Raw genomic sequence first — 144,179 nt, forward strand, 5'->3', positions numbered from 1 at the left:
GTCCTCCTTAAGAAGCTCCCCCTGCGGGTTCGGGGATAAGAATAGGCCCGCGGTATTCCTGCCTGTCGTAAGAGGCGACTAAAAGGAGTCTCAAATGTTTCGGCCTTATGTGATGGTCCCCTCTCGTGTTTGACCTCCATCTTTCTAAATTATTCCGAAGAGCGAGCCAATTGGGGAAGGGCGCCTTACATGGTGCACTGTATCCGTCGTGCGTTGAGACCTTTAGCCGGCTTTTTCGTCGTTGCACTGGGGTCCCGCTCGGTTTCCATCTCTTGGGCGAGGATACGTCCCTGGGTGCGATTCCCACGCTGCAATCTGCAGTGTTTCTTTTAACTGCGACGACGACCTTGGACAGTTTTGCACCTAAGATCCAGCACGGTAGCCAGCCCGTTGTGGTGGGGCCGCCATGTACCCTCTTGGTTGTAGCCCCCTGACAACACAGGGATCGCTCTACTGATGCCTGCGCCGTTAACTTCCCACGTATGCCAAGGAGTAGATGCCCATCTCCTTGGGGCATCAGGACTCCCGGCAATGGCCGTCCTGCCAGGTGGCTATTGCTGCGGCTGGGTGGCGCCCGTGGGGAGGGCCCTTGGTCGGAGTAGGTGGCATCAAGGCGGATGACCCGCAATGAAGCGTGGTACATCATCTCTCGCTGGCGGCCAGCCGCCAGCAGTCTCTAAGCGTTCTCAGGCTCAATTTAATGCTGAAAAGTACAATCCGAAAACGTTCCCCTCTCTGGCCACGCCGTGGGAGGAACGTAAATCTCAGGATGGCAGTAGCAATTATTCGCCCCGATTCTTAGTTTGTACGAGAGCTGATGGGGAGTCTTTTCTCTCCACAAAGCCTCAGTTCTTCGTCGAGCATTTAGAGGACAAGTTTGGGGAGGTGGAGGGCTTGTCAAAAATGCACTCTGGATCGGTCCTGATCCAAACGGCATCCTCTGCCCAGTCACGACGGTTACTTGCTTGTGACAAGTTGGGGGATGTTGCTGTTACGATCACACCGCATAAGAGTTTAAATATGGTCCAGGGAGTTATTTACCATAAGGACCTTCTTTTGCAGTCTGATGACGAGCTGCGCGCCAACTTAGAGCGCAGAGGTGTACATTTTGTCCGGCGCGTTCATCGGGGTCCGAAGGAAAATCAGATAGCTACCGGTGCCTTCATCTTGGCCTTCGAGGGTGATACGTTACCAGAAAAGGTCAAGGTGATGGTTTACCGATGTGACGTCAGGCCCTATATTCCTCCCCCGATGCGGTGCTTCAAGTGCTGGAAGTTCGGCCATATGTCTTCCTGCTGCACTTCCAGCCTCACATGTCGAGATTGCGGACGCCCATCTCATCCCGATACTCCATGTGCCCCGCCTCCCATCTGTGTCAACTGCGGGGAGCACCATTCACCTTGCTCGCCAGACTGCAGAATCTTCCAGAAAGAATGCAAAATCATGGAATATAAGACCCTGGACCGACTGACTTATACTGAGGCCAAAAGGAAGTACGACCGATTACATCCCGTGAGAATGACATCATCCTATGCCACTGCTACAACACCTGTGCTCGCCCCATCAGTTTCGCGACTTCCGGCCGGATCGCTGAGTGGTACAACTCCTCCTGCCCCCTTGCCAGTGGGGGGCTCTACCCACCGGGTTGCTCCTGCGCCACCTACCTCAGGGGCAACACCATCCCCCCCATCAGGGACGTCCGTCCCTGCTTCTAAGCCGGAGAAGTGTCCAACTTCTTCGGCTTCTCTTGCTCGCAAGGTGTCCCTCGGGTCCCTCCCTTCCCAGGTTTCCACCGGTGGGAAGGCTGACGACCGACAGTGGCGTAAGTGCCCGCAATCAGCTGGTCGACGGGCTTCACGATCCTCCTCAGTCCCGGAGACTGAATCGGTGAAGCCCTTCCAGCCAGTTAAACCCAAGGAGCAGCGTGAGAAATCAAAGAAGAAGAGCTCTAAGCCCAAGGAACTCTCGGTGGCAGCCACCCCACCACCACCTTCCAGATCTGCGTCTGAGGACGAAGTGGAGATCCTGGCGTCCGCTGAGGACCTCGATCTCACCAGTCCCTCAGACGCCATGGATAGCGCTAGCACGGGTGCTCAATCGGAGGCTGCAGGTGACCCAGCGGCGTAATCTGCCTTCCCAGTCCCGTCACGCCTTTGTCCGCCATGGACACTACCATCCTCCAGTGGAACTGCAGCGGTTTCTTCCACCATTTAGCTGAGCTCCGCCAACTTATCAGCCTTCGCCCTTTCTTCTGCATTGCTCTCCAGGAAACTTGGTTTCCAGCGATGCGACCCCCGCCTTCCGTGGCTATCGGGGTTATTATAAGAACCGAGCAGCTTATGAAAGGGTGTCTGGTGGCGTCTGCATATATGTCCTTCACACTCTGCACAGCGAGTCTGTCCCTCTCCAGACGCCTTTAGAGGCTGTCGCTGTACGCGTGTGGACGCCACAGGCTGTTACCGTCTGCAGTCTTTACATTCCACCGGATGGTGATGTCTCGCAGCCTGTCCTGGCTGCACTGGTCGCCCAATTGCCGGCACCTTTCTTGCTATTGGGCGACTTCAACGCCCATAACCCTCTGTGGGGTGGGTCAGTGGCCACAGGTCGAGGCGCCATCGTTGAGCATTTATTGTCGCAGCTCGATCTCTCGCTGTTAAATGATGGTGCCTTCACACACTTCAGTGTGGCGCATGGCACCTACTCCGCCATTGACCTTTCCATATGTAGCCATAGCCTCTTACCGTCTGTCCAATGGAGTGTGCATGACGACCTGTGTGGTAGTGACCACTTTCCGCTCTTTTTGTCACTACCACAGCGTCACTCTTCTGGGCGCCCTAACAGATGGGCTATGAATAAGGCTGACTGGGATTTGTTCTCCTCCACTACCGCTTTTGAGCCTCCGTCTCCTGATGACATTCATGCGGTGGTTCAATCGGTCACCACCGGCATCGTTACTGCCGCCGAATCTGCCATTCCCCGTTCTTCTTGGTCCCCTCGGCGGAAGGCTGTGCCTTGGTGGTCGCCTGAGATCGCTGAAGCGATTAAAGATCGCCGGCGGGCGCTCCAGCGTCACAAGCGACATCCCTCCTTAGCCCACCTTACCGCCTTCAAACGGCTGCGTGCGCGGGCCCGCCTCCTTATCCGCCAAGGCCAAGATTCGACGCGTCTATGGCTATCGGACCCCTGCCAGCGTCCCTGCGCTCTCACTGAATGGAGCCGTTTGTACTGACTCCGATGTCATTGCAAATCGCTTAGCAGAGCATTTTGCTATGAGTTCCGCTTCTGCGAATTACCCCCAGGCCTTCCGCTCCATTAAAGAGTGGCTGGAACGTCGGAGCCTTTCGTTTCGCACCAACCATCCGGAATCTTACAATGCTCCATTCAGTGAGTGGGAATTTCGCAGTGCCCTAGCCGCTTGCCCTGATACCGCTCCTGGGCCAGATGTCATCCACTGTCAGATGCTGAAACACCTTTCAGTGGACTGCCAGCGGCGCCTTCTCGATCTTTACAACCGTCTTTGGGTCGAGGGGGAGTTTCCGTCGCAATGGCGGGAAGGCATTGTCATACCCGTTTTGAAACCTGGAAAGACTCCTCTGGAGGTGGACAGCTACCGTCCCATTAGCCTCACCAATGTTCTTTGCAAGTTGCTTGAACGGATGGTGAGCGGGCGCTTGCATTGAGTACTGGAGTCACGGGGCCTTCTGGCTCCGTCTCAGGGTGGGTTCCGTAGAGGCCGCTCCGCCACTGACAATCTGGTGAGCCTGGAGTCGGCCATCCGTACTGCTTTTGCCCGCCGTCAGCACCTGGTCGCTGTCTTTTTCGACATGCGGAAGGCGTACGATACGACATGGCGTCATCACATTCTTTCTACACTTCATGGATGGGGTCTTCGGGGTCCTCTGCCGATTTTTATCCGCAATTTTCTGTCGTGTCGTACCTTCCGCGTGCAAGTCGCGGCCTCGTATAGTTCCTCCCACGTCCAGGAGAACGGTGTGCCACAGGGCTCTGTTTTAAGTGTGTGTCTGTTTTTAATAGCCATTAACGGGCTTGCTGCGGCCGTGGGAAATTCTGTCTTCGCTTCACTGTATGCTGACGACTTCTGCCTTTACTACAGCTCTACTGGCATTGCAGCTGTTGAACGTCAGCTACAGGGTGCTATCCGTAAGGCGCAGTCTTGGGCTGTAGCGCATGGGTTTCAGTTTTCGGCAGCCAAGACCCGCGTTATGCATTTCTGCCGGCGCCGAACAGTCCATCCTGAGCCGCGGCTTTATCTTGCCGACGAACTCCTTGCTGTGGTGGAGACCCACCGGTTTTTGGGGGTGGTTTTCGATGCCCGGTTGACTTGGCTGCCTCATATCCGGCAGCTTCAACAGACGTGTTGGCGGCATCTAAACGCTCTCAGATGCTTGAGCCACACCCACTGGGGTGCCGACCGCTCTACCCTGTTGCGGCTCTACCAGGCGTTAATCCAGTCCCGTCTGGATTATGGGAGCCTGGCTTATGGCTCAGCATCCCCATCTGCGTTACGGGTGTTGGACCCAATTCTCCACAGCGGGATACGCCTTGCCACTGGTGCTTTCCGCACCAGCCCTGTGGACAGCGTACTAGTGGAGGCAGGTGTACCTCCACTGCGGTTCCGACGCCAACGTTTGCTGGCCGCTTATGCTGCCCATGTTCTAAGCTCGCCCGGGCATCAAAACTATCGTCTCCTGTTCCCGCGGTCGGTCGTCCGTATGCCAGAACGTCGGCCCCCATCTGGTTGTACAATAGTGGTCCGCGTCAAAGAGCTTCTCTCTGGGCTTCAGGTTTTCACTGTTCCACCTCCTTTCCGGGCTACTTTGCATACACCCCAATGGTGTGTTCGTCGCCCTTGCCTTCGCCTCGACTTGGCACAGGGCCCTAAGGACTCAGTCCCTCCAGAGGCCTTCCGCCGCCGCTTTTATTCCATCCTGGCCACGTATCAGGGCTCACTCTAGGGGACCATTCCGAACAACGTTTCTTACCAGATGGCTGCAGCGTTTACACTGCTGAACTGGTCGCCATCTTTCGTGCCCTTGAGTATATCCGCTCCTGCTCAGGTGAGTCCTTCGTCATCTGTAGCGATTCCCTGAGCGGTTTACGAGCTCTCGACCAGTGTTTCCCTCGTTCTCGTCTGGTGATGGCTATCCAGGAGTCTCTGCATACTCTCGCCCGTTGCGGCCGCTCTGTGGTCTTTGTGTGGACCCCCGGTCATGTCGGTATCCTGGCTAACGAACATGTTGACCGCCTGGCGAGAGAGGCCACCAGTAAGCCATCTCTGGACGTTGGCCTGCCAGAGACTGATTTGCGGGCAGTCTTCCACCGCAAACTCTTGGCGCTATGGGACGATGAATGGCGCGAACTGACAATGCGCAATAAACTCCGTGCTGTCAAGGAGACGACGGCTGTGTGGCGGTCGTCCCTGCGAGCCACTCGCAGGGACTCAATAGTTCTTTGCCGGCTCCGCATTGGCCACTCCCGGCTGACACACAGTTACTTACTGCGCCGGGAGGACCCTCCTCTATGTCGCTGTGGGGCGGCGTTGACAGTGGCCCACATTTTGCTGGCCTGCCCCCTTTTAGCTGTGGTCAGCCAGACATTTGCGCTGCCTGCTACGCTCCCTGCCCTTTTAACAGACGACTCCACTATGGCTGACTTAGTTTTACGTTTTATTCGGGCAGGGGGATTTTATCATTTAATCTGAGTGTTTCTGTTTTATTTTATTGTTTTATGTTGATTCTGGCCTTTGGCCTATGATTTTAAACTGATTTTTTAATGTGTTTCTAAGTGGTTGGCTTTTCCTTTTTTATTTCTATGGTCGGCCAACCACCGTCAAACTCTGTGTGGTTTTAGTTCGTTTTGTCTTTTCTCTGTCTCAGTTTCTCTTGTTCTGTATTGTCTGTGATCTCTTCTGTTCCTTGTTTTTATTCTCTGTGGGTGTTCTTTGTATTTGGAACAAGGGACCGATGACCGTAGCAGTCTGGTCCCTTTAATCCCCCAAACCAACCAACCAACCTTAAGAAGCCTAAAATACATATGTGGACTGTCAGATTTGCAGTGCACATGTGATTGCTTTTAAATTTTCTTCAGTGGTATGTAGTCCTGGTGAATAGTTCCCATGATTTTAACTCTATCTGCATCATGATCTACTTTTTTTAGACAAAGAATCGTGTTGAAATTTTCCAGGCTCATCATTCAACTGCTATAGAGAAATATTGAGTTGGAAAGGAAGACAATTTTTTTTTAATGAATAAAAGAAACAAGTTGAAAACACACATTCGCCACAGCATTAGTAAGAAGATGTTGTTATATATTTCTAGTAATCTATTTGTGATGTTACTAGCATATTACTATGAACAAAACTTGCAGATCACAAGACTCTCGAGGGACATGCAACATGCAATCAATGTTAAGTTTTGCCTCAGTGGTTCCGGCAGAGTGAATTATGCAGATTCTATGCTTAATCTGAGCTATGGTGCAAAGTACAATGCCATATATTCTAGAAGTATAATTCATGATAGTATAAGCTTGAAGGGTTTTTAGTAGTTCATTGTCATTCAAAATATGTAAATCTGGCAATCCATACAGTTTTAAAATTATTACTCATAAAATTGTCATATTAAAATATGAAAGCTACATCAATGAAATCTACATTGTTGGTGGACAGTGACCAGCTAGTTCCTGTTAGGAGTGAGGGCCCACTTTAGACAATAAGTTTATGACTTAACAGAAGTCCCGTGTAGAGTTGCTAGGCTCCCACAGGGCAACTTCTCAGGTGGCGGGTAGCGGAGTGTTCACCAGATATGGTGGACACTGAGGAAATAAAATACCTGGGATGGATCAAAACTAGCAAAATGCTGCCTTGCAGCTGAGAGTTGTGTCTCCAAAGGCTAAGGGAAGAAAACCCGTTCTCCAGTATAGGTTGGACATAGGGTTGACAGCCCACTCTGTAAAAACAAAGCTGTTACGAAACTTCAACAAAGAAAAGCCAGATGGATAAAGGATTATGGACGAGGCTATGGAGGACAGGCAACCAAACGATGGAGAAAAGAAAAGAAAGAAAAACATTATAAAGCGTAAATTGGATTTGTTCATGGAATGTGAGATCACTACACTGCCCAGGAGCTCTAAAAGTGATGCTAGACCAAATAATGAACCTGAAGCAGAGCATCATAGCATTACAAACAAGAAATAAGATGGACCAGTAGTGGAATCCTAGAAAAGATAGAAGCAAACATGTTTTATAACTGTAGCGAAAGGAACCATGAGTTCGGGACAGGATTTGTGGTGCATTACAAACTAAAGCACTTAGTAATTGGAGTCAACCCCATAAACCCAAGACTGTCGACACTTGGGATAAAAGGATAATTATCAGTTACTCCATAATTAACACCTACGCACCAACTGAAGAAACGGAGAATGAGGAGAAAGAAGCTTTCCATGAATCTCTGAAAAGAGCATGTAAGGTATGTCCAGGGCATGATAAAAAAAAATAGTAGCTGGAGACCTAAATACCCAGGTGGGAAGAGAACAGATCTATAGACCAATAATCGACATCTGTAGTGAATATGCTGTAAGTAATGACAGTGGGACAAGATTGATACTATTTGCAACATCTAGAAATGTGGCGGTAGGCTCAACATTGTTCCCACACAAGGAAATACATATGGGAACATGGACAGCACCAGATGGAAATACAATAAATCAGATTGACCATGTATTAACTGATGAGAGGCACAAGTCAAACTTACTGGATGTAAGGAGTTTAAGAGGTCCAAATATTGACATGGATCACTTCCTAGTTTGGGAGTGGGTGAGGGCAAGAATATCTAATGCAGTGAAAGGAACCTGGCCCGAGACCCAGAAATATAACACTACAGCTTTAGAACCAGAAGCAATAAGGGAACAACACCAGGAGAATGCTGGAGAATGTAACAGCATTGAAGATCAATGAGAAAAGGTGCAGACAGCAGCAAGACACTTGGAAACAGCATAAAGCAAACAAGAACCTCGTGGTTCAATACCGAATATGAAACAGTAACAACTGAAAAAAAAATGAAGCGTATAAGAGGACATTACAACCACATTGTACTAGGAGGATAACATAAAGAAAAATAGAGGATTGGAAAAGGACCCATCAAAGGAAAAGAGGAGTGGGTTAATACAAATATTGAAGATATGGTGTTTCTGAGAAGTGTAAATGAGGCAAGGAAATTTTGTAGGGAGGTGAATAAGGCATGGAAGCCTTTCAAAGGCAGGACAAGGTAAGTAAAAGATAAGAATGGCGAAATTATAAGTGACAAGAAGGGGATATGTGAGAGATGGTGTCGCTACTTTACTAAATTCCTAATCCAAGACCGGTTGTACCAAAGTACCCAACAGAAATACTGGAGGAAGAGAACCCAGATAGCAGTATGGACCCACCTACTTAGAAGAGGTGAAAATTACAATGAGGAAATTAAAGAACAACAAGGCGGCATTCCAGCAGAACTTTTCAAGCGAGGAGGCTCTGAATTGGAAATCAACATCCTGAAATTGGTTAATTTGATATGGGAAGAAGAGTAAATGCCTCAAACATGGAAAGAGGAAATTACATTCCCTACATATAGGAAAGGGGACCAGATGGACTGTGGTAACTGTAGAGGGATCACACTGCTTAAACTGGGATATAAAATCCTCTGTGACACACAGATGTATTATGTGATTGATACGTTAGCAAAGAACCATGACTACAAAGTTATGTTTTCCACTGTACCACTGCCATTAAAAAGCAATTGAATTCATAGTGATGGAAGTGGGGCTGTACCAATGTGGATTTACCCCCGGTAAGTCAACTATCGACCTACTTACCCTAAGACAAATTCTAGAAAAAACAAAGAAAGATATAATTTTTGAATTGTATTCAATAATATAGACAGATAACTATATCAAGCTCTAGATGAATTGGGTATTCCAAAAGAGCTGATAAGAGTAGTACGGATGACTGTGAGAGAAACGCAAGGTTGCATAAAAAACTGGAGTAATGGAGTACAGCAAGGGGAGGCACTGGCATACTTCCTGTTCAATGTTGTCTTGGAAAAGATGATGAGAGAAGCAAATATCTTGAATGGGGGATTGATTTTTCATAAATCTGTGTGCATACTGACCTATGCGGATGACATTGACAAAGTAGCAAAACCTCCAACGGCAATGGAACAGACATTCACTGCACTTGAACAGACTGGCAGGAATGTAGGACTAAATATCAATGAACAGAAACCTATACTGAGGCCAACAGGAAATATGACAGACTCCATCCTGTGAGAATGACATCTTCTTATGCAGCTGCTACAACACCTGTGCTAGCCCCATCAGTTTCGAGACTTCCAGCCAGCTCGATAAGCAGTAAGACTCCTCCTGCCCCCTTGCCAGTGGGGGGCTCTACCCACCGGGTTGCTCCTGCGCCACCTACCTCAGGGGCAACACCATCCCCCCCATCAGGGACGCCCGTCCCTGCTTCTAAGCCGGAGAAGTGTCCAACTTCTTCGGCTTCTCACGCTCGCAAGGGGTCCCTCGGGTCCCTCTCTTCCCAGGTTTCCACCAGTGGGAAAGCTGACGACCGACAGTGGCGTAAGTGCCCGCAATCAGCTGGTCGACGGGCTTCACGATCCTCCTCAGTCCCGGAGACTGAATCGGTGAAGCCCTCCCAGCCAGTTAAACCCAAGGAGCAGCGTGAGAAATCAAAGAAGAGGAGCTCTAAGCCCAAGGAACTCGCGGTGGCAGCCACCCCACCGCCACCTTCCAGATCTGCGTCTGAGGACGAGGTGGAGATCTTGGCGTCCGCTGAGGACCTCGATCTTGCCGGTCCCTCAGACGCCATGGATAGCGCTAGCACGAGTGCTCAATCGGAGGCAGCAGGTGACCCAGCGGCGTAATCTGCCTTCCCAGTCCCGTCACGCCTTTGTCCGCCATGGACACTACCATCCTCCAATGGAACTGCAGCGGTTTCTTCCACCATTTAGCTGAGCTCCGCCAACTTATCAGCCTTCGCCCTTTCTTCTGCATTGCTCTCCAGGAAACTTGGTTTCCAGCGATGCGAACCCCCGCCTTCCGTGGCTATCGGGGTTATTATAAGAACCGAGCAGCTTATGAAAGGGTGTCTGGTGGCGTCTGCATATATGTCCTACACACTCTGCACAGCGAGTCTGTCCCTCTCCAGACGCCTTTAGAGGCTGTCGCTGTACGCGTGTGGACACCACAGGCTGTTACTGTCTGCAGTCTTTACATTCCACCGGATGGTGATGTCTCGCAGCCTGTCCTGGCTGCACTGGTTGCCCAATTGCCGCCACCTTTCTTGCTATTGGGCGACTTCAATGCCCATAACCCTTTGTGGGGTGGGCCAGTGGCCACAGGTCGGGGCGCCATCGTTGAGCATTTATTGTCGCAGCTCGATCTCTCGCTGTTAAATGATGGTGCCTTCACACACTTCAGTGTGGCGCATGGCACCTACTCCGCCATTGACCTTTCCATATGTAGCCATAGCCTCTTACCGTCTGTCCAATGGAGTGTGCATGACGACCTGTGTGGTAGTGACCACTTTCCGCTCTTTTTGTCACTACCACAGCGTCACTCTTCTGGGCGCCCTAACAGATGGGCTATGAATAAGGCTGACTGGGATTTGTTCTCCTCCACTACCGCTTTTGAGCCTCCGTCTCCTGATGACATTCATGCGGTGGTTCAATCGGTCACCACCGGCATCGTTACTGCCGCCGAATCTGCCATTCCCCGTTCTTCTGGGTCCCCTCGGCGGAAGGCTGTGCCTTGGTGGTCGCCTGAGATCGCTGAAGCGATTAAAGATCGCCGGCGGGCGCTCCAGCGTCACAAGCGACATCCCTCCTTAGCCCACCTTACCGCCTTCAAACGGCTGCGTGCGCGGGCCCACCTCCTTATCCACCAAGGCAAGAAGGAGTGCTGGGAGCGGTATGTGTCCACCATTGGCCTCCATGTCACTCCCTCGCAGGTCTGGGCCAAGATTCGACGCGTCTACGGCTATCGGACCCCTGCCAGCGTCCCTGCGCTCTCACTGAATGGAGCTGTGTGTACTGACTCCGACGTCACTGCAAATCGCTTAGCAGAGCATTTTGCTATGAGTTCCGCTTCTGCGAATTACCCCCAGGCCTTCCGCTCCATTAAAGAGCGGCTGGAACGTCGGAGCGTTTCGTTTCGCTCCAACCACCCGGAATCTTACAATGCTCCATTCAGTGAGTGGGAATTTCGCAGTGCCCTAGCCGCTTGCCCTGATACCGCTCCTGGGCCAGATGGCATCCACTGTCAGATGCTGAAACACCTTTCAGTGGACTGCCAGCGGCGCCTTCTCGATCTTTACAACCGTCTTTGGGTCGAGGGGGAGTTTCCGTCGCAATGGCGGGAAGGCATTGTCATCCCCGTTTTGAAACCTGGAAAGACCCCTCTGGAGGTGGACAGCTACCGTCCCATTAACCTCACCAACGTTCTTTGCAAGTTGCTTGAACGGATGGTGAGCCGGCGCTTGCATTGGGTACTGGAGTCTCGGGGCCTTCTGGCTCCGTCTCAGGGTGGGTTCCGTAGAGGCCACTCCGCCACCGACAATCTGGTGAGCCTGGAGTCGGCCATCCGTACTGCTTTTGCCCGACGTCAGCACCTGGTCGCTGTCTTTTTCGACATGCGGAAGGCGTACGATACGACATGGCGTCATCACATTCTTTCTACGCTTCATGGATGGGGTCTTCGGGGTCCTCTGCCGATTTTTATCCGCAATTTTCTGTCGTGTCGTACCTTCCGCGTGCAAGTCGCGGCCTCGTATAGTTCCTCCCACGTCCAGAACGGTGTGCCACAGGGCTCTGTTTTAAGTGTCTGTCTGTTTTTAATAGCCATTAACGGGCTCGCTGCGGCCGTCGGAAATTCTGTCTCTGCTTCCCTGAATGCTGACGACTTCTGCCTTTATTACAGCTCTGCTGGCATTGCAGCTGTTGAACGTCAGCTACAGGGTGCTATCCGCAAGGCGCAGTCTTGGGCTGTAGCGCATGGGTTCCAGTTTTCGGCAGCCAAGACCTGCGTAGTGCATTTCTGCCGGCGACGCACTGTCCACCCGGAGCCGCGGCTTTATCTTGCCGGCGAACTTCTTTCAGTGGTGGAATCACACAGGTTTTTGGGGGTGGTTTTCGATGCCCGGTTGACTTGGCTGCCTCATATCCGGCAGCTTAAACAGGCGTGTTGGCGGCATCTAAACGCTCTGAGATGCTTGAGCCACACCCGCTGGGGCACCGACCGATTTACCCTGTTGCGGCTCTACCAGGCGCTAATCCAATCCCGTCTGGATTATGGGAGCCTGGCTTATGGCTCAGCATCCCCCTCTGCATTGCGGGTGCTGGACCCAATACTACACAGCGGGATCCGACTTGCCACTGGTGCCTTCCGCACCAGCCCTGTGGACAGCATCCTTGTTGAGGCAGGTGTCCCTCCACTGCGGGTACGACGCCAACAATTACTGGCTGCTTATGCTGCCCATGTTTTTAGTTTGCCCGGGCATCCAAACTACCGTGTCCTGTTCCCGCAGTCGGTCGTCCATCTGCCGGACCGTCGGCCCCGGTCGGGTTGTCCGATCGCCGTACGCGTCAAGGAGCTTGTCTGCGGGCTTGGGTTTTTCCCTGTTCCACCTCCTTTCCAGGCGCCTCTGCGTACACCCCCGTGGTGTGTTCCTCGCCCTTTCCTTCGGCTCGACTTGGCACAGGGCTCGAAGGACTCGGTCCCTCCAGAGGCCTTCCGCCGCCGCTTTTATTCCATCCTTGCCACGTATCAGGGCTCTGGAATTGTTTACACCGACGGTTCGATGGTTGCTGGTCGTGTCGGGTATGCGCTAACTCTAGGGGACCATTCCGAACAACGGTCCTTAGCGGCTGGCTGCAGCGTTTACACTGCTGAGCTAGTCGCCATCTTTCGAGCCCTAGAGTATATCCGCTCCTGCTCAGGTGAGTCCTTCGTGATCTGTAGCGATTCCCTGAGCGGTTTACGAGCTCTCGACCAGTGTTTTCCTCGTTCTCGTCTGGTGATGGCTATCCATGAGTCCCTGCATACTCTTGCGCGTTGCGGCCGCTCTGTGGTCTTTGTGTGGACCCCCGGTCATGTCGGTATCCTGGGCAATGAACATGTTGACCGCCTGGCGAAAGAGGCCACGTGTAAACCATCTCTGGATGTTGGCCTCCCAGAGACTGATTTGCGGGCAGTCCTCCGCCGAAAAGTTTTTGCGCTTTGGGACGCTGAATGACGCTATCGGATCACACCCAATAAACTCCGTGCCATTAAGGAGACGACGACTGTGTGGCAGTCATCCATGCGAGCCAATCGCAGGGACTCAGTCGTCCTTTGTCGGCTCTGCCTTGGCCACTCTCGGCTAACACACAGTAATTTACTGCGCATAGGGAGGACCCTCCTGTATGTCGCTGCGGGGCGGCTTTGACAGTGGCCCACATTCTGTTGGCCTGCCCCCTTTTAGCTGTGGTCAAGCAGACATTTGCGCTGCCTGATACGCTCCCTGCCGTTTTATCTGATGACCCTGTTATGGCTGCCTTAGTTTTGCGTTTTATTAGGGCAGGGAGTTTTTATTCTTTAATCTGAGTGTTTCTGTTTTATTTTATTGTTTTGTGTTGATTCTGGCCTTTGGCCTACGGTTTTAAACTAAGTTTTTAATGTGTTTTCGGTGGTTAGCTTTTCCATTTTTTTTTTTTGTTCCTATGGTCGGCCAACCACCGTCACACTCCGTGTGATTTTATTTCGTTTTGTCTGGTCCTTGTCTATGTTTCTTTTGTTCTGTGTCGTCTGTCTCCTATTCCGTTGAACATTTTTTATTCTCTGTGGGTATTTTTAGTATTTTGGAAAAAGGGACCGATGACCTCTGCAGTTTGGTCCCTTTGATCCTTAAACCAACCAACCAACCAATGAACAGAAAGCAAAGTACATAGCTGCTGGGAAATTGCCAGCCGAAATAACGATGGGTAGTCATACCTTTGAAAGAATAGATCATTTCAGGTACCTGAGTTCGATTGTAACCATCCTAAATGGCATCTCATGTGAAATAAAACAGAGACTACCATCAGCCAACAAAGCTTATTTCGCCTTAACAGAGCTTCTGTCTTCAACGTTCCTGACTAGAAAGACAAAACTAACCATTTATAAAACACTGATCAGACCAGTGTTTACATACGCCTCTGAAATATGGGCTCTCACAGCAAAGGATGCTGAATCTCTGGATGCATTCAGGAGAAGGATACTCTGGAGGATCATCAGCCCAGTTTGAGAAAGGGAAAGGTGGAGAAGGAGATACAAACATGAGTCATATGCCATCTACAAAGACTGGCCTGTTAGAGGAATCTTGAAGTCATCTAGGCTGAGATGGGCTGGACACGTGGCATGAATGAATGATACAGAAATACCAAAAAAGATTGTACAAGGAAAAAGCCAGGTGGACAGAGAGAACATGGTTGACCAAGAACTAGATGGGAGGAAGGAGTCATAGAAGACATTCGGAAGATGGGCTACAGGAAATGGAAAATGCTAGCAAGGGACCAGAATAAACGGAAGGAGATAGTTGAAGAGGCCAAGACTCGTGAGTTGTAGAGCCACAGAAGAAGAAACTAAGGAGGTGGGATGTGGACAAATTGAAAGAACCAGAGATGGGGTAGAGTTTGAGGGAGCATTATGCAATAACAGGCTGAAAAAGGCGAAAGGAGTACATTAGAAAACATGGATAGCTTCTCACCGAACGATTCGTAGCAACTTTCCCTAATATCCCACTTGTGCTCATATCTGAAGGGTTAGAAATTTAAGTTAGTGAAAGTGTGACATAGTATATCTTTTCATAGTACTGTAATTTAAGTTTAACTATGATAAAGAATGGCTTATGCACCTTTACACTTATTGTGACATTCATTGATAGTATTTTCTGTGTCGTGGAAGACGTTAACATAATCTGCAACCATTCAATCCAAACTTTGCTGACTCATCTCACTGTTGTTGCTGGCCATGCAATTTCCAAGTTCTGTGTGTCACTGCCCTGCCTGCATTCACACAGCTGGGCCTCTTTGTATATTGGTTGGAGGCAACTTTAACGTGTTGAATTTAAACCAGGATGTCTAGGGATTCATTGTGAGGGGTACAGGAAGACAGTCATGCAAAATACTTTTGAACACGATTTCTAAAAACTGTCTTAAGCAGCTAGCTGGCAGCCTGCATGCAGAAGAAATACCTCAGATCTTGTAGCTACAAATAGGTCTGACCTTATCGACAACGTCATTATAGAAACAGGGATTTGCGATCATGATGTCATCATAGCAACTATGATTACGAAAGATAATAAATCAGTCAAGAAGGCTAGGAGTGTGTTTCTGCTAGATAGCACAAATAATCAGTTATTAACAATGTTCTTAGACAGTGAGTGGGCATCACTTAGTTCCAGTAAGATAGATGTAGAGAAATTGTGGGCAAAGTTTAAGCAGATTGTAAATCATGGTCTGAAGAGCTGTGTGCCTAGTAAGTGGATAAAGGATGGAAAAGACCCCCCATTGTTTAGTAACGAAATTCTGTGGATGCTGAAGAAGCAGAGGTTATTGCACTCTTGGTTCAAAAGGGAATGCATAAATGATGACAAGCAAGGTTGGTAGAGATTCGTGCGTCTGTGAAAAGATCCTTGCGCAAAGCAAACAACAACTACCACCGTCACACCTTAGCAAAAGATCTGACAGAAAACCCAAGAAAATTCTGGTCATATGTAAAATCGCTAAGTGGGTCTAAGGCTTCCATTCAGTCCCTTGTTGACCTGTCTAGTGTGCCAGTTGAAAGTAGCAAAACGAAAGTTGGAGTTTTAAATTTCACCTTTAAGAAATCGTTCACACAGGAGAATTGTACAAACATAGCATCATTTGACCATCGGACAGACTCCCATACTTACAACATAGTAATAAGTGTACCTTGCGTAGAGAAATAGCGGAAAGGTTTGAAAGCAAATAAATCACCAGGTCGGAATGGAATCGGAGTTCGATTTTACAAAGAGTACTCTGTGACATTGGCCCCTTACCTAGCTTGCATTTGTCGTGAATCTCTCCCCAGTGCAATGTCCGAACCGACTGGAAAAAAGCTCAGGTGACTGCATATAAGAAAAGTAAAAGAATGGACCTGCAAAATTAAAGACCAATATCCCTAACTTCTGTTGGCTGCAGAATCCTTGAACATATTCTCAGTTCGAATGTATTAAACTCTCTTGAGACTGAGAAGGTGCATGAATCAGCACAGTTTTAGAAAGCATCACTTGTGCGAAACTCAGCTTGCCCTTTTCTCACAACATATGCTGAGAATATGGAGGTAGGGCAACAGGCAGATTCCATATTTCTAGCTTTCCGGAAAGCATTTGACACGGTGCCCCATTGCAGGCTGTTAATGAAGGTATGAGCATATGAAATAAGTTCACACATATGCAAGTTGCTCAAAGGCTTCTTAAATAGTAGAACCCAGTATGTTATCCTCAATGGTGAGTGTTCATCAGAGACAAGGTTATCATCAGGAGTGCCCCATGGAAGTGTGTTAGGACCACCGTTATTCTCTACCTATATAAATAATATGGCTGACAGGGTGGGCAGCAGTCTGCAGTTGTTTGCTGATGATGCTGTGGTGTACAGTAAGGTGTCGAAGTTCAGTGACGGTAGGAAGATAAAAGATGACTTGGACAAAATTTCCAGTTAGTGTGACGAAAGGCAGCTAGCCCTAAATGTGGAAAAATGTAAGTTAATGGGACTGATTATACTCCATATGTTGAGAGAAGAGCTCTGACAGCTGGCAGCGCAGTTGCCAGTATTCGACATGGACGGGTAGCAAGCCAGCACTGGGGGGTGGAGCGGTGTGACAGACCTTCCCGTCCTATCCTTCGGCTGGTGGCAACACTCAGCTCCTTCAGAGCCTAAAAATGCCGATTCGTTCATTGCAGCATTCCTGTAGGGGCAACATTCTGCTGACCGATGTGTTCCTTCATGGAATATTTTTTCACATGCTCTACCAGTGTTTGTCACCTTACACAAACCTGCACATAAATATTTTCTTTAATGATATTGCAGCCATTCGACTGTGACAATTTTTATGTTGTTGTTATACAGTTCAGATTTCGTTGTATTTGATACCAGTTTGATATCTTTTGACATATAAGTAAGTTACTGTACTTGAAAATGGCCTGTGTCCGAACTCTGGATTGTATAACAATAAAGTAAAAGTTATTACTGTCAAACAGTGGTAACATCATTAAAAAAAGTTACCATGACTGCGGTTCCAGCCAAAATAAAAATTACACACAATCAGATTTTCAACATAAACAAGGTAAAGCAAATTGCACAAATGTTATGTGTAAAATATTGAATAAGGATGTTCCCTCTATTTTTTGGGTGGGAGAACAGAAACCCCAAGATCATTGTCATCTGATTGGTCAACTCTCGTCACAACCACATAGTCTTCGGTATCTTCGCTGCTGCGTCTGATAAAGAAATTACGATATTATGAACGGATTCTTCTCTTACACCTTCTTCACATGGTTCACAACATTCTTACAATTTTCTGGTGTTATTCGTGTGACAGCCTCATTTACCAGCCTGTGTGTCTTGCAACATAAAGGTTTTGTTTTGCTCCACATCTGCTTTTATTTGAGCCCAGATGAATTCAATTGCTTTTTAATGGCAGTGGTACAGTGGAAAACATATAACTTTGTAGTCATGGTTCTTTGCTAACGTATCAATCACATAATACATCTGTGGTTTGTATCGTTTCACTAATTCCAGAAGTTCCACTTTCCACAGATTCTGTTCAAAGCCTATTTTACTGTCTTTCAACCAGCTGACTATTTCATCTCTCCTTGCAGCAGCCTTTGGTGCCTTATTTAATTGTACAGAATGGCACGGTGCATTGTCCGTTACAAAAACACTACCAGAACTGACGTTTGGTAGCAAACAAGTAACGAACCAATCTTTGAATGTATCTGCATTCATTTCCTCGTGGTAGTCGACAGTTTTTCTTGACTGGAACATCATCATAGCACAGGCCACAAAACCATTCATAGAGCCAGCATGAACTATAATTAGTTGTCCTCCCTTACCAGTTGACACACACATAGTTCCGTGGCACGTGTCAAATGTCCATACAACGGAATGTGCATATTGCATGTTGACCCATGTTTTGTCAATCCATTAATACCTTTCGTCCTGAGAAGTTTTCCCGACAGAAGCCAATTTTTTTCAAAACAGTGGAGAGACTTGTCGTTCTGCCTGTGAACAAACCCCTGTCTGACACTGATGCCACCAACATTTTAATTGCCAGATATTCCTTCCTGCTGTAGTATGCTTTTATGTGTTGCCTGATAGCACTTTCGTCAAAGTTGTCTGTTTCAGTCACACGACACGATCTCTTCCTTGACTCTCCAGGTGCCACAATAACAGGGCTCGTAGCTGAATTGGCAGCCTCTTTTCATTTGTGACACTCTTCACTGTCGCTGTAGAGATGTTCAGTGCTTCTGCCACTCTGTCAACTACTTTACTCACTGATATCAAAGGCCCACCATTGTCCCTTTCCCTTTCAAAGTAAACAAGCAATCTGTATATAAATTTGCATGCTTGGGATATCAGCGTAGTTCCTTTCCCAAAAGCCCTCTTTTCTGCACTACAGGCAGCCGTTTTCCACTTGTACACGCTTTTCCACTTTTAAGTACGGCAAGAAACTCTCAGAAGTAGCGAAATGCACATGTATACACACAAACTTGAATGTAGCACGTGGCGCAACTGACTGAAAGCAGCAGTCGCCCAGCACTACGGCAACACTGGGGCGTTTACACGGAAACGAAAACAGAAGCTCATGATCTGATTGACCGTCGTGGATGCGCGAAGCATGTGTGCCAAGGCCGCATCAATTGTCAGAGCTTTTCTCTTGCAATATGGAGTTTAGGAAGATCAAATCTGCAATGTTCAGATACAGTATTACTAGTGTCCTGCTTGACACAGTCAAATTGTTTAAATATCTGGGCTTAATGTTGCAAAGCGATAAGAGGTGGAATGAGGATGTGAGAACTGTGGAGGGAAGGCAAATAGTCTACTTCAGTTTATTGGGAGGATTTTAGGAAAAAGTGGTTCACCCATAATGGAGACTGCATATAGGATGCTGGTGCGACCTATTCTGAGTACTGTTAGAGTGTTTGGAATCCATACCAGGTTGGATTGGAGGAGGACATCAAAATAATTCAGAGGCTGGCTGTTACCGGTAGATTTGAATAACACGTAAGTGTTACAGAGATGCTTCGGGAACTCAAATGGGAATCCCTGGAGGGAGGGTGACATTGTTTTCGAGAAACACTATTATGAAAATTTAGAGAACCGGTATTCGAAGCTGACTGCCAAACAATTTTACTGCTGCCAACGTATATTGCACTTAAGGACCACAAAGATAAGATACCAGAAATTAGGGCTTATACAGATAGTCATTTTTCCCTATCTCTATTTGCAAGAAGAACAGGAAAGGAAATGACAATTAGTGATACAGGTTACCCTCGACCGAACACCATACAGTGGCTTGTGGGGTAGCTATGTAGATGTAGATTTCTGCACTTGACAACACTGAATTTTTCTTGCCTTTTTTAAGCAACAAAATATTTACTGAACTTCTGACATCAAACTTTATCACCAAAATGTGGGAGTTGATCGGATGGTTCAATTTGCAATAGAGCAATGCCCTAATCATTGTCCAAAGTAAGACTTCCCTGAAAAATCAAACTAAAACTACGGAGATTGTTTACCAGCTCTGAGGGAGCAAATTTTATGCAACATTTCTGAAGGAAACATGAATGGATTTAAATTTTGGAAAAAAACTTTTTCTGAAATTGTTGTTTAAAGAAAATGACTTCACTTTTAAACTGAAATATTTATGTATTCCGCATTAAACCTTTACGCAATGTCAAACAAAATGGAAAAGCTGACTTTAGTTTAATGGTAGCTCATTTGCTACTAAATGCAAAACACTGTTGTGCAATGTGACTAAAAACTGAGAACTCCATTACCTTCCCAGCAGACAAGGGATCTACTGCTGTGGTACTTGACTGATGGGAGCATGTAATCGCGGATCTACACCATTTGTATTGACAACTTTACATACAGCACCTGCCATCAAGATCCCATCACTGTGACACAAACTTATCTACAGTACTTCTTCAAAACCTCAGGCCCGCTCACAAGGGTTAACACCTCACTCCCTAGACTTTCTTGGCCCAAGTAAATCAAGCACCTCCAGCTTCTATCTTCTTCCTATGGCCCACAAACCCAGTCTCCCTGGCAGTCGCAGAGTTGCTGGCTTCAAAGCACCGACTGAATGTAGTTGATCAAAAGCTACAACTCAAGAGTATGAAGACTTCCCTCCTATATTAAAGACACCAACCATTTCTTAGATAGTTAACCCATTCCCACCGCCCACTTTGCTTGTTATCATTGATGCCACCTCTCTCTATGCCAATATCCCTGTGAACATTTTCTCAGTCGGTGTTCACTTGATTCCAAACCTTTGAAGCCCTTCCTGCTCACCTTAAACTGGATGGCTCCTTCCTCATGAATCGCTTGAGGGGGAGTTCTTTCCTGGAATCCATAAGCCTTCAGCATGTGGTTTGGTTTAGATCAGGACCATGCACAGTGTGCCGAACTTAACACACATTGGGTGTACGGGACATGTGTTGGCCAAGGCTCAGCCTGTTTCTCTCGCAATTTATAATCAAATACCTTTAAAAATTAATGTAAAATACAGAAGAGAGTAATGAAAATTTTCAGTATCTGTTATGCAGTCATATAAGTGACGGGTACTGCACATATGCTATGAAAAACATTACAATATCACAGAGAGAGAGAATCTAAAAGATGTTGTTGACAATGAAAGAACAAAATATTGTGATCGTCAAATGGAATCCATCGTTCTGTACATCAAGAAGTACTTTGTGCTAAATTATCAGCCATAGAGCAAAGGAAGAAATTGGTGGTACAAATAGTAAAATTTCTGAAGTCACATGCATTATTCCACTGTCATACACTTGAAAATTCAGAATGGAATACATCGTCTTCCTTCCACTGTCAGTTGCAACGGTTTACAGTGGAACTGAACTAAGAGTATAGAGAGTTCGTATATTATTGGAAAGTATGTTGGTTAAGTCAGTGTGGCTTGGACAATTTTTTGATTTCAAACCAGCTGTTGTTGAATTTATGAAGGAAAAAGGAGTGCAGGAACAAAAATTAGAACATCAATAATGGATTACAGACCTTATATTTTAAGTGGCTGTGGCTGCTCACTGACCACAGAGAGACATTGGAATGTGAGAAAACTTTCTGATTTGATGGGGATGCATTTAAAAGGAACATCACATTGTAGGATGGACACGCACATTACAGTTCCCTGAACTGCCTGGTGTTAAAGAAAACATGAGGTTTGAAGCATTCATTGTGGCCTTAAAAGAATTAAAAGCATAGTTTCCTAAACACTTTTAAAGAAACTGGCAATCATATATCTGTTTTAGAGCTGTTTTCGAGACCATTTCAGTTTAAAGTAACCCTGTGCATGTGCAGATGTAACTGATTTATCTGCAAGGTAATTCCAATTTTAAAGACAAGTCCGATTAATTTTAAAACTGCCCAGGACTTCTACATTGTTTTCCTCAGGTAGAGATTCTGTGGCTCCAGAAAGAGGCAGCAAAAGTATTACAATATCTCGGTCAACATGAGTGTATGAAAGACCTTTTTCTGATTATGAAACTAAATGTGTGTTAATTATGTGGCAGTCTGAATGCGAAAATCTGTGAAAATGTCTGCATCTGTCCATATAAACAGTTGGAACCAGATAAAAATTGTATCTTTAGTGTACCAAAAATGAACAATGCAGAAAATTTGTTTTGAATCTGTGTTGTTGATAAATGTGAAATATAAAACAAAGTTCTCTGCAGTGTGATTCCAGTGTCATTTAAATGTGATGTGTTCGCAATTTTCCCCCTCCTTGCAATCAGACAGTGTGGCATGGTAGTGGGGAAAGTGTGCCAGTCAGACTGAGCATTGTGGCACTTGTGCTCACAAGCCAAATCCATGCCCATCCCTGGTTTAGATACATCGATGACTCCTTTGCTATTTGGACAAGGTATGTTACAATTATTGGAACCTCTATATACAGTCTCCCAATTAAATTTCACATGATCCTATTCTGAATCTGATGCCACTTGTTTTGACATCATCGCTGAGGATCAGATAAACACCTATATTCACAGTAAACCTACTAACAAACAGCAGTACTTACATTTTGACAGTTGCCATCCTTTCCTTATCAGATGTTGCCTCCCATACAATCTTGGCATTTGAGGCAAACACATTTGTTCAGATGCAGACTCTTTACAGCAAAACCCACCATTCTCACCTCAGCATTTAGTGGATGTAATTACTCCAAATATCTAGTTAAAACGCAGATTTCCCAGGCCATCACATCCGATCCTGGTACTTCTGATACCCTCCAAAAACCAACTTAGAAGTCTACCTCTTGTCTCTCAGTATTAACCTGTTTTTGAATGTATTAATCAGCTTCTTCAACAAGGTTAAGATTTCCTAGAATAATACCCTGAAATGTGTTCCATTCTGTCTGTCATATTACCCACCACACCTAGAATACCTGTTCGTTGCCCTCCTAATGTCCACACTATCGTTGTCAGACCCTATGCTTCTGCACCCATCTCCCTAACCTATAGCCCCTACCCTGTGAACTCCCCACTGCAAGACTTGCCGTAAACACCCTCCTACCTTCACCTATACCAGCCCTGTAAGTGGCAAAACATATACTATCAAAGAGAGAGCCACCCGTAAAATGACACACAATATACCATCAGTTATGTAAATACTGTTCGGCCTTTTACATTGGCATAACTACCACAAAGTTATCAGTTATGTTGAATGGGCATAGGCAAATGATGTATACTTAGGGTGATCAGATGCAATTGTTTAAAAAGGAGGACAAACAGCTTCAAAAAGGAAGACAAATGATGAAAAAAGAGGACACATCAAACAGGTCAACTGCAGATGAGGATACCACCTGTCAGCTTTGGACAAGTCACGTGACTGCCGGGCCGGTAAAACTAGTAGTTAATTGTTACTGGTGGTCAGGTGGTGGTTCCCAGAGCAATATTTTTTTATTTTAAATTAAAAACATTGATTGTGGTGACAGTGTGTCATCAATTGTTTTTATATTTATATGTAGTTTTAAGATTTAACAAAGACAGCTTCCTAAAACGCCACTCCTGATTGACTACTTTCATGTGACTTGTCCAAAGCTGATGGATGGTATCCTCATCTGCAGAATTTCCCATCAAACATACGTTCAGTTTTAATAAATGAATTTATTATTTATAGACATAACATACATACATTACTTAACAATTATTGATACTTCTCGGAGGAACCTTTTTTTTTTTTTTTTTTTTTTTTTTGCAGAAGTTTAGGCTTAAGTCCTAAATTCTGTATCATCATTATTCCTTTTTAGAAATTGCACAAATGCTCAAAACATTTTGCATCTTCAGTTTCAAAGGCTTTACATTTCTCCTGCAAATACTCAAGGCTTTTCTCAACATCACTGTGGCAAAAATTATTTTTAAGTGACATCCATCTAAAACATGAGAAGTCCTCAAACATACAGAGCCACCGTTTCAAATATTCTTGATAAAGTAAAGTAGCTTCCTCCATAAAAAGTTTGAATTCTTTCTCGAAGCCTTCCTCTGTCACAGTTTTCAGGATCTGCTTGATCTTCAGGCAAATGAATTTTTCGCTTAACCTGTCTTCAAGCACCTTACATACTGACTCTAAAATTTCAATGACATCAACCACAGAGTTGTCCTCCTTTTCTAATTTCAGAATACTTGTACTGAACAAAGACATGAATGAATGCAAATACTATATGTAAGCTTCCCTCAACCTGTTCTCAAAATATTGAAACAAAACCTTTGATGGTTTGCTTTCAGAGGGAAAGTAAGCTTTAAGAGCAGCACACATTTCCAGTACCCTTTCAATGGCTGGAAAAAGAGACAGCCACCTTGTCTTCACACGAGACAGGACTTGTTTGTAACTAACTTCAACAAATTCACAGAAAGATCGCAACTATTCTGTTCTAACTGTGTAAATAGAAAAATAATTATGTATTTTTACAATAATACACTTTAAATCAATAGAAAGACAACCAGCTCCATGATGAATTGTATTGTGTAAAATGTGAGCTGGACATCCCACTCCAATTAAATGCTCATTTTTCAGAGATGTCTTTAATCTGCTGTATATATTATTGCCTTCCTTGCGGTTAATACCACCAAAGTTTGTCAAGATTTTAAACATGGCTGCAGCAGCAACTGTTAAAATTCTTCACAATAAAGGATGGCAGCCAAAAACAGTTGCAGGATAGAATTTTTTTATTAAAATTCTTGACCAAGGTTTCGGTACATATAAATATACCTTCATCAGAAGTACATTTCTAAAATTACATCATGCACTGGAGAATAATGAAACAATTATGCCAAAAGGCGTCATCAGTAATTAAAATATCATCTCCATTTGTACAACATGTGTAATGGGTACGGGATCAAAGCGAACATTGATCCCGTACCCATTACACATGTTGTACAAATGGAGATGATATTTTAATTACTGACGACGCCTTTTGGCATAATTGTTTCATTATTCTCCAGTGCATGATGTAATTTTAGAAATGTACTTCTGATGAAGGTATATTTATATGTACCGAAACCTTGGTCAAGAATTTTAATAAAAAAATTCTATCCTGCAACTGTTTTTGGCTGCCATCCTTTATTGTGACCAAAGTTTGTGTTTGCATTATCACCAGTAAATGACACACACTTATTAACAATACCCAAATGCTGTAAAGTTTCTGTAATGTATCCTGCAACTGTCTCAGATGTTTCATGTGGAGTAGATTTTAGCTCAATTACTTTTGTTGTTAAACGACTCTGTTTGTAGTAAAAATATTGTATAACAATCAGAAACATTTTTATATTGACATGGTTACTTCCATCAGTAGAGACACCAAAACAAGATATGCCACTCAAATCTTCCATTGTTACAGTCAAGGCATGCGGAGCAATCACATTATTTACAATACTTTGAGTACTGGTGCCACCTACTAACACCGCCTTCGTGTGTGTTAATCACGAAGGCTGTGCCAATAGTTAAAGTATTTAAGAAAAGAGCAATATAATGGGATGAATAGTAAATTTAACTGTAGTACGCTCAACTTTGCAAAAAAGCCGGACACTGTAAAAATCCACCCGGACCCCGGACAAAGAGGTAAAAAGGAGGACGTGCTGATTAATCCGGACATATGGTCACCCTATGTATACTGGCCACACACAATATCCTGTTGCAGAGCATGCTCAACAACATGACTCTACAGTGCCTGTTTCAACACACATGCCACCTGGACTCTGCTCCCAGATGCCAGTTTCTCAGAACCTTCACAGGTGGGAACTGGGGTTACAACATATTCTTGGTTCTCACCACCCACATGGCCTTGATTTATGTAAATTTCTTCAGTCTCAGCATTCTGAGTAACTATTCCTTTCTTAACTCCCTTTAGTTTCCTGTATATTTTATTTTCTGAGCTATCTATTTCCCTCCCCTTACCACATACAATGCCACTTAGCTTTCCACTCTTATTAACTCGAGCACGATGTTTTGTCAATAAGCTCTGCCTTGCATATTACCTTATCTTCCACTTTTAAGCTCCCAGATTTTCAAATTTCAACCAATGTGTTCTGCAACAATCAGTCTTCCCATCTCATCCTGTCTGGTAAGTCTCCTCTCATCCAGGATTCTGGGCAACTTTTTGAACTGTCCCCATTTTCTAAACCCCACCAGTCCTTTTCCCTTGGCCCTCTTCCTTCCCCTTCAACCCTTCTGCCAGAAGAAGAAGCCACTGGCTTCTAAAGCTTGCAAGTTTCAATAACTTTATGTGTGTGTTCTGCTGCCACCACTTGGTGAGTAGATTTTTTTATCCACCCAGTTACAACATTTTTTTTTTAAGTTATGTTTATAATTACTTTAGGAAATATGGTCAAGAAGATTAAACTGAAACATATTCTCAGCAAATTTAAATAAGAAAAGCAACCACAGAATTTATTAACAATTCTTTAGAGCTTGAGGGAGCATTCAATGTATTCTTATGATGTTTATGATGATAAGCTTTGTTGTAATCATGAACTTCTAAAAAACTTGAATTATTCTATTTTCCAAAGTTGCACCACATATTATGAAATATTAATTGAGCCTTCTGACAACTCTGAAAATGGTTAACAAACATAAGAACTGCTGTGTCTCAAGTATGTAGATGTTGAGATGCTGCTATTGAGAGGTGGTGGTGGATGACTGATCTGATGTCCTAGTGTTCTAGTATGGGTGACTATTATTACAACAAGCCCTTGTACTCATTGGTGCCATTTTGCTCTTTATAGCTGCACCCAATGTTGCCATCAATTTTAGTAAAGAAAATCTTGCATTCCACAACTTACATAATAAGAAACAAATTACTCTTTCCCATCACCTGCTGCTGCAACTTTTGATGTTAGAGATGGTCACATTTTTCTGAAATCTCAACATTCCTAATGTGAGTAATGAACTCTACTCATGTCCGCACCCGTCTTTTTCACCGTTTGTACACGCTCAGCATTGCAAGGTCACCTTGTCTGCCATAAGGAAAGTCCAAAGTGGGTCCCCTTTATATATGCATTTACATCACTTTACTGATCGAAACTATTAAATCTGAGAGAGTGTCAGTCAATTTCTTTTAGAAAAATAACAATGATCTACTTGAAACTATTAACATTTATTGCATTACATATCTTCGTTCATATATGTTGCATGATGGTCACATTCTAGGTGTACCATTGGTAAGAGAAATGTCTTTTACATTTTTTTTTTTACAGGTTATGAAAAACCTTGAACATAAATTTAGGTTATGTTACATATGCTGCACTTCTTATGAAATATCCTTATGGGATAGTTTAGCAAGTAGTAGTCTGCGTAATGTAACTCTTTGCATTGCAAACTCAACAGTGATACTCTGATTTATTCCAACAGCATAATACCCCAAAAAACTTGTCCATAATTATATACTGTATCAACAATTACCAGTACTTTCCTCTATTCTTCTATATAAGTATACCTTGTACATTAATTCTCGTGTAACACTATGTAAACGTGTTTTTCCATAGTTTTGTGGAATGTACCAAATTCAGAGTATCAAAATATCCCTAACTAAATCACATATTTTGATATAAATATACATAACAAAACACTTTATAATCTAATGCCTTCAATTTCTCATGCGGATGACACATTCTATTAGCATCTTTCGCCTTTATGCCACCCTTCTCCTCCCATATCAGTTCCATTACTTCTTAATGAGTCTTCTGCTCATGCTTTCCATTTCACTATGTATTTTACCTGATGTGTATACAAGGCTTATCGTGAAGCAAAGTTTTTCACAGTGACTTTACTGGTTTCGAGGTTTTTTGTGACTTAGAGAACTCTTTCGGTATGTGATGCTTACATGAATGTTACAGTCGAACAGACGCAAACTGAATACATACACACTTTATATATTCTCTGTTTCCTCTTAAATCTTAACATTTAGATACATACAACAGTATTTTTTTAGAGCTTTACTGCGTCTCAAATCAGACTGGTTTAAACTCTAGTTTCATAACTCTTTAAAGCACTCATACTTCTGCCCCCCTAGTGTGTGCCTCTTATTGTTTATTCAAAATAATAAGCATTTACATTAGGAATGTTTACTGTTTTAAATGGGCCATTGTAAGTGAATATAAATTTGCTGTTCTCACTGTTTATTTCATTTGATTTCTTGTAGGTTTTCACAAGTATGGGATCACCTATCTTAAATTTGGGCATTCTAACACTCCTGTTGTGCCTACAAATTCTTTCCACTGCCTGCTTTTCCACCTTGTCTTTGAGCATCAGTTTTATAACACTGATGTTTACCTCATCCCATGGAGGCAACTCTAGTAGCTGCTACACTAAATTCTTAGCTCATCTTTCGTTTAGGATCTCTTCTGGAGTGAAACCAATGCTCTCATTTGGTAATGAATTCATAATTTCTTCAAAATCATTTCCATACATGCCTCAATTCTTATGGTTTCTGTGACAACACATCTGACATACGTGGCCTATTTTACACATGTATTGTTCCGCCAGTTTACTCAAAGGATGGTAGCTGAAATGGGGACCATTTCCACCTGTTGCTCAGCCATTCCACCTCACCATTAATTCGAGCAAAACTGAACACTGTCATCTGACAGTATTCTTTTCTGCTTCCCTACATTCACGAAATAGTCTCAAACTATCTTTTCCAGTGTGTATACGCCCTGGGGCAACTGGTAAATTCAGGAAAAACCTGGGAATTTTTCCATGCCGGAGAAAACTGGAAGAGACCCTGGAATTTTCTAGAATTCCGTGAATTTTTCATTGTTTTAGTAGTAAAATATTTGTAATTTTGACAGGTAAGAGCTGAAACTTAGCCCACTACTACACCAATAAAACATAAATGAGAGAAAAACATCAAATTAAACTTAAGTTGTGATATTTTCAGCAATTAAACATAGTGTGCAAACAAGCATCTGCCGACAGCAAAATGTGTCAAAGGCATTAGGATAAAGACTATGCAATACTTCATAACAACAAACTGTGTTCAATGGGTGTGAGGTCGCAATTGTTTGAATTAGGTTCATTTGAGCAGTTGCCAGCATGTGCATGTGCAGAGCTGAAGTCACATATAAGCAGTGCTTTCTCCCATTTCTGGCTACTTGAAGTGTGACTGTTAGCTGTATGAGAAGCAAGCAACTAGATGCTACCCGGAATTTTTTTTTTAGCAAGTCCGTGCTTCCAATTTCGCACATGCATAGAGCAGTGTGAGTTGTTGAGGGCGAGGGGGGGAGTGCCCTGTGTTTAGTTTTATGATTTTGGTGTTTTCTCTTTGTTTACAGCTCTCACATAAAATGAAAACAAAATGGCTTTCCATGGCTGGGAGCTATCAAGTGAATTAAAATACATTCACGTAATTACGGAAGACGAAAATATGTTATTAGTTTCAGTTTTTTTATTTTATTTTATTTCCACATAAATGGCAATCAAACATTAATCATCTTGCAGGACAATGAAGCTATTTTTGTCACTTTGTTAAAGAAATTTGGATTTTATTAATCTTCTCTGCAGAGGCAGTCAGTTCATTTAAAACGAAGTGTTTCATTACACATTACTGGCTAGTTTAAACTGTTCACTGAATTTCAAGTGCACGTTTTCATCCTCTGGCACATATGGCAATATACCATAATAAAGAACCAAACATGAGATAATACAGGTACTCCATAAAAACTGGCTTCCTGAAAACCACACTAAAAAGGTTAAGCTTAATACCAGGTAGGGGCCTACTTCATACTGAATCTGGACATACGAATGTTCACTTTAATCACAATTATGTATTTTAGTATGGTTTATGAAATTCTGATGCTCTGTGAGTGTTCTCTGATGCCCTGGTTCTTTCGTGACATAATGCAAGATCTCTTAATGCTATATGTGAATGAACAAAGGTAAATTTTCACTTGAAGATGAATAAGCAGGCATATTTAGATAGTAGTGTTGAATAAAATGTTTTGTTTCAAATATATTGACAGTTTTAGCAGAATTTTACCTATCTGCCTTCCATAAACACAGTGTTTTGTGATCACAAGACATATTTCAACACTTGTCTGTCCCTTCCTGTAGCTTGAAGTTATTTCTTAATTTGTGTTGCAGACATCTTAAATTTACACAATGTCATTCTTAATTATAGATGGGCAGCACACCATGTTTTATCATTGTAACTCCCCACAAGGCTTTTCATTTAGTTTTGGAGTAGAGTGTAAACTGCCAGTTATACAGTTTCTTAGCTTCACAAATACAGTAACTTTCCTAATTTTTTATACTTTTTGAAAAAGTAATGAAAAGCAAGTTTTTTTTTATTTTTGCAAGAAATTGGTATTTCTTTTTACTAGCTTTTTTACAGTGCTGTGTGGATGTAAAACTGATTGGAAATGTTACATAACAGGATTGCAGAATAAGAACAAAAAATATGCAAAAAATTACAATACCTTGGGTTGTAGAGTCTAGTTTTGAAATGGATATTGTGCCAAGGACTGTTTTCTTATTTTGAATTCCTAATCTGTATAGGATCCCTCCAGACAACATGCTGCAGTGCTGCACATGGTCACATGATGTTCCACCACATGAAATGCCAAACAGAAATGTGATGTGAGGCTTATGAGGAGAGCAAACACCAAGCACTGGCTTTCTATGCCATCACTGCTGCGCATGCACAGAAATGTACGTTTCCTAGTGCTCTCTGGCAGCTGCTTAAATGAACCTATTTCTAGCAGGTCATGGGAAAAAATGGCGAATGGTGCAATTTCATTGCTTTGGAAACTAATATGCTATGTTTAGTGGAATTCGTATATATACTTCTGTGCATCACAGATCTTTCCAATAGTCTTGATTTTTTTTTCCAGGTTTTGTTCCTCAAAGTGCCGGGAAGTTCCATACCAGTGTATAAAAACTTTCCCATTCAGGGGAGTGACAAGTTTTACAGTTCCAAGGGAAAGTATACTGTCACTTATCATGGGAAAGTGTGTTTTTAACTGTGGAATCAGGGACTTTTTTTCTTTACTTGTCTGCATAACAGCCTGTTTTCATACACCGTCTTTGATGTGCCTTCCTTGCTGGGTATAGTTTAATATATTTAGAGAAAAAAATTGTCTTGAATTAAAATACACCCAAACCACCCACTGTCTTTGGCAGTGGACAAAAAATGTTTACAGTCACAATATCCAGTACTACTACTGGCTTTATGGTTTGTGTTGGTTGCATAGTTACTTCTGACGTATGGCAAAGGTCCACATGACTTTATCCTATGTGCAAGCTTGTGCACCATGTTATTAAATGTCACAGACTAAGACATCTTGCTACATTGCCTTGTCATAAAATGTCCGTAGGCTAAGCGAAAATAGTGCTTCTATGTGCTGCTAAGGCCAACACACTCTCTGTACGCATGGTGTAGGTATTTTCTTCATATATGCACTCCTTTGTATATTATATATGAAGCTCTTATATTTCAGTGCACACACCATCAAATCTGATCTGACTTATCTGAGCACATCGTCAGCCTTCGTATGTTCTGACGTATATCTTTTATTTAACTTTTCCTTCTACTGTCTTGAAATAATTTGCTGCATGTTCAGCATCCTTCACATACCTAATTTCCATATTGAATTGCTGCAGGAACAGAGCCTGTCAACCTAAGTTATGCAGCAACCAACAGTCTTTTAGGAAGATCAAGGCCCTATGATCAGTATGAATGATTGTCTTGTTTCCCTGTAAGAAATTACAAAAGCTGCACACTATGGCAAGTGCCTCCGCTTCTGAGAGCGAATAATTTCTTTCATGCTTAGTTACGGTCCAATTTGTAAAGGCAATTTGTCTGCTGGTGTTTACATGTTTTCTCATTTTGACCTATTTCCCGAAAGACCAAAACCCCTAATAGAGGGCGCCCATACCAGTGGCAAGGGTGCTGCCCCCTCTCCCCAGCACTCAGGTGAAGGAAATAGTGCAGTCAGGTGTCTTCCTTTCAAGAAAATGATTTAAAAGTTTCTTTCTTTTTTTGACAAAGGCGGGGGCCAAAAGCCTGTGTGTAAGTGTCTTTTAATTGTACCTGTCTGCAACTTAACATGTCATTTTTAAAATAGCAGTCTATCTTTTCCTATGTTGTTGATTTTCCAACCTGGGGTTTCCATTCTTTCATTTAAAAAAATCTGTATTTCATAGGTTTTTAACAGTGTCAGAATTGGAACTTTTTTACGGCTACTTAAAAGTTGCCATTTGTCTTACAGTACATAAAAAGGATCCATACCCCCAGGCCTAGCCCTCCCATCCTTACAGACTATCATTCGAGAGCCTTTCCTCCGTACCCATGGCCCAAGTTACCTGTAACCATATGTAATGGCTCATTTGATTTAGCATGCCACAACTTAATATTCTTGGCTAAATTCTCCTCAAGTCGATTAAATGCTGCATTACATTCATCTGTCCAACAGGATGCACAGTGTTCTTCAATAAGTTGCCTAGATGTGCACTATTAAATACCTGATTGTCCACATATTTGTGATAAAATGAACATAAGCCAATAAATGACTAATTGGTTACACGTTCTTGGCACCAAATGACTTTGACAACTTTTCAGGATCTTTTTCTGTCCCTTGTGCCATAAAAATATGTCCTAAGAATTTTTTTTCTTGACAAACTCACACTTTTTTAACCAGATGGTCATCCCTCATTTTATTAGAGCTCAGAACACCCTATCAATCAATGTCAAATATTCTTGCCACGTTTTCAGGTTTTGGTTGTGATCATTAGGTCACCTACATATACCGCTATCAACAAACTGACTTTATAACACACATATGAAAACAGTGGTGGAAGTATGCAGTATGAATGGGACCACAGTGTAGTGATAAAACTTTCCTGCAAATGGAAATGCTCTATACTTCCATGATTCTGCATCCATTTGATTGTGATTGTCATTAATCTGGCTCTGATTGTGATTGTCATTAATCTGGCTCTGATTGTGATTGTCATAAATCTGGTTCCTTTCCTTCCCCTTCTAGAATACTCTGCAGAGGACACTATTTATACCCAGATTCTAAACCCAAATTCACTGATTTTTCATACAAGTTACTCTGAAAGGAATATTTATTAACTTCCCTCTTGCATAACATACAATAGTTTCTCAATCACAGTCCATTATGATCGTCTTCTTAACCAATCAATCACTAAGATAACCTCTGCATTTAGTTCCAGTACAACCAGAAATATGTAACTGAATAGCTCTCCTTGTGTTCTAAAGTCCAATAACACTTTGTACTTTATGGCCTTCCTACTTTTTCTCTTAGCACCTATTACTTTAATGCCCATTACTAGCATTAGTTCAACCTGAAATTTGTGTATGATCATTTCAAAGAAGCTTTCAAAATAGCACTTACTTGCACTCCTGTGTGCAAAATTACAAACATCTCTTGTCCATTTACTTTGATGTGAATGATCATATGCAACCTAGTATCTTCCTTTCAATCTTCTTTGCATACCCACAACAGATCCTTTTCGATTACTGGGTCTTGCCATGATATCCAGACTTTACACGGAACGTCTTATCTGGAGGTTGTTTCCTCCTCTTCACCTTAACATTTTGCCCTACTTTTTCCCGTAACCCAATGGCTATGATTTCTACTGCTGCATCCTCATCTACTGTATCTGCCGCATGTAGAAAACTTCTTCCTCTCTTACTTGTTCAGCATTGTTCTTTGATGATAATGATGCCTGATCATTTACAGATTATTTCTGTCCAACCTCTTCCTTAAATAACTCACTCAAGTTAAAAGCAATTCCATCTATCTCTTTTTCTCGAAAAATAAACTCATCATCACAGCTACTTGTGTCTTCTTTGTCTTCCTTTAGATGCTCTAATTCATACAAGATGTTTATGAAAGTACAGTTAGGTTTTTAAGCTTTATCACTGTCAGATACCGCTTGTTCCTTTTAATATATGACTCACTTCTGTGGGTATGTACTTCTGCTATCACTAGGACATATTGACTCAGAAAGGGTCTCCACAAACTTCATGTCAGGATCAGAATTACTCTCCTCTTTGAAAGTCACCAGTCTGCATGAACAGGATAATCTCTGAATATGCATGTGTGTCTGCATCATGCTCCTTTTAACTATCGCTCTTTCCCATAAAACTCCTCCTCGTCATAATTTGTTGACCTTCTGATTGAGTTCTGTATACTGCTGCTATATGCAGTCTCTGTTGACGCCATTTATGGCAACATGCGCCATGATTGGCATTTCCTTTTCTGATTCCACTTGTTGACCTCAAACCTGCTTATCTTCTTTACTTCTAGCTGTGATTCCGCTCAATTCAACTGTATCCCCTCTCTTCCACTAGCAATTGTTTCTTCTTCTCTTTCCACAGTTTGAATCCCAATGGTAGTCCTTTTATAGGTTTGGTTTCGAAACTGCTCTTCATGCGAACGCGAACACCACTTGACGGTTTTGCTGCTATTGTCTCTTTCCCAGTACTTCATGAAATGCCTATTATTGCTTTTGGACATTTCTTCTTTCCTATGAGCATTAGGTCTTCAACCTGCACTACACTTACTTTTTCACTTCCTTGGACCCCTGTACCACAAATGGTATGCAACTATTGTGTGTCAGGCTCTGGACTTTTACTCTTAACAGTTCCATCTCGCTATGAAGTTGCCGTCACTTCCTGCTTCTCTATACAAGAACCTATGCTTTGTTGCACAGTGTTACACAACTCTTTAAATTCAGCCATAGTCTCTTTTGAATGTTCTGTGTTCACTGCAGGTACTATTTTCTGCAATTTCCCTTAAACTAGAGGTTCCACCATTTCCTCTATCCTCTGAATTTCAGAGTCAAACCTCTCCTAAATTTCGGTAACCTTTGTCTGTACTTTTATCACTTTGTCTTTCACGTTACATACTGATTTACTTATTTCTGTGATGTGTTGGCTTTGTATAGTCAAAATAGGTAAGTTTGCCTCAATTTTTTCTGAAAGGTTTGTATCCAAATTTGATATTATGCCTTCTAACTTAGAACACTCGATTTTCATTTTGGTCTCGATTTCATTTTTAGATTTTAATTTCCCTACTTGAATATTGGTTTCCAACTGATTCATGTTGGTTTCCATCTGGGTCATAATACCTACACTCATATTGTTCATATTAGTTTACATTTGAGCCACCACACTGTTTAAAAAAAACTAACAAAATCAGCACCAGTATCCAACTGTGCTGCCTCCATTGGTAGATTTGTCCCACTTTTAATTTGTATGGGAATCGTATCCTGCTACACAGTTCAAATCAGGGTAGATTTGTTCAACAGATTGTCTAAGCCACTTGCACCATCTATATTTCCTACTAACAACATGTTCTCCATTTCTGATGCTTGTTGAACCATGTTGGAACTGTCTGGCAAGGTGTTGTTCTGTCCTGCTTTATCATCAGGAATCTTGTGATCCGTGCACAAGGTGTCATCTTGTACATTATGACCTGATGCCATTTTGTACTGCATTTATTTGCGCCAAATTCAGTTTTTCACACAGTCAAGTATTAACTGTTTAATTGTTGTAATTGGCCATTTATCTATCTTTTACAGGTTTTCATCATGAACCTACCAATTTTGCTATGCAGTTTAGAACACAAGACACACAAAACTGAAGGTTATGCTCATCAAACTTTTGTTGTGATGACATGCAAAATTAACTAAGTCCTGTCACACAGCACTATATGTAACTAAATCACTTGTCACAACTAATATCCCATGTGCAGCTGTACGTGAAGGGTTACAAACTTAAGTTCACAAAATTGTGATCCACTATATCTTTTCGTAGTATTGTAATTCAAGTTCAACTGTGATAAACAGTAACTTATGCACCTGTGCATGTGCTTACTGCCACATTCATTAAGAAGATTGTACTAAATGAAGAATTTTTCTCTGCCTTGGAGGAAGTTAACAGAATCTGCAGCGACGCACTACAAACTTTTCCAACACATCTGCCTGTTATTGCTGCAGAGTGTGGCCACGCAACTCTTAGTCACAAAACAGGGCCATCAGTCCTGCCTTCTGTGTGTCACTGCTCTGTCACTGTTCACCTGCATATGCCCAGTTAGTCCACTGCACATTTCTACATTTGAAAAAACTAAATCTTTTTCACCTTTTTTACATTACAAGATAATTGCTGTACTTTCGACTGTTGTTGTTTCCTAATTTGATAACACATTTTAGTCTCAAAGTTCATTGTTAAAGTACAAGAGTTGATTGGATGGTTCAATACATGATAGAACAATATCCTAACCATCACACAAAATAAATCATGACAAATCTTTTTGTGGTTTTGATCAACTTCCACAACAGCAGTTAGCCTCAGTGAGACTTGATGAGAGCTGTGGTCACTTACCATAAGACTTCCCCTGAAAAGTTGAACTAAAACTATGAAGATTGTTCACCAGCTCAGAGGGAGCAAATTTTATTCAAAAAATCTGAAGGAAACACGAACAAAATTCAATTTAGGAAAAAAACTTTTTCTGAAATCATTGTTTCAAGAAAAGACTTTGTTTTTATACTGAAATATTTACGTATTCTGTGTTAAACATTTCTGTGAACTCAACCACAACATGGATAAGCCAACTTCAATTTAATGGTAGCACATTTCCTACCAAAGCAAAACCCTATTGTACAATGTGACTAAAATAAGTTATGTTAGTACATACTTCTTTATTCAAAAGAATTTGCTTTAACTGAAACATATTCTCAGCAATTTTAAATAGAAAAGCTGCCACAGAATTTATTAACAATTCTATAGCTCTGAGGGAGCATACAACATTTATTCTTATGATGTTTATGATACATTTTTGTCATAATTGTGAACTTCTGAAAAACTTTTTATATTCTCAAACTTATCAGTTAAACTCTCTGAACAGAGGAAACAAGAAAGTTGTTAAGGCAATTAACTTGAATTGCTCTCTTCGTCAAGACTGCGTCACATTATTTCAGATACTTTACTGACTGACATTCTCACAATTCTGAAAACTGTTACCAAATGTAAGAACTACCTTGCCTTCAGTATTTAGATGCTGACATGAGGTGGTGGATGATTTATGTTATCACGTCTCAGTATGGGTGACCGTTATGACAAGTCCTTGAGTTCATTGACACCATTTGGGTAGCAATAGCCGTACCAATGTAGCCATCAACTTTAGTTAAGAAAATCGTACATTCCACAACTTACGTAGTAGAGATGACTTTTTGCCATCATCTGCTGCTGCCACTTTTGATTTTAGAGATGATCACATTAATTCTGAATTCTCAACGTTACTATTGTGAGGACAGAACTCAACTCACATTTGCACCCTCTGCCTACCCATCCCCATGTGTCTTTTTCACCACTTGCATACTGCTCAGCATCGCAAGATCACTTTGTCCACCAAAAGGAAAGCCCAAAGCAAATTCCCTTCATAACTGCATTTACATTATTTTACTGATCACGAGCTATTAAATCTGCGATAGCATCAGTCAGTTTCTTTTGTAAAATAACAATGATCAACTTGAACCTGTTTGGATTTATTGCATTGCTATCTTCATTGAGATACGTTGCATGATGTTGCTTTCTGGGTGTTATGGCTTTCCTGATACCACTGGTATGGGAAACTTTTACTACTTTTTTTATAAATGAAGAAAAATTCTGAACATAAATTTAGGTTATGTTACAGCCTTTGAAAGACGAATTAGCAGAGAATCAAATAGGCAAAAAGATAAGGCTCAATAGAAATCCTTGGATAACACTGGAGACACTGGATTTAATGGATAAAAGAAGAAATTTTTTTTTAAAAAATGCAGTGAAGTACGCAACTGGGAAAACAAACATCTAAAAATGAGAGTGAAACAAAGTGCAAAATTTCTAATCAGAAATGCCTAGAAAACAGATGCACAGCAGTGCAGGCATGTGTGACTATGGGAAAGATATTTGCTGCTTACACGCAAATTAACGAAACTCAAGCTGAGAACATTCTCAGGTGAAGTATGTTCTTAGACTCACTTTATTCGTACAAACCTAAGAATGTTCTCTGATATTCCGAGAAAAAAGTACATTCTCTGCTTTATTTCTATGACCCCTTGAGGCAGTTGTAACAACAATGAATATCAAAGTACAAAGAGCAATTAAAATGAGTAGAAAGATTTACATGTTAAGTAAACTAGATAAAGAAGTAGTAGTGTCAGTTTCGATGAGGAACTTGAAACTTTTAGCTAAGGACAGAAGGATGTAAAGCAACTATAACGCAGGTTTAAAAGAATAGTTGACTATCCTCTAGAATCCTAGATGGATGTGTTCCCAGTGAAACAGTTCACGATGTGATGGGACCCTCCATGATATACCGTCATTGCAAAGAAACTTATACAGAGGGAGAGAGACTACTGCATAATAGGTGTAAAATAAAGCATAGGGTTACACACAGATTGATGCTGAATGAAATGCATTTGGCTGTCACGACAATGCAGAATACTGTTGAATGATCTCTCACAAAACTCACAGAATTTCTGGTTATATGTAGAGGCTGTTAGTGGCACCAAAGTGTGTTCACTCACTCACACGAGATGGGGTAGCACAGCAAAAGCAGAAGTGCTCCACTCCATTTTCAAATGTTCCTTTAAATGAAAATTGTCCCAATTTAATCATCATACCACTAAAAAGATGAATGGAATAAGTATTAGTGTCAGTCGCATTGACAAACCGTTGAAATCGCTAAAATTGAACAAAGCTTGAAGGCCCAATGGAATCACTATCAAGTTCTATACTGAAATTGCAGTTGAGTTATCCGCTCTTTTAAATATAACATACCATAGGTGCCTCAAACAAAAAACTGTGCCCAGTAGTTAGAAGAAAGCACTGATCACACCCATCTACAAGAGTAACAGAAGCGATCCACAAAACTACTGTTGAATATCCTAGACATCCATTTTTTGTAAAATCTTAGAACTGATATCAAATGTAATGAGGTATCTCAAACAGAATGACCTCCTCAGTAACAATCAACATGGATTCTAAAAACATCAGTCATGTGAAGGCCAACCCACTCTTTTCTCATATGAGATACTGAAAGCCATAGATCAAGGCAGGCAGGTAGATGCAGTATGCCTCGATTTCCGAAAAACATTTGACTCAGTAACCACAGTTATGCTTGTTATCAAAAATATTACTGTATGTGGATGTCAAGGGAAATTTGCAACTGGATTGTGGATTTTTCGCTAGAGAGGACACAGCAAGTTATCTTGTATAATGTGTCATCATCAGATGTAGAAGTAACTTTGGGTGTGGCCCAGGGAAGTGTGTTCGGCCCCCTACATCTACATCTGTACTCTACAGAAGGTATGTCCCACTGGACCAGTTATTAGGGTTTCTTCATGTTCCATTCACGTATGGAGCGCGGGAAGAATGCTTGATTGAATGTCTCTGAGTGTGCACCAATTATAGAATTAGAAGTAGTAACAGCTGCAGTCATCCGTAGATCTCTTTTTACAAGGAATATAGGACATGTCAAAGTATTTGCCAGTTTAGACCAATTTAAAATAAGATAATTCTTATACGCATACATTTACAGACTTCTAGTTAGACACATACACACACACACACACACACACACACACACACACACACACACACTGGTGATCTCTGGGCCATTTTCTGTACTGCAACTTCCCATTTGCTATCCTGAAAAACTGAGTCAGCATCCCTCTATAACGAGTGAGATGTTGAGCTCAGAGAGGAAGAGGTGTTGGTATTGTGCTATGCATAGCTGGGGGGGGGGGGGGGGGGGGAGGAGTAGGGGAGGGGAGGGGGGTATGTATTTCTAGAAAAGAAAAGAAAGGAGAAAAACAGTGTGAGGGCGTTATGTGAAATATTGGATGTTTTATAATCATTATGATTTATTTATTTGTATAACTTTTTTTTTTTACCACACTTCTACTCTGTTTTTTCTAAGTAATCCTTCGGTGTATAATATGTATTGCATAGCAGGTACTTTTTAGCTGCCTTTTTAAATAAGTGTATTTTTGCAGTTTCTTTAATCTCTTTTAGCAATTTATTGTACAGTTTTATTCCTTGGTAGAAAATGCTGTTTTGAGTTTTCTGTTTATTTTTTCTTGGTAAATGTAAGTTGAGTCTAGCTCTTGTTCCATGGTCATGGATAGAGCTGCTTGTGCAGTGAGATTTTAAACTTTCCCAGCACACATATTGTTCCACAAAATTTCGGGAGAACTGCCAGATGTTTGTAACTTCCTGCCACAATATTTCAGCACAGAGTCTTCTGGGTATCTTCAGGTGATACTGGTGAAAACTCCCTCAGCTCTGGTATTTAACTGTGGAACTGTTTGCACGGTAATTACCAATGTTATTTTTTATGCATACAACTGACTGGTAAATGTATTCACACGGAGCAGTTAAAATCCCCAGTATTCTGAACACACCTATACAATGAGCTCGACTACTATTTTTGGTTCTTATTCTTATGGATCTTTTCTGGAGTTTGACAATTGTGATTATATTTTGTGCATTTGTTCCCCAAAAAAGAATGTCGTAGCTAAGAACTGAGTGTACACATGAACAGTATGTAACTAAAAGACACTACTTGTTACACACTGACGATAGGATTCTAAGGGCATAACATGTTGGTGACATTCTGTTTGTACCTTTGTGTGTTCACACCGCTTCAACTGAGAATCAATATTCATTCCTAGACATTTTGCATTTGTTACACAGTCTATAGAGGTGTCATCTACATTTAATTTAACACTGTCATTTTCTCTTTTCAAACTGAAATTCATGGCATTAGTTTTCGTTATATTCAATGTCACTTTATTGCTTATTGACCAATCGCAAACTTCCTTCAGAGCTTCATTTGCTTTCGCTGCAAGGAGTTCTCGTTTTCTCAGCGACTATAATATTGCTGTCATCAGCAAAGAGAAAATTTTCGCCATGATTAACACTACTGTGAAAGTAATGGTCCTAATATGCTACCTTGTGGAACCCCCTATATTGATGTATTTTGGTTCTGGTTTACTAAATGTTTGGATCTATTTGAAGTATGTGTTATTTCTACTCTTTGTACCCTATCTGCTAGGTATGACTGAAACCAGTCATTAGCTACCCCTCATATTCCTAATGCTTCTAATTTATATAATAGAATCTTGTGGTCGACTGTATCAAAGGCCTTAGAAAGATCCAAAAATATGCCTGTGACATACTCATATTTATCAAGAAAGTACAGCTTTTGTGAATTCTACTATGGCTGGCTCCGTATTTTTGCCACTTCGGAAACCAAACTGTGTTTCGCTTAAAAGATTGTATTTATTCAGATAATTCATTAATCTCTCTTTCATAATTTCTTCTATTATTTTTGAGAATGGTGACTGCAGGGAAATGGGCCAGTAATTTTCTCTGTCTTCTGCATTACCTTTCTTAAGCATAGGTACAACTCTTGCCTGTTTTAATTGCTCTGGAAATGTCCCTGATGTGAAGGATTCATTTATTATATTTGTCAAGAGGCCTTGTATAATCTCTATGCATTGTTTCAATACACACATTGGTACACCACCTGAGCCTACTGACTTTTTATTTTTTTAGTTTTGGAAGAGTTTTATTGACTTCATTCTCTGTGGTTGGATGTAACATCATAGTACTTAGTGCAACATTATTTACCGGTGTTATATTTGCTTTGGGGAATTTTTGCTGTAACTTCTCTAGAATACTTGAAAAATGCTCGTTTGCATAGTTTGCCAAGTGTTGTGGATCATTTATTATCTTATCCCCCCCTCTTAGCAGAATGTTATTCTGCCTTTGTTTCTCTCTCCCCGTTTCCTTTTTTAGAACATGCCAGACTGCTTTGCTTTCATTCTCTGCATTATATATAATTTTGTCATTAAATGACTTTTTTGCAGCAATCAACACCTTCTTATAGATCTTTTTGGATCTATGATAGAAATTTAAGAATTCTGGATAATTGCGACTCTTTTTCGTGGAAGTGAGGTATTTAAGTGTTTGGGAGGACTTCTCAATACCGGCTGTTAGCCATCTATTTTTGGTGGGTGTTTATACAGACATCCATACTTTTGGAAATGCCTTTTCAAAGTTCAACTTAAAAAAAGTGTGGAGAATTTAGAGAATTTCATATTCACATTGGTTTCCTTACACACTTCATCCCAGCTTTCATTTGCTAGTTCTTTTGAGAAATCTTTAATTTTGATTTCAATGTAGTTTGTAGGCTTGTAGTTTAGGATGATCTGACATCTGATTTTACTGTTGTTATTTGACAGAGATGGTCAGATAGTCTGAGATCTTTTACAGCTACATTAAATTTTTCCCTATCCATATTTGTGGCCACATGGTCAATTACTGATGCAGTCATTGTATAACCCTTGTTGCACTGTTGACTAATAGGGACATGCCAAAACTCTGAAGGATATTTATGCTGTTGGATTCATTTATGATATTAGTGTTGATGTTAATATCCCCACACAGAATTATGTTGACCTTTGTACTTGAGACTGTATCTAGAACTTCTGTTAATTTATTGAAAAAAGTGTCCACACTACCACTGGGAGATCTACACACACAAAATGATTAGTTTCTTGGTGATAATTCAATAGCTGATATTTCAAAGTGTTTGTCTTCACTTACTGTACTGAGGTCATGTCTTGATTTGAACTCTGTTCCTTTTCTAATATAAATGCGTGATCCTCCACCCCTCGAAGCAGTTCTGCAGTAAGAGTTTGCACTTTCATACAATGATAATACTACATGTTGGATTTCTGTGTGTCTACACCAGTGCTCAGTAACACAAACTACTGTGCAGTTCAAAGACTGGAGCTCAATTTCTAATAGTTTTATTTTATTTGTTATTGACTGCATGTTTTGATGGAGGATTGTTAAGTCTGTGAAATTACCATGTTACTCTTTCCAATGGTTTGTTTTTCTTTGTCACATCTGGTACGTGTGATATCTGAAGTGTTAAAATCTGTCTTGCGAGTGATTGTTTCAGAATTTTTTAAACTGCTGGAGATACTCTTTAGGCAGGGGAACCTGTTGTCTAAATTTATCCTAAAAAAAGATATTATTATTCTAATCTTATCTTCACATCCCCTATGTGAGCAATACATAGGGGGTTGTAGCATATTCCTAGAGTCATCATTTAAAGCCGGTTCTTGAAACTCTGTTAATGGACTTTCTCGGAATAGTATATGTCCATCCTCCAAGAGTATTTCAGTTCAGTTCCTTCAGTATCTCAGTGACTCTCTCCCATGGATTAAACACACCTGTGACCGTTCGTGCTGCTCTCCTCTGTATACATTCAATATCCCTGTTAGGCCTATCAGGTGTGGGTCCCACACATGTAAGCAATATTTTAGAACCAGTCACATCAGTGATTTGTAAGCAATCTCCTTTGTAGATTGATAGCACTTTCCTAGTATTTTACGCATAAATTGAAGTCTACCACCTGCTGCTTTATGCATGACTAAATCTATGTGATCATTCCGTTTCATCTCTCTACAAAGAGATATACCCAGGTATTTGTATGAATTGGCCGATTCCCCTGCTGTTCCTGTTGTATATTAATGACCTTGTGGACAATATCATAGTAACCTTAGACTTTTTGCAGCTAACACAAAGACCTGGGTGTAACAACTTGCATAGACTGGCAATGACAAAAGAAAAATGCATTTCTGAATAGAAGAAATTTGTTAACACTGAATATAGATTTAAGTATTATGAATGAAAACATACACAACTCTGCTGTAATATTGTACAGTATTTATCAGTTATTTCACAAATTTCAGCTGTTACGCCATCATCAGGTACAAAGGTAAGTATGTGATTTTTTTTTTTTTTTTTTTTTTTGATCAAAGATTTTAAACTAGTGTGTCTACAATGTACCTCTATTTCCAGAGACAAAAATGTTAATTTCATACTTAGGAATAAAACATAAGGGATTTGTTCCTAAATCTAACATTAACATTTTTCATCTCTCAAAATTGAGAGACGCTTTAGATATACAAGTTTAAAACCTCTGATCCAACAAAACTGCACCACATACTTATCTTTGTATCTGCTGATGATGTAAGAGCTGAAACTGGTTTGTGAAATAAGTAATAAATACACTCCTGGAAATTGAAATAAGAACACCGTGAATTCATTGTCCCAGGAAGCGGAAACTTCATTGACACATTCCTGGGGTCAGATACATCACATGATCACACTGACAGAACCACAGGCACAGGCAACAGAGCATGCACAATGTCGGCACTAGTACAGTGTATATCCACCTTTCGCAGCAATGCAGGCTGCTATTCTCCCATGGAGACGATCGTAGAGATGCTGGATGTAGTCCTGTGGAACGGCTTGCCATGCCATTTCCACCTGGCGCCTCAGTTGGACCAGCGTTCGTGCTGGACGTGCAGACCGCGTGAGATGACGCTTCATCCAGTCCCAAACATGCTCAATGGGGGACAGATCCGGAGATCTTGCTGGCCAGGGTAGTTGACTTACACCTTCTAGAGCACGTTGGGTGGCACGGGATACATGCGGACGTGCATTGTCCTGTTGGAACAGCAAGTTCCCTTGCCGGTCTAGGAATGGTAGAACGATGGGTTCGATGACGGTTTGGATGTACCGTTCACTATTCAGTGTCCCCTCGACGATCACCAGTGGTGTACGGCCAGTGTAGGAGATCGCTCCCCACACCATGATGCCGGGTGTTGGCCCTGTGTGCCTCGGTCGTATGCAGTCCTGATTGTGGCGCTCACCTGCACGGCGCCAAACACGCATACGACCATCACTGGCACCAAGGCAGAAGCGACTCTCATCACTGAAGACGACACGTCTCCATTCGTCCCTCCATTCACGCCTGTCGCGACACCACTGGAGGCGGGCTGCACGATGTTGGGGCGTGAGCGGAAGACGGCCTAACGGTGTGCGGGACCGTAGCCCAGCTTCATGGAGACGGTTGCGAATGGTCCTCGCCGATACCCCATGAGCAACAGTGTCCCTAATTTGCTGGGAAGTGGCGGTGCGGTCCCCTACGGCACTGCGTAGGATCCTACGGTCTTGGCGTGCATCCGTGCGTCGCTGCGGTCCGGTCCCAGGTCGACGGGCACGTGCACCTTCCGCCGACCACTGGCGACAACATCGATGTACTGTGGAGACCTCACGCCCCACGTGTTGAGCAATTCGGCGGTACGTCCACCCGGCCTCCCGCATGCCCACTATACGCCCTCGCTCAAAGTCCGTCAACTGCACATACGGTTCACGTCCACGCTGTCGCGGCATGCTACCAGTGTTAAAGACTGCGATGGAGCTCCATATGCCACGGAAAACTGGGTGACACTGACGGCGGCGGTGCACAAATGCTGCGCAGCTAGCGCCATTCGACGGCCAACACCGCGGTTCCTGGTGTGTCCGCTGTGCCGTGCGTGTGATCATTGCTTGTACAGCCCTCTCGCAGTGTCCGGAGCAAGTATGGTGGGTCTGACACACCGGTGTCAATGTGTTCTTTTTTCCATTTCCAGGAGTGTATTATGCCAGTGCTGTGTGTATTTTCATTCACAATGTATAAAATATTCAACCAAAAACTGACAGAACAATCAATCAGTGCAATACATTTAAATGTCAGGAAGTCTTTTCTGAAAGTATTTGTATGGAGTGTTGCCATGTATGGAAGTTGCAGTAATCAATTGGAGATGACAACGAGAATTTGTAGGAATAGGAAATGGAATTGTCACGTAGACTCAGTGGTAGGTAAAGCAAGCCGCTGACTGCAAATCATTGGTAGAATACTAGGGAGGCATTATCAACCTACTAAGGAGACTGCATAAAAAGCGTTCCTGCGACCCATCCTAAGAATACTGCTCCAGATCGTGGTACACAGACCAAGTAGGTCCGACCGCGAATATTGAAAAGATACAATGAAGGGCACCACAAATGGCCAAAGGTTCATTTGACCCACAGGAGAGAGCCACATAGAGGCACAAACAACTGAACTGGGAGACACTCTAAGATAGATGCAAACTGCCCTGTCAGAACCTGCTTAGAAGTTTCTAGACACAATTTTAAAATTGATGAATCTAGGAATGTAGTACAACCCATGACGTATTGCTCCAATAGGGATCACGAGGATGAGATTAGTCTAATTATAGCACATATAGACGCATTCAGGCTATTACTCTTCCCATGCACCATATATGAATGGAATGGGATAAAGCCCAAAGAACTGGTACAATGGAATGTAACCTCTGCCATGCACTTGGCACTGGTCTGCAGGATATAGATGCAGGTGTAGAATAAGCTTTCACCTCAAAAAAGCCAAATCTTCTGTTCACCAATTTTTGCAATTTGACTAAAATTATGGTGGTGCAACAGAATTTTATCAGACAAATGCTACACACTTGGCACAAGAATGGTGATGCACTTTAAATAAGGATTTTTTAGTTACATTTTACCTCAGTAAAGAAATTTCCTTACATTAAAAATGTATGCAAAGACACAACAGCTAAAAATCATAGCTTTTCATAGGCATTGGTCTTGCCACAGATTCAGTCTCCAGAGATTTCAAGAACATTATGTGGAACAGATTTAGTTTCCAGTGATAAGCTTACTTTGAAAACACACAAAAATTCTTAAAGAGTTCCATGAACCACTTTACAGTCCTGCAATAATTGTGTACAATAGCCACAAGTATGATGTAATCATCTCATTTCATTTGCTATAGAAAGAGAACTACCAAGTGGCCTGCCCATTTCCAAAGCCTTTAGATGTGTTGCTATTTTCCTGAGGACATTTTAACTGTTTCACTGTGACATCGGAAAAGTGGCTGCAAAACCCGCGTACACTGCCAGAACATATGGAGCAGAAGTTACGCAAACTGGATCTACAGCAAATACTGATGATGGAAACGCGGCTTTAAAGAAACAGGATTGTGTTCCTGTCTTGACTGTGGGTGGTGGACAATAACTTTGCCACTAACCGCTTTTACATACCACCAGAAATTCTTTGGGTTATGCGAAAGAAGCTTTTTTTAATTGGTTTATTGCTACAATCTTTTGTGACATCTCTCTTCAGTTGTCTGCTATGTAGAAATCAATGTCTCTTTTGAAGATGATTTACTGCACGGAATATCCACAATGTCAGATGTATTAGATTCTGAAACTTCACATCAGTGCACACTCCGCTGCAAAGCGAAAATTTCATTCTGGAAAAATCGCCCAGGCTGTGGGTAAGCCTAGTCTCTGCAATATCCTTTCTTCCAGGAGTGCTAATTCTGCAAAGTTTGCAGGAGAGCTTCTGTGGATTTTGGAAGGTAGGAGACGAGATACTGACAGAATTGAAGCTGTGAGGACGGAGCGTGAGTTGTGCTTGGGTAGCTCAGTTGTTAGAGCACTTGCCTACGAAAGGCAAAGGTCTCGAGTTCGAGTCTCGGTCCGACACACAGTTTTAATCTGCCAGGAAGTTTCATATCACTACACTCTCCACTGCAGAGTGAAAATATCATTCTGTATTAGATTCTGCTTGACATACATCCTACTCATTTCAAATCACTGTGGTTACCCAAAGACAATCCTTATATTTCTTCAGCGACATCATTTTATTGGATATATCATTAGGCACTGAGGCATTCAATATTTTAGGCAAATGTAGATGCAATTTTTTTATTTAATACAATAACACTCATAAAATATTCAGGAAATCTCTTTAATTTATTGACAACACTGGCATTGCATATTTACTTCACAACTTGGAATGTTATTTACAAATGAATGAACAGAACCACAAATTCTTCACTGTACAATCTATGGGTAACATACCCACGGAAAGAGGGACTTCAATGATCAGAGATAAAACATTTAACTTGCAACCATATCTTACACACTTGACTTCATGGCTGTACTCTTGCGCTTACCAAAAATTTACAATAAATTAGTCCTGACCAAAACCAACAGTTATCCATGTACTGGATCCAGGCACCGGAGCACTAATGAACAGTCTAAACATCGCTTCTACAACAAGTAACAACAAAATTTAAAATATCTACAATATATTACATAAGGAGAAAGGTGCCCTACCATATAACTTCCTCCAGCACTCCACACTGAGTTGTAACACAAATCCCTCATAACTGTCAAGTTATTTTTATGTACACACTTCCAATAAAAAAGAATGCTCTGCATACTGCTGACTATGGGAGACACTTTTTTGTAGTTAGTAACTAAAACTGAGTGATCATATATGACAAGTTGAAGCATGTTTTAGTTTTTATTGGCAATGTGGTATGGTCTTCAATAAAATCTAGTAAATTATGCAATAAATATAAACATAAGATAAAACTGTAATTAAGAGAGAGAAGAAGGGTGATCCAATTTGGAATCCAGTTCCTTTCCTTTGGGAAGTTAAAGTACTACTGTTATTTGATTATAAAATATTCCAATAACAAATAATTAACGTTTGATATCTCAACGGCAAGGCAGATGCATGGAGAGCATTTCTTTTTTAGGTTTAAAGTTAAAAGCTTCCTGGAAGTAAAAACTTGAAGTTGTGCTACAGACAATGTACACACAGTTTCAGCTTGCTGCATTTCAGATGATCTAACATACAATTTATTTTAAATACTAACGTTCCAGTGGAAGACTGAATGTCACTACTACAAGAATACTGGCAGCACTGTGCCATCTACACAGAAATAATGTCTGATACAATGTGGAATGTTCTGGAGAAGCTTTTACATTTAAAAAAAAACGAACACATACCAACTTCCCTTATTTGCTGTACATAATACTATCCGTAATGAGTTGGCAATATTACAGAAAAGCTTTTTACACTTTAGTATCAACCATATCAACATTAATTTTGTAATAAACATATGGGTAATACTCAGCATGGCCAAATCCAAGTCCTGGTATCTCCACACTCTGCAAAAACATAAAACGTTTTAATTGTGGATAAATACTTAGTTTCAAGTCTCACATTTCAAGTATTTTTTGTGTCTAATTATTTAAAGTACGACGAAAGTTACTCACGTCATGTGCCCCCAGGCCTTGTGAAGCACTGCTGTCTAAATGCCCATACAACTGGTTTAAGAGGTCTCGTAACCTCTTGGTACTTTTTTTGTGTGGATGTAGCAGCATGGCTTGAAAGTTCACTGGCAGCCCATACCTGCACAATTAAAATTACTGTAAAACATGATGATGTTAAGTAAGGTAGCACTTTCACTTTAGGAGATAATCTATTTTTTACTGTGTTTAAACAACCATGTTTCCGCAACTATTGGCCTTCAGCTGCGGCACTCAACTTTTTATATTCCTGCTGGTGCATATTTTTCACACTCTTTAACTCTTCAGGGGCAGATTGTGTGAATTAGTGCTTCCTCCTGGAATTTTGGTGAAACTGTTTCGGACTACCTTATTTTATAGCAAGGCACACCAAAATTTGATCAAAGCAAATTTATCTTTTTTATATTGACGTTTCATGTTGCACTACTTCTAAGGGGAAGACATATGAAAAAAATACACAACATGCATCCAATCTGTACTTAAAGAATTTCTGCATTTAAGGAATACACAGTCTGAGATCCACTGATGGAGAGAGAACTATTTTACTGACAATAATCTGTTCCCAAATGACTTTTCATTGTGCAGCATTGAGTGCGCTCATTTGAAACTTCTTGGAGATTTGAACTTGGAACCTTTGTCTATTGTGGGTAAGTATTTTACAGGTTGAACTATCCAAGCTCCACCTACTTCTGCCAGTGCCTCTCTCCTACCTTCCAAACTTCACAGAAGTTTTCCTGCACATCTTGTAGGACTCGCACTCCTGCAAGAAAAGATATAAAGAAGAAATGTCTTACCCGCAACCTAAGCATTGTTTCTGGGATGAATTTTTGCTCTGCGGCAAAATGTATGCCGATTTGAAACTTCCGGGATATTACGTAAAAGCTTAGCGCACAGTTTTAACTTACCAGGAAGTTTCAAATCGGCGCACACTCCACTGCCAAGTGACAGTTCATTCTGGAAACAATCCCCAAGACTGTGTCTAAACAATTTCTCCATAATATAGTTTTTTTCTGGACTGCTGGTCTCACAAGGTGTGCAGAGGAACTTCCGTGAAGTTTGGAAGATAGTAAGGATGTGCTGGCAATAGCAGAGCTTTGAGAGTGAGTAATGAATCATATTTGGATAGCCCAAAAAAGGCAAAGGTTCCAGGTCCAAGTCCAGTACCGGAACGCAGTTTTAATGTGTCATGAAGAAGAGATCTTTTGTGTGCTTTATGGACAGTTAAGACAGAAAACCCAACGAAGAATGAAAGATCCTGTATCTGAAGCCAATGTGTACATTATTGTTTGAGAAATCAGTCTTTCAATCAGTTTGATACTGCTCTCCATATGTGACTACTTCATAATAATTTTTTTCATTTACCCTTACTTACTACCAGCATCCTTTGAAACCAGTTTTACATATTCTAATAGTTTTCTGCCCATGTGTCTTTCACTTAAACTGCTTATCTCAGTATCAGTTTCACTATTCACTGAGCCCTTGTTATATATTTCATTAACTCATTTGTTCATTCATTCATTATGTTTCGGAGATTCCATTCCTCCTCCCCCCCCCCCCCCCCCCCCCCCCCCCTCCCCAAGGAGGAAAGGAGGAAAACATTCTTGGACGTGAAATATGTTGAGGCAGACAAACGAAAGATGAGAAAATCACAGAAACTTAGCCCATACATTGTATTAACATTAAATTATCACTAAACTGTTTAATGTTGTTTGTACTTTTGGCAGCTAAATTTAACTTAGTAAAGCTTACTTTCAAGAAATGTTCTGCTTCCTTGATACTAATCAGTTACTGTTTCTCTCCTATTTGTAGATGGTTCTACATATACATACATACTCCATAAGCCTTCGTATGGTGCAACGTGTTGGGTACCTTGTACCACTACTAGTCATTTCCTTACCTAATCCACTCAGACACAAAGCAAGAGAAAAATGACTGATCATATCCCTCCATACAAGCACTGAATTCTCTTATCTTGACTTAGTGCTCATTATGCAAAATGTATCTTGGTGGCAGTAGAATTGTTTTCCAGTCAGCTTCAAACACTGGTTCTCTAAATTTCCTAAATTGTGTTTCACAAAAAGAATGTCGTCTTCCTTACAAGGATTCCCATTTGACTTCTTGCAACATCTCTGTAACACTTGCATACTGATCAAACCTATCTGGAACAAATCTAGCAGCCGGTACCTGAACTGCTTTGATGTCTTCCTTTAATCCAACCTGGTGGGGATCTCAAACATCTGAGGCAGCACTAAAAAATAGGTTGCACTAATGTCCTATAAGTGGCCTCCTTTACAGATGGGCTACATTCCCTAACATTCTCCCAATGAACCAAAGTCTACCTATCACCTTCCCTACCACCATCCTTAAGTGCTTGTTTCATTTCATATTGCTTTGCAATGTTAAGCACAGATATTTAATGGATGTGACTGCATCAAGCGGCACGCTACTAATGCTGCATTTGAATACTGTAGGATTATTTTTCCTACTAATCTGCATTAACTTACATTCTTCCACATTTAAAGCAAGGTGCCACTCATCATACCAACTACAGATGTTGTCCAAATTATCTTGTATCCTCCTACATTCACTCAATGACAACTTCCTAAACACTACAGCATCATTAGTAAACAGCTGCAGGCTGCTGCTCACACAGTCTTTCAGATCATTTATGTATTTAGAGAACAAGAGCGGTCCATCTCATTTCCCTGCGACACGCCCAACAATACCCTTGTCTCTATGAACATTTGTTGTCAGGGACAAAGTACTGGGTTTTATTACTTATGAAGTCTTCGACCCACTTACCGTGTTTACTCGAATCTAAGTCGCACTTTTTTACCGGTTTTTGTAATCCAAAAAACCGCCTGCGGCCCAGAATCGAAGTTCTGAAAAATGTTGGTAGGGGCTGCCACAACTAAATTCTGCCGTCGAATATATGTAGTGCTACACAGGCATGCTTTGTAGGCACAAAGATAAATACTGGCGCCAAAACCTCTGCGTCAGTAAATAAATTTTAAAAAAAAGGTGGAAGACGAGCTTTTTTTCTCCGCCCCGAGTTTCGACCACTGCATTTTCATACATTATCCAACGAAGTAAATACAAATTCCCTATTGTTCATCTTCGAATGTAGCAGAATTTCAATGTACTACGAAAACCCGACTGGCAAGACTGTTTGGGATGTTTGTCAATATGGCCAACTCTACGTTCTGAATTTTTTCCTACCTGTGAGAAGAGATGTTTGCTAATAGGAACCTGATGAAATGTGAATCACTTGCAGTATTCTCTTCACCATAAGAATAATACGAATATAAACATTTTGCCATGTATTCTTTCGTGTTTGCTGCTATCTCATTTAAATCCTGTCTGCCTAATAAACTACGAAACTAGAGTGAGACAACAGCAAACGCGGAAGAATATACATATCGTGTCATGTTTATATTCGTATTATTCTTATGCCTAGCAGTGATACAGTCACAAATGAAGTACGGCAACTGACTAGATTTTTAAATCTAAGATGACTCTAATTTCTGTGCAGAATTTGATGTTCTAAAGAAGCGGCCGCAAAGATTTTCAAACGGAGAAAAATTTTCGCGTAACTCTCGTTCAGAACATGTTCTATCATACGCAGTCTATTATTTTGTTCTTGTTGATAATTATCAAAGAAAGCAGCAGTGTAAGTAACAACAAATAGCAGTCTCTTGCCATTGTTTCGCGAATGAGACGATTCCTCTCTTCTTTTTTTTTTATTGTAAGCGGCGGTAGCGCGCACAAAAGCAAGCCATGCCGCGAGCGGCGACAGGCCGTAAACACGCACTACCAGAATGTGACAAACAATGCATGACACAGTACAGTAATGCATTTTCAGCTTAGAGTGAAGTAAACACCTATAACAAAAGCAATCGATTCAAACCAGACGAAGCACGTGAAAAAGGAAGGGTACCCGTATAAATACGGACGGAGCGCCTGACGCATAGCAATGGCTACCTGATAAAGCTTAACTGCTAAGCTTACGACTCTAACCAAACTACTGTAGCTGTATCATCATTCATTCGACCTAAATTGTGTGTCGTATTACAACAGACCAACTTTGTTTCGATTTGGAGGTGCGGCCTAATAGTTTTCTCTCCCCTTGAATTTCGAGTCGCAAATTTCACGTGCGGCTTAGATTCGGGAATTTTTTTTTCCCTTTATTTGGAGTATCATTTTTCAGGTGCGGCTTAGATTCGAGTGCGGCTTAGATTCGAGTAAATACGGTACATCTGAGAATATATTCCATATGCTCATACAGTCATTAACAGTCTGCAGTGGGGCACTATTTCAAACGTCCTCTGGAGAGCACTGTGTCAAACACCTTCTGGAAACCCAGGAATATGGAATCTGCCTGTTACCCTTCATCCCTGGTTCTCAGGATATCATGTAAGGATAGATCAAGCTGAATGTGCTGAATTGTGGACAGAAGCTTTTTCATCTTCAGGAAATTTATTGTATTCACATTCAGAATATGTTCAACAATTCTGGCACAATCCAATGATAAGAAATTGGTCTGGGATTTTGTGGGTCCATTCTTTAATAGTTCATATATACAGTAGTCACCTGCAGTTTTTTCCATTGCTTGGGACTTTGCAAAGGGTGAGACATTTGTGATAAACAATAGTTCTGAAAGTGCCAATGCCAAAGATTCCATCTGGACCTGGCCTTGCCAGGGTAGATATTTATTTATTTATGTAACGTTTCCTTGATTAAAGTGGTCTTCTTGAAAGAAAATTACTTACATCTGTAAGTACCAAGTCATGTTTACAATTCGTTAATATTTGATATGCTGTTTTACAATGAACACTTCTAGTTGCCTTGTAGCTCACAGAATATTTCTACCATTGAATTTAAATATTCAGATGATTTGCAGAAGCAGTATACAATATGGCATGGTTTTACTTTTATTTTAAATTGGTTAGGATTCACAATTTCTTCTTTTATGTTAGATATGAGCCTGTGGAATACAGTTGCACTATAGTACACAACTCCACTCTGAGCCTGACACAAAGTCTACCTGAAATTTGATTTTGTGTCCCGCACTGTGTATATGTAGACCGAAGTTCAGGTGAAGCTGTTTTTTACTGTCAGTAACAAAAACCATTAGAAGCAAATGTGTGAGTAAGTGAGTGCAAAAATTCCAAGAGCCTTAAAAATACCTCTGCATGAAGTGCAGTTACCTGCTTCACAGAACATTCTTACAGCTTACTTCTTTTAAATGAATACTTTTCTTTAGGTGCACTGCCCCATCAGATAACACCATATGCAACTGTGTGGAAATACACAAGTTAAGTCAACACTTGTCCTTAAGTCAATACAATGAGAAGATTTCTAAGGGTGAAACATACTGAACTAAGCTCCTTTGCCAGTTTGTCTAAATGTTGCTCTCATTTTAGTTCATTATCTAACTGGACTCCTAAGAAAGTATAAACATAGTGTTTCACTTACTGTATGTACATTAAAGTTTATTTCCCGTGCTAGCAGGTCATTTTTGCTTTTTGAAATACTCTGCGTATTTGTGAGATTAAGGTGAAAAGTGTGTGCAATTAACCAATTGTATAGAGATAATTAGAAATAAAAGAACTCTTAACTGGCCAGTATGTAGACAGATAAATTTATTTTTTATATTTTTTAAAAGCTGTATATAAGTACTCCATGTTTGGTTCTGTTGACACCATTTCAAACTGCAATGTTTGTCAGGAATTTGATACATGGAACTAACTAACTAATTGTTCAGTTACCACATGAGCTGTCCCTGCTAAGATTAAGTTTAGGACCTTGATAAGAAATCTTGTTTCATCAACAAGCTTAGCCTTTGAACTGCTGCTTAAAGTCACTGGATGATCATTTGGGTGTATTAAGGACAAGAGTGCATCCAGTGTTAATTGTCGTTATCCCACATGTTATGTCCCCCCTTTTCCTGAGGTTAGTGGAACGGTCTGAAAGTGGTTACGTAATATACCAACAGGGTCATTTTTGTTATTTAGTTCTGCTAGCACTTAACTTATGAGGTATTTCATTGCTTTGTCAGTGGAGAAAGATTTACAAAAGCCAAACAAATGCAATTAACAATTTTTGTTCAGAAAAATAAGTGACTATTCTAACATAGGCCTGTCTCTTCTTGATTTGCTCCAGATATGGCAAATGCAAATTCCGAGAGATACAGTGTTAATTCTTTATGCACCAATTCACTGTTCAATGTTGCATCTACATGACGAATGGTTGCCTTTCCTCATACCAATGTTTAACACATCACCCAAATCACTTCAATGATATATTGGTTCAGAATGAAATATTTGTAATATTTGGCCATTACAATATTCTCTCATTACTCACTCTCTGTGGTAATAGTAAGTACCATGAAGTACATTAGTTCATACTGTGTCTAACATTCATTTTATACCTTAAACTGTGCAGTGAAAGATATGTAAAGACTGCTTCCTGTCAGGAAACAGTGTTCCAAGCATAACTGAATAAAACAAAAGCTGTAAATGTTACAATCAACACAAGGTAATTAACCATTAGATTCATATTATTTGCTTCTTAAGAAAGAAACCTTGTTTAGGAATTTGGTAGTATTTTACTATCCCATATTATTTACATGTAAACATTTTAATATAAATTATCTACATAAATAAAAATCAACTGCCACATGTTTGAAAGATCGCAATTCAGAAAATCTGGTGGTGGAGAGAAGGATCCAGATGGCACGTTTAGGGAAGCAACCATTGAAATCAAGTGTGTTATGTTCAGCTGGATGTAGTGTCACAGGGTCGTCTACTTTGCTCTTGGCCACAGTTTGGCAGTGGAAGTTCATCCTGGCGGACAGGTGGTTGGTAGTCATACCAATCTAAAAAGCTGTGCAATGATTGCAGCAGAGCTGGTAAATGCCATGGCTACTTTCATATGTGGTCTGGACCCTGATGGGGTAGGATGGACCTGTGACAGGACTGGAGTAGGAAGTGCTGGGTGGGTGGATTGGGCGTGTTTTGTACCTGAGTCTTCCACAGGGATATGATCCTTGTGGCAAGGGGTTGGGATTGGGAATAACATACAGACAGACTAGGATCTTGTGGAGGTTGGATGGGTGAAGGAACATCACTTTAGGAGAAGTATATTGGGTAAGATGTCCCTCATTTCAGAGCATGATGATAGGTAATCCAAGCCCTGGCAAAGAATGTGGTTCAGTAGTTCCAGACCAGTGTGGTACTGGGAGATGAAGGGGATACTACTTTGTGGCTGGTTCTTGGGGATGGTGGGAGGATTGGAGGAGTGTGAGGGGAAATGGTACAGGAGATCTGTTTGCTGACTAGGTCTGGGCGATAGTGACGGCCTTGGTGAGACCCTCAGCATACTGAGCATGGGAGTTTTTGTCACAGCAGATATGCCATCCCTGGATGGCTAGGCAGTATGGGAGGGATTTTTTGGTGTGAAAGGGATGACAGCTCTCAAAATGCAGGTACTGTTGGAGGTTGGTGGGTTCCATGTCAGCAGAGTTGTGCATGGAGCCATCAAAGAAGAGGTGGTCAACAACTAGGAAGGTGACACATGGATTGAGGAGAACCACATGAAGCAGATTGGGGAGAAGGTGTTGAGGTTGTGAAGGAATGAGGATAGGGTGACTTGGCCCTGAGTCCAGATCATGAAGATGTCGTTAAAGAACCTGAACCAGACTAGGAGTTTGGTGTTTTGGCCAGCTAGGAAGATCTCATCTAGATGGCCCATAAAAACATTGGCATAATAGGGTGTCATTTGGGTACCCGTGGCTGTGCCGCAGATTTGTTTGTGTACCTTCCCTTCAAATGAGAAGTAGTTGCAGGTTGGGATAAAGTAAGTAACCTGCAACTACTTCTCACTTGAAGGGAAGATATACAAACAAATCTGTGTCAAGCCAGGGGCACCCGCATGGCACCTTCCTATGCCCACCTTTTCATGGGCCATCTAGAGGAGATCTTCCTAGCCTCCTGAAACATCCAACCTCTGGTCTGGTTCAGGTTCATTGGTGATACCTTCATAATCTGGACTCAGGGCCACGACGTCCTATCTTCTTTCCTTCCAAACCTCAACATCTTCTCTCCCTTCCGTTTCACGTGGTCCTCCTCCATCCATCTTACCACCTTCCTAGATGTTGACCTCTTCCTCTCTGATGGCTCGATGTGCACCTCTGTCCACATTAATCCCACCAACAGTGCCTCCATTTTGAGAGCTGTCATCCCTTTCACATCAAAAAATCCCTCCCATACTGCCAGGCCACCCGGGGACAGCATATATACTGTGACAAAAACTCCCTTGCTCAGTACACTGACGGTCTCACCAAGGCCTTCACAGACAGACACTATCCTCTAGACCTAGTCTGCCAACAGATCTCCCCATGCCATTTCCCACACATCCACAAGAACCAGCTACAAAGAAGTGGCCCCTTCATCACCCAGTACCACCCTGGACTTGAATAACTGAACCACATCCTTTGCCACGGCTTGGGTTACCTACAATCATTGCCAACCCAACCTCCACAACATTGTAATCTATCCCTATGTCATTCCCCATCCCAACCCCTTGCCACAAGGATCATATCCCTGTGGAAGAACCAGCTGCAAAACCTGCCCTATCCACTCACCCAGCACTTCCTGTTCCAGTCCTGTCACAGGTTTATCCTAACGCATCAAAAGCTGGGCCACCTGTGAAAGCAGCCACATCATTTACCAGCTGTGCTGCAAACATTACACAGCTTTTCATGTAGGTCTAACTACCAACCACCTGTCCACGAGAATGAACTGCTGCCGCCAAACTGTGGCAAAGAGCAAACTAGGCCACCCTGTAGCATAAAATGCTGCTGAACATAACACACCTGATTTCAGTGGCTGCTTCCCTACCTGAGCCGTCTGGATCCTTACCTCCTCCACCAGCTTTTCTGAACTGTGCAGATGGCAGTTATTCTTATAATGCATTCTCCACTCTCATAATTATACCGGCCTCAATCTATGGTAACACATTGTCCACACACCCTCCACCCACAGGCTCCACCCCCTCTGTCCTATCATCTCCTCCCCGTTCTCATCTTCCACCCTGTTTATTTGCAGTCCTTTGCCAATGCATCCGCCCATCCTTCCCCACTCCTCTCCTTTTTAACTCCCCCCCCCCCCCACATCTCCCTGCCTCACAACCTCCTGACACTGCACCTGTCAGCAGTCTGGTCCCTGCACATTCCACCAGAGACCATTTGTCTCTCTCCCCACCTATACACTACTATCCCTTCCCCTTCCCTGCCTCCTCCAGATTGCCACTTGCATCCCATATGATAACTGCATTCCTGCCCAAGAAGCTGGAGTTGGCACTCGTGTGTATGAGATGTGCTTGCTTGTGTGTGAATGGTGTGTCTCTCTTTTACTGATGAAGGCTGTGGCCAAAAGTCTTACATAAGTGTCTTTTAATTTTGCCTGTCTGCAACTTGTCGTACCTGTCTTTTCCTACAGTGTTGGTATTTCTTCCTGGTGTTTCCATTGTTTTAATTTCACCAGAAAAGTTTGGAAATTTGGATGGTATTTTTGTATGAAAATTTCAAAGAAAGAAATGTGATGGTCCAACTGACAGTTTTGCCATCACTCATTTTCATAACAGCAACAAATTCCGCACTGAATGTTGATATTTAAAAAAAAAAAAAAATTACAACCGAAAGCAAAATAATTATACCCATAACTTTGGTGTGTTGCAAAGATCAAACTGATCTCAGTTAGTATTAATTTAATGTGTTGCAAATATTCAGCTGATTTCAGTTTGTGGTTTATTTCTTTGGAAGAAATGCCATCAGTGAGGCGTCAAAATTTCACCGGCTTGTGCGTAACACAAACCGGCAACGTGATCGAGTCAATGAGATTGACGAAGAGCGTAGACAGCATTTGGAGGCAAATCGAATAAGAATTATGCAATAAACAGTTTCTGTTACAGCAGCTGTGAGAAAGAACTCTCTAAGTTGTGTTGCGAAAATGTACGGTTTTGTTTTCCCTTTTTGCAGTCATTTTTAACAGAAAACAGAGAAGCTGTGTTAATGGCTAACTTTATAATCCTACCCTGTTCACAGATTAAAACCATGCAAAATACTGTCACTAAAGCTACTTTCCTCATAGATCCAGCAGCTGCAAAGTTCTCTCTCAGAACCTGTGTACTGACGATTCCAACTGATTCACCCACTCATTTTGAGTTATATTTCCAATCAAACTTCCATTTGCAATAACAATAAATAAGGTCATAGAGAGGGGGGAGAATGAGATGGACAGAGAAGGTGACAAAAAATGGATATATAGAAGGAGCAGGAGGATATGAGGAAGGAGGAGATGGATGGATAGAGAGTGTGGGATAAGAGATGTACAAGAAGCAGGGGGGAAGGCGATAGACAGAGGTAGGGGGAAGAGAAGGAAGTGGATGAGGGAAGAGGGGAGGAAGAGAGGGAGGACGAAGGAGATTAGTACATATACTAAGTGCCCATGCACATTTAGCAACTGCGAAGCATTGCTGGGTTCGCTAGTCTACGTATAATTGTTGTTACCAGGAAATACTCACCTTAGAACAGATTCTACAAACACTCTGAGTGCTTTAACATGTATCCACGCACAGAAACATTCACTGAAGTTGACTTTGAGCCAGCGTACTAATGGGCCCTGTAAAGAGATGTTCCTTTCAGTGTATGCTTTAAATTTAGCTCACAGTGTATTTTCCATAAATATAATTCCACTCCCTCAATGCCTCCCTCCTCTCTCTCTCTCTCTCTCTCTCTCTCTCTCTCTCTCTCTCACGCACGCACCACACACAAAGACTAATGGTGCAACTTTAACAAACAAGCCCGAGAACTGATTACTGTAGAAAATACATTGAGATAAAAGACACTGAGGTAGGTGCACCCAAAAAGTCTTCATACATTAGCATTCATTAATAACTTGTAATTACAACAAATTAAAGATTCAATGGATTCAGTGACAACACTTTCAGTACACACAAACACAAATACATTCTCTTAGAATTATGCTTACAAGTGTCCAAATGAAGCGGGAATATTTCAATACACAGCTACCAAAGACTGGATATTCAGTCTGTATCATTAATAGCTCAAAATGCAATGAACACTAGTGTTAAAAATATTAAACAAACCACAAAAATGCTTTAATTAAGTTAAAGCTTTTCTACATAGTCCGAAAAGAATCTAATTACAATGAAAGCAAACTGGTACCAGCATCATGACATGAAATTATGAAATCTGCTCCCAAATGTGTTTTGACAGCATGAAGTTTCTGAACAAGTACATCACTACAGTGATACTAGCAATATATGGTTTGTCATCTGGAAATGCAAACACTGTTTGCAACTGAATACAATCTTCCACGTATCTCCTGAACAAGTAAATCACTACAGTAATCAGTGAGAAAAGGAAATTGACGGAGATCCGAAATGTGAAATAATTTGGGTAAAGGTCACGGTTAAAGCAGGCTCAAACATGATAAATGGATGTCTCTATAGGCCCCCCGGCTCAGCGGCTGTTGTGGCAGAACACTTGAAGGAAAATTTGGAAAATATTTCAAGTAGATTTCCTGACCATGTTATAGTTTGGGTGAAGATTTTAATTTACCAGATATAGACTGGGAGACTCAAACGTTCATAGCAGGTGGCAGGGACAAAGAATCCAGTGAAATTTTTTTAAGTGCATTATCTGAAAACTACCTTGAGCAATTAAACAGAGAACTGACTTGTGGCGATAACGTATTAGACCTTCTGGTGACAAACAGACCCGAACTATTTGAAACAGTTAACCCAGAACAGGGAATCAGCGATCATAAAGCGGTTACACCATCAGTGATTTCAGCCATAGATAGAAATATTAAAAAAAGGTAGGAAGATGTTCCTGTTTAGCAAAAGTGACAAAAAGCAGATTTTGGAGTACTTGACAGCTCAACACAAAAGTTTTATCTCAAGTACAGATAGTGTTGAGCATCAGCGCATGAAGTTCAAAACTATCGTACAATATGCATTAAATGAGTATGTGCCAAGCAAGATCGTAAGAGATGGAAAAGAGCCACTGTAGTACAACAAACGAGTTCGAAAACTGCTACGGAAGCAAAGGGAACTTCACAGCAAACATAAACATAGCCAAAGCCTTGCAGACAAACAAAAATTACACGAAGCGAAATGTAGTGTGAGGAGGGCTATGCAAGAGGCGTTCAATGAATTCGAAAGTAAAGTTCTATGTACTGACTTGGCAGAAAATCCTAAGAAATTTTTGTCTTATTTCAAAGCAGTAGGTAGATCAAAACAAAATGTCCAGACACTCTGTGACCAAAATGGTACTGAAACAGAGGACAACAGACTAAAGGCCGAAATACTAATTGTCTTTTTCCAAAGCTGTTTCACAGAGGAAGACTGCACCATTGTTCCTTCTCTAGACTGTGGCACAGATGACAAAATGGTAGATATCGAAACAGATGACAGAGGGATAGAAAAAACAATGAAAATTGCTCAAAAGAGGAAAGGCCACTGGACCTGATGGGATACCAGTTTGATTTTACACAGAGTACGCGAAGGAATTTGCCCTCCTCCTTGCAGCGGTGTGTACCGTAGGTCTCTAGAAGAGTGCAGCATTCCAAAAGATTGGAATAGGGCACAGGTCATCCCCATTTTCAAGAAGGGATGTCAAACAGATGTGCAGAACTATAGACCTATATCTCTAACGTTGATCAGTTGTAGAATTTTGGAACACGTATTATGTTCGAGTATAATGACTTTTCTGGAGACTAGAAATCTACTCTATAGGAATCAACATGGGTTTCGAAAAAGACGATCGTGTGAAACCCAGCTCGTGCTATTCGGCCACGAGACTTATAGGGCCACAGACATGGGTTACCAGGAAGATGCTGTGTTTTTTGACTTCCGCAAGGCATTTGATACAGTTCCTCACAGTCGTTTAATGAAAAAAGTAAGAGCATATGGACTATCAGACCAACTGTGTGATTGGATTGGAGCATATGGACTATCATACCAACTGTGTGATTGGATTGAAGAGTTCCCAGATAACAAAACGCAGCATGTCATTCTCAATGGAGAGAAGTCTTCTGAAGTAAGAGCGATTTCAGGTGTGCTGCAGGGGAGTGTTGTAGGACCGTTGCTATTCACAATATATATAAATGGCCTTGTGGATAACATCGGAAGTTCACTGTGGCTTTTTGCGGATGATGCTGTAGTATATCGAGAGGCTGTAACAATGGAAAATTGTACTGAAATGCAGGAGGATCTGCAATGAATTGACACATGGTGCAGGGAATGGCAATTGAATCTCAATGTAGACAAGTGTAATGTGCTGCGAATACATAGAAAGAAAGATCCCTTATCATTTAGCTACAATATAGCAGGTCAGCAACTGGGAGCAGTTAATTCCATAAATTATCTGGGAGTAAGCATTAAAAGTGATATAAAATGGAATGACCATATAAAATTAATCATCGGTAAAGCAGATGCCAGACTGAGATTCATTGGAAGAATCCTAAGGAAATGCAGTCCAAAAACAAAGTAAGTTACAGTACACTTGTACGCCCACTGCTTGAACACTGCTCACCGGTGTGGGATCCGTATCAGATAGGGTGGGGGGGGGGGGGGGGGGGGGGGAAGGGAGAAGATCCAACGGAGTGCAGCGTGCTTCATTACAGGATCATTTAGTAATCATGAAAGCATTACGGAGATGACTAGATAAACTCCAGTGGAAGACTCTGCAAGAGAGATGCTCAGTAGCTCAGTACGGGCTTTTGTTGAAGTTTCAAGAAAAATACCTTCACCGAGGAGTCAAGCAGTATATTGCTCCCTCTTACGTACATCTCGCAAAGAGACCATGAGGATAAAATCAGAGAGATTAGAGCCCACACAGAGGCATACCAACAATCTTTCTTTCCACGAACAATACGAGATTGGGATAGAAGGGAGAACCGATAGAGGTACTCAAGATACTCTCTGCCACACACAGTCAGGTGGCTTGTGGAGTATGGATGTAGATACTAGCATATATGGTATGTCATCTGAAATGCAAACACTGTTTGCAACTGATACAATCTTCCACACATCTCTTTCAAGTGTATTCTATAAATATCTTATGACCATGGCTAACACTAAAAATGAAATTTTTACCAGTACTTATTATGTTAACATAATACTCTTTTCAATTACAGTGATTTCTCAGGTTTTTTTTTCCATGTTCATTAAGTTAGTTTGCCTCTTCGCAATATGCAATAAGAAGTAAATTTTGTACTAATTTTTCTTTGGTTTATAATATTAGTGACAATTATGGTTTTTGTGTTTCCTTTCCAAAACTATCATTTCAATGCTTCATCATTTTCCTAACCAACAATGCAGTGTTATACCTGAACTGAATTTGCTAGGTTACTGCCTCTCAAAATGCTTGCAAAGGTACATTATAATAAAACTATAATTAAATACAAAGCTTAAGACTGCACACATTAGACAGCAGGGCACAACTTACAAGCACTTCATTTTAACTAATTTACTTATTACTTTCAAGCAACTCCAATACTAGCACACAGAAAGCGGAGTAAAGATGTGGGTTATCTCTCTCATATTCTGGCACCCACATTCTCTTTTTCAATAACTTCATCATGTAATGATCTAAGAGGGCCTTCATATGGTAGTAAATAGCAGTGATGTGTGCTGGAAACACCAATGAAATGTTGGTAGACAGTTACAACCAATTTTTGACATGGTAACATAAGGGCGATGAATGTTGAAACATGTGAAGAACTAAAAGGTAGACAGAATTCCATTCAAATGTTAGCCTTGTAACACTAAATGTGGCTAACAAGTTTTATATTGAATGCTATGTAGAAGTAATAGCATAGTTCATTTTGAAAAAGAAAGTAGAAATTTATTTATCTACATTAAAGAGCATTACACTTACAACAGATTTACAGTTTAAAATTACTCATAATAACCATAAATACAATTCAAGTGTCATTGTAAATGAGTTTCATCGTATTTTGTAATGGGGTTGCATTATTTTCAAAATGAGCTGTTTGAAATATTATTTAATTGCAAGCAGTTCGAAGGTGCAATGTTATAGTTCTAACCTCAGAGATAAATATATTCATAACAACAACTTCATTATGGATTTACTGTTTTTTATACTATACAACAAGGAAATGTTGAGAATCTATCTCACCATCAGACTGTATACCATAAAGTGCTTTTCATCCTACAGAAAACCTGAAGGAATTTTAATACGTGGAATGATGACATACACAGTTGAGTAGCTCATAGCATGAATTTCCATGTGATTAAGAGCTTTTCACAAATTACATTTCTGGCCTTTCCTATCATAAAAGTTCACGAAAATGGTGGGTAGCTCCAACAACAGAAAAAATATTTTCTTTTCTGTCATCACAACATACCCTGAAGTCAATAAGTAAAATATAACCAAATCAAAGCCACGCAATGTTTACAACAAATAAAAATAGTTAATGCAGTTCACAGTTACATCCAAACACACGATGTTAACATGAACTAAAAAGTTTTCAGCTGGCACAGAGAGAGCACATCTGCACTACAGAAGCAGATAATATATTTCCAGCAAGCTCACGCTTCAGCATTTATGATCATTAGCAACACATTAGTCTATCAAATGGCTAACATTTGTTTGATTCAATTCTTGTTACAGCAGCCTTTAACAAAAACAGGCTGTAAAATAGTACCTTTTGCTAGGAATGTTATTCTTTTACAGAATTTTTGTTAGCAAAACACTGTAAATCAATAAGTTTTCAAAAAAAGCCTTCTGATATCATTGCAAAAAATTTTAACTCTACAAAAAGCTCTAGTGTTTTCATGCTGTCTCAACAATTATGATATTTCTTTTAAAATTACACAAAATCTGTACTACCAATGCATAAAATATTCCAAACAAAGACAGAGAAATTTTCTAATAAAGCTGTTTCTCTATTCGCTTGACATAGCAATCATGTATAAAGCCGAAACATTATTTGTCTATTGGTAACTTGGGTCTTTAAATCTGATTTAACAAGTTCTATTTTTTAGAGACCACAATTCTGTTTTGTGTTTTCTATGCATTATATGCTAATTATGAACATATTTTTTTGTCTAGGAGGGCTATTTGTGAAAAATTTTCTGACAAAAGTTTGTACATTAATACCAGGCACAGTGTTTTCAACAGTACCAATGTAGGTTTGCTGATTAACTTGAGAAGCCCTTTTCATTTAAGCCCTTTTCATTTAACACTGCAATAGGAACTGTAGCTATGACAGTTGGCTTATATTTAACAAGTTCTGAGAAATGAAGCTCTACTAATCAATTTCTTGTGCCTCATACCAGTATGCAGACGCAGATCATTGACTGTGAGAGCTTCACCTTTTCCTTTAAAAGGCAATCCAACTTTTTCCAGCTTTTAGTGTCTCCCGTACTGGCTGAACAACAAACTTCCAGCTGCAGAAGCTCAAAAGTCAGTGGCTCAATTTTTTCACCTTTAGTGACTTTGGAACTGACACTTAACAATATTTGAACCACGTCAGATTTTGGACTGAGTGATAGTACATGGTGCATTTTAAAATTGAGATCTGGCCAATGAAAACAGAAGAGTAAAGGTATTGTCTTCCATTAGACAGATTTGTAGGGATTGTAATGTGATGAAATGAAATGCTGCTTAATATCCAGTTCAAAATAAATACAAAATATGTTAGAAGAATGTAGCTAAAATGGTGATCTACAGGATATCAATCATCTTCAAAAAAAGGTAGGTCCCTCCTATTATGGGATCTGAGTGTCCTCCCCTTCCTCTGTAAATTTCCCAAACCCATCATTCTCCTCCTCCCCACCCAAGTAAGGAACTATTACTGTGGTTCTGCCAAAAGCCAGGGTAGTATTACCTATTAGTAAATGTTCCTATCAGCAATAGTGATATTTCACCTCCTGAAGGTAAATTTTGGCCAACACTTCTGTCTCATATTTACAGTCATTCTATATTTTGTTCCCAATCAAATGAAATGCTTGGAATTTCTAGTATGCATTCAACTAAGTTGTACACACTTATCACTGGTAAAACCAATAGTTGATACATTCCAGGCCATAAATAATTCATTCACTCATACAGTGACATAGCCTGTACTGTAAATTGCAGCATGTAGCAGAACCTACAGGAATGGTATAAGAGTAATTTTATACATTAACAGGTAGAAGCAACCACTAGAGGCCAATTCAATAAGATACCAACAAAAAATTATGACCAGTGCTCATCTGCTTGCTCCCACAACTATGTGAATTACTGCTAAATTACTTCATATATGTGTGTTAGGAGAAACACAGCTACTTTGAAAACAGCTACTGCTACTTGTCCTGTACTACTCAACTGTTGTTTTTATCCAGTGCAACAAATAATGCTTTTGTGTAGTGATCTGTCCAATGCCAACATTTGAGTTGTGCAGTATTTACATCTCTGAGTCAAAATACTCTGATACATTGTAGAAACAGAGGTTGATGAGATGTTCTTTTACTTTTTTGAATATCTGGTGATTTTTAAATATCTGCCTTATGCCAGTAAGTAGCTTTTATAAGACATTTGTGTCAGAATATAAAACTCCATTCTGAGCCCTAGTTTAAATGAAAATTATTTTTACTTCTAACACTGTGGTTGAGAATTTTACAGTTCATTCTAAATTCATTCTATATACTAACACATGTTTTACTAGGTTGTTTGTGTGTTGGCATGTAGATGTACCAATGTTTAGGTCTCTGAAGAGACTTCTGCAATTTTTTTGTTATCAATCATACACACTATTCTCACTTCTGTAGGATAAATACCTTTTAGCCTTATTGTGCTCCCTGCATAAGATCATGCCACCAAATAGTGTTAAGAGAAAATAAATAGTAACCCTGTCTGCAAGCCAAAATAATGAGAAAGTTTTCCAACTATAAGCTGGCAGAACTGGGCTATTTGGTTAACCTATCCATGTGGTAGTTCCACTTTGGTTCATTATCCATATGGATGTGAAAGACAAACTGTTTGCTGTGAACAAGCTGCAAGCCTATTCCGTTATTCTCATGGGTATGTCTGGTATGGATGTGTCTGGGCAATTTACAGTACCATTATACTGGTCTCATCAGCAGACCACAATTTTTTATGAGTACTCTATGTCCCAGGTAAATCATTTGTGAAGATCAAGAACAGGAGTGAGCCATGCACCAAACCATGCAGGATACCATATCAAATATTTCCCCATTCTGAATGTAGTCTTATTCCTATCCTACCATTCATTAATGTGATTTTCCTATTTTCAAGAAATGACTTCATCACTCACACAAGGGGAATGCCTTTAATGCCATACCATTTTAGTTTCTGTTGCACAGTTTTATAATCTGTACTATGAAAGGCCTTGGCAAGACCACAGAAAATGCCAACAGCATTCTCGGTTGGTTACAGCAGAAGTGATTTTGTGAGGTCATAGATGTCTTTCTCAGTAGGGAAGTGTTTATGGAAAAGAAAAACTGTGTTTACGTTAAAAGATTATTCTATGTGGCTCAATAGTCTGGTAAGCTAAATTCTCAAATATTTTTGAGAACACAAAAAAGAGGTACATGGATCTACAATGAGAGATCACTCATTTATCTCCATTTTTATAAATGAGTGTTATTACCACATACTTCAGCCTTTCACAAACTGTACCTTGATTCATTTACTTATTTCATAGATATCTAATGATTTTTGTGATCTCTGTAGCAGATGATTTGGCAAAACTGATGTCTGGTGGCACATGAGGAACCCTTCAAGGGCGATGTCACAAAAGGCCAATGAAGTTTACAGAATTCGATGCCCCACATATTGTCTACAATGAAACTACTATATTGGCTTCTAATGGCAGCAGTGGGCATCACTGGAGATATCCAATGGTGAGCACAGCAAGAAGCTATGGAGTGTAGTTGAACTGCTTAGTCAACAAGAAACTCACAACAGTGCTGGTGGTGTTAATACAAAGCGCAACAATCAACAATGCGGCCATCACATTACATCTACAGTAGTTGTTGAAGTTGACGTTTCATCAGAAAGGAACTCAAGGAATTTTGCAAAGTGAGAAAGAAATGGTAGATGGAATATTAGCACTTCTGCAAGATTAGTCACTGGAATGTGTGGTGTCATGGACGTTCAACTGTGTGGACAATGTGCACAGGGAGTACAATCGAGACGGTACGTGCATAACAAGTGAAAGTATTGAAACAGATGTCGAGCCATGTAGTTCATCATTCTTGTCCAGCAGGGAGCCACAAATCCTGTCCTCAGTGACATGTAGTAAAGGAAATTGTTTTCCAAGGAGCAAGTATTAAACATAATTACGTATATGGAAGATCACCCGCAGCATAGTTAAAAAAAATATCAGCATAGTTAAAAAAAGTACAGACTTCAAGTAAGTCTACAGCAATATGACTGCAGTGCATAAGAAAAACTATGGCTATTCAAAGGAGAACAAGGCACACTTGTTACATAAACAGGCATTTGCACGTTTCAAGGATACTCGATACAATTTACAGGAAGTGCATAATAGTGAGCTTCTATGTTAAGCACATCAAATTGTGCATGATATAGACTGCAGTGATTTCAAGGGAAGCAGTGGATGACAGCATGATTTCAGACAGTGCTACAGAATTGGAAGACATACGATAATTTCAAAGAAAGTGTCAACTTAATGGTGCAAAGCAAACTGCGGAATCGGCCCAAAAATTTGAAGGTGAGAAACAAACTTATCCCATCATTCAATAAGGAATTTGTTTCCAACTGAGACCAATCAGGATCTGAGGAGGAAATGCTCATGAAAGGATCCCTGGAAATTAGAGGTATCACAAGATTTGCACCACGATCCAATAACATCAATGCCTTAATGCATTCGTATACAATTATGCTGACTGTTAATCTGGATGGTAAATTGGCTGGAAAGTTATTTATTGTGCTGTGAGAAGTTGGAGGTGCTGCTCCTGCTCCTGCTCCTCCTCCTCCCCCCCCCCCTCCCCCCTTTGTGATTCTTTCTCGTGTGTGTGACCTTGCAAGGGCAGTAGGGAATATTTACAAGAGAACTACAACATACTGCTTTTGGCCAGTAGTTGATCAAAATAACTTCCTTTTCCTTGATTCCTGGTCTGCATATAAAAATCATACTCCTTTAGAGAGAATTACCCCTCCTGGAAAGTGAATGAAATTGTAAGTCGTACCACCTGAAGCCAGTGGACAAATTCAGCCTCTGGATGTTTATTATTTCTGTACCTATAAAACCTATTATCACACTATCTGCACAATAAGCTCCACAACAGACTAGTTTGCATTCAGTTGCATGCCATCAGTTCTCATCCCCCCTTACCTTCTTTGTGCATATTCTTTAAGAGAGGATACTTAGCTGAACCTCCTGCACAATTTATAACTCCCAAGGAGTTTGCTTTCAATCTTGATGGTGCGAACCTTTGTGATCATTGTGGCATGCCATTATTCATTCAGTGTTCATGGTGCTAGTTAATGGTTTGTTTTGAACATTTCTTGAATGTCGGTGATGTCCATTTTGTGAAGTGTAATACATACATGTCACAGAAGGTTGATCTCTACACACTCATTTTCTGTCAGCCTCCTGATGCACATGGTGAGTCATCAGCAGTTAATATTTTAAATGATCACTACTAAAGACTGAACTTGCAACATCACACTCAAAGGGTTCCTCGTAAGAAAGTCTACAGTATCTACTTTCATTGCTCCATTTTTCTCCCTGTGTTTTCTATTACTGTTAAAAAAGAATTCATTGAATTTAGTAATCAAAGACTGGAATTTAATATAACTTCATTTTTGCAGCTGTTACCAAGTTAATTCATTTTATACCCAATAATAGTCCAAATTGTCTTTGCTTTGTTATTGGAATTTTGAATTCCATGTGTTTTAAAGAACATGATCACAGGCATATCCTGCGAGAGTCAGGGGAGACTAGAGGCTCTCAATCATTAGGTAGAAACAAAATCATCATCTTCGCAAACTGAACTCTCATCTTACTCATGTTTCAATTCAGTGACTGACTTAAGAAAGAAAGCCAGAATGTGTAATGGATACCCACTAGCGGAAAGTGATTCAGAGATATCTGCCACGACACTGTAGGCTTAAAATAAACTGTGTTCTTTTAAAAAAATTTCAGAATAGTAGGCCTATCTTTGTTCAAAATCATTCTCTTACTTTAATGTACAGTTACATGAGAAACAGGTTATTTTGAGAATTTTTGGATGCTTACAAAATTATATTTTTGTATGTTACTGGTACAAGTGTTTTGGATGCGTAATTTATTTCATAGTGAATCAGCATCTGTGGTTTACAGTTCAACCAAAGAATATATCACCCGTGAATCTCATTGTGTATCAACGCAAATAAACATACATTTTCGAGAATTTTCAAAAGCTACCACTGTCCTTTGGATATCTATGAGCAATCTGTAGCAAATCAGGATTTGTGATTTAGCAGCAGATTTTCTAACTAACATATTGTGCTACACCTAGCTTTCCCTTGAAGAGGAGTAGCCCTATATATTATCTGCATTTATCGTAAAGTAACTCTTTCTTCAAGTTTGCTAACAACTATAATTAACATCAAAACATTTTAGGAAACAATTTTTACCACATGTTTTTGTGTTGCCTTAATAGAAATCTCATTTTTGTGTATCTTGTTCAGTTCTTATGGAGAATTAGCAACTTTTTAGCTCAACATCTTAAAAGATAATCAGTGGGCTTGAAGTTATTTGTTTATTGCCTTGTAATACACTGAACCAGCCAAAATGCAGGCCCACTGTGAACGTTCTTCTGCAACATGGGATGAGTTGGTTGACATTCATAAGCAACTGGAAACTGCCCTGACTACAGTCAAATGAGTGGCAGCTGCTGCGAATCAGTGTGTTGCAAGAGCTCCCAAAAGTCATGTACCTGTTATGCCTATACCAGAGGTACCTCAAATACTATACCCTCCTGTGGATCTTGTCTCCGATGCAGAAAGTACATGATCTGTCATTACCTGTCCATTTGACTGTGAGTGGTGTGTCAATGGTACAGCTAGGCATCCTGTACAGGGTGGATGGGGACCAGAGAGAACTCAAGGTGCTCTACCAATCCCCCAAGCCAACAAGTCTGAGGTGCTGTCCTTCACTGAAACTGAGCCAGTGGGACTCACTTCAACTATTTTGCAGAAACCTGTTTTGTCTGGTGTCAGGAAGAGGCAAACACAAAAGGGTACGGGTCTATTAATTGTCAGCATTTCTTAGGGAAATGGCAGCAAGGGACAGAAAAGGACACCAGGTGCACTCAGTGTGTATGCCTGGGGGTCTCATTCAGCATGGTGAACAGGCTAGTCCGGCAGCCACTGAGTGAAAAGGATGCAACAAACTGCAAATTATGGGCACACTGGAACGAATGATGCCTGTCGTCTGGGCTCCGAGGTCATTCTTGGATCATTCCAGCAACTGGCAGAGGAGGTTGAGAAGACCAGCCTTATGCATGGAGTTTCACAAGGCTCACAATTTGCACCATTATCCCCAGAACTGATCATGGCCCTTTGGTTCTGGGTCGAGTGGAGCAACTTAATAAGAAACTTTGAAGGTTCTGTGACAAGCCAGGCTGTGACTTCCTGGACTTGCGCCATATGATTGGCTGTGACTTCTTGGACTTGCACCAAAGGCTTGTGCACTGTAGGGTCCCCCTAAATAGGTCAAGCGTGCATTAAACAACAGACTGCTACTCAGGTAGCTGACTGTGTGTGGGTTGCACACAAGGGTTTTTTAGATTAGGCAACTCTCCATCCAATCCAGATAACAATAACTGTAGGAAAATCTAAAGTATCAGTGTCTGGTCGAAAGAAATGCCTCCCACAGGTGAGAGTATTAAAATCCTAATGGTAAACTGCCGAAGCACTCGCAACGAAGCGTCAGTTTTAAGCACTTATGAAATGCAGTGAATCTCACATAACATTAGGTAGAGAAAGCTGGTTGAAACCTAAAATTGATATCAGTGACATTTTAGGGGGAAATTTAAGTTTATATTGAAAGGCTAGGCAAATGGGAAATGGAGGTAGCGTATTCGTTGCAGTAGACAAAAAACTCAAATCCCCCCCACAGTAGAAACTGAAGCTGAATGTAAGACTCTTTGGCAACAATTAGTATCAGGGGTGGGCACAAAACGATAATTGGATCCTTCTATTACCCATCAGACTTGTCTCCTGATGTAGCTGAAAACTACAGAGAAAACCTCAGTTAACTTGTATGTAAGTTTCCCAGTCATACTGTAATCATTGGTGGAGACTTTACTCATCCAACAGTTAATTGGGAAAATTAGAGTTATGTTAGTGGCAATCGTGATAAGACATCCTGTGAAACTTTACTAAATGACTTCTCTGAAAACTACCTAGAACAAATAGTTCGGAACCCCACTCATGATGGAAATACATTGGATCTAATGGAAACAAATAGATCTGACCTCTTTGAGGATGTCCACATTGAAACTGGTGTCAGTGACCATGACATGGTTGCAGCAACAATGATTACCAAAATACTAATGATAACTAAAACAAAAAGAAAGGTATATGTGTTCAGTAAACTAGATAAAAAATCACTAGTGTCATATCTCAATGAGGAACTTGGAAGTTTCAGCGCAGGGCGCAAGCATTAGATGAACTCTGGCAAAATAGCTGACCATGCGCTGGATAGATACGTACCCAGTAGAACAATTCATATTGGGAGGTAAGCTCCGTGGTGTATAGTCACTGTAAAGAAACTTCTGAAGAAACAGAGATTACTGCATGATACATGTACAACAAAGGGTAGGGCTATAGATAGAGAGATGCTGAAAGAAACATGTTTGGCTGTCAAGAGAGCAATGTGTGATCCCTTCGATAACTACCATAGCATAATATTGTCAAGTGATCCTTCACAGAACCCAAAGAAATTCTGGTCATATGTAAAGAGGCTGTTAGTGGCACCAAAGTCAGTGTCCAATCCCTAGCGAATGAGACAGGAACTGAAACTGATGGCAGCAAAGCAAAAGCAGAAATGCTTAACGCCGTTTTCAAATGTTCCTTTAAAAAGGAAAACCCAGGAGAATTGCCCAAATTTATTGCTTATACCACTGAGAAGATGAATGAAATAAGCATTAGTGTCAGTGGTGTTGAGAAACAGCTGAAATCATTAAAATTGAACAAAGCTTCAGGGCTCAATGGAATTTCTGCCAGATTCCATACAGAATTTGTGGCTGAGTTAGTCCCTCTTCTAACTATAATCTATAGCAGATCCATCGAACAAAAATCCGTACCCAGTTCTTGGAAAAAGACATAGGCCACATTTGTATACAAGAAAAGTACAATCGCACTTTTCTCATAGGACATTCTGAAAGCTTTAGGTCAAGGTAGATACAGTATTTCTCGATTTCCGAAAAGCTTTTGACACAGCACCACACCTACACTTATCATCAGAAGTATGATCATATAGGGTATCAAGAGAAATTTGTAACTAGACTGAGGACCTTTTGGTATTGAGGACAAGCTTGTTATCATGGATGAAAAGTCATCGTCACATGAAGAAGTAACTTCAGGTGTGACCCAGGGAAGTGTGTTGGGACACTTCCTTTTCATGTTGTATATTAATGACCTTGCAGACGACATTAATAGTAAAATCAGGTTTTTGTAGATGATGCTATTATCTATAATGAAATACTATCTGAAAGAAGCTCAGATCTTGATCAGATTTCTAACATGTTGCACAGATTGGCAACTTGCTTTAAACATTCAGAAATTTAAAATTTTGGACTTCACAAAACGAAAAAATGTAGTATCCTGTAACTATAATATCAATGAGTCACTGTCCGAATTGGCCAGCTCATACAAATACTTGGCTGTAACACTTTGCAGGGATATGAAATGGAACGATCACATAGATTCAGTAGAGGGTGAAGCACATGGTGGACTTTGGTTTATTGGTAGGATACTGAGGAAGTGCAATCACTCTACAAAAGAGAGTGCTTACAAATCACTCATGAGACCCAGCCTAGAATATTACTCAAGTGTGTGGGACCTCTACCAGATAAGACTAACAGGGGATATTGAACATATACAGGGAAGGACAGCACAAATGGTCACAGGTTTGTTTAATCCATGGGAAAGTGTCAAAGAAATACTGAAGGAACTGAAATGGCAGACTCTTGAAGACAAATGTAAACTATCCTGAAAAACTATATATGACGGTAGTACCCGTTCCCGAAAGAACAGTTACCGTGGAGCTGCAAGCAGGCGTTGATATACTTCATTGGGGACATGTTGAAAATGTGTGCCCCGACCGGGACTCGAACCCGGGATCTCCTGCTTACATGGCAGACGCTCTATCCATCTGAGCCACCGCGGGCACAGAGGATAGTGCGTCCGCAGGGACTTATCCCTTGCACGCTCCCCGTGAAATCCACATTCCCAACATGTCCACACCACTACATTCGTAGTGCGCCTTATAGATGTTTGCCCATCATACTCATTACTCGTGGCAGATTAATCTACCAAGTCCCATGCGAGTTCGGGCATAGCGTGTGCGTTCGCACAAGAAGGTCAATGGCCGGGAAGCCATATTTTTAACTATATATTGTCCGCCCCCGGTAGCTGAGTGGTCAGCGCGACAGACTGTCAATCCAAAGGGCCCGGGTTCGATTCCCAGCTGGGTCGGAGATTTTCTTCGCTCAGGGACTGAGTGTTGTGTTGTCCTAATCATCATCATTTCATCCCCATCAACGCGCAAGTCGCCGAAGTGGCGTCAAATCGAAAGACTTGCACCAGACGAACGGTCTACCCGATGGGAGGCCCTCGTCACACGACATTTCATTTCAACTATATATTACGGTAGTACCTGTTCCCGAAAGAACGAGTAATGAGTATGATGGGCAAACATCTATAAGGTGCACTACGAATGTAGTGGTGTGGACATGTTGGGAATGTGGATCTCATGGGGAGCGTGCAAGGGATAAGTCCCTGCAGACGCACTATCCTCTGTGCCCGCGGTGGCTCAGATGGATAGAGCGTCTGCCATGTAAGCAGGAGATCCAGGGTTTGAGACCCGGTCAGGGCACACATTTTCAACATGTCCCCAATGAAGTATATCAACGCCTGCTTGCAGCTAGGGTGTCCATTTAATTATCATTTCATTTCTAGAAAAGCTGCATGGTCATCCATGGTAACTGTTCTTTCGGGAACAGGTACTACCGTCATATATAGTTAAAAATATGGCTTCCCGGCCATTGACCTTCTTGTGCGAATGCACACGCTATGCCCGAACTCGTACGGGACTTGGTAGATTAATCTGCCACGAGTAATGAGTATGATGGGCAAATATCTATAATGCGCACTACGAATGTAGTGGTGTGGACATGTTGGGAATGTGGATCTCACGGGGAGCGTGCAAGGGATAAGTCCTTGCAGACGCACTATCCTCTGTGCCCGCGGTGGCTCAGATGGATAGAGCGTCTGCCATGTAAGCAGGAGATCCCGGGTTCGAGTCCCGGTCGGGGCACACATTTTCAACATGTCCCCAATGAAGTATATCAATGCCTGCTTGCAGCTAGGGTGTCCATTTAATTATCATTTTATCCTGAAAAAGTCTATTAACAAAGTTTCAAGAACTGGCTTTAAATGATGACTCTAGGAATACACTACAACACCCTACGAATCGCTCAGAGAGGGATTGTGAGAATAAGATTAGAATAACTGCTGCATGCATGGAGGCATTCAAACAATCATTCTTCCCACGCTCCATATGTGAGTGGAACAGGAAGAAACCCTAATAACTGGTACAATGGGATGTACCCTCTGCCATGGACCTCACGGTGGTTTGCAGAGTATAGATGTAGATGCAGACACCTTAATCCTGTTCCACAAATTGGCATCTACATCTACTTACATACTCCACAAGCCACGTATGATGCATGGTGGAGGATATCCTGTACCACAACTAGTCGTTTCCTTTCCTGTTGCCTTCACAGATAGTGCAATGAAAAAATGACTGTCTATATGCCTCCATATGAGCCCTAATTTCTTGTATCTTATCTTCGTGGCCCCTGCATGAAATGTATGTTGGCAGCAGTAGGATCATTGTGCATTCAGCTACAAATGCCAGTACTCTAAATTTTCTCAATAGTGTTTCTCGTCACCTTCCCTTCAGTGATTGCCATTTCAGTAGGGTGAGCAACCGCAGTAGTATTCTTCGAAATGAATGTCCTCTTCCCTCCAGGGACTCCCATTTTAGCTCCCGAAGCATATTCATAACACTTGCATGCTGATCGAACCTACCGGTAACAAATCTAGCAGCTCGTCTCTGAATTGTTTTGATGTCTTCTTCCAATCCAACCTGGTGCGGTCCCAAACACTCAAGCAGAAGTAAAAAAAAAGGTTGCAATTGCATCCTATATGTGGTCTCTCTTACAGATGAACTACCCTTTCCTAAAATTCTAACAAAAAACTGCCCTAGCACAATTCTCAAACACTTGTTCCATTTCATATTGCTTCACAGTGTTATGCCCAGATGTTTAAATGACATGATTGTGTCAAGCAGGAACTGCTAATGCTGTATCCAAACATTACAGGTTTGTTTTTCCTTCTCATCTGCATTAACTTACATTTTTCTACATTAAGAGCCAGCTGCCATTCATCTAGACCTACATGGATACTCCACAAGCCACTGTATAGTGTGTGTCAGAGTGAACCCTGTACCACTACTTATCATTTCCTTTCCAGTTCCATTCGCAAAACTAGCGAGAGAAAAATGACTGTCTATACGCCTTGGTCTGAACCTTAATTTCTCATATCTTATCTTCGTGGTCCTTATACCCAACATATGTTGGCGGCAGTAGAATCACTTGACAGTCAGCTTCAAATGCCACTTTTCTAAATTTTATAAATAGTGTTTCTTGAAAAGTAAATCGTCTTCCCAAAGCATCTACATAACACTATGTGTTGGCTGGTGAAAAATCTAGCAGCCTGCTTCTGAACTGCTTCAATGTCTTCCTTCCAACCTGGTACGGATCCCAAACAATCAATCAATACTTAAGAATATGTTGCACCAGCATCCTATATGCGGGTTACTTTACAGGTGAACCACTCTTTCCTAAAATTCTCCCAATAAAACAAAGTCGGCCATTCGCCTTCCCTACCACAGTTCTCACATATTCATTTCATCTCATATTGCTTTGCAATGTTACACCCAGATATTTCAAGAACTTGGCTGTGTCAAACAGGACACTACTAATTCAGCATCTGAATGTTACAGGTTTGAGCTTCCTACTCATCTGCATTAATTTACATCTTTCCACATTTAGGGCTAGCTGCCAATCACCATACCAACTGGAAATTTTGTCCATGTCATCTTGTGTCCTCCTCAACACCTTACTGTACACCACGGCATCATCAGCAAACAATTTCAGATTGCTGCTCACCCTGTGTGGCAAATCATTTACGTATATATAGAACAGGAACAGTCCTATCACACTTCCCTTGGGCACTCCTGACTATACTCTTGTCTCTAATGAACACTCACCATTGAGGACAACATACTGGGTTCTATTACTTAAGAAGTCTATGAGCCACTCACATGTGTCTGAACTTATTTCATATGCTCGTACCTCTAGTAACAGCCTACCCCATCTGCCTGTTCATGCATAGTTCACAGCATATCATGTGAGAAAAGGGCAAACTGATTGTCACATGAGAGATACTTTCTAAAACCATGGTGATTCATGGACAGTTTCAAGAAGGTTTATTATGTTTGAACTGAGAATATGTTAAAGGATTCTGCAGCAAACAGCCGTTAGGGATATTGGTATGTAATTTTTGTGGGTCTGTTCTTGTACACTTCTTAATTACCGGGGTCACCTACGCCCGTTTCCAGTCCCTTGGAACTTTGTGCTGGGTGAGAAATTCAGAATACATGCAAGCTAGGTAAGGAACCAATGCCATAGAGTACTTTTTGTAAAATCGAACTGAGATTCCGTCTGGACCTGGTGATTTATTTACTTTCAAATCTTTAAATTGTTTCTCTATGCCAGAGGTGCTTATTAATATGTTTTCCATACAGGAGTATGTCTGATGATCAAATGATGATATGTTTGTATGAATCACAGTTATTCTCCCTAAAATTGGAAATGCCAGGTGGACTTGTGTTCTAAGAGCTTCCTGTAACATTGTAACTTCAATTCACAATGTTTTTTTCCTTGTCTTAATAGCCAATGTCAAAAACAACTACAAAAGTGTATACAATTATTCATACGTATCCAAAGATTACATGACCCCAAATTAATATGTACAAATCTAACAGAAATAACAATCACTCAATTACATTTACTGTCGGTATTAATATAGGAGCATTTGTATGTTTGGTGTTTATTAATCACAGTTGCACAATAGTTTCATAAGAAACTGTGCTTCGTCTTCTTTAAGGCTCCCCCTTCCAGTAAACTGATGTTAGTTCTGAAACAGTGTTCTGCACAATCTTCTTACTTTTATTGACACACTATCAAAAAATTTAATACATTACTGATGAGACTTAAACCTAAGAAGCTTCACACTGTGGCTTTGTCATATAACAACTGAATAATACTACAGCACTGTTTTATTTAATTTATTAGTTTTGGTCATGTATCAGATAAGGTACTATATTCTAAGTTGTTTTACAATTTCTATTCCCTGGTATAATCGAACTTCCTGTAACTTAATTTTATTATTTTTTACTTTTTCACCACTGATTACCTATGCCTGTGAATACAGTGTCAGTTTACTCTTTCAGTGCAGTTACACTGGAAGGATTATACAATGAAGCTTGTGTGTGCTGACTAAGTAACATACACTTCTGTGTGATGTGACAGTTTTAGTAATAAGAGCATGCTGAATGTATCAGAAGACCTGATACAGGGCAGGTAAGTACACCTGAAAGACACCACTGAAAAAAGAACAGTCACATCAGTAAAAGAAAGAGCATATGTCTGTCAGCACAACCTAATCAAAGGAGTTCCCTGGAATGATAACTTTGATCACCTTTTCATTTGTTAACTTGAGCATTAACGAAGACCATAGGGTGTCATGCTGCATCCATGCTAACACTGAATGATGAGTGGAAATCAACAGCAAACAGTGATTAAAGCCACTATTACCAATATCCAGTGAAAGAGGGGCAATGTTTCTCTATACACAGATTCAGCACACAGATTTTCTGTACAGCCTTAAACTACAATCACATCTGTCACTCTGGAACAGTAAAAAGTGTAAAAAGTTGAGAAATCACTTAGATGTTTATTCATGAAAAGGGGGCACTGTTCCTAACAACACATTCATTAGTACAGCACCTACATCCTGCACAATTACAATGCCATTTGTTCATGAAGCTCAAGGAAATGAATTGCAATTTGTGATACTTATGCAAAAATAAACTTGAGCAGAAATAAATTTTAACTGAAGAGCATGAATATTCCTTTTCATAAAATATATTCCTAAAAAATCAATTTGTCTTCAGTGCATCATACATGATGAACATATTTAATAATTTTTTATGTGTTATAATATACACAGAATGTACTTTCTTTACAGAAAACTTTTATGTTGCACCACAGATGTACAACAAATAATACCAAACATCACATATTTCACTTACAGTTCATCCATCCATGTTCCTCCTTACTTTTCATTTGCTGAAACAAGTTCACACATTTTGCCTTGTACATTGTTCCTCAATACTGAACACTACCTACGTGTATTTGGGCCTAACAAGGAACATTTGAGAAATAAATAATTAGCTTCTGTATGTGTGTGTGTCAGCAGCTCAGTGGTAAAGCGCCAACCTATGGCTGCAAAATTCTTAGATTCGACCCCTGTTAGTCCTAGGAATTTTATCTGTCATTTTTCATGTGTTTCAGTTCTGGCAATGTTCGTTAATGTGAAAAGCACCAAGTTGCAAGATAGTTTGGAATCAATCTGTAGTTCCCTTTATAACATCTGGGTCAGCCAGTTCAGAAGCAGCCAAGGGCACACCAATGGCTGTAGGACCATGACTAACTTAAAACACTGTGGTGTTCAAACCAACTTTTGGGTTGATAACAGTTCCAACATTTTTTTGTGAGGATCTTAACTGTGATTGCTGCATTTACCTGTCTTACAATGTAAAAAAGGATAACCATGCTAGGAAATAGGTTCACTGTTGCATTTTTACATAAGATTACAAAATTCCTTTAGTTATGGAAATATATTCTCTTGTTTTCTATGCACTGCATTTGCTCATTCATTTATATTATAATACAATACACATAACATAACAGAGGTATGTGAAAAAAGTTGACAGCCATGGGAACCAGGATGGCTCCTCCTTATACCAACCATTTATTGGGTCATTTCAAGGGGGCCTCCCAGGAATCCCAGAAGTTTCAGACTCTTGTGTAGTTTCAATACATTAACAGTATTACATTTAATTATCCAAGATTTGTAGTGATAACTACAATTTCGTAACTGAGAAGACATCCTGTTACACAATAACAAATTCTTTCTCTGAAAACTACTTAAAACAGATAATTAGACAACAAACTCATGACTGAAATATATTAGATTTAATGGCAACAAATCGATCTGCTGTCTTTGGGTGTGTCCTGGGATCAGTTATTGTAATGCAGTTGTAGCAACAATGATTAGCAATTATTTTCTGTTTACTTCAGTCCACAGTACTGCAGTATTTTAGAAATGACCATTTTCTGTCTGGACTGTTACTACACTTATTTGCCCACAATCACAATTTCAGCCTATCATGTCATTATGATGTGTCAACTGAAACAACATAAACTGCTTAAGGATGAGTTAAATCTCAAGACAACATTCTGGTCTCAAAAATTATAAAAACAACATCGTCGTTTTTAAAAATTATACCTCTTCTTACCTCACCATGACATGGGTTGATGCACAATCATTCCTTTTAATTGTGTATATCTTGTTTACATGTTTCATACACATATTAAGACAGGGGCCTTTGCCATTTATATACACTACAGGTATTACCCTAGGTAGCAGCACCAGCACATTTATACAACATTAGTTGTCAAATGTCACAGCTGGTGGATGCACAGTGAAAAATGAAGAGTGCAGATGACAGGAACTTTATGAGAATTATTACAGTAAGTAATGGTTGTATAATATTGCAAGTGAATTCAAGCTTAAAGATCATCATCAGCATCATATGCTGTAGAACATTACAAGATAACAAGGTATTTCGAACAGAACAACTTCTTCCATCTCAGAAAATATGAATTCCAATAACACTGGTCACGCTAAACCCAATTTACAACCTTTTCACTTGTATCCTGAATGTCATGAATCCAGGCAAAAAGATGGATGCAGTATTTCTTGACTTTCAAAAAGCACTTGACTCAGTACCAGACCAAAGTTTATTAACAAAAGTATGATTGTATGGGGATATCAAACAAAGTTTGTGGTTCTATTGAGGAAGTTTAGGTAGAGAGGATGCACTATGTTATTTTGGATGGGAAGTCATTGACAGATGTAGAAGTAACTTGAGCTACGCCCCAGGGAAATGAGTATTTTTCAAAATTTGATAAATGCAAAAAAGGAAATTTTCAGGAAACACATTTTTTAAATATCATACTGAAACACTAATTATATAAATGACATATTTTAATGTTTACACAGCTTTTGTAGGCACCATTTCAATTGTCTGTTTGAATTTTCTAAAATTTTCAGACAAAGTTTACAAGTTTTTCCAGAGATCGATAAATGCCAAGATGGAAGTTAAAAGTCTTTTTGATGTACATTTTCAAGTTAATTTTTCTCCATTTTTTATCTTTAACATTAATTACAGAGGAAGCTACTTTATTGTTCATTTTGCAAAGAAATACAATAATGTACAACTTCCACTTTAGTATCACACTTTTCCTTAAATGTATGATGAAAAGAAGTGCAACTTGTGACCGCTTTCAAAAACTTTTGTTTTAACAGTCACTCCCCTAGCAAGCAATCCCTGCTCTTGCTACACTCTGCACTGTGACTGTAGAGTGTGGAACCCATAACAAACTGCAATAGCAGAGAATACTGTATGTATACAAAGAAGGGCAGCACAAAGGGTTACAAGTTTGTTTGAATCAAGGGAGAGCACAAAAATGCTGGAAGGAAACTGAAAAGGCAGATACTATCTCACAAGGGCCTATTTTAAAAGTTTAAAAAATCAATATTAAGTGAGGAGTCTTGAAATATGCTGCAGCCTCCTACATATCACTCCCATACAGACTGTTAAGACAGGATTGGATTGTCTGTAGTGGGCACTGAAGCATTTACACTGTCATTCCTTCCATACCAGAATGGAACAGGAAGAAACCCTAACATGTGATACAAGGGAAAGTGCCCTCTGCCAGCACTTTATATTGACTTGCAGGGTATGGATGTAGATGCAAATTTTTCACCAGGCCTCCATAGTGAGATTAACTGTAGGAATTCTGTGGTCTCTTGCCTCCTTTTCACAGTTAAATTTCACATCGCTCACTTCTAAATCTGATGCCATTTTCCTGGATGTTGAATTCAACATCACTGAAGGCCAGTTCTACACTTCTGAATCTGTGTGTCAAGCCAACAAATGAAACTCAGTACTTACACATTCACAGTTGTCATCTCAATCATAGTAAACATTTCTGCTTGAATGCTGTGTCCTCCTATGATTGTTAGTTTGTAGCCTATCCGTCTTCACTGCCCTTAACTATGCCAATAGCTTACTTCAAAGTTCACTTGGCACTGCCGATTCCCCTCAGTTGTACACCTCTCATTACCCAGTATTAACCTGTTCAAAAATGTATTAACCAGCTTCTTTGGTTATGGCTGTAATTTTCAGAAATCATAATCTGAAATAATGTCCATCCCACACACGAACAAAAAATCTCCATAACATCCTGGTAAAATGCCAGTTTGTGTGACTACTCCCAGTGAAAGACTAGCCAATGCATTCTCCTATCACTACCAACATCCTACACCAGCCCCATTACCAGAGAGACCATAAACACCACTTGAGAAACTACTCCAGTCTTGTACCAATTATGTGCAATCCCTGCCATGTCTCTTGTGCTGTTATGATAACCACCAAGTTTCCAAGAAGGATATGTTGAAAAAGAGTGTACTACTTTACTGGCTTCACACAGTATCCCATTGCAGAGCATGCTCTGCAAAACAATTGTGGAGACTATGTTCAAACTAACTATATCAGAACAAAGGTCATGTTCCTCCCATTATTACTATTACAATTCAGGAACTGCTGGGTTTCTAAAAGGAAATGCTTCAAAATCTTTAGCAAATTTTTTTCTAGACAAAAGTGAAAAACAGCTATGTATGTGCAGGAGTCTGGCTTCAAAGTGTATTGTCTCTTGTAGTTATTCTGACACTGTGTGCAAGTGTCAGCTTTGCTATAATGCTTTGTTTAGAATATTTTATCATTGTATTAACTGCTGTGTTACAAATGGTCATATATGCTGTGCCTACCACAACCTCGTCTTTCAGCACATGTAGATCTGTGCCATTGACAACAAAATCACAGTCGCATTCAATCTCCTTATTTTCATTGGAAAGCTGTTTGAAGAGCAAAAATGTCAAAAAACATGCATTGTTTTGAACAAACAATAAAATATTTATACAAGTGAAGTACACCAATCCTCCTCAACAATCTTACCATACAGTTTTAAATGTTCATTACTGTATCTGTAACAAGTACTTTATAATTACCTAACAATGCTACATTGTCCTCTTCTTATAGGAAAGTCAATATATATGGGTCAAACATGGTTCAGAGGATTGTCATCAAAGACAAACTATTAAACTTATATAATTAGTTATACAAATATTGTCTTTGATTGTAGAGAGCAGTGTTCTGAGACAGCAAACACAATTTCCATGCACTTGAGCAGTATTCATGTGATGCTTCAAGGAGCTCACCATTTCTTATGCTGTAGTATTAACAACTGATGTGTTTCATGCTTAAAACACAACAAGTGCCACACACAAAAAACCAATTTATTCATAAAGATTAATTACATGTGATCCACAGTATATCTGGATATGGTTACATAAGAAATCTACTCATCAAGCTGCAGCAGAAGGAAACAAATAAAAAGATGTGGAAACACACGAGCTTTCAGAGCCAGTGGCTTCTCTTCCTGGGAGAATGGTTGGCAGGAAAGAAATTGGGATGAAGGAAAACAACTGGTGTTATTTAGGAAATGGGGACAGTTCTGTAAAAGTTGCACTCAACCCCAGGACAAGGGAGGCTTATTGGATGAGATGAGGAGGAAAGACTGGTATCTACATTAGACAAGATTTGAAAGTCAGAGAACTAAAAAGTGGAAGTTACAGTATAAATAAGACAGAGATTATTGGAGAAACATCATGAGAGAGTTCTAAGAGTGGTAAGCTAATTGGATTACACGTAGTAGCAGGTGGCAGGATGGAGAAAAATAGACAGGACGGAAAATAAATCATAAAAAAAGAAATAAATATAATAAAAAATGAAAGATAAAAGGAAGTAAAGAAAAGGAATAGTTACTTAAAAGAAATTCTGGGGTCATATAAATTAACGTAAATTTAGAACAGCTGGATAGTGAGAACTCAGCACGTTGTGAAGCAATTTCCATCTGCAAAGTCCTGTGGAACTGGTGTCAAGAGTGAGAACTTAGATGGCAAGTGTGGTGAAATAGGCACCAAGGTTACAACTGTCACTTTGTGTGCTCTGAAACGAGTTGTTTTCTGTTGACGTCCCCTGTTTATCACCTTTCATCCTTACTGATAACTTGATGGTAGTCATACCAATGCAGAAAGCCAAACTGTGTTTACTTAACAGTTGGTACATGACATATGTAGTTTGACAGGTGGCTCCCCCTTTGGTAGTATATATTTTACCGACTACGGGGCTGGTGCATGAAGTGGTAGGACGATGCATTGGGCAAATCCTACAGTGGCAACGATCACAGAGATAGAAACCATTGAATACGGAAATGGTAGCAGAAGGAGCATAAGGTCTGACCAGAACATTGTGGGGAGGGACAGAAGGTTAAAAGCTATTCCATCAAAATATCAGACAAAATGGACCTCATTTCCAGGCATATTTTAGGAAGTCATAGCCCTCTCGTAGTAGCTGATTAATATATTCAATACCAGGACAGTACTGAGTAACAAGAGGTTTACTCATAAGAGGTTTACTCATAAGCTGTGTTTCAGAAACATCATCAGTATCATGATTGATGACCTGGGAAATCTGCTTTTGATCTAGGATGGTGAGATAACTGCACACACAGTGAAGACTGAGGTAAGACTAGTGCTGCATTGCTGTAAGGAGATTGGTTGTGAACAAGTATGTTTACATCAAATGCCATCCCTGTGTGGGAAAGATTTACAAAGAAAGGATGGTAACTGTCAAAATGAAAGTATTGTTATTTGTTTACTGGTTTAATGTGAACAGAAGTGTGTAGCTGACTTTTGGTGAGCCTGAGATCAACACCAAGGAAAGTGGCTTGAGATTTGGAATAGGACTATGTGAAATATAATTGGGAGAATGTATTACACAATTACAAAAACTTCAAGAGGTGGGCCTCACCCTGAGTCTCTATGGGAAAAATGTCATCCATGTATCTAAACCAAACAAAGGGATGAAGCCTTAAGGATGCCATGAAAGCCCACTCCAAGTGACCCACAAAAAGGTTGGGCATGCGAAGGAGCCATCCTGATTCCCATAGTGATACCCCTGATCTGTTTGCATACCTGCCCCTTCAAAGATAAAGAAGTTATTGGTAAGTATTAAGTTGATTAAGGTGAGCAGGAAGGGCATCATAGGTTTGGAATCAGCTGGCTGCTGGTTGAGGTAATGTTTAGCAACAGACAGTCCACAAAGATAGTATTGTGAAGTATACTTCCAGTTGACATTAAGTGTGAAGGAAAGTAAGTCTTTAACCAAAGCTGTATGATTAAAAGCAGGGTGGGGCTGACCTTAGATGAGAGGAAGAGAGCACTTCACAGTTATGGCTGGTCCCTGTGATCATGAGTTGCCAGTGCTCTAGGAGACAGTGCTGTAGGCTGACGGATGTTAAGAAGAATTACCAGATTTGTTTTGTAGGAGAGGAGTGGCAGTCGATGGTATGCCTGTTTAGGGAGAAAGAGTGGGACAGGGATTGCGACACCACTGGGATGGCTTAGGAGAAGGTAGGATAGCTTTTTGAGATGAAGTCTCACCTGTGGTTGTACTGATGGATGATACCATCTAAGGAAACATGAAGAGCAGATAACTGCAGGATTTTATAAGAGAAGCCTGGTGGACTGAAAATTGGCAGACAAGTTGCATATGTTGCAGATTAGCTGGGATGCTGTATTTGAAACTGTAAGAGGGGATGGTGATAAGTGAGATTACATCAAGAAACAGGGACCTCCCAAATTAGCTCTTTGAGCATAACTCCCAGGGACAACAAGGTTTGCATAGTGCAAAAACATGTTTTTGAAAGGACTGAATGTCATGTGTGATGGGATTCACTGTGGCACTAGTTGAAGGTTTGGATTGGAAATGGTGGGAATGATGAATAACACGAAGAGATAACAATCAAGTTGTCGGTGAGGAGTAGTGGCGAAAGACAGAGGGTGTATACTGCCAACACACAATATCCTGTTGCAAAGCACACACACTACAAAATGACCGTTTTGACCTCAATGCCTGTTTCACCTCACAATGCCATATGGATTCTCCCTTCTGACAACAGTTTCCCAGAACTACGCAGATGAGAACCACTTTACAACTTGTGCCTAGTTGTTGCCATCTAGCTGGCCTAAATTTATGTTTATTTCTGCGATCTCCACATTTCTTCCCAGTAGCTAGTCCTTTTCTTCACTCCTTTTTATCTTTTATTATATTTATTTCATTTTTTATTTTCTAAACTATTTTTCCCCATCCCCTCTGACCTGCCTACCATGTTTAATGCACTTAGTTTTCTGCTCTTAAGACACTCTCACGGTCTTTCTTCAGTACTCTGTCTTGCTCAAGTCTTGTCCAGCGAAAGAACCAACAATGAGTTTTTACTTCTCATCCCATCCAGTAAGTCTCCTTAGCCAGGTTTCTGGGCAACTTTTACAAAATTCATCCTATTCTCTAGATCTCACCAGTTCTTTTCCTTCACACCTCTCCCTTCCCTTCAACCGTTCTGCCAGGAGGCACTGGCTCTGACAGCACTCATGTTTCCTCATCTTTAATGGGCTTTCTCCCACAGCCACTTGGTGAGTAGATTTTTTATCTACACATATTATATTTGCAATACCTCTAGAGAATTTTAGTCAGTGTTTTAACAGGAGAGTCTCATCATCTGAAACTGTCCTCAAATTATGTTGAGGAAACTAATGCTAAAATTAACAAAACTTCAGGTATCCTAGTATGAATCAAACCTTCAGTGACACAATCATGATATTATATACCCAGACACACCAGTTAACTATCATTTACTCATACAACTAAAAAGAAAAGGATTTTTGTGCTAGCTGAACAAGAGAGCAATAATCAAGCATATCCCTGGATCTAAACTAAACAGCAGCTATTCAGCATGAAATGCACGTCACACACATTTCAAAATTAGGTCTTTCAACTATTCAAGATATTAGTAACTTTCATTTTGCTGCCAACTGATTCATGCACTGTTTTGAGTGATGTTACTGAAACTTCATGGTATTCCAATAAAACATGTATTCATTAGCTACAATCAATGTTTGTGAGCCTCAGGAAAGTACAAACTTTCCTCAGAGAATAATTATTGGGTGTATTCGTGGATTTGTGTGTCCAGCAATCACAATACTTCAGTAAGCAACCACACTGCCATAATCATCCACCCCAAAATACAGTGCCTGTTGGAAACCAAGTTATTCTATCACCACCACCACCACCACCACCACCACCAATGCCATGAGAAACTCCTGAGCCACAGTAACTGTCTTTGGAAAATAAGGTGTAGGCAGTGGCCAAGCAATTATTTTTGGCACCGGGAAGTACAGAGCATCCTAAATTTCCGAAAGATGATTAACAGAGCCTCGGCTAGAATGCTGAATACAAGGGTGCAAAGTAATGAACCTTTTCTTTCTGTTGTGCCATTCTCCATAATTTATGGGATTTTAGCATAACTAATCACAAATCCTATGGCTTGCTGAGACTGTATCCAGTATTAATTTAATTATCAGTTGTGTGGATCAAGAGAATCTACCTGCCCCAGACAAAGGAAATAGCAATGAGAATTTTTGTAATGCTTTCATGTACTACACATCTGGAATCACGATAGCTACAACCGTAGAAGTGAAAATAACAACATTGGTGAATGAGTTTCTAGTTCAAAACTGTGAACTACAATTGAAGCAAAAAGAACAAGAAAATTTGCAAGCCACTATCACTTTCTGATAAAAACAAATGTGATGTTATACAGTCAAGCGACTGTGAATAGGACTGTCCAAATGATTGTGAACTTACAAAAATCAGTGGTTCAAATGGCTCTGAGCACTATGGACAAAAATCAGTGAAGAGAAAATGAATGGTCATTTTGAAAATAATCATAACAGCAAAGATGTATCATCAACAAAAACAGATATCCAAGGAAGAAATCTATCTAGCATGTTCTGAGAGATAAATCAAGACATAGCAGTGATTAGCGTGTTGAAACATAGAGAGGGAACTAAACATATTGCAGACACTGACTTTCAAACAAAAATAACACAACAAACAGACCATCATTCATATAACTGGCGTGAATCATATAGCAAAAAATAAAGCTGTGGTTTGCGCAAGGAAAAAGGTTTGTGAGAGACCGTATCAATGAAGTAATCAAAGGCAGATTTGAAAAGAATCAAACTATTTATCAGAAACAAAAATGAACAAGGAAGAAGACAGAAACTGTAACATTAATGGTGATCCTAATTTAAACTAAAGGTATGAGAAGCTGTAAATATAACACACCTACCCCGCTGTGAATAGACACAGCCTAAAAATTTGTCACTGTAATGTACAGTTCCCTGTATAATAAGACTGGCAAAATTAACACACTATTAAAAGATGAATTAAAGGTTATCTCAGTATTTGCATTTTGAGGGCTGGCTTAATCCTGAAATTATTTAGTATACTACAATACCTAAATTCATTTAACCTTCTTATTATAACAGCAAGCAAGGTGAAGCAGCAATTTACATAAAGGAAAACAGATTTTACTACCCTACCCGACTTAACTGGAAAAAATGCAGAAAATAACTGTGAAATTGTAGCTCCACAAATTATTAATAGCAAGATGGATTTACAACAAATTACAGAGTCATTGTAAAGCAAAGTAAATAAAATGGAATGTGATTTGATAATCTGTGTCGACTTCAACACTGATTTTTCTCCCAAATAGTAGAAACAGAGGGAGGCACCCTTTTGAATGTTGCTGCTTCCTACAATTTGAAGGTTGAAGTAAGTAGTGGTTCCTGAAGAGGGGCAGCAGCCTTTTCAGTAGTTGCAAGGGCAACAGTCTGGATGATTGACTGATCTGGCCTTGATGTTCTGGTACTGCGAACGGCTGAAAGCAAGGGGAAACTACAGCCGTAATTTTTCCCGAGGGCATGCAGCTTTACTGTATGATTAAGCTTTCGAAATGTGGTGCTACAGAAGAATGCTGAAGATTAGATGGGTAGATCACATAACTAATGAGGAAGTACTGAATAGGATTGGGGAGAAGAGAAGTTTGTGGCACAACTTGACCAGAAGAAGGGATCGGTTGGTAGGACACGTTCTGAGGCGTCAAGGGATCACCAATTTAGTATTGGAGGGCAGCGTGGAGGGTAAAAATCGTAGAGGGAGACCAAGAGATGAATACACTAAGCAAATTCAGAAGGATGTAGGTTGCAGTAGGTACTGGGAGATGAAAAAGCTTGCACAGGATAGAGTAGCATGGAGAGCTGCATCAAACCAGTCTCAGGACTGAAGACCACAACAACAACAACAGTAAGTAGTGCTACCAGGGTAACAGACACTTATGAAACAGCTTTAGACCAGTTTATAATCCACAAGAATTTACACAGTACTTCACTAAAAATTTTCAGTGGAGCCTTTTGTGACCATCTTGTTCAAATACTAGGCATGAAAATAAAATCCAGTATTGTTATCAACATGTCTTTAAGAACTACAAGTAGAAGCTATCGTCAGGGTAACAAACTACTTCCACAGCTTATTAAACAAAGAAAAATGGTCATAGGTTTATAAAATTAGTGACCGAAATGAATAATGCAACACCTTCACTGATACAGTAATCCATTTCTTCCAAAGTGCAGTTCCATGGAAACCACACCTCTAAGGGCCAATTGTTCTAGAACAAATAGTTGGATAACAAGGGGAATAAGGATTTCATGCCAGAAGAAGAGACTGCTTCCAGAAATGAATAATCTGAATAACTCCTCGCTTGAATTACTCATGTACTAAAAAAGTATCCCAAAATACTAAAAAAAGTACTATGAGCAACAAAAATACAGAATGATGATTAAAACATTTGTAATTCAGTGAATAAAGTGAAGACTGAGCTTGATTGGTCATTAAAATGGGAATGGTGAAAACAGAGCACCATGTAAAAAAATAAAATGAAAAAGTAACAAACCCCTTAAAAGAAGCCAAAACATTTAACAACTTTTTCACAGGTGGTATTGACAATATGAAAATATCAAACATAAATAAGAATATCCAATTCAATGAACATAAAACAAGCTCACAAAGTAGGTCAATGTACACCGGCACTGTGTTATAAGATGAAGTAGCAAAATCAACAAAAGGACTAAAAAAACTCCAGCTCTGCAAGCATTGTGACACCCTACAATAATCTTAAAGAAGAGTGCTTTAAACCTAATTGTAGTACTTACACACTTATGCAGCTACTCACTTCAAGAAGCCACTTTCCCTGATGTTTATTCCAGTACAGAAAAAAGGTGTGTGTGTGTGTGTGTGTGTGTGTGTGTGTGTGTGAGAGAGAGAGAGAGAGAGAGAGAGAGAGAGAATGTACATAACTACAGATCTATCACAATTACCTCTTGTATTTCAAAAATATGTATGACAAACTTACAAAATTTGTAAACAGAAACAATATCCCCTGTAATGAACAAAACAGATTTAGAAATGAGAGGACAACAACACCTGCCATTTATGAGAGCATCAATTGTACACTAGACCTGAGGGACAAAAAATGTGAATCGACAGGAGTATTTACAGACCTATCAAAAGCTTTTAACAAGGTAGATCATAGCAGTCTATGGACAAAGCATGAAAAGTACAGTATTTGAGTTCTGTCCAACAATTGGGTCAGTTCCTTCCTGAGCAATCGTGAACAAGCTATGAGCATAAAGCACACAAATGTTAACCTAAAAATTATTCTGAGCACTTTTCAGACTGCAAAAAAGTAGATAGTGTCTGCCCAGAGGCTCTGTCCCTTCTGTACATTAATGGTCAAAGCTTAAATGTGGATGCTAATAAAATGATCATACTTGCAGATGACACCACAATTCTACTAAAAGAGGAAAATAAGGAAGAATTTTACAGTTAGGAACTATTACACCAAACACTAAACATTGTCAGAAAAAAACTTAGCTACTGGGAGCAATACAATCATCTTTTAATAAATAGTAAAAAAAATGAATGCACTAAAATTTCACGATGCTCCACACAAGGATGTGTACATTTCATTTCTCTCTATCAACGACGAACTACTGGTAACAGAAGACAAACCAAATTCCAAGGACTATGGCTGCAAAGCACAATAAAATGGAACAAACATTTTGAATACCTTCATGCAAAACTGAGGAATACCTGCTACCTTCTTTGCTCACTAAAACCCTGCTGTAGAAAGGAAACAGTTAAGTATGCATATCATGCCTGCTTTCACTCTTGCCTTAAATATGGGGCCACATTTCAGGGAAATTTCAATGCAGCTATCAGCACATCAGTACATTCAAACTGCAAAAAAGAGCTTTTAGAATCATGAAATCAAACAATGGAAAACCCAGGATGGAATGTAACAATATTCATGAATCATGTTTGGATGTGAAGCTCGAGACTCATGTAAACCTCTATTTGAGATCATTGGTAGTTCTCCTTTACCATGTATCTACATTATGGGAACCATTACATTATTTATAATAAATGCAATGGGCAAGGACAGTAGACCACAAAAAAGTGATATTTATGATAACTTTACCAGAAAGGTCAAAACCCTTGGAAAACCCTTATCATCATATTCACAGCATCACTGCTTTTACTCCACTGAAAAATATTGAATTTTATGAAGTGTACTATATTAATACTTTATAAAGTGTATTATTTGTAATTTTAAATAAGTATGCATAAAAAATCACTTTCATCTGTATCCTTGTAAACTGACTTATCCAATGTCTTCTGCACAGGCTGCTTTTGTAAACAACAGGACCAATAAACACAATACTACACTGAGACAGTATTCAACAAAAGCTGATTTTTTGCATCTTTCCTATCTGTGATATCACCAGATCTATCCTTAACAAAACAAGTTAGAAATTAGAAAGTTTGATCAATATGGGTGTTCATGCAGTTGAATAGAATCTCAAGTACTTATTGTCTGAAAAACAGGTTGTCATTTACAGAACCCAGGAGAATGCAGATGATGTGAAAGGGAACAAAGAACATTTTATCACTTAAAATTGGCTGGATCCTTAAAAACAAGAATGGACTCTGAGCCCTTATTTAGGGTGTGTGTCCTCTCAAGTTCTGTTAACATGTTGATGCAGGTGATTGTGTGGCACTGTACCTAACAGACACTGAATATAGTCTCTAAGGGCTGTGGGATCTGATGCTGCCCATGACAAAGGATCACACATCAAGAGAATCAAGTAGTCACCACTTTCCAGGCCAGCCCACTTTTGTTTCCTTTCAGTACAATGCACTGTTAGCCATTGTTTGATATTTGTGCACCAACTGTTCTGCTGCGAATGTTTGCAACCTCCTGGCACCTTTTACCAATAGTGATCATCGCCAGAAGATTGTGAGCTGATGCTCTACTGTATTGTATTAAAGTTTCAGTGACAACATCCAATGTAATGCCAGAGAACCTCAGTAAAATGTATCAAACCATGCAATTCTTAAATAGCACAACTTTTGTTGTATTACCTTAGTTATCAAATATTTTGCAACATTGCTCATGATAAATTAATGTATTTATTTTCTCTCTGTAACTGTTTGGAACGCATCTGGACTTTTTGTTGTGACTCGCCGATCATTCAAAGCACCGCCGCTCAATTACGCGCATCCCCTACGTGCGGCGCTGTCTGCCAGCCATGCAGCAGATGCGCCACCTAAGCAGCCAGCCGAGCAGCGGCCGCTAGACTGGGACTCAGTGCTCATTCGAATGCTAACGTGTACACATGTCTCGCTTGTCAACTTACTCTGAGACTTATATGTGTTGTGTTGTTCTGAAATGTGTGTGTTAAACTTGACGTTATAACACTTAACACTTTTCTTCTCTTTTCCTTTAAGTTTCACAGTGTTATACTGAACTTTGATACAATTCAAAACAAACGCTATGTGAATGCACTGCGAAATATAATTGTCAATGTCCTTTTCATGAAATAAGTGAGTCCTTTTCAGTAAAATCACTGCATCCTTGTGCATTTATTTGCAATCTGTTCTTTGATGTTTTGTCTGAAGGACTGGTATTGTAACGTTCAAGACAAGAGTGAAATGCAAAACTCAGTATAATGTTGATTAAGACTACATTGAACACCAAATGATTTTTAAGCCACAAGTTTATTTTAAAAGCTTCTCCCATTGGTTACTACAGTAATAGTGTTAAATCTGTGGTTTTACGAATATTGTTATCATTGTTGGTAAAGCAGGACTGTGCGTGAATATGAAATGCAAGTGTGCCCACCTCAACAAATGTACCATATTTATAGCTAAAAAGAAAAAAACTCATGAGTGGACTAACAGTACAAACTCCTACAACCCCTGCAGTTTCAGATGCTCTAAATAGATATAGACACTATTAAGCTGCTTAGCAGGTGTTGCAGAATTCACACTCCCCAATGAAGCTTACAACTGAATGTACCATCTGAAAACTTGAATCATGGAATACCTCCAGCGAACCTTATACTACGTAACATCTCTCCATTACCAGAACAAGCAATTTTCTAACTTCATCTCTGATCAAATCTACACAAATCACGTAAATATATGAGAGATACAATTGTTACTACAATACAAGAAAATGTGAATTAGATTATTTTTTAAAGGTACTCACAAATTGTTTCTTTTTGTCTGTAACCAATTTTGTCATCTCATTTTTCCCAGCTAATAGTTCTTCCTCATTGTACGTAAAATCTCTCACGACAAACCTGAAACATTACATTAAGTTAAAAATACAAAGGCAACTGTAAAATTAACTTTTTCAGTGATGACTTTCCAATTCGATGTGAATTCAATGGGCTAGTTCATTAACATAAATTTCTCATACATGGATGATGTGAAAGTTGAAAAACAAGCTTTCACTGCTGTAATAATATGATTGCTGTTCAAACTCAAGTCTTGGTTGTTGTCTTTATCCAAAGACTGATTTTAATGGAGCTCTCCACCCTAGCCTATCATCTGCATGCCTCTTCATTTCAGTATGACTACTGCAACCTACATTCATTTTAATCTGCTTATTATAGTCAAGCCTTCGACCCCTCTACAATTTTTAACCCCCCCCCCCCCCCCCCCACACACACACACTTCCTTCCAGTACTAAATTAAGGATTCCCTTATGCCTCTGGATGTGTCCCAGCATGCGATCCCTTCTTTCAGTCAGTATTTCCTCAGTTCTCGTCGTGGTTAGTGTTTAACGTCCCGTCGACAACAAGGTCATTAGAGACGGAGTGCAAGCTCAGGTTAGGGAAGCATTGGGAAGGAAATCGGCCTTGCCCTTTCAAAGGAACCATCCCGGCATTTGCCTGAAACAATTTTAGGGAAATCACGGAAAACCTAAATCAGGATGGCTGAAGACGGGATTGAACCGTCGTCCTCCCGAATGTGAGTCCAGTGTGCTAACCACTGCGCCACCTCGCTCGGTTCCTCAGTTCTCTTCTCTTCTTGTCTGAACTGTTTATTACCCACATTTCACTTTTGTAAAAGGCTACACTCTACAACAATACTTTAAGAAAATGCTTTCTAACACATTTCTCTTTTTCAGAAATGCTTCCAAGTGACCCTTTCATAAGTGCACAAAGTATAAAGTTGCAGCAGAAGAAAAAAGGGCACATCTTTTTACCATTCATTTCCAGACAAAGGATAATTATTAATGCTAAAATAACATTTCAACATTTTATTAATATTCTATTATTATGTTTGCAAAGTTCAAATAGGTTGTTTTTAGTGTTTACTCTCATTTTAGGATCATTTTTCTCAGTATTTGAGGAAAAATGATTTTTTTTAAATTCTACTCCATAAATAATTAAAAACAATAATTTATGTACAAAATGTAATTAAGAAATTAAACAACATATAAAAAAAGACATTATACAAGTACCCGACATCATAAAAGATGTATTGAAGCACTCCTATCTGTTTATGGAATCCACTAATCTAAAATGATGTTACATTTTATAATGTAACATAAGAAAACTACTGAAGCAGTTGATACATTACATTTTACTTTCAAGAGACACTCGCACTACTATTTCTTACAATCCTTAGGTTCATTCATGTTTTCTCCTCATCTCTTTGTGAGCAAGCAAATGAGCCTGGTCACATTACAGTGTATCAGACCTTACACCTTAATGAGTGTACTACTTCCCCATTTCACAGAAAAATGGAATAAAATAGGATAGCAATTTGTGTTTCTTTTATCACTACAGCAATCACAAAACCAATGATTCCCTTTTCAAGCAGATGGTTCATACCTGCAAATCTGAAAAACAGTTATTCAAGTAAATTACAACACAATATTGTACGTAAACTGTCCAGGTGTTAGTTGCCTATATATTGCACAATTTTTTACAAAATGTGCAAATTCAGATGCTCAGATAAATCATCTTGAATATAAGTCTGAGTTCTGGAGATTCAGTAATGCTTTTGAGCTTCACATTTGATAACAAGCTACCTTGGCTAACACGCCTCAGAGATATGAAAACAATATTCTCCGAGGCACTGAATATATTGGAAGGCCATGGACACAGGTGATGAGTAACAGAATGTACAATGGTTCAAATGGATCTGAGCACTATGGGACTTAACTTCTAAGATCATCAGTCCCCTAGAACTTAGAACTACTTAAACCTAACTAACCTAAGGACATCACACACATCCATGCCCGAGGCAGGATTCGAACCTGCGACCGTAGCGGTCGCGCAGTTCCAGACTGTAGCGCCTAGAACTGCTCGGCCACTCCAGCTGGCAACAGAATGTACCTGCTATAGTTTTATAAAGTATTAAGGGGGGAAAAATGGGGGAGTGGAATGACACCATGAAGGAACTATCTGAATGGGATGGAAATCAGTGGAGTGACGAACACATACAGACAAAAAAAGATTACAATTTCAGAAAAATTGCTGATTTATTTTTAAAAAAAACTGTGCATGTCAATAACATGTTGGTCCACCTCTGCCCTTTATGCAAGCAGTTATTCATTTTTGCTTTAATTGATAGCGTTGTATGTTCTCCTGAGTGATATCATGCCAAGTTCTGTCCAACTGATGTGTTAGATCATCAAAATCCTGAGATTGTTGGAGAGCTCTGCCCAAAATGCTCCAAATGTTCTCAATTGGGGAGAGATTGGATGACACTGCTGGCCAAGGAGGGGTTTGACAAGCATGAGGACAAGCAGTAGAAACTGCCGCTATATAAGGGAGGTCATTATCTTGCTGATATGTAAGCCGAGGATGGCTTGGCATGAAGGGCAACAAAACAGGGCATAAAGTATAATGAACATACTGCTGTGCTGTAAAGATTCCGCAGTTATATCCTACTATGACAAGAAATGGCACCCCAAACCATAACTCCTGGCTGTCGGGCCGTATGACACGCGAGAGAAAGATTGGTATCGCATCACTGTCTGGAGTGTCTCCAGATTCATCTTCGGCCTGGAATCCTATTGACTTGAATAAAATTGTCTTCAGTGATGAGTCTTGCACTGAATTAAGCGTGATGACCAGCTTTATGCAGGACAAACCTCAGGTCTTAATGAGGTATCACTCAGCAGGCCACAGATTGTAATATAAGTGGCACTCAAATCAAAATGAGACAAATGGAAAAGTATGCAAACTGTTCATTAGGCCAAAGTAATTGCCGTAACTGTTAATATGTTTAGTCCACTGAGAGATAAGATGGTCAATGGCTTCATGGAAAAATATTTGCAATTGCCTAGGGAACCCCAATTGTAGCGAGGTCTGCTCCTCTTCATTTGAAAGTTGTTTTGACTATGCTCTAGAAGTTCCACTGGAAAGCCCTTACACATCCTACATACAGTTCCGATCTCTCCCTATGCAATTTCCATATTTTTGAAGTTCAGAAGAAAGACATCAATAGCTGTCAAATCAGATGAAGAGGTGCATGAATGGGTATAGTCATGGCTCCATACACAACTGCGAACATTTTTCCATTAAGGCACAGATCATCTTGTCTCACAATGGGATGAATATATTGACAAAACTGTTAACCATGTGAGAGCATCCATGCAGAAGTGCACCAAATAGCACCCTGGAGCTGTTGTTCTCCAGAGGCCACCGAGTGGGAATAAGCATAGATACAGAACTCAACCACATACAGAGCAGGGTGACTAATGGTCCAATGGCCATTAGTAGTGGTGAGAAATAGAGGGACACTTCACACAGAACCCAGTGAAATGACTTTCTCATGGGTCTGCAGATGGCTGAGAATGTTGCCATAGTGAACTCGAAATGATCAGCGGGGCATGAACTGGTGAATAAAAATGGGGAGGGGAGGGGGGGGGGGGGCAAATGACACCACTCATGGAGTGTAAGAAAGATGTGATAGTGTCAAGCCATGTCGTAGGCCTTATGAAGATTGAAGAAAGTTGCGGCAAGATGTCAGCACTGAGAAAAGGTCTGCCGAACTGCAGTTTCCAATTGAAGCAGATGATTGCTGGGAGACTGTCCCTCCCAAAAGCCACACTGGCAAGGAGACAAAAGGTCCCAAGATTCGAGGACCCAACTGAGATGACAAGCCACCATCCATTCAAATAACTTGCAGGAGACATTCGTCAGATTGGTTGGTCGATAACTATCGAGGGATGTCAGATCCTTACTTAGCTTGAGGACAGGAACCACAGCAATGGCCATTCACTGAAAGGGTGAAACATCTTTGAGCCAAATAGTCTTACACCTCGGGAAAATATTGATGTTGTGGAGGATTGATGTGTTTTGGTAACCTTGGAGGGTCCGGAGCATAGCCCACACCCGTGATGAAGAGGCAGAAGAACCTACGGAGGAGACAAAGCATACCCAACACACTCACTTGCTTTGTCTTATTACATAATGGGCTTTGGCATGAAGATGTTTAGTGAGACCAGCAGAGGACTGATGTCACTGAAGGCAAGCCAACGCCTGACAGTGATCACAGATGGCAATGGCATGCTCCACCGAGGAACCAGCTGGTGTCTACTCCCTAAGGAGTAGAAAGGGAAGGTGTACTTGCTGAAGGAGGAAAGTTAGGGTAGCAGATGTAGGTGGCCTGTCAAGGGGAGATAGAGATTGCAAACTGTGACCACTGGATGGCAGCCACTTCCAATACAATACAAAGGGGGATCCACATACTAATGACATCCATGCGGACCAACTTGCAGACACCACTGCAAGACTTCAAAGGGCTGACACGGTTCCGACAGAAAGCATGATACCTACGAAGGCTTGGTGGGTGAGCATCAGCAATATGTGATTCCTGAGGAATGGCACAAGCTGTGGAGTAAAAGGAAATAAGAGACTGCAAATCTGGAATGTGACAGTAGTATCCATTACAGTTCCATTGAATAAGCACCAAATGGGAGTTGACTGGACCAAAACCAGTCATGCTGCCGGGCCACCACCCAGCACCAACAAGGATGGGGTGACATCCATAAACAAGAGGTCTGACTCACATTTGTGTGTGTGTGTGTGTGTGTGTGTGTGTGTGTGTGTGTGTGTGTGTGTGTGTGTGTGTGGTGATTGGAGGGGAGGGGGGGGGGGGTTAAAAGAGAGGCCACATCCTGTGACTTCTTCTTCTCTTTCATAGTTCGAAAAAGGTAGGGCCTCGAGATGAACTCTGGGTCCCGTAGCCAATTATTTGTGGCAGCAGATCTCCGGTCTGGGAGTTACAGGGGGAAGATGCAGGGGGGGGGGGGGGTGTTCTGGAGGGGGCAGGCACTGAAGAAGTATTGATCAATAGCAAAACCTGACCGCAGCTTACTCAGAAAGTTCAATTCAACAAACTTTTCTTCAATAGTTTCCAAGAAAAATAGTGGCTTGGTGGTGATGAAAGTGTCCCGGTCAGTTCTGGTGCAAACTACATAGCACGGAAAAGGTTTCACCACAAGTGAGCAAATCTGGCCCTGCTCCCAGGGTGTAGCCAGGCAAGGAAATGCCACAGGTTATAAGAAATCAGCATTAAAAGATCCACTGCCAACTACAAAGACGACCACAGAGGAATGGCCAGCTTGAAGTTTAATGTATTTCATACACAAAGTGTCTGCCCTGATACCACCCTCTCCAATCAGAGGTTCTCCCTGTGAATGCCATCCACCCACAGCAATGGACATCTGAAATGGCAGCTGTTGCTGGGAGTGTTCCAGAATGACAAGCAATCACTCTTAGTTATAGATGGGGAGGTATCAGTAGTGTGAGCTCTGTGTTCAGGGGGCTCAACCAAAAGGGTTGATAACAATCTCACCACATGGACTAGTTAAAGAACAATGGTGTGGAGGAAGAGATGGAAGAAGTGGTAAGGCCACACACCAAAGATACTAGGTGTTCTTTCCCAGTTGGCTCACACTACAGAGAGAAAATTTAGAAAGGGAAGTCACACCCCAAAGGGGGACCAAAAATGACAAAAAGGAAAGGTGAAAATGAAAAAGCAAGATGAACAAAAACTAGAAGGAATACCAGAAACCAGGAGGATAGCCGGACCAATATAAGCCAATGACACACAGAGAGAGGGAGGGGGTGGCAAAGTGGAAGGAGCAAGGACAAGGGAAGTAACCTCTTCCTGTTTCAATGAAGGCCCTGAGCCTCCCTTCCGTGCTTTGTCGTAATGTGTTGAAAAGTTCTGGAGTGCACTGTATTCGGTCAAACCTATTTTGGACAAGATCCCTCAGAACATCAACATTAGCTACAGGAGTTAAATACAACAACAATTTTAAATATCTCTGGACATAAAAATTGAATGGATCCACATCTGGTGATTGAGCAGGACTTCAATGAATCCCTCCCCCCTTTCCCTCAAACTATTTATTAATTTTGAAACTTGTAATTATGATGTTCAGAGAAAAGTGAAGTGAAGCACTACTGTGCATAAACCACAACCATTAGATGTTTCAAGCTACATTATCAACTAACAGAAGCACCTTATTTCTGAGAAATCTTGTGTGTTTCATCCAGTATAAGGTTCTGAGAAGAAATACTGGTCAACGAGATGAACATGAATGATTCCAGTCCCACACTGATGTTGAAAAAATGACAATCAGACAAAACAAAAAAAGGCCAAGACTATCTGTCACGAAGAATGCAAGTAAAAACGCACATCTGAAGTGCACTGCATCCAGTACAATGAGACTGTGGTGCCAATCAATGAGAAATTATTTTAGATTTTTGATGTCACTGCGAACTTCAAATATACTTAATTGCCAAGAATGGTTTAAGTTTCTTCAACAGCTTTACTGCCCTCTTTGGGGTTCTTCTCACACTTTCACAGTACCCTTTAACAACTCTTTCATTTTTATCATTACAACAAAAACAATAATTGTGAGTGGTAGTAGCAAATGTTTTACAATGAGATGGTCATTATCTTAAATTATGAGACAAAATTGTTGGCTATTACTTACATTTATGAGTTCCAATATTAAGTACTGTCACAAGTAAAAGCATACAACACTACTGAAGCTTTCAGAAGTATCAGACAAAAGTGTAGGACCCAGCACATGGGTTCCCTTTGAGTGACCTACCCTTCGTTTTCAATCTCCCCTGACCTATTCCTTTCTCTCCCCGAGGAAGGAAATGTTAGTTCTGAAAGACAAACGACAGTGTCACTTAGTTTTACGTGCACCTATTGGTATAGTCCTCTATACTTCGCTTCCTGAAGGTAAGTACTGGCCAGCAATTCCATCTTGCACTTTAACAGTTTTCTCGATTGGGTTTCTCTTTTCATACAATAAATGATAGTTTTACAACAACAGGCTTTCACTATCATTTTAGAAGGGATAAAACAACTACTTCAGTATTTTCCCTTAATTTTTAGTATTGTTCTTTCTATTGTAATCTGATTTCCTGAATTCATTCCAGGACAAAACAATTTTCTCCAATAAAGTTATATGATGATTAGGATAAACGAATAACATGACGGCAAATGAAGAACACACAAAGCAATAATTGAAAATATGTTAGAAAATTGCAGGGAAAACACAGCAAGAACAGATTAATTTATATGTGAATGGTCACTCACTTTCTCTCCCGAGCATGGAGTTTAAATTCATCCACAACTTTCTTGAACAAAGTCACTGTGTACAAGCCAAAATCTGAGTCCTGGTAAATTAACTGGCTTGATCGAGGTACAATCATATCTGTAATCTTCTCATAGTTCTGATTCCATTCATTGAACATTATTCTGGAAAAATTGGCATAAAATCACTTAAAAAGTATGTTGTTGGGCTTCTAGCTACACCAAAAGAGCTAAAAATAATAGCTGCAAACTTGTAATTTCTATACATACTTTGGTACAATAACCAGTAGGGTAGTAAGGTATTCAGAATCCAATATGAAGTGCTCTTTCTTCACTAAATCAGCAAGATTTCGTGTCAGTAGACTTCCACTGTAAATAAAAAAAAATTTGACAATTTCACAATTGCAATTTGCTCAGATGGCAAGTTCGACAACTGCACTTAAATTAAAATCATTTATACTTACGTCTGTTTCTTCTCCAGATTCTGTAGGTTGCCTTTCAAATTATTATAAGCAGTAGATTTCGTTTTCAAATCAGCATCTATCTGACCTACTTGTTTACTGATGATGTCAGCTATGTTCCGCAAGGATTGTTTGATGGGATACTTTGCCATATCCCACTGGAAACGTGTGATGTATCCAGGTAGGTCACCTATTATAAAACCATATCTCTGACTTGACTTTGAAATGAACAACAACTAAAAGGCAGCATAAAAACCATCAAAATTTATGTTTCAATTTGTGTTATTTACAAGTGCATAGTTTTTTTCCCCACACATGTAACATTTCTTGAGATTATGAGCTGTGATCAGATTAACACCAGGCAAGGAGGGGATAGATGGATGGAGGCACTAGGCAGTGAGGACATGAGTGATGAGTGAACAGGTAGTAACGCAGGGTGAAGCAAGGAGATCTTGTGGGAGCAGGGTTGAGGATATAAGCACAGAATTATAGGTGGGGGGAGAGAAAGAAGGAAGGAAATGCGAGGAGGAGGAGGAAAAATGAATGAGAGGGAAAGCGAGTAATGGCAGATACAATAAGTGAGGGCGAGAGGCAGTTAACAGTGATGAAGGAAGCAGAAATAGCATGTTAAAGCAACAATACCAGTGAAAAAATTGCAAGAAACATCAGCAATGCTTGCTAAAAAACTTATTAAAACACTAGAAGCTTTTCAAGGGAAGAAAAAGTCACTCTCCATTTTATGGATTCTAAAAGACACAAGGAGCTTCAGGGCGCCATTTAGATCCATGACCACTCAGGAGATACACACAACTCCCATAGATCAGAAAGAGTAGGTTCCAAGAAAAATAAATATATTTCACAGAATTCAAAATCTCCACAACAAGTGCCAGATCAGACAACCCTGGGGGGGTTGGGTGGGGGGGGAGGTTGAGAGGAGGGGGGGGCAATAAAGAATCCCCAAGTATTCCACATGCCTTGTATTTCAGAAAATTAAGGAATTCAGCCTTCAGTTGCAAGGTAAAATTTTATTAGTTTACCTAGATTTCAATGCCAATAATGGTGTCTCCTTCAGAACCTGTAAATTGACCCATACGGACCTATGTTACACATCGAAATACATTATAAATCTAATGATCTCACAATAAAGAAAATCGTGGTTCTTACAAAAATTAAATTACTTTGTGGGCCAAATATTGGCCATGTCACAGAATAAAATTACAACAGAATAAAAATGCATAGTCATAAGATTATGTCTGTCAAAACTAAAAACATTAAGACAAATATAGACGGAGCTATGCCGGGCAGGAATAAGAGTCACACGTAAACAAGGAAACTAGACATCGTGAGCAGATCCACAGCATGGCTTGGCTAGCGGCCAAGCGCATGCTCAAGTGCTAGAGACAAGCTGTCTCAAAATTACTTAGAGCAAACGTAAATTGTAAACAAATTGTGATGGGAAGCAGTCCTACAAATGGACAAACCTACCTATTGGTAGAGTACATTAAAACAATCTACCTGAGAACTAGCTACAAAGTCAGTGCATACAAATTTATATTCAAATATTATAATAAGAGGGCGAAGCCCCACTACAGTAACTAATAAATTAGTATGGGAAACACAAGCATGCGAAGCATAAAATATCTTGAACATAAAACAGGCAAATTAAGAAACATCTTAGCAACTAGGTGTCATTACCAGTATAATACAAAACACATGGAGAGACAATGTACAATCACACTACAATAAAGGGACAAAGCAGACAGGAAACTGCATCGGTCATTCGAAGCAGACTGTGGGTCAACTCCACTGAAGTACAGGTTGAATTCCTTCGAAATAATTTCTATTTTTTAGTTGCACCTGATCTTTAAGTAAATTTTCTCTATCAATAATAAAAAGATGTTTAAAAATTTGCAAATCTTCAAGGGTGTCTAATTTACATCCTTTCAATTGATTATGCAAAAGTTCTGCATCTTTTAGAGGCTTGGGAGCATGGGCCATATAGACTAGATGTTTTATGCTTTGCACGCTTGTGTTTTCCACACTAATTTATTAGTTACTGCAGTGGGGCTTCGCCCTCTTATTATAATATTTGAATGTAAATTTTCATTCCCTGATTTTGTAGCTAGTTCTAAGGTAAATTGTTTAATGTATTGTACCAATAGGTAGGTTTGTCCATTTGTAGGACCGCTTCCTGTCGCAATTTGTTTGCAATTTACATTTGCTCGAAGTAATTTTGAGACAGCTTCTCTCTAGCGTTTGCACATGTGGTTGGCCGCTGGCCAAGCCTTGCCACGGAACTGCTTGCGACGCCTAGCTTCCTTGTTGCTTACGTGTGACTCTTATTCCTGGCCGGCATAGCTCCGTCTACTTTCGTCTTAATTTTTTTAGTTTTGACAGACATAATCTTATGACTACGCGTCTTTATTCTGTTTTGTGCAATTTTGTCATATGATGACATGATGGAGACTGTGGCTGTTGTTTGAAGACAAATGTTGATGGTGTTAGGACAGCAACCAGCCACAAATTCGTGGCAGGTCGCTGTCCTAACACCATCAACATTTATTCAGTTTTAATTTTATTCTGTGACACGGCCAACGTTTGGCCCTCAAAATAATTTAATTTTTGTAAGTACCATGATTTTCTTTATTATGAGGTCATTAGATTGATGATGTATTTCAATGTGTAACATATGTCCGAATGGGTCAATTTATAGGTTCTGAAGAAGATACCATTATTGGCATCAAAACCTAGGTAAACTAATAAAGTTTTACCTTGCAACTGAAGGCTGAATTTCTTAATTTCTGAACAATTCTCGGTTGCTGAAGTGCTGCACTATGTTAAAGATTTGTAAACATTGTACATTTGCTAAATCAGAGATGCAATCCGAAACTGATGGATTACTGCAGTGTGCAGCTACAAGTACCATCTCCAGGGTATTATTGCTGTAGGCATATCAATGGGTACACACAACCTTGTCCAGGTGACCACCTCTGATGCTTAAAACATCCAGTGGTTGTGTTTCACCATCTACATTACCTCTGTTTTCCATGACAAGTGATTAACAGAGTCATTTGTGTTAGATAGAGACTTCCGGACTATATAAAGAGGAAATGGTTCAAGTGCAATGCTCTGACTTAGCAAGTAACCCGACTGCATATAGGCTTACTCTTCTGCAGCTACAAAGTTGAGTGCACTTATGACCCAATCGCCATGGTTCATAGAGCAATTCTCATTGATTATGTTAAAATATGACCTATCCAATCAAGATAAAAATGGTAAGCAACACTGGCATGTTAAAAACAAATTCAGCAATAGAATACCACGTGTGTTTGGCTGAGTGCACATGTGAGCAGTTTTTAATTGGTTTCATTGAGAAAAGAGTTACAAATGGGCAACAAGTGTGGCAATAAATATCTTTAATTTTAAATTAAAAATTCAGATCATGGTTTTGGCACTGGCTTAGATCACAGGAATTTATTCACACTTGCCGAGCCCCAACCTAATCATAACCTTGTGTTGTGCTACATATTGCAAATTCACAAACACTCAATTTTGGCACTGAATACAAGTTGGCTGTTATTGCACTCCACTGAAAAATGTCCTGTAACAGATATGACAACCTTCCTTTTTTTTACACTTAACAAATATATTCAGTTACTGGTGGTTAATTTCAAAGTAAGACCCACTTAACTGCACATGTGAGTCTTTCCTTCTCATCCCGTCTAGTAAGTCTCCCCTGATCTGGGGTTCTGGGCAACTTTTCGGGTCGATAGAAGCGTCCGATCTCAAGCGTCGGCTTTGACCCGTGACGTAAGGGTGTTGTGGTGTGTGACGTCATTACGGCACGGAGTTTGGTTTGTGAGTGTGGCGTGTTTGTAGATGTCGTCGTGTTGTGGTTTGTTGTGCCCTCTGGTGGTATGTTCAGGGTTTTCGTTTGTTTGGTGTATTGGGCTCAGTTTGATGTTGCTCTGTGGCGGGTGCTGCTTGCGTATTTTTGAAGCGGAATTTGTATCAGTGAGTTAACGGTTTTGTGCGAAGGTTAATGTAGTGATGATTGCTGTATGTCGGGTGGTTTTGTTATTAAGTTTAATCGGTTGTGGTTTTTGTGGTGTCACTGCCAGACACCACACTTGCTAGGTGGTAGCCTCTACATCAGCCGCAGTTCATTAGTATACGTTGGACCCGCGTGTCGCCACTGTCAGTGATAGCAGACCGAGTGCCACCACACGACAGGTCTAGAGAGACGTCCTGGCACTCGCCCCAGTTGTACAGCCAACTTTGCCAGAAGGGGATCACTGACAAATACGCTCTCATTTGCCGAGACGATAGTTAGCATAGCCTTCAGCTACATCATTTGCTACGACCTAGCAAGGCGCCATTACCAGTTATTATTGCTATTATACTTCTGTATCATCAAGAGCTATGTTCTACAATTATGAATTAAAGTTAAGTATTCCAGAAGATATGTACTATTTTTGGCTACTATAATTACTTGTCATTTTCCAGACCTCACGCCAGCCTGCGTGAGCTTAAACGCGTGCCTTTCAGCTACCCGTCCTAGTGGATTGGCTGTCTGGTCAGTCCACTACAGTTTTTTGTTCAGGAATGGATGTGAAAGACAAGATCAATAGTTCTCGGTTGAGGGCTATGATGGGGGACACAGCTTTAGAGCTGATTAAGTTCCTACAGATTTTCGGCTTAATTGCCGAGGTGGTGAAGCGCGGTGTGTGCCGTGAACCAATGAAATTGGTTAAAGTTCCAGCCTCTCGGACCAGGGACAGTTATATGTGGCGCTGTCGCAAAGACGATATATGGCTTTCCATACGCCGCAGTACCTGGTTCGAGAAGTCTAGGTTGGGCATGCGCGAGATTGTGCTTGTTACATATTATTGCCGTGAACCAATGAAATTGGTTAAAGTTCCAGCCTCTCGGACCAGGGACAGTTATATGTGGCGCTGTCGCAAAGACGATATATGGCTTTTCATACGCCGCAGTACCTGGTTCGAGAAGTCTAGGTTGGGCATGCGCGAGATTGTGCTTGTTACATATTATTTTTGTTATTGATCCCCACAGAGTTTTTGCGCGCATGAGACTGGTGTGAGTGAGAGGAGAGTTTTAGATTGGTATTCCTTTTGTCGTGAAGTGTGTTCGGAATTTATTAAGTACAAGGGTAAGTTGGGGGTGGGCATGGGGCTGTTGTGGAGGTGGACGAGTCACAGTTTGGGCAAAGGAAGTATGGGAGGGGGAAGTCTGTGGCTGGTCTTTGTGTGTGGGGGGCTGTTGTTCAGGGGGGTGGGGGTTCAGAATGTGTTTTTAGGGTTGTGGAAGGGAGGTCCAAGGCTGAATTAGTGGGGTTAATTGAGGAATATATAGAGCCGGGGTCCACAATAGTTTCTGATGCTTTTTCTTCTTATAGGGGGTTGGGTGAGAGGGGATTTAATCATTTAGTAGTGAACCATGTTTAAGAATTATGAGACCGGGGCTTGTACTAATACAATAGAGGGGATGTGGGGGGCGGTTAAGTCAGTTCTTGGGAGGGGGAAGAGGCGCTCTTTCAACCTTCAGTCTCATTTAGATGAGTACTGTTGGCGGAAGAGTGTCTCAGAGGGCTATTGTATTGTTCGGGTTTTCTTAAGGGCTGTGGGTAAAATGTATAGGCCGAAAGTTGTTAGTTAGGGTGGTCTGGGTAGGTGGGTGGATGGCTGTGGCTCAGGGTGGGGTGGGTGGTTTATTTTGTTGTATAGTATTTGTTAAGGGGGGGGGGGGAGAGGGGGAGTGAGTTTGTTTTTTGTTTTAGTTGTGGAGGATCTATTTTGTTGAAGTTTTTGTTGAGTTGTAGTGTGTGATTGAGATTTTTTTATGTTGCATTTGGTTCTTGTTTGTGTGTTTTTCATTTTGGGGTTGGGGGGGGTTGGGGGGTGGTGAGATGTGCGTGGGTTGGGTTTTTCCTTTTGGTTTAGTATTTTTTCGTTGGTTTTTGTGTGTGTGTGTGTGTGTGTGTGTGTGTGTGTGTGTGTGTGTGTGTGTGTGAGAGAGATTGTGGTGGCCAGTCTAGTTTGTGGGGCTGGAACTTTCTTATGGTAAGTTCTCATTTTTTTGCTTTTGGCGTACGTGTTGTGTATTGGGGTAGAGGGAAGTGTTTCATTGAAATTTGTGGCTGTGAAGGTTGGTATTGTTATTGGGAGATGTTTCTGAGTTACATAGGTCAAGGGTAGTGGTCGATCCTAATTTATGGGATCGGGAGCTGCTGCAGATCTATATAGGTCAAGGGAAGTGTCCGATTCCAGATAATATTGTGTTTTGTGGTATTTGGTGAGTTTTGTGATGTCGATTTTTTTTCGTCGTTTTGTATGGGGATGGGTGGCTAAATTTGTTTATATTTAGTTTCTTCCCACCCAAAAACCCCCAATTTCCCACGCTTGTCCCGTTAGAGTCATTAGGCTTTTTGTGAAACGTGTGTGTGTGTGTGTGTGTTTTTCGATGTATTTTCGTCTTTATGATACGTATGCAATGATTTTATATCCGCCATATTGGAATTGTCGTTTCCGCCATATTTGTGACGTCATGGGTCAAAGCGGACGGGTGGGATCGGACGCTTCCGTATTTCCAACTTTTCCATAACTCTCCCCATTTCCTAAACCTCACCAGTCCTTTTCCTTCATCACTCTTCCTTTACCTTCAACTATTCTGCCAGAATAAGGAACCAATGGCTCTGAATGGCTTCTCCAGCTGCCGCTAGTGAATAAATTTTTTTTATCTATCCAGTCATAACATATGTTCCTTCTGTTGCACAAAACATTTTCAGTATATCATTTTCCATGAGTGGCAGCAGGGTCTGTTCAATCTATTTCACACGGTAATTTTCTGACTGAAAAATTGATCTTTCTGGATGGCGTCCCTCATCTCTGATGACTCCAAACAAAACCTATGTCCTCACTAAAGCCAGCAAACATGTGCAATGCCTTCACAGCGAAAAGACAACACACTTCAGTAACAAAAATCTTTCCCAAACAAACACTATCCTGAACATCTAGGTGAAAAACTGATACTGTTGCTTCGAGAAACTGAATCAGGTCCTCTGCCAGGTCCATGAAATGGAGCATACCTTCCAGCTGCAAGACAACGCCTCTAATCTTACGGAACATGGGACTGATGAGGGAACCATCTACATTTCTCTTACTTTTTGGGTGATACAATGTGCCATTCATCAAGTCCAGTGCTCTAATATAAGATAGTATGTGCTGGATTGTAAGCATCATTGCTCACCCATAAAGTTTGCAACATCAACACTGCCAAGATGACATGTCAATCAATTTCTCTGCTGCTATTACACGGTAGATTGTCTGATACTACCTGACCAAAATAGTTTTCAGCTGGTGCACACAAATGGACATTCTCTTTTGATTCTGGCACTGCCTAAATTACGATTTAATAACTATAACAACAAAAATAAGCATTTTTTTTTACAATATAAAGTAATTGGACAGATTTTAAAAAATCTACTCACCAAGCAGAAGCTGGAGAACATACGCATTTATGGGGGGAAAAAAAAGAAAAGGTTTTAGGTATGCACGCTTTCGGAGCCGGTGGGTCCTTCTGGCAGAAGGGTTCCGGGTTTCTCATCCCGACTGGTAAGTTTCTCCAGATACACGCTTCTGTGTCACTTTCCTGAACTAACACTTTTCCTAAACCTTTCCAGTCCTTTTCCTTCACCCCTCTTCCTTACCCGTCAACCCTTCTGCCAAAAGAAGGCACCACTGGCTTCGCAAACTTGCAGTACCAAAACTTGTAAATTTTTCAAAACAAGAAAAGAAAATGCAGTTTCTATCAGACAGTGAATACAATAATCACAAATGCACAAACAGAAGCAACAAGCAGAATGTAGCTCAGTTACTATACAGTGGCACACTTTAGGTCTATCAGTAATGTTATGAAAGTGAATCATGTAGCTGGGCCTAATAAAGGTAACAAACTCACTATTATTTGCCAGAAGGTTTTCATGGAGTTTGTCTCTTTGGTCTTCCAGTACTTCACCAAGATAGGCTGCTACTTTCCTGGTTACTTGTTCAACATAACTGTCTAGTTTTCCTAAATCATCAGATAAACCAACCAGCTGATCCAATGTCCCAACCTGCAAATTGAAACAACAAAAGTTGCCAATAACCAAGTAAAAAACATGCTAAAAAAATGAGATGTACTTCATGCAGTAGCTAGTCTTCAACATATTTAGAATCGTGCGTCATCATCATGATGGGCAATCTTTGTTATAGAATCATAATAACTACACATTTCTTTGTGTTCCAATGTTACTTTGCTTTTCTTGAGTAATGTGACATGAACAAAGAAAGACTCCCAGAGAGTCAGACATTTTCAATTTGGGTTTGTGGACAGTACCTAGCACAGTCCAAATTGATTACTGGGTCACTGTGTGGTACTTTCACACTGCTTCAGTACACTCTTGAAAATTTTCCATTTGGTATAATACACAATATGTAATTTTATTACGAGAAGTATCCAAGTTTGTGGTAAAACTGAGGTAGCACAGTTTGGTTGAAATACATGTGTAGCAAGTTGCTGTGAATGTCAAGTGGTGAAGACTGTAACACGTGATCAGGGTCACAATGATACATCAACACCATCACAGAACGTCAGAATTACAATGCTCAATGAAACCTAAAACAAATACATCAGGTTCCTGATGTAACAAACATGATGGAAAGTACCATATTAGTAACTTGGTTGAACACTGACATTCTAAACTCTGGCCATTGTAAATCAATAGTTACAACTTTAATTTTTATTGAGAATATAAACTCTTCTATCAAGAATGATATTGAAATAGCTTAGACTAGGTGTTAATTAATGGTAAATTACAGTTAAGACCACCACTGGAAACCAACAAAGTGATGATACAGGTAATATGTAAACCAGTGTGGGTTGATGGCATGTTAGCTCCAATGAGGATTTAGTGTTAAGTCAGTCATGTTTCTGACAGTTAATAGGATATTGACTATTTCCTAAATGTTTCCTTCATTCTGCTGTCATAAATGTGTGTGTCTTGCGAATCTTACAGTCAGATTAAAATTATTTTCCACACTAGAACTCCCCCCTTGACCTTATCTTTTGCAGCAAATGTTCTTAATGGCTGAGCAATCCAGCCATAACTGTCATTGAAGCTGCCAAGATATTTGAGATTCGTTATCTCACAAGCCACATAGACATAAATAAGCCAAAACAATCACTATTGCATGATCCAGTTCAAAATCAGTGTATTCTAGTAGGTAAAAACTACTCTCAAGAAAGAAAAGCTTCTAAATCAATCCAGAAAGTCAACTGATAAAAAGGAACGGGAACAAATTCGCCACTTTCTTAAGTTGATGACAAATCTGTTACAACAGGTAGATTTACATATGAATAACAAACATCACCTTCAGGTCTGGAATATGGAATTTGTAGTTTACAGATACATTGTTCTGTTTACTGGTCAGATTATTTAACGTTTCCCATGTCTGCTGGCAAGTTTTGTCTCCAGGAGCAGATATTAGCCAGTATTCCGTCATGTTTCGCTATGTCCTAAATACCTGAAACAGAGAAAACTAGTCAAAATTGTAACTAAGAAATGCTATCACTCCACTGTTAATATGACCTCGCGGAACATTCATTCATTTTAAATATCTGTGTGTCCCAGTTTTGGTAGCTCACTTTTGGGCAGTGGTTACTCCCACTTCTACAAACGAGCTATCAAAGTGACAAAATCTTTGTTACATGATATCCAATACAATTAATTATTCTCATACACATTAAAAATTGAAGTTTTTTTTATTTTACCGATCAATGACAGCCAAACAAGATTTAGCAGCCGAAATTTAGCACGCCCCCGCTTCAGCTTTGCAACGATATCCACTATTTAATTCACGTGACTCGCGCCTGACATCTATCGTGAGCACCGTTTACTGATTCGAACAAAACAGAATCTGGAAAATCAGCTGTTCCAGCTGCAGCATGCGTCATGAAAACCGCTATGTTTGAATGCAGCGTTGTTTATAATAGGATATCTTCACATCGTTCGGGAAAGTACTGATATGCCGTCGATTTCATGGCAATCCATAACTTAAGCAATACAGAAAACTCATGCAGGACATAAGCACTCTATAAAATTATTTGGTCGCGTATTGAAAAAACATTGCAGCTACAAGCATATACGAAAATAAGATAGATTGATAAATGTTTCATTGAACATTCTGGGGTGAGAACTTCGGATTTGGGCAGCCAGCTTCATGAGGTATGTGATTAAACACGCTCGCTAACAATGCGAACAATTCGTAATACTCTTTTTGTTATGTTATTATTATCTAAACTACGTTGTATATCATTCCAAACACTAAGGTAACGACTCTAAAAAAAAATCATATCGAAGAGATGTTGAACTCCTAGCCTTCCATCTAAGGCAATAACCTAACATTTCGTACCGTCACTAAAGCGGCCGTCACGACCATAGGCAACTCATGGTCATTCAGGTCATTTCTCAGTCCTACAGCATTGGCAGTTAGTGATAATTTCATCTAGAGCACTTGCCCACGAAAGGCAAAGGTCCTGAGTTCGAATCTCGGTCGGGCACACAGTTTTAATCTGCCAGAAAGTTTCATATCAGTGCACACTCTGCTGCAGAGTGAAAATCTCATTCTGGAAACATCCCCCAGGCTGTGGCTAAGCCATGTCTCCGCAGTATCCTTTCTTTCAGGAGTGCTAGTTCTGCAAGGTTCGCAGGAGAGCTTCTGTAAAGTTTAGAAGGTAGGAGATACTGGCTGAAGTAAAGCTGTGCGGACCGGGCGTGAGTCGTGCTTCGGTAGCTCAGATGGTAGAGCACTTGCACGGGAAAGGCAAAGGTCCCGAGTTCGAGTCTCGGTCGGGCACACAGTTTTAATCTGCCAGGAAGTTTCATAATCTCAACTGTTTGTAAAAAAATCGAAAAATTTATATCTCTTGTTTCTAGTCTAGAATATGAGGAGTCCTCCTCTAAAGAAAATTCTTGCCATCTGCTTCGAAGCAAAAGTAAAAAAAATTACAAGAAATCTCTTAAGTATTTTTTGAATTCATCCTTTGGAAAAAAACGGAACCACTGTCGTATTTGGAATGAAAATAATATATGAATATTCGTAAGGCTTATAGATGCATCTGATACTCATTTTAGCGTGAAAACGTAACAGTATTCCGAGATAAAAAATAGAACACTGTAAGAGGAATAAAACTGTTCCTTCTGTGTAACGAAACATGTCGTCGGTGATGAGTTTGCATTCTGTTGGACCTTGTAGAAACTTAACAAAGCTATGAACTTAATTTAGGTACATATCGTGTCACGTATGAGCGCATTTTATTTACGAGTGACTCGGGGTGCGACAGCGCGCGAGTAGTTGTGTGCTGCCACCATGATTTTACAAAAGGTACTAGGAAAGTTTTGCAATACAGCTTTACTTATTTAATTTTTTCGAAGCAATTTCCACCACGTTGAATATAGCTCTCCGTCCTCCGAAACCAATCCCTAAGGCAATTTTCCCAACTTTCTGTAGGGAGTAAGGCACACTCGTTGTCCCAAGCCGTCAGGAAGTCCTCATCACTTGAAAACTGCACTTCTTTCAGCTTCATTTTCGCATGTGGAAACAATGCAGTTATGAAGTGCAAGGTCTGGACTGTATGGAGGGTGCTCAAGAAGTTTCAGTCCTGTACCCCACAAATATTTGGGGCATACTTTGGAGCAGTGAACTGGAGTGTTTTCAAGATGGAGCAACCTAGTGTACATTCTCGACTTTGGTCGCAGCTTCTTCAAAGATTGGATGACCTTGGGTAGGCACTGCTCACTGTACCACTTAACTGTAGCTATCTTCTGTGTGTCCAAAACTACACACACCATTCCCTAAACCAGTTCTCCCGAGGTTCTGTAGTGTAGTGGCAACTTCTGCCATCAAATGTATCCGGATGACCAAATGAAGCTGGAAGAGGTAGAAGGCACCGTATTAAAATTCAGCGAGAACTTTCCAAGTGATTTATTGTTTCCAACTGCCGTGCCCTTGTTCCTCTTGATTTGCATCATGGGGCCCTGCAATGGTGAGGAAGTACCCCAGCGGCCCGTGCAACTCATTGCTGTGTCGTGCCAGCCTTGGATAGCTGCAGAATTGTGACCACGTCAGGATGCACCGACACTTGGCCGTCTGCGTCCCTGCCGACTCAGCGCTGCGCGGTGAGAGCCGCAGGCGGCCAGCTGCTGCTTATTCTTGCCGGCATGGCTGAGATCGCAGGGACAACAACCGCCTGTGATCCGGCGTCCGAATCTGTGGTCCTCACCTCGGGATGCCTCCGGTGTGTGTTGGAAGCCAGAACGACTGCCCGCAGCCAAAGAATGGCCCACTGCTGGCCGGCTGCCTCCGTACCCTGCTTCGGCCTCAAGGGGTCGAACCAAAGACCCACCATGGACTGCAACGCTGGTGCCCCATCTGTGGCTGTGTTTAGCTGGTGGTGTGACACGTCCCGCCATCCAGGAGAGCTGCCACACTTGAATGAATCTCGTTAGAAAAACGGCACCTATTTATATTTGGCTGTATGCCTCTGTTTTACCAAGCACGCCGCTTTGCGTCACATACTCATAACACGCTGGGTTGGCCAGTGGGCCCCTTCTGCCTGCAGCTTGCGACATGCAAAACAGCTACATATACTCTTTCGGCAATTTGATGGCCCTGTGGCCTCTATTCTACTTCGCAACTGTTGGCATGCGTAACTCACTGCAATCCGGCCCGCTGGCTGTAACTTGTGCACAAAACTAACTTTCCCTATCCTAAATGGTGCTGCCACTACAGTAGAGAGTAAGGCACACTCGCTGTCCCAAACCCTCAGGAGGTCCTCATCACTTGAAAACTGCACTCCTTTCAGCTTCATTTTCACATGTAGGAACAATGCAGTTTCGAAGTGCAAGGTCTGGACTGTAAGGAGGGTGCTCAAGATGTTTCAGTTCTGTACCCCACAAATATTGGGGCTATGCTTTGGTGCAGTGAGCTGGAATGTTATGGTGATGGTGGAACTGGGTGTCCATTCTTGACTTTGGTCACAGGTTCTTCAAAGATTGGATGACCTTGGGCCTGCACTGTTCACTATACCACTTAGCTGTGGCTGTCTTCTGTGTGTCCAAAACTACACACAGCACTCGATTTGAAATACGAGGGCTATCCACGAAGTACATCACGTTTTGGAATTAAAAATAAATAAAGCATTGGAATTTTTTTATTATATACAGATGAAAGCCACACTTAAATACTACTTTTCTACATAGTTGCCATTTAAATTAAGGCACTTATCGTAGCTATGAACGAGCTTGTAAATTCCTTCGTCGTAAAATTCGGCCGCCTGCGCCTTCAACCACGTGGTTACCTCTTCTTGAAGCTGTGCGTCGTCATCAGAACGCTGCATAGCCAACCACTTCTTCATTGCTGGGAATAAGTGGAAGTCGCTCGGTGCCAGGTCGGGACTGTACGGCGGATGAGGGAACAACTCCCACTTAAAAGATTCGAGAACTTCACGAGTGGCATTTGCCGTGTGGGCCCGGGCGTTGTCGTGAATCAGCAAGACCTTTGAGCCCAACTTTCCCCTGCGCTTGTTTTGTATTGCTCTTCTGAGGTTGTGCAGAGTTTGGCAATACCTTTGAGAGTTTATTGTAGTGCCTCTTTCCAGGAAATCCACAAAAATCACACCTTTCCTGTCCCAATAGAAGAGGCAACCACGTGGTTGAAGGCAGAGGCGGTCGAATTTTACGACGAAGGAATTTCCAAGCTCGTCCATCGCTACGATAAGTGCCTTAATTTAAATGGCAACTATGTAGAAAAGTAGTATTTAAGTGTGGCTTTCATCTGTATATAATAAAAAAAATTCCAATACTTCATTTATTTTTGATTCCAAAACGTAATGTACTTTGTGGATAGCCCTCGTATCACGACAATATTAAACGAACAGTCGACAATATTCGCGCTTTCTGCCATAAACGTTCCAAGGTGTTGTGACATAACAATATACCCTTTGGCAAAGTCAGTTATGTCAGTGGATTTCTCCATTTTCGGTTCGGTTCGTCGCTAGAATGGTTCCCCATTTGCCTTTGTTCCACATACATACTTTCTTTATGTCTTCACCTGCCCATGCCACCAGACAGCATAGACTCTTGTAGCTGGCAGTGTTGCAGTTCTTTGGCAAGCAATTCTTGCCCAGATCACTCATGTCACATTAACAGATTATAAGTTCTTATGTCTACCTTAACTTCTATTCATGCTCACTTTGTTGTTATGTCACGCGTCTGTGAGGTAACGGGTGAGTTGTGGCGCCCTGAAAGTGTTTGAAGTTCGGAGTTGGCGTGGCAGCGCGGTAGGCCACGTGGTGCCGAGCATCGGCCGGAGAAATAGGGGCAGCCCCAGGGCGTGGTCCAGGCCGACCGCGTGCCTGGAAATTCCATGTTGATACAGTGTCGAGGACTGTGCTTTGTGTCGATGAAGGATACGTATATGCCGGGAGTGCCAAAGTTGGTGGACTTTGTGAAACCATAACAGCAGACATTTCACAGCTCATGTAGAAATTAATAATAGCCAGAGGAATCATGATACCTTAAAAAGAAACGCGTACATTTCCATTATTTGAATGACTATTCTGATGGTGTAATCAGATTTTCGATATCTTTATTAGTTTAAAGTTTAGTATCTGACTAAATTATACAAGTAACACCCTGCAACGAATTTCCAAATTCTAAACGGTTCAGCCGATTTTGTCGATCGATGTGTCTTTAGAAAGCTATTAATGTAAACCTAAATTGATATGAATTACAGGCATGTAACTTGAATAGTACATGAGTTATTGGAGGTCAAAGTGGCCGATTAGTATTAATCGCATCAAGCCATAAGTAAACCACAGTTGCACGAAAAATCAGTACCAGCATGCTTATAAATATATTTATTCGTCTATGTCTTTGTTTATATCCGATATATACTATTCATGAAGAAATTGGTCAAATATTTACTGTGTTTTAGGAAGCACAGAGACATTAGGCTACTGGTCTGCTTTGTTTCTATTCCTTTGATATATGTTTATTTGATTTGTTTATGTATTTAATAGTGTGTGTTAGAGCGTGCATATTGTCCAGCCATAGGAATATTTATTTAATTTCATGTTATTTAAATGTAAATCCAGTATTTTGTGAGTGTGCGTTGGCTTGAAGAAATAGCGGGAGCGCAATCAAAGCGCCCATTAATGGGGAGACTGCATGGAAGTGGGGGAGGAGTGCTGTACAGGACAGTGCTGGACGGGAAGGCGCGACGGACGGTCTCACGAACTACATTGGAGAGTGGGGCAGTTTGTGCCTGGTCGCGGGAGATAGAAATATTTCGTACTGCCGACTCATGCACTTGTGAGATTTCCGTAGCTTCTGCAGTGAAGACGTAGTATGCGTTTAGAAGTGAGTATCTCGTGAGCTATGTTGTTGTTCATAACTAATTATGTGAACCAGGAATCTTTTGTTACCCTGTTATTCGACTTATATTTTATTTAATTGCTCGACCATCGACACCAATAAGTGTTTTGCGGTAATAAACGGCATTCTTAAAGGTACTTCTGCTATTGCACTCGTCATTTGAAGTCGTTAAAAATAGTACCTGGAGGTTTTATTTAATTGCAGTCTTTCATTTATAAATTTCTATGTCACATTCAAAATTCGCAATTGCCGAGTGATAGGAACCTTCGACCATTTAATTCATATGTATAGGCCTATTCATATTGTATACAGTAGACTCAGCAGTATTTGGCTTGTAATGCGTCAACTACGTATCCCAGCCCCTAGACACCGAAACCAGCCAAAACTTTCGATATTTCAACTCTGAGTCAGAGGGTACATAGCTGAGGGCCACTCATCACATTTTCTATTGGAAAGCCCGCAATTGGAGGTTTCTCGTCCAGGATTTGTGTACTGCAAAGTGGTAATTCCTTTGCTCTCTGTTACTCAGCGCACTATGCGAAGTGTAGAAACCTTTCCAAAACTAGTAGAGATTTCTGTAGAGTGAACCTCTCACAAAATACAATGTGAGATTGGTTTTTTTTCCGCAAGTAGGTTTCTGGAAATAGTGAAATTACCCAGTAATTTTCTCAACTAACAAATTTTTCCGGCTGTGAAACAGTCAGCTTTGTTGAAAGAGAATAGTAGTTTTGGACGCTATATCAAACCTAGAAGGAAAACAAGACAGAATGGATAAGGTAAAATCATGATATGTACTGTTTTCTGTACATGGCCTGATGTGTTTCAATGTATACATCTTCCTGAACAAATGATCATACAGAACGTCGACAACATTGAACAGAAGGCAGCATCATCATCAAATGGCAGTGAGTTCACACTAGACAGAACATCAATACTGTTGTGTCTGCAGCTGTAGGAGGGGGACCTTCTATGCTACAAACACGAAGACATATGTTACATGGGTAAAATTTACACACTTTTATTTATAATGTTGGACATAACCAAGGTGGCAAAAGCAATTGTTTATCTAACTGAATAATTTCCTTCGTTTACCGATTCGTAGCTTTGGGTATACAGATAGCTATGGTGGAGGTATGCACTAGCTATCTCGATTAGCATTTGATGGCGGTCTTCTGATGTTTGTTGTGCTTTCTCCCCCAGATCTCTGCATGTACCGGCTTAAGTTACGCTCACGTAACAGAAATCAGACGCGTGTTTTCGAATTGCTCCCTTAAACATGTAACGTTCAACTGATAACAGATCACATGAGCATGCGCTGACCTGCGTTATCGCAACGTTTACTTGTGTAGTCTCTAGACGCAGATTTCTGAGGTGTGGCAATAAAGGAACCAGACTCATGCTCTAACTCTTTACTGAAAGAAACATGTTGTTGTTGTTGTTGTCTTCAGTCCAGAGACTGGTTTGATGCAGCTCTCCATGCTACTCTATCCTTTAAAGCTTCTTCATCTCCCAGTACTTACTGCAATCTACATCCTTCGGAAACTGCTTAGTGTAATACACAACTGAAATGTTGTCCCCTTCAATGTAGTTCTCTCTCCGTTCCCTGCAGCAGTCCAAGCGAATTTTCCACTGCTGGAAGCAGTGCTGCAAGTATTTTTGTGTTATGCTGCTGACAAGGCTCGTCGCTTTTTCTTCACTGCATCCTTGGAACAGAACCTGGTGCCTTTAAGTGCTGACTTCAGTTTTGGGAAGAAAAAGAAATAGCATGGGGCTTGGTCAGGCACCACTGGAATATTGTTTTTCGCCAAAAACCTATTCACCCAGCGCATTGTCCTGATGGTGAATCCGTGAGCGATTCTTCCACAGATCAGGTCTCCTTCATTGCACACGTTCATGGAGAGTCTTCAGAATAGTTGCATAATAAGGTTGATTGACAGTCTGACCTTCAGGCACCCATTAAATGTAGATAATCCGTCGGATATCGAAGAAAGCATCATCATTGCGCGCTTTCTTCTTCCCAGAGGATTGAGGGCTCTTCCAACGCATGGATTGTACTTACTATCTGGATTGTACTGGAATATCCTTGTTTCATCAGACACAGTTACTTCGCTGAGTAATGAGGGTCATTTTCAATGGCAGTAGAGCAGTCCGCTCGATGTTGCTTTTGTTTGGATGTGAGGACTCTTGGAACCGCTTTAGCACAAACCTTTGACATGCCAACGTCATCGGGAAAATTTGTGTAACGGTTTCCGTATTGATTCAGGCAAGTTTTGAAACTACTAGAACGCTCAGGCGGCGACCTTCTCGAACAATTCTACTGACCTTCTCCACATTCTCTTCAGGTTTCGAAGTGGAAGGACAGCACGATTTCGGATCGTCTTCGACATCTACCCTACGTCCTTAAACCTCTTAACCCACTCTAAAACTCGGGCACCGGATAGACACTGATCACCATAAACTTGCTTCAACAACTCGTAAATTTCAGTGTCAGATTTTCCAAGTTTTGTGACAAATTTGTTGTTCCACTTTAGCGTGTAGCACAATTCCGACGGAGCTGTTTATAAGAAGGTTAACAGCCAGACTAACTACCACAAGGGCGTGAAATTTTGTACACTTGTCAGTGAGAGTCCCAAGGTTATTCCTCCACTCTTCTGTTGGTCATCGACGAAGCCACAAATGCGCACAACAACCAGTCCAGTTTCTTTACTGCCAAACCTCATACGTGCTTTGACATGCAATTAGAAAGATGGACAGCACCCATGCACTGTTCAGATAATCACGCGTTTCCCTCGTGACCAGACGTATTTTGTGCATGTTTTTGTTACTTTTGTCTGACGGACGTTGCGAAAAATCAGTGAAACCGAAGGCGAGAATAATGACGTTGAGCTACTAATGGACAAAGTACAAAAAGGGACAGTTATTTGGAATATGGCGCCTCAATTGTGTAAAAATAAAATTTTAAGACGACGAGCATGGCAAAAATTTGTTTTGATTTCCTATGAGGGAAGTGAATCAAGAAAAATTTATAGGTGATAAAAATGTCTTCGGTAAAAAGTACACTTTCGTTTGTATCATACGTCTGAATTTTCTTCTCTACCTTCAACAACAAAATAGTTGGTAAATTTAACCTGAACGTTATCCACTGATGAAGTTGGTCGTCCACTGTGGGTAGCATTTATACTTGTGAGATTTCCTTCTAAGATGCCTTCATGTTTAAATCCGTCTCTCATTCCAACATACAGTAGCTGTGAAGAACCGTAATCGCTTTTAAAAAGTGTTCAGCACAATCCACACTGATATCTAATGGGCAATGTAGTATTCTCCATGCTATACTAAAAGTATGTTCAACATATTTATGTGTTAAAGTTAGCCATAGTTAAATAATAGATCATTCATAAGACATTTGATTTAGGCCATAGAGTCTCATTAAATTTTCCATCAACCCAAGTACTACACCATCTACGATCGTGTAAGAAAGTGCCATGTTGTGGTTTTCTGTTAAAGGTTTTTTGTTTCTGTATGTCCTAAGATTTTCGAGTTCATTTAGAATGATATTCCTGAAAAATCCAGTCGCTGTCTTTTCCATAAGCGCCAATGTCTTGCCAGGTAAAGTGATAGTCAGAGTCACATAGCGCCATCAGCATTATGGAAAAAAGTTTGTAAGTGAAATATAAGAAGAATGTTGCGGATTTTGAATCCTGATATGTTTATGATTGAAAGCTCACACGTAATGATGTGGAAACATTACATACTGTTTAAATCCTTGGAATGCCATGAGGGGAAGGCGACGCTAGACCGTTGCTCTGCAAGAGAGAAGGGGATGAGGAAAGCATGTAATGTCGGTGCCAAAATCGAGGGTTGGGGTGGTGGGGGTGGGGGCGTGGAGGGGACGACCTAAATAAAATAAAAGAATTTGAGGGGAGGAGTAGCGAGTGTACATTGAGGGCGTGGAGAAAAGAGGGATGGTAATGGTAAGCTGCCTGATGGAGTCAGTGGAGGGCAGTAATATTGGTCTTGTCTGTAGAAGTTGGTAAAGGGTAATGTTTCAGAAAGGTACTGTGGACAGTGTTGGGGTCGTCAAAGGAGCAGTGAGGGGTATGGGGAAGGAAGAGGGCATCGTTGTGGATCTTGTATGAAAGGTCTTCGGGGCTGAATAGTGAGACGTCGACAGAGATCGTTGTGACACTTGGTGGTGCTGAAGAGAGATGGGTTGTCAGAATGAGCACACAAGAATCATTTGCCCCGAGCACAAGACTGGGGGAATTGCAGTAGCACTGGGAGGAAGGGTGTCAGAAGCTGATGCAAGAATTGGTGTGCTTTGACCTAATGATGAGTCACTACACTCGAGTAGGTTCACTAGATGGCAGGTGGTACATTCTGGTCTCTACAGCTGTCCAGGCCGCTTTTAACCTGTGAAAGGATACAGTTTGTGGCTTACGGTTGAGGAAAATAACGGAAGTGTTGTTAGAGCACGGTAGTGCCTTGTGGGGCCTGAATAAGGATGCTGCAAAGCCGCACAAACCGAGTTGTCAAGGAGCATGACATAGTCGCAGGTGGCGAGATCGCTGTGAATGAAGACATGTAGGGAGGGGGCACACTACTGTGTGAGATATGTGAGCTGACGCACTTGACTAATGTATGTTGGGCAGAGAGGGAAGAGGACTGGAGTCCCTGACATACTCTGTGGGAAGGACCAAAGGTTTGAAGATGGAATGCGTGCCCAAGAGGACCCATGGCAATGCTTCCAACCACCCACTGGTGTGGTATGCATTGGTACAGAACGTGCCAATACCTCGTAGATTACAGAACTCAGCGAAAAAGAGCGATCTGAATCGCCATCCCTGATGTGTAGTGATAGATGACAAGCAACCAAAGCAGGTCTGTCAGGAGTGAATGAAAGCACAGGCTGCCAAGTCAGCTGATATGTCAGCAACGAAGACAGCCTCCACCCACCTGCTAGTTTGGTCGATCATAGAAAGAATATATTTGAAACCTTCTGAGGGAGGTATGGATGCAATCAGGTCGAGATGTACGTGGAGGAAACGTCCGTTTGGGATGTCAAACCGTCCGAGAGGAGGTACCTCATATTGACCAACCTTGCTGTGTCGACAGGGAATGCATGTGCGCACCCAGGCATGGCAGTCACTTTTGATGTTTGGCCAAACAAAATGCTCAGTAAGTAGACACGTGATGGCTTTGATGTCAGGGTTGACCAGGTCGTGAATAACACTGAAGACTGCATCATATGGCACAAGGAACTATGGGATGCTGCATGCTGCATGTTGTTAGAAGTGTCACACAATACTGGAGTAGCCGATCAAGGTAGGAGTCAGGACTCCACTGTAGACGACGTAGACGAGTCTTATAACAAGTTATGTACATCAGGGTCTTGTTGCTGCAAGTGAGCCATTTTGCACACGTCAAAAGATGTACACTGGCGGCATTGGAGAACTCGACTGTGAGATTTTTAAAAACTTGTAATATAGCATCAGACTAATTCACACTACAATATCCTCAAGTGCTGCGGCCTGTTGAAGCATGAGTGAGAAGGGCTTGAAGTGAGGTGGCATGGGGTATGTTGGCGTCTGAAAAGTTTACCACACCTAGACACCTGCGAAAATCACGTTAGGGTTCAGGTAGTAGTAAGTCGGAGATGAAGCCGACAGGGTCGGAAGTCGACCGAATGCCCTCGGTGGTAACTTGTTGATTAAGGAAGGTGATAGTAATGTGGCGAAATTGAGTTTTATCATAATTAATTTCGACACTATTGTCCGCGAGGACTTGTAACACTTGTGATAGGTGCTTCTCATGTTTGTTGTCAGTAGAGAAAAAGATAAGAATGTCGCCTGGATATGGATAGCAGAATGGCAGCGAGAAAACAAGAGAATCAATAAAGTGCTGCCAAGTTTGGGTGGCATTTGTCAGTCTGTAAGGCATGAAACAATATTCGAATAGGCCGAATGGTGTAATAATGGCCGTTTTCGGACGTCATCAGCATTCATAGGGGTTTGATGGTAAGCCTTGCGGCAGTCTATGATGTTGAAAACACGCACGGCGTGCAGCTGCTGCGTGAAGTCTTGAATGTGTTGAATGGGTTGTTGTCAATTATTTGCAAACCTTCAGTTTCCAGTAGTCATTGCACAGCCTGTAGTTACTGTGTTTTTTAGGGACCAGTTGAATAGGCAAAGATCAGTTACTAAAAGACTATTCTTGCGTCTGACAGTTCCTGCACAGTGGCCTTAGCGTGATGCAGTTTGTTAGCTGTCAGGCACCTAGTCTTATAATGGAAAGGAGTGAAATAGCCAAACGTTGTGAAGAGAGGGAGGGTGTGTCGCATGCAATACATGCAGCAAAAGGCACTGACCTGTCAAGGCTGCAGAACAGCAGTATATGCATTGTTGACCAGAGTTGCTGAGGCGATATCGCATTGGGGAGAGCATCAGCTGCATGACATGCATGTGTCAGGTTGTCAGAAGCATCTGTGACCAGCTGATGGACTGGGTTGTTGCTCATATGAAGGGTGCCAATGTCTCAACGATGGAGTAAGAGCTCAGTAAGAGAGCTGGTGAGTTGAGCTGTCAGAAGTACACGTTTAGATGATGGATGAGCGAGTGTGTCACAGCAAGGCAAGGTGGCTGTAGCCAGCATAGTGAAGGAACCTGGTATGCAGGTGCCAGAAGTATGATGGAACAGCACAGCAAACTGGATGTCTAGCGAGAGGCCAAAGTGCTTAAGAAAGCCAATTCCGGGGACTGGACTCTCAATTTCCTCCATGTGGAAGGTACATGGGAACTGAAGATGAGGGGTGTGCTGTAGCTGTACCACAGCTGCGCCATGGAATTTGATGTTTGAATTATTAGTCGCACAAAGTGTACTGGATGAGGGTAGGATGTTCAGTGGAGCAAGAGCTGGTGGGATAATGGCTGGCATCCATGCTAGTGTCAATCAGAAAGTACATGTTGGTTGAACTGTCGAACATATAGTGGCGAGCGTCCAAATGTGCAAATGTGAGGTGATCATTGGATGGTGACTGATTTAGAAAGCGGCCCCCTGGAGAAGAAGCGCGGCGTGTGACACTACTGCGGCCTGCACAGAGAGTTTTCCATTACACAGTGGGACGGCAATTACGAGTGGCGTCCCTGAAGTTTGTGTGATATCAACACAGCAGGTAGGCGGAGTGGGGAGCAGGGCTTCAAAGTTCCATTGTCCACCGCCATTCTGCATTAGGAACTGCACTAGAAGTGAGGGGTGGGGGGATGGGGTGCAGGTAGTGTGGGTGGTCTGCCAGTAGGTGGGTACACTGACCCATTGTACAATGCGCCAGATCTCAAGCTACCTACTCTGAGTGGGTAAGGAGGAGTGGTGTATGTATCCAAAGGATGACTGCCGATGTCGGAAGCCCAATCAGTCTTGGAGAAGTGATGAGCTGCCAGTGTTGGACAACTTGATACATGCAATTCACGTGCCAAATTCTACATTTAAGTAGTTCTGTAGACAAAGATAAGACCTATAACTGGATTTCGTATGGAAGCCTCATGATCCAAGTGGTCCATAAATCAGTGTCTGGTAGGACGTAGAATTGACAAGGGCACATAGGTGACATCAGAGTTGCCAGGGCGTCCTGCAGCCGATTTATTCCACATAAGTTACACAATGAAGCACCTCCTCCAGCCAATGAGAAATACACTTCAAGATGACCTGCCTCACATTGAGACATCTGGGAGGGGGAGGTAGGGTCAGGATGATGCAGCTGATAAGGTCAGGTTGGTGTGTAAATGTCCAATGAGGCATACGAAGTGTATGTCATCACAGGTGATGCTGCTAATGTCAAGAATAGAGTCCACCAGGACGAACCATATAGATGCCTATCCTTGCTGAGGGGAGGTAGGTTAGGGAAGTGGATTGTGGGAGGGGGGGGGGGGAGGCGTGGTGGCGGCCTGATCCAGTATCAGAGCAGAAAATCCTGTAATTGACAGAGGGAGTGTGGTGTGTGACAGTGGTAAGGAGCCCAGCGTTTTGGTCATATTGGGACACTGCACGTTGCAGCAGACACGGTAGCCGCGAATAACGCGGATGACACGTAAGACACGACTGGCATGGAAGTAACAGCTGTGGCTGTTATATCGTAAAATAATCTGGAATGCTCGATCTGAAAGGACAGGGCAGCACTGCCTAAGGGCTGAAAAAATGACACAAGCTGTAAGTGGTAGATGTTTGTATGCTGCACAGTCTGATGTGGGGCCAGGATGCCTGGATCCTGTTTGAACACCATTTGATCGATCTGGGCATTTATTGCGCTATAGCTTGAAGTGTCCAAGATGGCTGCCATCGCCGAGGGGGGGGGGGGGGGGGGATGACGGCAACGGAACTCAACCAGGAGACATGGAAAGCCGTGCTAAATGTACTTGCAGCTACACTCTATACTACGCTCGAATATAGAGCACACAATGTATGATTCGTGATACAATGAGGAAAAAACGGCTGTGGGAAATATTGTTCACAATAAATGTCGACAATCATTGAGGAAAGTCAAAGTGATGTGGAAATGCACAATAACAGTGGTCACCACTGTGGGTACTTCAAAGTACATCGTAGTAGAAAATATAGAAAGTACTAGAGACACAGATTTGGGTTACATACACTTTATTAACAGCGTCTTCACTCAAAACTCGCAGCAAATAACAATGCATGAAATACGGCTAAAAAAACTCACACTGCTAAACAAGTTCGTTCTCACAGAGGTGTCTGTGTGACCTCAAGAAAACACCACAGCTCTCTCAGCCATCCTGTGTCCGGCCTTTTGCAGTGTCGCTCCATTTCGCTTGCTCTGGCGAAAAATTTTCGCCGGTCTAGAAGGTTCCGATTTTACAAGAAATGGCGGAATGCTCTTTGTCCTGGCTGGCAACAACTGACACTCCCTCATTCCATTGCAGCAGGGGAAAGGCAATCGTAAATCGTTTTCGTTCTGGCCTCAGGGACAATATGCTCTGGTCCGACTTGGGGTCTCCTCTTCCTATGGCCAGTGGCCCTTTTGCAGCTTAGGCAAAGTCCTCTGCAGCAGTTTCCGCTGTGCTAAAGTGCCAGCCTGGTCTCCCTTTGCTCTCTCTACACCTGCGACTTGCTGTAATCTCTGGACCAGCACTATATAGAGTCAGCTGCCACAGCCCTGACTGTCCGACAAAACAAGCACTTGGCTCCTCCACATTTAATGACTTCATGCATTTAGCTACCATTAAGCTTCATATCACAGCTACTGTGGACTCTCTCTAATAGTCTCATTGACCATAGAGATTGTAATTGTCTGGCTGAATTGAACAAATAATGTTGAAGATATGTATGTCGAAGTGACCTGCTATTTTTCACAACCCTCCACTCGCAATTAATTTTTGTGCATATCTTGTTTCACTTAAATTAGGACCTCGGGTCGTGTACAAGCAAAAATTGGACACATAAATATCTGGTAACCTATTAAATATTCTGAACAAAGAATAACAAGGGAAAGGGGACAACTTTGCCAACCATAAAAAAATGAAATAAGATGAACCAGCTACCAGCACACAAACTTTCTCAGAGATCGTAATAAATAACGATATATTCATATGTACATAACTGCTGAAGGCGATGCTGGATGCTGTTAACGTTTGACAGGCCCATATGTCCTCTGCAAACATCACAGCCACACAGACAATTAAAATAAATAAAACTCAGATGGAACATATTCAGCTGCAAAAACCTAACTCATTTACTGAGACCAGAGAAGAAATGTCCAAAACAATTTTAGAATATTAAAGAATGTCTGTACCTCCACAAAAATGTGGTCTCCTTATTGCAGTTTTGAGGAATAGGCTTTTTTATTGGCTTAGTTTTCAGTATTCGATAATCTTGGTGTAATTTGACAAAGAATTTTACTAACAAATGTGAATGTAACTGTAAATGTGATGTGTCAAATGTCACATGTGACCATTATAAGTTCAAGTGGATAACTGAGTATATATTTACTATGTATGTTTAAAATTTTGATGTATTACACTATGTAAACAGAAGCAAAACATGAAAGTTGCAAATACATATAAAAATAATATCCGTATTAGAAGTAGAAACATATTAACTTCATAATGATGAATTTCACAGAGTTATGTATGTTAAATGAAAATATTAAATACACATGAGAACAACACAATGAATGCACAATGGCAGTGGAGATTTAGTCGACAAATGAATACAAAAAGATTATGTCAGATATGGTCGTTAAATGCAAGGCTAAGAACAGTATAAACTGTTATAACATTAAAAATGAGAATAAGATATTACAGAGAGACAGTTTTTACGTATGTTGTTCACAAATTTAGTTGAACATTTTATGATGGTATTTGAGCAAGATGGGAAATGTCAGTCTCAGAGACTCATAATCATAGCACTGAAAATTTCCCACTTCTTCACAATAACCTTTCATTACACTTCACAAGATACTATCACTTTAAACTGTGTGGTGAATTGTGGTTCGAGTTGTACGGTAGGTGTATTGTTCTAGGCTCAGTGGGCAGTGGCAAGGCCTCCTCGCAGTTCTGTCTCTGGGTGTGGGACAGCTGTCGGCAACAGTGGACGTCTTTCCATCTTGTCAAAGGCAGCATGGGACAGAACAGCAGACTCGTGTTGTCATGTTGACAGCATACGGTGATGTATTGGCAGTTGCTGACAGCTGTATTGTCTCCACTAAATTGTTTTCTGATACAATCCATCTATTATGTACCTCTTGTAGTTGGCCTTCTTGGCTCATAAGACTGACAGTACATTACATGTAGCTCTACAGTGAGTAGATACATTCAGAAAGAAAGAAAGAAGGAGCAAAATGACAGGCGTGTTGTCACTATCCAAATTCCAACTGACAAAAAGTGTTCCTGATTGGTTCCATTATCAATGGCTGGTAGTAGCTGGCTGTTCTTATTAGGAGAAAAACGATGCTCATTGCATGTAATGTCAAGGCACACAACTGCGGTCAGCTACAGCCTGGCTGAAGGTAGCGAGTCACTGGTACTCAGTCGTCAATATAAACCTGTGCAGGTTGTAGAATCTGATTACAGAGAGATATCACTGTAGAGGGTCATGACAGATGGTGGTATGCCAAGGACGAGCTAAACTTTCCATGAATCCTCCAGGGGAAGCGCTTTGTGGCTGTGTGGCTGTGTGCTGTCTGCTACATCCACAATTCGTCAACGCCAGGATCGTCCACTTGGAGCATTTGATATCACTCTTGATTTCCTTCAGTGCACTCACGCATGTAGGTGATGCCATGTGCATCAGAAGACCTGTTGATTTGAGGACTGTCAGCGCCCATCTGGGATCCCAGTCAGCTATCCAGCACAATTGGTTCTCGTCCAGCTCCCACTGCCCGGTTGCAAAAATGCCTACCCAGCTGAAGCACTCTAATATGGCGCACTGCATGTATGTGCTGTCATGTGCCACGTTCAGCTCTGCACAAACCTCATCCATGCCATGAGTAATCGACTAGTGAGAATTTATTTACAAAAATAATTTACAACTAAAAGAAATGCATTGATAGCGTGAATACCAAAAGCTGAATACCATAATATCTAATAATTTAAATGGTTCTTGCACTTACTTGAGTTATACTTGTAATATATACATGATGGGTCACAAGTATACAGGACATTGAGGGTCCTGTCTGTAGTGTGTGTAATTGCCTATGGTGAAGCAGGAGCTTTGAAAACTACTACAGCCAACTATTTACCTCCTGGCATCACATGTACCTCCCAGTGACATGCATTTTCCACAACCAATTATTTCTTAAGGTTATGTTTGTCTATTATCTCCACTATTAAACTGCATTCTTCTTATTATACCATGAATGCAACAACAGATTTGATACAGTGTTTTTGTGCAGATGCTCTATGCACATATTTTATAAACTACTTAGAATGTTCATTGTGGTGGTGTATATGGCCAGACAAAGGCAGTGCAACTCATGGAAATATTCACACACAGGCAATCAAAAATGATAGCTAAATTTTATAATCTAGTGTCAAGCTGATTTATACATACAGTGTGTGATCTATTCACACCAAACTATTATTATTGAAGAAAACTTAAAACGATTAAAGTTTCTTGATACTTTTCAACTGTAGACACTTATATCTTCCTTGGGGCTACATCAGATGATGGGCTTGGTTTTGATTGGTAGCTGTCTGGGATCAGTCATATAGTGATATGTAAAAACAGGATCCATTTGTATGACTTATTGCTTTACTCTTCCTCTCAAATCACAGTGGTGCATGAATGACATGATACACATTCTCTTGCATGCATAATTGTAATCTGGTATACTCACTTCCCCTCCGATCATTAGTGCACAAGGTATGAAATTTTTAGCGATTTTGATAGAAATAAACTCACGTTGCAGTATTCTTCTTTGGCATGCCAGCATAAACGTGTGTACAGAATCAGTTAAGTGAAAAATCCGTGCAATATGAGCGTTTATTTATATACAGGGTGTACAAACTCTATGGATTGATCAATGAGAGGGTATGGACCAAAAATATCTAATGAACTTATATCCAGAAATGCATGGTATCCATACTAGAGACAATTTACTGAATCACACTTTGTTACAGAGATTGCGGTCTAATATGTACTTTACCCTGCAGCCACAGTTACAGTATGTGTTGAAAATGGTTTCCATGTGCCTCAATGCTTGCGTGTACGCACTGTAGCGTGTTCACATCGGCCAGATTGCATTTGAACAGTGTCAAAGGCAGCATGAATATGCTTCTCCAGTGTCTCCACTTCTGTAATAGACTCCGCATACACGATACTTTTGGGATGGCCCCACAAGCAGAAATCGCACACGTTGAGACCCGGTGAACGAGCAGGCCATACAATTGGGTCCCCTCGTCCAATCCATTCACCAGGGAAGATACGACTGAGATGCGTCCAAACATTAATGGCGATATGTCCCTTCCAAACATCAGTGGCACTTCTTCCAGCTGGGGTGGCAAAGTCACCCGCAAGAAACTCCGATAGTTCTGGCCTGTTAGGCAATGTGGAAGGAAGACTGATCCCAAAATACTGTCGCCACTTTTCCTGGACCACACATTCCGTCTGCACCAATGCTGATGATTCGCCATCACCATACTTTGGGGGTTCTATTTACTGCCAGTGTCAGTCTAAAATTTCTGCCCCAGTAACTGCATAACAGAGGATACTTACAGTAAAGTAAAATTTCACTGGCAAAACTAATAACTAAAGATACAGCAAAAATTAAGAGTGTGCAATTTCATTTATTATGTATTTAGCTTAGCGAGTATATATTTTATTGTTGTTATTTTAAAAGTAAAACTAATTGCTCATTTGCTTAAAGTAAGTTCAAGTAATCAAAAGTAAATTGCTTGCCTTTTTCTAAATTTTGCGTTGCGTTACACTGTGGTTCCTGAAAGTTTTTTTTTTTCAGAACAAAGTTTAAGTTAAGCCAGTCATTTATTTAACCAGTTATTTCATTTAACGTTACCTTCAAAATTTAGTATTTCTGAATAAGTATCTACAAACTCAGTGCTTTCTGATTCATTTATTTTCTCATGAACTGTTGTGCCGTGGAAAAGCGTGACAACCTTCTGTTGCAATGCCAGTGATTATTTGCTTAAATTTCTTTGCCATTGCCTTTCTCAAGATTCTGGAGATTCATTGCCCCAGCAGGCTGCCGACCGTTTAAGTGTTCCTTTTTTAGCAAATCAATGTTTTCGTAGTGTTAGCAGTGATTTTTGTAGTAATTAATACGTGGTCCCCTTCCCGCCCCCCCCCCCCCTCGCAGTGCGATCGTGAGCGACTGCACTATATTCCATCCATTTCAAAATTTAGAATAGATTCTTCCTTCAGGAGAGTCTGTTGTACACTTTCCTCAAACTAACCGGCATTATTTTCCTTCGTTAACGATAGCTTCACTAACTGTAAAATTTCATTAGCACAAGCAATCACAGTCAGTTATATTGCAACCCAGTAGGCCGATTAGGAAGGGGAAGGTTACAAGGTCATTAAGGGATTATCTTGCAGGTACTTCGAACAATGGGCAGTAGCATGGTCGATCGGCGTGCTCTATAGCAGAGCAGCAAACCAGTGGTGGTAGGGGCGAGAACTCCACTGGCTGACAAACTTTCAGTGTGGGCCTCAGATGTCCACTTTGTGTCTTTCTTTGTCTTGGTCTGCACACACCGTTTCCAAGAGCTAAATATATGGTCTCATGTGGGTCTGCGAAATTTCCAAACTCTGCCCTTTCCATGGGAACACAGCATAGCTCTACAAAATCTCCAGAATTTCTGACAAACAAGTCTGGCTGTGGGAACAGGGTGCACTCGATTCACGTTTTTTATAAATTGGAATCTCATTGGTGGATGAATCTTTTATGTAATGGTGGGGGTTAATGAACAGTTTTAAAAATGGCTCATTGGAGGAGCTGTTAGGGCCTTTCTGGGACTGGTTAGGAAGATTGTCCCAGATGCCTTTCCAAGTTCTGAAAGAAGGCTATCAAAATTTAGGGAGACAGTGAAAGTTCTGAGTCTCAGTTTGAGTCTGTTCTACTTTAAGCTTCTCATGTGGTATCTGGGTCCTAATTCGGTTCTGGATTCCACGCTTGTTTGCATTTATCTTTACTTAATCCCTCTGCCAAGTTTGAACCCAGTGGCATCTGCGATCAGATTAATCTATTAAACAGTATAATGCAGTACCTGGTGCACTAACTGGATTATGCAATGTGTGGTGTGGTTCTCTAGTACGATACCTTGACTATACAACGTGGAGCTCAAAAACCCAGATCCAAAATCTGACCATGATATTAGGCATGCTAGGGATGAAGAAATCCACCATTTGCAATCACACCATATTGGCCCACACCAGCAGTAAGCAGCCACTGCAGCACAGCAAACAGTGACTTGAGTCCTCTCAGCTGCAGGCCTGTCAAGGTCACATCTGCAGTGCACACTCTCGACTTTGGCGATCATGATGTAATGAAGGGTGAGGATTTCACACCCAATTTCCGTTCTCGGTCTTCATAAGTTTATCGACGTACTTCACACACTGATATGCACGTTTTTCTGCTTCAAATGGTATCTTCTTCCACAACCACTCATGTTTCGTTTTGGTATCAAGCTCATTCACTGGAGTTCGCCACCTGACGATGATTCTTCTGATTCTTCCATTATTTTTTGATCTGTTGTGTGGTTTGTTCAGTTTCATACTTCTTTTTTGTATAATTATATGGTTTTGCAATCATCGTTGAAAACGTAATTTGTGTCCATTATGTGCCTGGGTTCAACTCAGCCATAATTGTCCAACAAATGCTAATGGCGACAGTGACAACCATTAATTTTCTTATCATTGTCCTAGTTTAATTATGTAAATTCATTCTAAAATTGTGTACAGCCTCAATGTTCATGTGCATATTGTTTGACTAAATATTATTTTATGAGATCAAACTCTATCATTCTGCAACTGTTGAAGTAAATTACTCAAATGACATGCCCAAGTTCTCTAACCATAAGCAGTAAGCGACAACCTGATGAGTTCAGGAACTTATCAAATAATGTTTTCCAATGTGTGCAGCAGTTGATTTTTCAAGTAGCCTGTTAGCTTCATCTTGGTAATGCTTCATTTTGTATGATCTGGGTTGATAGATTCAATAGCAGTCTATACCCACAGAGCACCTGATTAGCATGAGGCCACACCACAGCACACCCAGCTTCTGGTACTGAACCTTTAAAATTGGCAACCTCAGGCATACACTGCATAATAAATGCGAAAGTATAGGATTACACTTAGAGAGGAACTTTACAGTCCAAGCTGTAGCTATTTTGATGAGACTTTGCACATTTTACATGAGGTAAAACTTAACAGTTCAGCTGTTGCAGTGTCAGAGAGAGACTTGACAGCTCATACATTTTCAGTATTTGTCATTATATTACAAATAAAGTAATCAGTTTATGTATTTTGAACTGTTGTTCATTATTAGAACAGGTAACAATGTGGGTGGAATCCAGTTGCTCAAAAATTAAAGTATGTACAGGTGCACCATACAGGATGTCCATGGGAAGAATGGAGGGAGGCTACCCTCTCACGAGTACCCTCCTTACACATGGCATGGTGCCATCTGATACTTGTTTGGGCTGGTATGACACAGCATTGTAGATGGGCGCAATGCCCAGAATGATGTATGGGATAGTATGACATGGTACCACGTGCAATAAGTGAATTACACAGTGTATGGAATAGTTCTCTGGTACGATACCCAGACTATACAGCATCCAACTCAAAAAGCCAGACATAGTATCTGAACATGATATTGGGCATGCTAGAGACCATCACACAGTACCCGAACTATGAAATACTTAACACCATAATCATGTGTGATACCAGACACAGTGCATAATGGACTAGCACTTGTGCAGGGAATGGCCTCCCTTCCTCCCTCCCACAGACATCCTGTGCCCACATGAATGTTTGAACAACCACATCCCACATACGTTTTGCTTCTTCTAATAATGAACAGCTAAGACCAACACCAGCTGAAAATGCATGAACTGCTAAGTTTCTCCCTATTATAGTGTCAACAACTGAAAATGCATGAATTGTTAAATCACTCTCTGACATTGCAACATTTGAACTGTTAAGTTTCACCTTAAGTCAAATGAGCTAAGCCCTCTCAATGTAGTAATAACTCTAGGTGTAGTTTTACACTTTTATACGTATTATTCAGTAGATGTCTCAGGTTGTCAATTTTGAGGGTTCTCTACATAAAGCAATATAACATTCATGTATATTGAGATGTGTTTTGTTACAGTGTGGTTGGTGACATGAAGCATTTTGCTACAGCTTTACTGTAATAAAAAGAATTTTTTGCAACAACAATTGTCTGTGTCTCGCTCTCTGACATTAAAACAGCTGAGTTACTAAGTTCCATGTCATGTAAAAAGACACTACATCTCTTCAATATAGCAATAACTGCTCTGTAAAGTTGTGGTCCCTTATATCAAGAAATGTTTCATTAGTCTTGTATGTATCTGGTCCATGGACAGCTATTCTCTTAAACTTCAGCAACAGTCTTCTACATGCTCTTGCCTACAGGTAAATATTTCCAATTTCTCTTTGCAAGAAATGTCTCGACTACTTCTTTATCTAAGTTACTGAACATATAAAGAATTTTAGTTGTCATTTGAACTTTAGTAATATGAACTGTATACTTTACTCAACATGTTTGAAGTCTTTGATGAAATGGAATTCTGTTTAGAGAGAAAAATACTCATTTTTTTCCTTTTTTAAAAATTGGTTTAACATAGTAAGATACACAAATAAATTTAAATATGGACGTAATTCTCTAGCAACTTCATGTAATATGCAGATGCGCTGTATATTCTGCATACTGAAGTAATGCTCGTATCGAAATTTGTACCAAAAACTTCCTCTTAAGTGTTCAGACATTTAAGTTTTGCAAGTGCATGCCAAACATTTCCAAATATCCCTATACATACAGACACTATTCGACATGCTTATACGCTGTACTCTGAGCTCCTGAATGTAAATTTCTGAAAATGAATGCACTATATGGTATTTTCTTTGTTGTATATTTTCACTGTCATAGACGCTCCCCAACATATCCTGCATGCAGTCTAGTAACATTGCACCCATCTGAGCATTGAACATTGCAGTGATTTTTTTTAATTCTGACGTAACTGACACCATTCATAGTCTGAAAGATTAGATTAGATTAGATTTACTTTCATTCCAATTGGTCCATAGTGAGGAGGTCCTCCAGGATGTGGAACATGTCAGAAAAACAATAATACATGACAAATATTGCACCCATTTGAGCACTGAACATTGCAGTGATTTGTTTATGTTTGCTAAATCGTGGATTTTCAAAAATGCCATTACTTTTAACTTATGACCTGAGAGGATTACTAAAGTAAGTGTTTATTGTCACTCGCATTCAATTTGTGCATTGTTGTGAATGACTCTACTTTCATAGCTGCATTAAACCACAGTAGTGCCTCTCAAGCATTGTAGGTATTGGTGACAGTGGAAACTCGACGTCTGGAAACCGTTCTGCCAACTGAATTGATTTCTGCTCCAATGTATCAGGTGCACTATGCAATTCTTGAGGCTTGATGACCATGTATATTTTGGATATACTGAAAACTTGAAGTCTCAAAACAATTCCATGTCCCATTCTGATATATCTGGCACTGGATTATGAAGTCACTCTGTGTGTCAACTTGATTTCTGCTGCTACTGCTCAGATGTATCGAGCTCTGCATCACATATGTTAGGAAGTTGTTGTACTACGGAAGAAATACAAGAAAACCATGAAAAACACACACATACACATGCATACATAACGAATAATAAACACCAAGAGAGAGGAATAGTTTAATACTTACAGTCGACAGTGGGAACCAGATTTTTCTGTCTGGAGGTGGTATATCTCTGATGACTCTTAATGATGATGATCACCTTTTCACAATGGTGTACAGAACATAAGTGGTGAGTCCAATTGATAACTAGTAATTTTGATAAACATTTTTGGAATACAGTGATCAATAGATTATTATATTTTGACTGAAGTTCAGTCTTGATCACACCATTTATGTTTCAATGATATAGGTGACCGGTTTCGGTTATTTTTACATAACCATCATCAGACCCATGGCTCCCTTAGGATGATAGGCGGAGCTCTCCTCAGCAGTTAACTTCGTAGCAGCTGAGGAGAGCCCCGCCTACCATCCTAAGGGAGCCATGGATCTGATGATGGTTATGTAAAAATAACCAAAACCGGTTACCTATATCATTGAAACGTAAATGGTGTGATCAAGACTGAACTTTAGTCAAAATATGATAACTAGTAAGGCTAGACATTGCTAATAAGTAGTGGGGTAGACGACTGCAGTGCCACAGAAAATGGTAGAACTATTTTGAACTGATAACATTACAGGCTGCATCCATATGCCCAGGTCCACTATCTTGGAACATTATCATGGATTCTAACAACATTGATGACATCATCAATTACTATCTTGGATCACTGTCTTGCATTCTAAACTAAAAACCATGCAGACTGCGCCAATTGCCACAGGATTGCTGTCTGTTATTGCTCACCACACAGGCTGCATGAAGGTTAAGTATCTTGTTTACAGTGTATGGGGGCATTTTGTTACAAATTTTGCTAAACCTATAGCTGTATGGGGTGAAGCGTTATGTAATGTCCACTGTGCAGTGTACAGTTTTTTCTGGCTTCATATGGAATACTCAAATTCCAATTCACAATAGCTTTCATTCAATTAGTCCAATTTAAAATATAACTTATTTCATGATACACTTCTAAGAGAATTTGAAAACTGTTTCTCCAAGAAAGTAGTTAAATCTAATTATAAAAAACCATACAAAACACCTTGGCTCACTAAAGGAATAAAAATACCTTGTAACCACAAAAAGGAACTGTATCTAACAACAAGAAAGAGTAATGACACAGAAACAGCCAAATATAAAAACTACTGTGCTACATTAAGAAAGGTTATTAAAAAGTCCAGAAGCATATGCATCATGTCTGAGATTAATACCTCCGATAACAAAATCAAAACAATTTGGAATATTATTACAAGGGAGACAGGGCAACCTAGAGTACAGGATGACGACATTACCATCAAAGCAAATGGAAACTTGACAAACATCAAGCCAGAAATCGAAAGCATTTTGAATAATCATTTTTTTAAATGTTTTAGAGAAAATAGGATCTAAATGTTCATCATAAGAAGCAAGGTAGTTAATGGAAGAGGCCTTACCCACGCAATTTCATACAATTGAAGTTATACCCACCTCTCCTTCTGAAATAGAAAGATAATGAACTCTCCATTAATTAAAACCTCTGGGCTGAATTGCCGTGGTCCATATATAGAACTTCTTCCCCTTCCTGACGTTTCGTAGCCGGCTGCGGGCAACATCTTCTGAGGTGAGTCGGCGACTGGCTGCTAGGCTTTTTTTTTGTTTTAAAACCTGTACAACAGGCAGGCTGTCAGCAGCACACTACGCTGCTCTTCAGCCATAGAAGACACAAGCTGCAAAAACAGTGAGAAGACACATAAGTCACAGAGCGGTGGGCAATAAAACAGGAGACACATAGAGACAATCACGGAGCTGTTCACACTCGTCGATAATCCACACTGCTAGCTGATGAGACGACGCACAACCACTGAAGATGATGATGGCACTGGTGAACGATGGAGGGGACGGTGAACACTAAACACTAAACACTAAACACACAAAACACTGATGGCGGCGACCTCCGGCGCGCGAATGTCCACGTAACGTGTGCGAGTCCGGGGACCTGCCAAGAGGGGTAGAAGGGGGAGGTGGGGGAGAGGGGAGAAAAAAGGATGCCAAAGGCTGAGGAGTCGGGGTCAGGAGGAGAGGAACAGGGGAGGGGAGGCCCGGGGGAGGAGGGGGGGAGAAAAGGAGGAGGGAGGAAAAAGGGAGAGGAGGGAGGGAGGGTGCCCGGAGGAATAAGTACAGGAGGAGGGCGGGAGGATCAAAGTTGGTAGGAGGGGTAGATGGAAGGGAGGAGGGCATCATCAGGGAGGGGGAGCTGGCGGAAGCCACCTTGGGAGAGGGTAAGGAGGGTGGAGAGATGGAGACCGGGTGGGACGTGCGAATACAGGCGCGGCAGCGGGCGGGGGTGGGAGAGGATCGGGGAGACGAGCGGGTGAGGAGGATCGAGTTTGCAGGAGGTGTACAGGATCCGTATCCTTTCAAGAAAAAGGAGGAGGTGGGGGAAGGGGATGAGATCATAGAGGATCCGTGTGGGGGAGGGGAGACGGATGCGATAGGCGAGGCGGAGAGCATGGGGTTCAAGGATTTGGAGAGATTTATAAAAGGTAGGGGGAGCAGAGATCCATGCTGGATGGGCATAACAAAGGATAGGGCGGATGAGGGATTTATAGGTGTGGAGGATGGTGAAGGGGTCCAGACCCCACGTACGGCCGGAAAGGAGCTTGAGGAGACGGAGGCGGGAATGTGCCTTGGCTTGGATTGTCTGGAGATGGGGAGTCCAGGAGAGGCGACGGTCGAGGGTGACGCCAAGGTACTTAAGGGTGGGAGTGAGGGCGATGGGACGGCCATAGACGGTGAGATAGAAATCAAGGAGGCGGAAGGAAGGGGTGGTTTTGCATACAATGATCGCCTGGGTTTTGGAAGGATTGACATTGAGCAACCACTGGTTGCACCAAGCGGTGAACCGGTCAAGATGGGATTGGAGAAGGCGTTGGGAGCGCTGTAGGGTGGGGGCAAGGGCAAGGAAGGCGGTGTCATCGGCAAACTGGAGAAGGTGGACGGGGGGTGACGGCGGCGGCATATCCGCCGTGTACAACAGGTACAGAAGGGGGAGAGGACGGAGCCTTGGGGCACACCGGCGGAGGGGAAAAAGGTGTAGGAATCGGTGTTATGGATGGTGACATAGGAAGGACGGCGGGAGAGAAAGGAGCCGATCAGACGGACGTAGTTAATGGGAAGGGCGAAGGTTTGGAGCTTGAAGAGGAGACCGGAATGCCATACGCGGTCATATGCATGTTCGAGGTCCAGGGAGAGGAAGATTGCGAAGCGACGGGAATTAAGCTGTTCGGAAAGGAGATGAGTGAGGTGAAGGAGAAGGTCGTCGGAAGAGAAGGACGGCCGAAAGCCACACTGGGTGACGGGAAGGAGGCGGTGCTGGCGGAGATGCTGGTGGATGCGACGGGTGAGGATAGATTCCAGGACCTTGCTGAAGACCGAGGTAAGGCTGATGGGACGGTAGGAGGAGACGGCGGACGGCGGTTTGCCAGGTTTAAGGAACATGAGGATACGGGAGGTTTTCCACAGGTCAGGGTAGTAACTGGTGGACAGGACTACATTGTAGAGCCTGGCCAGGGTGGAGAGGAAAGAGACAGGAGCTTCACGAAGGTGACGGTAGGTGACACGATCGTGACCAGGAGCGGTGTTGCGTTTGGTGCGGAGTGTAACAATGAGATCCGGTGCAGTGATAGGTGCATTGAGTTCCATGTGTGGAATGTTGTCCAAGTACTGGAAACCAGGAGCGAGGGGAGGGACAGAGGTGTCAGTTCGATCGCGGATATCCGGGAAGAGGGAGTAATCGAACTGGGGATCGTCGGGGATGGAGAAGACATCGGAGAGGTAGGAGGCAAAGTGATTGGCCTTACTAAGGGTGTCAGGGAAGGGGTGATCATCGTGGAGAAGAGGATAGTAGGGGGAGGGTTTAGTTCCGGTAAGGCGACGGAAGGCCGACCAGAACTTGGACGAGTTGATCGGTAGGGTTGCATTGAAACGGGTGCATGTCTGTCGCCAGTCCCGGCGTTTCTTAGCCGCGAGCAAATTACGAACGTGTCGCTGGAGTTGCCGGTGGCGTCGTAGTGTGTCCGGGTCACGCGTGCAGAGGAAGGCACGGTAGAGACGACGGGATTCACGGAGGAGGAGAACGGCCTGTGGGGGTAAGGTAGGACGGTGGGGGTGGATGGCGACAGTAGGAACGTGGGCCTCCACGGCCTCAGACAAGGTCTGCTGGAGAAAGGAGGCGGCATGGGTGACATCGTCAGGGTGGTGGTAGGTGAGAGGGTGGCTATCGACCTGGGTGGAAAGGGTATCCCGGTAGGCATTCCAGTCGGCTCGGGAATAGTCGTGGACATACTTAGGGGGAGGGTCAGTACGAGGGTCGGGGCGAGGGCGACGACCGTCTGAAATGGTGAGGAGGACAGGGAGATGGTCGCTACCAATAGGCTCCAGGACATCCACCGTTATGCGGCCAAGGAGGTTGGGGGAGGAGAGGATAACATCAGGAGTGGAGTTGGATTCACGACGGGTATGCTGGGGGATGGGGACGAGGTCACCTTGAAGGGTGGAGAGGAACCGATGCCATCGCCGTAACTGGGCAGCGGAACGACTATGGATGTTGAGGTCGGCGGCGATCACGTAGGAGGAAAAGGTACGATTGATGTGGGAGAGGATGTCGAAGGGAATAGGAGCGTTGGGGCGGACATAGATGGTGGCGCAGGTAACGGTAAGGCCGGGGAAGAAGAGACTAAGGATCAGGTGTTCGGTGGGGTCGGGAAGGAGAGGTTGGAGCCGAACGGGGATCTGGCGGTGGTGACCAATGGCAACTCCGCCACGCGCAATTGGGAGGGGATTATCGGAGCGGTGGAGGAGGTAGGGCGAAGTGTGAATGGTGTGGTGGGGTTGGAGGAAGGTTTCATTAAGGAGGAAGGCATCCACGCGGTGGGTGGCAAGGGTGTGCAGGAAGAGGTTCCTGTTGGCGGGTAGGGAGCGGATGTTGTTGAAAAGGATACGTTGCTGTCGCGCCATGATAGGGATTTAGACGAGGGTGTCGAGGCGGGAGAAGGTGAAATGGGCCTGGTTGTTGGAGTAGGTGGCGTACATCTTGAGTTGGAATATGGAACGGGCGGCGAGGGAGATCTGCTGGAGGGTGTGTGGGCGCTGAAAGGGATGGACATTCTGGAGGACGATGGTAAGGAACCTGATGATGTCCTCAGCGGTGGGGGGGGGACGAAGGGAATTGCCAGGAGGGGTGGGGGCGTCCAGGGGACGGACAGGGACGGTGAGTTCAGGAGTGGTTGGAGGGGGTCGGGCTTTACACTTTTGGGAGTAGGTGGGATGGGGGAGATTGCATGTATTGCAGGAAGGAGGGGATTGGAGGTTAGGGCACTGCCTGAGGAAGTGCGCTTGCCGACAATGTGGGCAGGTGGGGGCCTCGCGGCACTCAGCTGTGGGGTGCGCGTTATAGCGCAGACACCTCTGGCAGCGCAGGGATTGAGGAGGGGAACGGGAGGGGTCGACCTTGTACTGCTGGTTAAAAAGGAGGGCACCCTCCTTCAGGAGACGGTCAATGGAGGGGGCGTGCTCAGAAAAAACCCGCATAAGGCGGGTGGAGCCGGCAGCGTTATGTATGCGGCGAACCGCACGCACCTCCAAATGGGGATGCGCCTTGAGCTCCGCCAACACCTCCTCCTCCGTTATCACTGGACTAAGCCGAGTGATCACGGTGGTGAGAGTTGGCGGGCGACGCGGAGGTTGGGGTTGGCGGGAGGGAGGCGGTGAAGGAGCAGGGGTGAGAGAGGCATGAGGGCCAAAGCGGGTGACAGGGATGCGGGAAAGGAGGTAGGTGTGGAGGGTTGGGCTGGGGGAGGAGATGAGGACCGAATCTCGGCGAGGAGTGAGGAGGGAGATGGGGGCACCAGGACAATGCTGGCGAAGGAAGAGGGTGAGGTTCCGGGCTTCAAGGAGAGAGGGATCAGGACGGGAGAGGAGGTAGCGGTAGGAGGAAGGGGGAGAGGAGGAGGATGAGGGGGCAGGGACAGGCGGGGAGACTTCCATGGCATCATGGGTGGGGGAAGGAGGACGAGGCGCAGCCTTTTTGGAAGCAGAGGAAGCAGGAGTGCCACTGGGGCGCTTGACGGCGGTGGAGGAGGTGTGGGGGATGGGAACAACGGGAATGTGGCGGGGAGGGGCAGGTCCCGGGGCCGGAGTCGGCGCCGGAGATGGTGACGGTGACGGTGAAGGCGATGGCGACGGCGACGATGACGATGACGGTGGCAGTGGCGGCGGTGATGGCGAAGGTGACGGGGAGAGCTGGGCGTGGGCAGTGGCCCGACGGGCCACCACCCGAGCCGGAGCTGCAGTGACAGGCTGGGGGAGTGGGGGGAAGGGATCAGAACGAGAGGAGCGGGAGGAAGAAGCGGGAGAGGGGGCGACAAAGATAGAGGGTGAAGGGAGAGTGAGGAGAGGTGGAATGGAAGGAGGGGGGTGGGACTGGGCACACCAAGTTATAGTGGTGGAGGTGGCGGAAGGGGAGGTATAGACAATGGCGGTGGTGGTAGTAGTGACAGTGGTGGTGGGGGCGGACATGACAGGAGAGAGAAACAAGAACGAACAGAACGAAGAGGAGAGGACAGAAACTGGGGACAGACAAAGACGAAAACGGATGAAGACGGCCGTAGACCAGGGTCAGGACGGCGGCGATGGCGGCGACCAGGCGGCACCGGATGGCGGCGGCGGCGGCGGGCACCGGCGGCGGCGGCGGGCACCGGCTGGCGGCGGCGGCGGCGGCGAGCCCCGGCAGGCGGCGACGGCGGCGTCGGCGGCGGCGGCGGCGATCAGCAGGCGGCGGCGGCGGCGGCGAGCACCGGCAGGCGGCGACCAGGCGGGGGCGGCAAGCCCCGGCAGGCGGCGACGGCGGCGGCGGCGGCGGCGGCGGCGGCGGCGGCGAGGACCGGAAGGCGGCGACCAAGCGGCGGCGGCGGCGGCGAGCACCGGCAGGCAGTATGGACGGCAAGCAGACGACACGGCAGGGAAACGGCGGGGATCTTCCACGTCCAAGGTGCACCCTGAGAGTAGCCCAGGCAGTGAGACTCTTCGATGAAGAAGAGAGGGAATCCAACCCTCGAATGGCTGCTAGGCGCTGGTGGTCCTACTTATATAGAGCGCTTAGATGGCGCCACCACTCGTCACGTGCTTTCGACTTTAAAACTACCTCTGGCTAGTGCCATCTCTCTCGATTACAGGTAATCGATTGTCACTTCGTTGGTACAAAGTCGAACGCCATATCTTGTCTAGTCTTAATCCTTCTTCTTTTCTATTAAAATTATTTCTGTGCTTGTAGATCTCTATAGCTTCTCTATACATGCGAGTATAATAATGTGAGGTCCTAGCTATCACGTTTGTCTCACTAAATTTTATTTCGTGATCACCGTCTTGAAAACGTGTTCCGCTACAGCTGATTTCTCAATCTGTCCCAATCTACAGTTCCTTTTGTGTTCCGTTAGGCGGGTATTAACACTCCTTTTAGTTGTTCCAATATAAACCATGCCACAGCTACACGGAATTTTATACACACCTGGGGTAGCTAAAGGATGCCGTGCATCTTTCACCGATCTTAAACATTCACTAAATTTCTTGGTAGGTCGAAAGATTGCCTCCTCTTGAAACTTGGCCAAAACTTTACCAATACGGTGTGTGATGTTATGAATAAATGGAAGAAAAACTTTTCCAGCTGACGGTTGTTGTTGTCGTGTATTTTCGGACACTTCTCTTCTAGGGTGGAGTGCTCGATCTATTTCCTTGTCAGTGTACCCATTTCTCTTGAAAGCTGTTCGCAAATGGCTTAATTCATCTTGCAAGTAAATTGGCTCACAGATGTTATTAGCTCTGTCCACAAAAGTTTTTATAACTCCTCTCTTCTGCCTAGGATGATGATTCGAATTCTTATGTAGGTAACAATCGGTGTGTGTGTCTTTCCTATATACCTTGTGCCCTAAAGTCCCATCTGTGAGTTTAATAACCAATACATCCAAAAAATTTAATTGTCCATTACTCTCTTTCTCTATGATGAATTGTATCCTTGGATTGAAACTGTTTATGTGCACCAAAAACTCACTCAGTTCCTCTTCAGCATGATTCCATATCACAAAGGTGTCATCCACGTATCGATACCATTTCAAAG

The 144,179-nt window shown here is 41.6% G+C and overlaps 1 protein-coding gene and 2 non-coding genes across 3 annotated transcripts; 1 reads left to right on the forward strand and 2 right to left on the reverse strand.

Moving 5' to 3' along the window:
* Positions 1-47,516: 47,516 nt before the first annotated feature.
* On the reverse strand, positions 47,517-112,091 carry LOC124615481 (V-type proton ATPase subunit C). The gene is made up of 10 exons (XM_047143409.1): positions 111,964-112,091; positions 111,564-111,716; positions 110,113-110,266; positions 102,139-102,325; positions 101,945-102,043; positions 101,678-101,839; positions 94,296-94,389; positions 59,472-59,569; positions 48,855-48,990; positions 47,517-48,746 (listed from the first exon to the last, which is right to left on the reverse strand). Exons 2-10 carry the CDS (start codon positions 111,693-111,695, stop codon positions 48,651-48,653), a joined length of 1,158 nt encoding a protein of 385 aa, XP_046999365.1. The 5' UTR covers positions 111,696-111,716; positions 111,964-112,091; the 3' UTR covers positions 47,517-48,650.
* Positions 74,277-74,351, reverse strand: Trnat-ugu. The gene has a single exon. It is a non-coding gene; the product is annotated as a tRNA-Thr (tRNA).
* Trnat-ugu lies at positions 75,425-75,499 on the forward strand. The gene has a single exon. It is a non-coding gene; the product is annotated as a tRNA-Thr (tRNA).
* Positions 112,092-144,179: the final 32,088 nt, after the last annotated feature.

The sequence above is a fragment of the Schistocerca americana genome, chromosome 5, assembly GCF_021461395.2.
Source record: "Schistocerca americana isolate TAMUIC-IGC-003095 chromosome 5, iqSchAmer2.1, whole genome shotgun sequence".
NCBI classification, from domain to species: domain Eukaryota; kingdom Metazoa; phylum Arthropoda; class Insecta; order Orthoptera; family Acrididae; genus Schistocerca; species Schistocerca americana.

Coding starts and splice junctions, on each gene's coding strand:
- LOC124615481 (XM_047143409.1), bottom strand. CDS start 111,695: ATGACGGAATACTGGCTAATATCTGCTCCTGGAGACAAAACTTGCCAG. Junction 48,991..59,471: donor TTTGTAGAATCTGTTCTAAG/GTGAGTATTTCC, acceptor TTAATTGTGCAG/GTATGGGCTGCCAGTGAACT. Junction 48,747..48,854: donor AAGGCCTGGGGGCACATGAC/GTGAGTAACTTT, acceptor ATGTTTTTGCAG/AGTGTGGAGATACCAGGACT.